This window comes from Nicotiana tabacum, chromosome 3 (assembly GCF_000715075.1).
Source record: "Nicotiana tabacum cultivar K326 chromosome 3, ASM71507v2, whole genome shotgun sequence".
Classification (NCBI taxonomy): Eukaryota; Viridiplantae; Streptophyta; class Magnoliopsida; order Solanales; family Solanaceae; genus Nicotiana; species Nicotiana tabacum.
In genome coordinates this window covers 208,603,949-208,747,750 of record NC_134082.1, presented here as the reverse complement: position 1 = coordinate 208,747,750, position 143,802 = coordinate 208,603,949, and the positions used below count along the sequence as shown (strand labels likewise).

Sequence of the window (143,802 nt, the reverse complement as noted above, 5' to 3'; positions counted from 1 at the left end):
TGCAGGTCATTTCCAGTACAATCTCGAGATAGTCCCTGACCGTCTCACATTATTAAGAACTGGGAAGAAACCCGGGGAAAGCTTTCGCGAGTTCGGATTCCGTTTGAGAGAACAAGCAGCTAGAGTCGATCCTCCCATGAGAGAGGGAGAGATGGTGGACTATTTCTTACAAACATTGGATCCCACCTACTTTGGCCACTTGGTGACAACGGTTGGAAAATCCTTCAACGAGGTGGTCAAGATAGGGGTCATAATAGAAGAGGGTCTGAGGTCTGACAAAATCTTGAACTATTCGGCACTCAAGGCCACAACCCAGGCTATTCAAAGCGGCACAGGAGGTGCGCTGAGAAGAAAGAAAGAAGAGGTTGCCACGATCGAGGCAGGCAGTTGGTCCAGGGCTGGCAGGCCGCACTACAACCAACCCAGACCTCACAGGTCAAACTACCCATACAACCCACCACAAAATTTCTATCCACCTCGAGAACCACATTGTTCCGTACACCAGGCCCAAGCATACACTCAGCCTCCGGTTCGCCCGCAATGGCGCGCGCCGGCTCCCCAGAACATATTTACGCCACCACAAAACACCTATCCTCCACTGAGGGCGTATAGAAACCCTCCAGGGGCAGGCTTTCGGGGAAATCCAGATGCTAGGAATGACAAGTTGCGGAAACAGAGAACTTTCACGGAGTTGGGAGAAACCTACACCGCTTTGTTCCACAAGCTGAGGCAATTGGGTTTGGTTAGTCCTGTCCAGACTCGAGAACCAAATCCCCCACCTCAGAATTTGGACCGATCAATAAGTTGTGAATACTGCTCAGGGATGCTCGGGCATGATACCGAGAAGTGTTGGAAATTGAGGCATGCCATACAGGATCTTATTGACACCAATAAGATCGAGGTCCAGACACAGGAGGTTCCTAACATCAACCAGAACCCACTGCCAGCGCACCACGAGACTCACATGATTGAGTTGGTGTATGAGGGAGGAGAGTTGAGAAAACCCTCACAAACGGTGATGATGATCCAGGCCGCCCCGAAAGAAGTCTCAACCAGTGGAGGAACGAGTGTACAGTCGCAGGGAGAAGGCGTCAAGCCGGTAGTGATATTAGGAAAGAGCCCTTCCGCCATAACAAGCAAACCCGAGCCAAACAAGTTGGTAATATCAGGGATTCCGCCCACACCGACAGTCGTGTTAAAAGGGGTATGTAGAGAACTGGTAACCATAAAGCCTGTGGTCCAGCTGCCGATGATTGATAGCAAGGCTGTGCCTTGGAAATATGAAAAGGCGGTGGTGATGTATAAAGGAAAACAGGTGGAAGAAGTTAGTTATGAAGCGCAAGGGCTGACTCGATCAGGTCGATGTTTCGCTCCGGTGGAACTAAGGAGAACCAACCCAGCTGCAACCAAGAAACCTGTGTCCGAAGAAGAGGCTGAGGAGTTCCTGAGGAAGATGAAAATGCAGGACTACTCCGTGGTCGAACAGCTGAGAAAAACACCAGCCCAGATCTCGCTGCTGTCATTACTGATCCATTCTGAGGAGCATCGACGGGCTTTGATGAAGATATTGAACGAAGCTCATGTACCCAACGAGATTTCTGTAAACCACCTGGAAACCATTGCCAACAAGATTTTCGAGGTGAACAGGGTAACATTCTCCGATGATGATCTGCCGGTGGAAGGTGCGGAGCATAATAAAGCTCTATACCTAGCTGTCAAATGTGAAGACTCGGTGGTAACTCGAGTATTGGTGGATAACGGTTCAAGTGCCAATATTTGCCCATTATCCACTCTAGACCAGTTAAAGATCGACCGCGGAAGAATCCGCAAGAATAGCATTTGTGTCCTGAGGGTTCGACGGAAACGGAACAGCCACTGTGGGGGATGTTGTACTTGAATTGACCATCGGTCCAGTCCTGTTTACCATGGAGTTCCAGGTGTTAGATGCCACAGTGTCTTATAACCTGCTGTTAGGACGACCATGGATTCATGTAGCCAAAGCAGTGCCCTCCACCCTACATCAGATGGTGAAGTTCGAGTGGGAAAGACAAGAGGTCGTGTTACACGGCGAGGACGCAGCGTGCACCATGGGTGGAGCCATTGTACCTTTCACAGAGACCGATGATGACAAAGGTCCTTGGGTCTACCAGATTTTCGATACAAGGTCGGCCAACAAAATTTCTGAAGGATAAATCATCCTGCACCCTAGGATAGCTGCCGCAACAGTCATGATGATCTCAGAAATGCTGGGTAATGGATTCGTACCGGGAAAAGGCCTGGGAATCGAGCTGCAGGGGATTGTCCAACCTATCACCTTGCCTAAAAATCTGGAAACTTTCGGGTTGGGGTTCAAACCAACCACAGCAGATAGGAAGCAAGCGCAAAAAATGAAGAAGAAGGTTTGGTTTCTGCCTAAACCGGTGCCACGTCTCTCAAGGTCTTTTGTCAAAGCAAGAGCCAAGGGGTCACCGGTCCCAAAGATTCTAGCACCATTGATCGGTATAAATGAGGACCTGAATCAGAGTTTTGAGAGGCTATTCGCTGATGTCAGTGTGGTAGAAGCTGGAGAAGGTTCCAGCAGAACAAAGATACAGTTTGTGGGGCCTGAGTCCAAGACCAACAATTGGACAGTTACTCCTCTTCCTGTCCGAGGGGAGTCTTGGTAGTAGGCTTTGATTTATGTTTTGTTTGTTTGTTTGTTCGGATTATTCCAGGGTGTAATCCAAATTTTACTTTTGTTTTGTAAAAGTGTGAACCCTTTTATCCCGGAAGTTTAATAAAGTTCTCTTCTTTTGCCCATTTTAATTTTGTTTTGTTCTTTTTTTTTCTTTCTGAACAGTTCTCTTTTTACTGGTTCTAATGACATGGCATGCACAGCGGATCTTCGACCTAGTCTAATAAATCAATCTGAATCCGACTCAATGATGCAAGAGGTCGTTTGCGACGATGAATTTCAATATGACGAAGATAAGGCCTTCGAAGAGATAAACCTAGAACTGTGCCAATTTGAAGAAAAACTCAAGCCCAACCTAAATGACACCGAGGCTGTAAATCTAGGAGACGCTGATAACGTCCAAGAAACCAAAATCAGCATCCACATTGAGCCGAATGTCAGGAAAGAATTGATCAAAACCCTCATGGAATTCAAGGATGTTTTTGCATGGTCATATGACGATATGCCTGGATTAAGCACCAATTTAGTGGTTCACAAATTGCCCACTGACCCAGCATACCCTCCGGTCAAGCAAAAGCTAAGGAAGTTTAAAACAGAAATGAGTGTAAAGATCAAAGAAGAGGTGATTAAGCAGTTGCAGGCGAAGGTCATTCGGGTCACTCGATATCCTGAGTGGTTGGCCAATGTGGTGCCAGTTCCAAAAAAGGATGGGAAAATCAGGGTGTGCGTCGACTACCACAACCTCAACAAAGCAAGCCCCAAGGACAACTTTCCGCTACCCAACATTCATATCTTGATCGATAATTGCGCTGGGCGCGAGATCGGATCCTTTGTGGATTGCTACGCGGGTTATCATCAGATCCTAATGGACGAGGAAGATGCAGAAAAGACAGCATTTATCACGCCATGGGGAACCTACTGCTATCGGGTAATGCCGTTCGGATTAAAGAACGTCGAGGCAACGTACATGCGAGCAATGACTGCTGTGTTTCATGACATGATACACAAAGAAATCGAGGTGTACGTCGATGATGTGATCATAAAGTCTTGGCGTCAGGAGGACCATGTAGCAGACCTAAGGAGAATTTTCCAAAGACTTCGAAGGTATGATATCAAGCTCAACCCGGCCAAATGCGCATTCGGGGTTCCATCAGGAAAGCTGCTAGGATTCATTGTCAGTCGACGGGGGATTGAGTTAGACCCATCCAAAATTGAATCCATCTGAGATTTGCCACCGCCAAGGAACAAAACAGAGGTAATGAGTTTGCTGGGTAGACTCAATTACATCAGCAGGTTCATCGCTCAACTCACAGCAACTTGTGAGCCCATATTTCGGCTGCTGAGAAAGGATGCTGCGGTATGTTGGACGGCAGAGTGTCAAGAGGCCTTCGACCAAATCAAAGGGTATCTGTCTAATCCACCTGTATTGGTCCCGCCTAAGCCTGGGAAGCCCTTAATTCTTTACCTCACGGTCCTGGAAAATTCGTTTGGGTATGTACTATGGCAATATGATGACACATGAAGGAAGGAGCAGGTCATCTACTATCTTAGTAAGAAATTCACAGTACATGAGGTCAAGTACACTCAACTCGAGAAAACATGTTGCGCCCTAACTTGGGTAGCTCAGAAGTTGAAGCACTACCTGTCTTCGTATACTACTTATCTCATATCCCGTTTGGACCCATTGAAGTATATCTTTCAGAAACCTATGCCCACGGGAAGGTTGGCAAAATGGCAAATTCTGCTCACAGAGTTTGATATCGTCTATGTGACGAGGACAGCCATGAAAGCCCAGGCGCTGGCCGATCATTTGGCAGAGAATCCTATTGATGAAAAATACGAGCCTTTAAGAACGTATTTCCCCGACGAAGAGGTAATGCATACAAATGAGCTGGAGTTACCCGAGGAACCGGGTTGGAAGCTTTTCTTCGATGGAGCCGCAAACGCGAAAGGGGTTGGAATAGGAGTAGTACTCATTTCCGAAACGGGACGCCATTATCCTGTTACGGCTCAACTATGCTTCTATTGCACCAATAATATGGCCGAGTATGAAGCTTGCATTCTGGGTCTGCGCTTGGCTGCTGACATGGATGTCCAAGACGTCTTTGTCTTGGGAGACTCGGACCTCTTGGTACATCAGATTCAGGGTGAATGGGAAACGCGAGATCTAAAGCTCATACCATATCGACAATGCTTGCATGATCTGAGCAAGCGATTTCGATCGGTGAAGTTCAAACATATCCCGAGAGTTCACAATGAGGTTGCGGATGCCTTATCCACCTTAGCATCAATGCTGCACCACCCTGACAAAATGTATGTTGATCCTCTGCACATCCAGGTCTGTGATCAGCACGCTTACTGCAATGCCATAGAAGAAGAAGCAGATGGCGAACCCTGGTTTCATGATATCAAGGAATACCTCAGAATGAGGATATATCCAGAACATGCCTCTGGAGACCAAAAAAGAGCCCTTCGGCGTTTGTCGAATGGTTTCTTCCTCAACGGAGGAGTGTTGTACAAAAGAACCCCGGATTTGGGATTGTTGAGATGCATAGATGTCGTTCAAGCCACGACGGTTATGGCAGAGGTACATGCTGGAGTTTGCGGGCCACACATGAGCGGATATGTGTTGGCAAGGAAGATCCTTCGAACAGGGTGTTATTGGCTCACCATGGAACACGACTGTATCACTTTCGTGAGGAAATGCCATCAGTGCCAGGTACATGGAGATCTGATCCATTCTCCGCCAACAGAGTTATATACGATGTCAGCACCCTGGCCGTTTGTGGCATGGGGCATGGATGTCATTGGACCTATTGAGCCGGCAGCATCCAACAGTCATAGGTTCATTCTAGTGACCATTGATTACTTCACCAAATGGGTTGAGGCTAAAACCTTCAAGTCGGTAACCAAAAAGGCAGTGGTGGACTTTGTTCACTCTCATATCATTTGCAGATTTGGAATCCCAAAAGTGATCATCACGGATAACGGTGCGAATCTTAATAGCAGCCTGATGAGAGAGGTATGCCAACAATTCAAGATTACACACCGCAATTCCACCCCATATCGTCCCAAGGCGAATGGAGCGGTCGAAGCAGCCAATAAGAACATCAAGAAGATACTGCGAAAGATGGTGGAAGGATCCAGACAATGGCACGAGAGATTACCCTTTGCTTTGTTGGGTTACCGCACTACCGTCCGGACTTCCATAGGTACAACTCCTTATTTGTTGGTGTACGGAACTGAGGCTGTAATACCAGCAGAGGTCGAAATTCCATCCCTCCGGATTGTCGCTGAAGCCGAGATTGATGATGATGAATGGGTCAAAGCTCGATTAGAACAGTTGAGCTTGATAGACGAGAAAAGATTGGCAGCAGTATGCCATGGTCAGCTGTATCAGAAGAGAATGGCGAGAACATATAATAAGAAGGTGCGCCCCAGGAAGTTTGAAGTAGGGCAGCAGGTATTGAAGAAGATCCTCCCACATCAGGTCGAGGCAAAAGGCAAATTCGCCCCAAATTGGCAAGGGCCTTATATCGTGACCAGAGTGTTGTCCAATGGTGCTTTGTGTTTGACAGATATCGAGGGAAGATGTGTCGACATGGCTATCAATTCTGATGCAGTCAAGAGATATTATGCATAATTTCTTTAATTATGGCAATTATTGGTTCGTTTGTTTGTATTTGGCATTTATTGGATAATGAGATGACGGAGGCAATTCTTTCTTCTATCCAAACACTTTTAACCCTTGCTTCCCCTTTTGAGCCTTAAGTTATTCTTTCATACCCCTCTTTTGGAATCACTAATGGAAAAGACAAAAAAAAAAAAGAAAAAAAAAAGAAAAGAAAAAAGAGAGAAAAAGAAAAGAAAAGAAGGAAAAGAAAAAAGAAGAAGATAAAATCATAAGAAATACAAAACCGTGGGAACTACGTTTGACCTGATTCCTCAAAGAGGATACGTAGGCGCCTCACGGCTCGGTCATAGTGTGCATCATAGTATATATAGGATGCATAATGTACATAGTGTGCATAATAGGCACAGTGTGCGTAACGTATGCAGCCCAACATAAGTGTAAAAAATAAAATTCCCCAAGCAAGAAAACTGGGGCAGAGGTTATGTTTTAAGTTCCAACAAAGGTTTGATTCCAAAAGTTGTAGCAGATCACCCATCAAATTATTTCATTTTTGATAGCCTTTCTTTAACCCCACACCGAAACCAACATCGACGTCCAAAAGACCTCCCGATCAATATCCAAGAAATACCAAGTCAGGCAAATAAAGCCAAGAATAATACGCCGATCCCCAGCAAAGAAGAGGATCATAAGACGGGGAATGAATTGATGGTCAGAGGAACCTCCAGAAAAGAGGGTCGTATCGACAGCACCCCGATTCCTTGATGAAGGAGTGAAATGAGAGAGTCTTATCGGTGAAAACCTTCACAGGCACCGAAAGGCGACGTAAGATGAGAAATGTAAAATGAGAGAGTCTTATCGGTGAAAACCTTCACAGGCACCGAAAGGCGACGTAAGATGAGAAATGTAAAATGAGAGAGTCTTATCGGTGAAAACCTTCACAGGCACCGAAAGGCGACGTAAGATGAGAAATGTAAAATGAGAGAGTCTTATTGGTGAAAACCTTCACAGGCACCATAAGGCGCCGGGAGCTGAGAGAAAAGAGAGAGTCTCATTAGTGAAAACCCCTCGAAGGGCACTATGAGGCGACAAGACAGATTAACAAAAAGCGACCACATTCGCAACGAAATGGACACTCATTTATCATCCCCAGCAAGTCAGACCATCGGGCAAATCGATTGATACGAATAGACTGGGTCGGGAATCTATGGTTCACGTCATGATCACGGGGACCAGTCATGTCCTCCAGATAAGTTCTTCTGAATTTCTTCTCCCACCAAATATTGGTTCAGAAAGATTTTCTCCTTTTTCTATCTTTTATTTCTCTTCCTAAAAATTTGTCTTGAAAAGGATTTTTCAAAGCTTACTACCAGAGACCCAAGGGGAATTCATCCAATGCAGGATAACACAAACAGTCTTAAAGGCCGGCCCCAGGCAATGCAATAATCGTGCCTTGCAATTTTGGAGGAAGTAAGCTCCTAAAGGGAGTGGTTTCGGGAGTAAAAGCAGACTCCCACAGCATGTGCTTAAAGAGAAAGCAGAAAGGGGGATAAATTGAAAACCAGCCCCCAGCAGGCCAGAAACCCCCAGCAAGCAATTTTGTCCACCAACCAATTATGGGGACATAGAGCAAGAAAAGGGGAAGAGAGGAAAAGTCATCCGCCGGAAAGGCACATCCTCCCACCACGATTAAAACTAACTAAATCCTTTTGTCTGCTGCAGGAAAACAAAGGATTGATAATGGCAGCAAGATGCAACGCCAGGGAAATCACCAAAAAACCGGGGCAGAAAATTTTCTGCCAATTGTCAAAAAATTTCTCGGAAGAACGAAGAAACAGTTTCAATACTTTTAGTTCTAGGTCGCCCACCAGTAAAATGCGGGAATACATTTAAGTTCTAGGTCGCCCACCAGTAAAATGCGGGAATACTTTTAAGTTCTAGGTCGCCCACCAGTAAAATGCGGGAATTCTTTTAAGTTCTAGGTTGCCCACCAGTAAAATGCGGGAATACTTTTAAGTTCTAGGTCGCCCACCAGTAAAATGCGGGAATACTTTCAGTTCTAGGTCGCCCACCAGTAAAATGCGGGAATACATTTAAGTTCTAGGTCGCCCACCAGTAAAATGCGGGAATACTTTTAAGTTCTAGGTCGCCCACCAGTAAAATGCGGGAATACTTTTAAGTTCTAGGTCGCCCACCAGTAAAATGCGGGAATACATTTAAGTTCTAGGTCGCCCACCAGTAAAATGCGGGAATACTTTTAAGTTCTAGGTCGCCCACCAGTAAAATGCGGGAATACTTTTCAGCTCTAGGTCGCCCACCGGTAAAATGCGGGAATACATTTCAGTTCTAGGTCGCCCACCAGTAAAATGCGGGAATACATTTAAGTTCTAGGTCGCCCACCAGTAAAATGCGGGAATACTTTTAAGTTCTAGGTCGCCCACCAGTAAAATGCGGGAATACTTTTAAGTTCTAGGTCGCCCACCAGTAAAATGCGGGAATACTTTTAAGTTCTAGGTCGCCCACCAGTAAAATGCGGGAATACATTTAAGTTCTAGGTCGCCCACCAGTAAAATGCGGGAATACTTTTAAGTTCTAGGTCGCCCACCAGTAAAATGCGGGAATACATTTAAGTTCTAGGTCGCCCACCAGTAAAATGCGGGAATACATTTAAGTTCTAGGTTGCCCACCAGTAAAATGCGGGAATACATTTAAGTTCTAGGTCGCCCACCAGTAAAATGCGGGAATAATTTTAAGTTCTAGGTCGCCCACCAGTAAAATGCGGGAATACTTTTAAGTTCTAGGTCGCCCACCAGTAAAATGCGGGAATACATTTAAGTTCTAGGTCGCCCACCAGTAAAATGCGGGAATACATTTAAGTTCTAGGTCGCCCACCAGTAAAATGCGGGAATACTTTTAAGTTCTAGGTCGCCCACCAGTAAAATGCGGGAATACATTTAAGTTCTAGGTCGCCCACCAGTAAAATGCGGGAATACTTTTCAGCTCTAGATTCTGGAATCAGTAACCCCACCTGAAGGCGGAAGGTTACAACAGAGATCCCCAAGCAGGAAACAATAAAATCCCCAGCACCAAGAAGCAGAAGGCTGCAAAGGCAAACGAGCGATTCAAAAGGAAGAAGGAACGCGTCTCAAAAAAAGCAGTTTGGGAACGTTATAGCATGACCCGGCATAACAATTTTGATGAAGAAAGCCATAACCACTGAAGAAACCATTGAAAGGCTTAAAGAAGAGGGCCATGTTCCCAGCAGATCAAGCGGAGTGATGAAAACTGGCATTCAGAAAAGGCGAAGGACCAATATCATCCCCTAAGTTCACAAAATAAAGGCATTAGAGGAAAGCGCTAGCAAGGCAACAAGAACAAGTTGAAGATAGATGAGATCTCATGATCCATACTCTAGCTTAGCTTCTTGTTTTTCCTTTCAGAAAAATGTAACAAGGAGATTGGTGAGCGGTAGCATCCTACAGCAGCATGCAACAATGCACAGCAGCAGCTAACACTACAGTCACGCGGTAGTCCCAGCTACCAAAATTTCCCGAACTACATTGACCTCATTCCTGTTCAGCCCAGAATATGTAGGAAACCTCTGAAGCAAAGGTTCGGTCAAATTTTTTTCAAAAAATGCTTCACACGGAGTACTCGGACGAGCAAAATTCGCCCGCTTTATCTTTGCGAGAAAACCCTTCGTGTCTTCGTGCAAAGAGGGGCAGCTGTAAGCACGTAATTTTTGCTTCACGGACAATCACTCCAGAAGAAAACAAAAATAGTGACTAGTGACCTCGCTGTACAAATTTTCAATTTTTCATGACCTGTACTGCTAGTCATTTGTGGTTCGTCCCATTTTTGTATTTTTGATCTTATCAGTCAAAATACAAGGTATGTCTGTCATAGTAATCAAACCGTAATTCGGTCGTTGAAAGAAAATTCAAAAATATATATATGCATTGTTCATTCTAGGTTGTGATTTAACCTACTTAAATATTTTTATATGTGTGTGATAATTGTTTAAAGTGTTGCATTGTTGTTTGTTTAATTTCATTTTTGTTTTAAAATTAGAAAGAAAAAAAAGAGTGATGAAAATCGGTTTGGGCCCAAAAATGAAACAAAAATAGGCCCAAAACCGGCACACAAGTTCAGTCCAAATCCGGCCTGCCCAAACATTGATTCAAACGACGCCGTATCAACGTCCTTATTGGAGCCGTTGATCTGACTCAAACAAACGGTCCTGATCAGGTTGATCACTTCACCTCAACGACGCCGTTTCAGTCAAATTAATCTGAACCGTCCAACCCTTAGATCCAACGGACCCAGGCCTTCCCCCCTAAACCCGTCCAATTTTGACCTGATCCAGCCTTACCCGGTCTCACCCACTATCAAACCCAAAACGACATCATCTTCCTTAAGTGAATAGATCCTGGCCGTAGATCTCGTCTGATCCAACGGCCAGGATCTAAACCCTTAGATCGTATATAAGCTTTCTATCGTACCCCACGCCCCCTATCCGAACCCCCCTCCACTCATCGTCTTCACCAAACACTGAAACCCCCCAAACCCTAGCAGCCGCCCTGATTTCCCTTTCACCAGAACCCGACGGCATGAACGCCGATGATGACCTTCTGAACACCCTAGGACCACCTCACTGTCCTGAACATGGATCTGTTACCCCCTAGCCTCGAATCACCTTCCTTCGTCTCGAATCTTCATTTGAAGATTCGAGTCGAACTATGACCTACACCAAACCTCACCATCTTCACACTAGACAGTCCCCGAACCTCCCTCGTGACCAAACCATGTTTGGTTTGGTCCGAATCTGACCAGGGAAACACGAATCCCAGATCTGCTGTTTCGAACCCTAGGGTTCTTCGTGCCTATTCCGTGCCTGTTCCGTGCCTGTTTAAACCAAGAGTTTATGGTCTAATGGACCTTAATCGAAGTGTTTCTCAAAACACTTCGATTAAGGGTTCCTCGTGCCTGTTCCGTGCCTGTTCCGTGCCTGTTCCGTGACTGTTTAAACCAAGAGTTTATGGTCTAATGGACCTTAATCGAAGGGTTTCTCATTTGAGAAACACTTCGATTAAAGTCCGTTAAACTTTGAGAAGGGTTTGTTCAAACACAAGTTGATTTTCCTGATCTTTTCTTTCAAAGATTTTAAGGTAAGTTTGTCTTCTCTTCTTCATTCCAGTTCGTGTGTGTGTTAAAGGTCTATTCGTATGGCCAAACATCTTGTTCAAATTGTGTTTTGAATTTTACCAACTGTTTTCTCACACCTTGCCTGGACCTCTGTTATTTGATCAAATGTTTCCTCATTCACTGATAATGCATGTGTATGTGAACTGCATAACTTACTGAATTGAAACTGTTTGAGTAATCAATCCCCAAGTTAACCTCTGTATTGACATGTGCAATCTGACCCCTTGCTGATACTGTTTGATTCTAATCCTTGGCTTTGATTGTGTATGTTGTAATTAGTATAGTCGATTCGATACATGTCGTTAAATAGTTTTAGCTGTTTGAATGGTAACAGCTTAATTTGTCTCGTTGAACATTGCTTGAATCAAAATTGAAGATCGACTATAGCTATTTACAATTGATGTATTTGAATCAGAAATATAAAGGGATTGATTTTGTTTAGTTGCAGTTAGAATTGGAGGGCATGTGCACTTGTGCACAACATGTGCATAAAGCCCTTTTGGATTAAAATAGTCTGACAGCACATGCTGTCAGATTATATTCTTGCTGCCCATGGCCTGTTTTAGTTTAATAAATGTTAAAAGGGGGCTGTCAGGGATGTCATGGGAGTCTGTTTATTTAAAATAGCTGAGTGGAAAAAAACAGCAGGGAGGGGGAATTTTGAGTTGTCACACAGACTGTAAAGTGCTGGGATTAGGCTATAAGAAGGGGGACCTTCCGTTAGAGGAGGGAGGATTCTTTTTGGAGCCTAAAAGAGAAGGTTTTCTTTAAAAAAAAACTGAAAGAAAGAAACATAAATTCTGAGAATATTGTAACCAAATGCTGTCTGAAAACTACAGAAGAGTTCACTTTGGTCAAGTTGTCTTGGCCAAGTTCTGTTGTTTGCCCTGATTGAGCTGCTTGTGATTGTTGAACTGCTGGTGTTGCTGCATTGAATACTCTGTTTATTTCTGTGAGTTCATTACTGGTTTTGGGATTGTTTGTTTGTTGCTCGACTGCTCGGGAGCTTCATCATTGTTGGCTGGTTGTTGTTGCTGTGTTGTTGCTGTGTATTTGCTGTTGCTGTGTTTGTTGCATACCACTCAACTGATCTTTCCTTTCTTCCTTTGCTTTCCTTACCAGGTACACAATTACACTACCAATGTAACTCGAAAGTTTGAGCAATGAGTGTAAAAGAGAAGATCTGCAGATGTTTTTTTTATATACATGGACTGATGTGTTAAATGTCATGTAGTGTCTAATAGCTCACATTTTTGTTTGGGATACTGAAGGTAGCTTACAAGCCTAGCTGATGTCAATGTAGGGGATTGAATGATAGTTGTATATGTATGCTGTTAGATAAAGGTATTCCCAATGCAGTAGGTTGTATCTTGGATTTAGTTTAATTGTGTAGTATAATTCTTTAATGTATGCCAAGCATGAAAACTGTACACTACTAGTTAAGTTCTTTCTCTTCCGATAAATTGCCTCATCTAACTGGTAAACCATGCTTTAGAACAAAGAACACAAAGCTTGCAATCTCAACCGCATGAAGGTTTAGCCCAGGTCAAAACAGACCAAGCAGGCCCGCATCGAACAAACAGTGGCCCAGGTCTGGCCCATCCCGCATGAGCTGGATTTGGGCCGTAATGTTCAATCAGCTGTCCGTGTGCGTAATCACGTTTACTTATTCTGTAAAAGCATTTTGAATCCTGCTATAAATAAGCCTACAAACATGTAATCAACTAGGACTATCTCTGTTTTCAATTAGTAGAGACAAACGCGACAAGAAACGTAGTTGCTATAGGATATCCTTTTAAAATAAGGACGAGATGAGCCTCCACAAATAAAAACGCACAAGCTGCGGGGCCCTCGTTAAATGTATATATCGAAGCATTCAGTTTCCAAGGCGGGTCGTTTAGCAAATCTCACGACCCTCCCGGAATAATAACGCGATAGCCTCTTTAAGCGCGTATTTAATAATTTTACCTTCTTAAATTCGGGTGCGCATTTATGTGACCCAAATCCAAATCTCGACGGATTCGAGATGTGTTTCTAATCACGGGTACATTGATTGTGACGTGGTTCGAGATGCATGTCCATGACGTCGCAAATTCCTTTTAAAAGTAAGAATGAGACGAGCCTCGACAAACAAAAAATGTACAAAGTTGTGGGGCCCTCTAAATGTATGTATATATTAAAGTATTTAGAATTCGGGATGTGCCGTTTAACGAATTTTTACGACCTTCCCCAAAATAACAAGACGCTAGTTGCTTTAGGCGCGCCTTTAACAATTTATTTTCCTTAATTCGGGTGCACATTTATGTGACCCAAATCCAAATCTCAACCGAGTCGAGATATATCGATAACCACGGGTACATTGATGTAACGCGGTTCGAGATACATTTTTATAACGTTGCAATTCTTGATAAAAATAACAGTAAATGATAAAAACGGTTAAAAGATAAAATTTGCACATAAGTTCATATTGTATTTAAAATCAGATAAATAAGCCAAATATAACAGTTGAGCGACCGTGCTAGAACCACGGAACTCGGGAATGCCTAACACCTTCTCCCGGGTTAACAGAATTCCTTATCCGGATTTTCGGTACGCAGACTGTAATATAGAGTCATTCTTTTCCTCGATTCGGGATTAAAATTGGTGACTTGGGACACCCTAAATCTCCCAAGTGGAGACTCTGAAATAAATAAACAAATCCCGCTTCGATTGTCCTTTAATTGGAAAAACTCCCTTGTACCCTCTCGGGTGCGGAAAAAGGAGGTGTGACACACTTGATATTTTCTTCATCTAATAATATTATAGTTGTTATGATAAATATCACATTATGGTGGATGTCTACTCTTCTTCCATGATCTTCATCTCAAATGCTTAATGACATATTCAATGACATATTTTGTATGTTCAATGACATATTCCATGACATATTTTCTTCACTTTTTATGCCTATATAAAGGCCTTGTAATAGATAGGAAAATACACACAATTGAAGAAGAAATAAGAAGCTCTCTTCCTCTCTTTCTCTCTATATCTCTTAGTTTGGTTTTGCTTGTTCTATATTGTTATTTTGGGTTATATTTTATAACACGTTATCAACACGAGACTCTACCATCTCAAGAAGATCTTTGAGAAAATTAAGGTATAATTTTTCTCAAATTTGCATTTTTTTTAAATGTCTGATATTATGAAAAGAAAGTTCGTTGCCCTTGAAATTTCGGGCAAGAACTATATGACATGGGTATTGGATGCTGAAATCCATTTAGATGCAATGGGTCTTGGAGACGCCATTAAAGATAAAGATAAAGCATCTACACAAGATTGTGCTAAGGCCTTGATTTTCTTGCGCCATCACCTTGATGAAGGGTTGAAAATTGAATATCTCACAGTGAAAGATCCATTTGTTTTGTGGAATGGTTTAAAGGAAAGATATGACAACTTAAAGTTGGTCACTCTTCTAGAAGTACGATATGATTGGGCTCATCTTAGGCTCCAAGACTTTAAGTCTGTTTCTGAATATAATTCTGCTATGTTTAGAATTACTTCCAAATTGAAACTCTGTGGAGATAATATCAGTGACTATGATATGCTTGAAAAAACGTTTACAACGTTTCATGCTTCCAATATGGTCTTACAACAGCAGTACCGAGAGAAAGGCTTCACAAAGTACTCTCAGTTGATTTCTCTTCTACTTGTGGCTGAACGAAACAATGAATTGCTTATGAGAAATCATGAAAATCGACCCACTGGGTCTACACCATTGCCTAAAGAGGATGAGGTGTATTCCCATTATGCTAATCGTGGAAAAGGTCGTGGTCATATTCGTGGTCGTGGTCGTGGCCATGTCCAAGGAAGAAATTTTCCTGGTGTTAATCATCCTCCACCGAAAAATAACTTCCAAAAATGGAAAGGTAAAGATGAGAAGCGAAATGCAGAGGGTTCAGAAACTAAATGCTATCGTTGCGGTGGAAGAGGGTATTGGGCAAAAATTTGTCGCATACCAAAACATTTGGTTGAGCTTTATCAAGCATCTCTGAAGAATAAAGGCTTTGAAGCCAATCTTGTCTATGATAATGAATTTGACATCACCCACTTGGATATGGCATATTTTTTTGAGCACCCTGATGAAAAAATAAACCACTTGATCGGTGATGGATCTGTGGTTAGAGATGATTGAGCAATTTAATTTTTATGCTTTTCTATTCGTAGTATGTTATGAATAAACATCTCGTAATTTTTATTGCACTCTATAATTCTTCTTATGTAGTTCTTAAGAATATTTTTATTTCCGAAATTTTATAAATTTCACAAACAATGAGTAATATCCTATTAATTAGTATTCTAGTCTCAGTGATCTTTTAACGATTTTAACTTTCTTATACATTGCTTTAATTCTCTTTAAGAAAAGGTTTACAAGCACCCTGGAACAAATTTTGTTACTTCACCCTCAATTTTTTTTTAAGAGTATGTTCTTTTCTTACACGGATCAATTATGTTTCATACAATGTGTAGGAAAATGCAAATAATATATACTTGTAAATGAGTTTGTTGTAGTTGTATTAATCATATATGTACTTGTATTATTTTTGCGTAATTATTTGTATAATAATTAGAATTTGCCAGAAAATGCATTAAAGGCTACTATTGAATTATTGGTTTAACTTTATTTCTTTTCCATTTTTCTCTAAAAATACTAATATTTATTCATATACTTCTTTTGTATGTCAAACTATGGGAAGCAAATATGGATATCTTTCAAAGCAATCTTGGATCAAAGTTCAATTATAAAAATATTTGCTTAATTGATTCATGTACGACACATACAATATTCAAAGAGAAGAAATATTTCTCTCATTTAAGTATGTGTAAGGCAGATATTACTACAATTTTTGGTAGTAGTAATCTAATTGAAGGCTCTGGAAGAGCTACTATAACTCTGCCTATGAGAACAATAATTATCATTGAGAATGCAATGTTCTCCTCCAAGTCCAAGAGGAACTTGTTGAGTTTTAAAGATATCCGCAAAAATGGATTTCATATTGAGACAATAGATGAGAATAATATGGAATATCTCATCGTTACCAAGAATGTCTCTGGCCAGAAAAGAATTATTGAGAAGTTCCCATCTTTATCTTGTGGCCTGTATTGGACAAAAATTAGTGCAATTGAGGCACATTCTACCTTAAACCAAAAGGTTACTGCTTCCAATACTTTTGTACTTTGGCATGATCGATTGGGCCATCCTGGATCAATTATGATGAGACGAATCATAGAAAACTCAAATGGGCATCCATTAAAGAATTTGAAATTCTTTTAAATAATGAATTTTATTGCAGTTCTTGTTATCAAGGCAAGTTAATTATAAGACCATCACCAACAAAGGTTGGGATTGAGTCCCCTGCGTTTTTAGAACGTATACAAGGGGACATTTGTGGACCTATTCACCCACCTAGTGGGTCGTTTAGATATTTTATGGTCTTAATAGATGCATCCTCTAGATGGTCTCATGTATGCTTACTGTCATCTCACAACCTCGCATTTGCAAAATTAATGGCACAAATAATCCGATTACGGGCACAATTTCCCGATAATCCAATTAAGTCTATTAGACTTGATAATGTTGCTGAGTTTTCATCCCAAGCATTTAATGATTATTGCTTATCAATTGGGATAAAAGTGGAACATCTTGTAGCTCATGTTCACACTCAAAATGGCCTTGCAGAGTCTTTAATTAAACGTGTGCAATTGATAGCAAGACCGTTACTCATGAAAACAAAGTTGCCCACTTCTGTTTGGGGTCACACCATTTTACATGCAGCAATGCTAATTCGTCTCAGACCGACAAATTATCACAAATATTCCCCGTTGCAATTAGTTTTGGGTCATGAACCTAATATATCTCATCTAAGAATTTTTGGATGCGCTGTATATGTGCCTGTAGCACCCCCATATCGCACCAAGATGGGTCCCCAAAGAAGGTTAGGAATATATGTTGGGTTTGAATCACCCTCCATTATTCGTTACCTTGAAACATTAACGGGAGATTTGTTCACTGCTCGTTTTGCAGATTGTCGATTCGATGAGGCATTTTTCCCAAAATTAGGGGGAGAAATTAGTGAAACAAAACGTGAAATTTTGTGGAAAAATGCATCATTGTCTTATCTTGATCCACGTGCATCTATTTGTGACACATAGGTGAAAAAGATTATCCATTTGCAGAAAATAGCAAATCAAATGGCAGATGCATTTACAGATTTGAAAAGGATAACAAAATCACATATCCCTGCAGAGAATGTTCCAATCCGTATTGATGTCCCTATTGGACAATCTTTTAGTTTCATATCTAATGAGTCAAAAGCACGCCTAAAATGTGGCAGACCATTAGGTTCTAAGGATCGAAATCCTAGAAAAAGGAAAACAAATGATCAAGATGACACTAGAAGATTGTCCAATAGGGACATCAATACGGATTGGAACATTCTCTGCAGGGATATGTGATTTTGTTATCCTTTTCAAATCCGTAAATGCATCTGGCATTTGATTTGCTATTTTTTGCAAATGGATAATCTTTTGCACCTCTGTGTTAGCACGCCTAAAACGTGGCAGACCATTAGGTTCTAAGGATCGAAATCCTAGAAAAAGGAAAACAAATGATCAAGATGACACTACGAAAGAGTCTCATAATGAAATTCACGATTTAACCAATCCTGAGATTCATGAGGAAATTAATGAGCCTGAGACTCAAGAAAATAAGGAACTATCAATAAATCCAATCGATATTGAGACAAATTTGAATCGAATGGATATAGTGGCAGATTACATCTTTGCATATAATGTTGCATCTAGCATTATGCAAGAAAGTGAGGATCTTGAACCTCAATCTGTTGGAGAATGTCGACAAAGACTTGATTGGCCAAAATGGCAAGAAGCAATCCAATTAGAGTTAAGTTCACTTGCAAAACGTGAAGTTTTTGGGCCTGTAGTCCAAACACCTAATGGTGTTAAGCCTGTTGGCTATAAATGGGTCTTTGTACGCAAAAAGGAATGAGAAAAATGAGGTACAAAGATATAAGGCACGCCTTGTTGCACAAGGATTTTCACAAAGGCCTAATGTCGAAAACATAGAGACATATTCTCCTGTTATGGATGCTATATCATTCCGTTATCTCATTAGTTTTGCTGTCCATGAAAAGCTTGACATGCATTTAATGGATGTAGTTACAGCCTACCTTCAGGGCTCACTTGATAATGAGATATACATGAAAATTCCCGAGGGATTTAAAATGCCTAACGCACAGAAATTCAAATTCCCGGGAAACATTTTCAATCAAATTGCAAAGATCTTTGTATGGTCTAAAGCAATCAGGAAGAATGTGGTATAAACGTCTTAGTGAGTATTTATTAAATGAGGGTTATATAAATGATGCCATTTGTCCATGTGTTTTAATAAAGAAAACAACATCGGAATTTGTTGTACTTGCCGTATATGTTGATGACATAAACCTTATTGGAACCCCTACAGAACTCCAAAAGGCAACTGATTATTTAAAGAAGGAATTCGAGATGAAAGATCTCGGAAAGACAAAATTATGTCTCGGTTTGCAAATTGAACATTTGACAAATGGGATTTTTGTTCATCAATCTGCCTACATTAAAAAGGTATTGAAACGATTTTACATGGATGGAGCACATTCATTAAGTACTCCGATGATTGTTCGATCACTTGATGTGAATAAGGACCCGTTTCGACCTTAAGAAAAGAATGAAGAGCTTCTTGGTCTTGAAGTACCATATCTTAGTGCAATTGGTACACTAATGTATCTTGCTAACACTACAAGGCCTGACATAACTTTTTCGGTTAATGTCTTAGCAAGATATAGCTCTGCTTCTACAAGGAGACACTGGAATGAGATCAAACACATATTGCGATATCTAAAAGGGACTACCGATATGGGCTTATTTTATGGCAATGATTGCAATCCCAATCTTGTTGGTTATGCCGATGCTGGGTATTTATCTGACTCGCATAAGGCTCGATCTCAAATAGGTTATGTGTTTACATGTGGCGGCACTGTCATATCTTGGCGATCGACTAAGCAATCAATCGTGGCTACTTCTTCTAATCATGCTGAGATAATTATTATTCATGAAGCAAGTCGAGAATGTATTTGGTTGAGGTCTATAATACATCTTATCCGAGACAAAAGTGGTTTGAAGTGTGAAAAACTACCCACAATTTTGTATGAAGATAATGCAGCATGCATAGCCCAATTGAATGGAGGATTCATAAAAGAAGATAGGACAAAGCACATTTCCCCAAAGTTATTTTTTACACATGATCTTCAAAAGAATAGTGATATCAATGTGCAACAAATTCGTTCAAGTGATAATATGGCTGATTTGTTCACCAAATCTCTACCAACATCAACCTTCAAGAAACTGGTGTACAAAATTGGGATGCGAAGACTCAAGGATATGAGTTAATGCTCTCATCAGGGGGAGTTAATACGCGTTGTACTTTTTTTCACTTACAAGGTTTTGTCCCACTGGGTTTTCCTTGCAAGGTTTTTAACGAGACAACCAAAAGGCGTATTTCTAAACATGTGTACTCTTTTTCCTTCACTAGGATTTTTTTTCATAGAGTATTTTTTTTCCTAATAAGGTTTTAACAAGACACATTATCTTTGGACATCCAAGGGGGAGTGTTATGATAAATATCACATTATGGTGGATGTCTACTCTTCTTCCATGATCTTCATCTCAAATGCTTAATGACATATTTTGTATGTTCAATGACATATTCCATGACATATTTTCTTCACTTTTTATGCTTATATAAAGGTCTTGTAATAGATAGGAAAATACACACAATTGAAGAAGAAATAAGAATCTCTCTTCCTCTTTTTCTCTCTATATCTCTTAGTTTGGTTTTGCTTGTTCTATATTGTTATTTTAGGTTATATTTTATAACGACAGCAATATTTTTCCTGCCATCAATCTGTGAATTTTGTTTAAGGGTGTCCATTTTGACCTATAAAATTGTAATGCTCTCAAATAGCCAGACTTGGCTCTAGGGGTCGTTTGGTACACTGGATAAGGTAGCATAAGGTAGGACAAAATGTGAGATTAAATTTACAGCAAAGGGCTAAATATACCCCTTTACTTTCAAATATTGTTTACATGTACCCCTCGTTATACTATTGGGCTATCTATACCCCTACCGTCATACTATTGGGTTATGTATACCCCTACTGTCATACTTTGAAACAAAAATACCCCTATTTTGGATGGAGTGCCACGTGGAAACACCAGATTAAAATGACTCATTTCTTTTTTTTACCCGACCCGTTTTTAAAAAAACCCAAAACCCGACCACTATTTTCATTATTTCCAATTTTTTTTAAAAATTCAGTTTTTAAAAAACGAAAATACTTTGTTAAAAAACAAAAAATATTTTTTTTCTGTTTTTAAAAATTTATTTTTCCAGTTTTTACAAAACAAAATTATTTTAAAAAAATAAAAAATGAAAAAAAATATTTTGTAAAAACGAAAACATTTTGTTGAAAATATTTTTTTCAGTTTTTAAGAAACGAAAATATATTTTTTTACAAAAAAAATTCAGTTTATACAAATTTGTTTTTTCAATTTTTACAAAAAGAAAATCTTTAAAAAAAGTGAAAAAAAATATTTTTCAAAAGCGAAAATATTTTTTCAGTTTTAAAAAACGAAAATATTTTGTTAAAAAAATTATTTTTTCAGTTTTTTACAATTTGTTATGCAAAATCTTTTCAGTATCTACTCAGTTTAAAAAAAATATTTTGCATTTTTTTTAAGTTTTACAAAAAGAAAATTCTTTAAAAACTGAAAAACGAAAATATGGTTCGGGTTGGAAAAAAAAAAGAAATGAGTCATTTTAATCTGGTGTTGCCACGTGGCACTCCATCCAAAATATGAGAATTTTTGTTCCAAAGTATGACGGTAGGGTATGGATAGCCCAATAGTATAACGAGGGGTGCAGGTAAACAATATTTGAAAGTAAAGGGGTATATTTGGCCCTTTACCGTTAAATTTATAGTGTATTTGGTTGGCGGAATAAATTCATCACAAAATAAATTTAACCGTCTATAATATAAATTTAATCTCAGACTTAATCCTGAATATTCCACCTTATCCCATCAAACTTCGGATTATTTTATCCCAACTCTCATGTGAGATAAATTAGCCTAAGGATTATAATCCGGGATAATTTAGTCAGCATATAAAACGACTATATGTGTTGAATCCCTATCTTAATTCAAATAAATCCAAGTAAGCCAAACGCTTAACCTATCTTAATTCCACTAAATCCAAGTAAATTTTTGACTGATTGAATTTATTTATTGAATTAACATATTTAAACTTGTTCAGGTTGTAGTTAGGTGAGTCCGGAACCAAAATGTGATTTTTTTGGACTCAAAGTACACAAATATATGGGGGGGAAAAGTTACATTTTATATATAGTGCCACAATACATTAACAGTAACGGCAGCGTTAATGTATAACGTCAGGTATTGTGGCGCTATACTGTAAAAGCTGACACGGCACATGTATAGCGCCACAATACCTGGCGCTATACATACATTTTTTAAATCCCTCTGTTTTCTTCATCGATTCATCCTCCATTTTTTAACCTTCTCCTCTCTTCTTGGTCCCCCACCCCATACCCGCTTTTGCCCCCTTTTTAAAAAAAAAAATTGGGTCCCCCCGACACATAAAACTTGAAGAACGTAGGTCCCACATTCGAATAGAGCTTCGAGTTATTGTTGATTCACACTTCCAAAGTCAAAATTTCAATCTTTTTGCTTTCCGAAAATTCTAAATCGAGGTATTTCAATTTATTTTAAGTTGAAACATTTGTAATAATGCATATTATTTGATTTGTATGTGTTCTATTTCGGTTTGTGTTTTTTTTTTTTCGAAACTACCATGTTAAATTTATCCGAATTTAATATTAGTGTTTTCTAAGAAAATATAAATTTGTAAAATAAATTTGTCGGTTGATATCCTGATTTATATATGTGTGTTTTCATGCCGTTTTGTGTTCTATTTGCAATTAAATTTATTTGTTGTTTATGGTTAGTTTAGATTATTTTTTAGAAATCTAGACCTTTTTAGCGTAGTAAAACGTAGACCCTTTTAGCGTAGTAAAATTTAGAGCCTTGTAGCGTAGTAATGTGTAGTATTTCAGCTTAGAATTCCTTTTGTTTAAGTATCTTATATTGGTTGTTGAAAATACAAATTTTGTACAATTAAGTTAATAATTGTATCAACACACATAATTAGTAATTTGTACAATTAAGTTATTAAAAAATATGAATTTAAATTATAATAAAAATACATAATTATTAATGATATTTTGGTGTCACTGGTCCTCAAAATATCGAGCCCTGAACCCATATATATATAGAGAGAGAGAGAGAATTTGTACGATTAAGTTATTAAAAAATATGAATTTAAATTATAATAAAAATACATAATTATTAATGATAGTTTAGTGTCAGTGGTCCTCAAAATATTGAGCCCCGAATCCATATATATATATAATTTGTACAATTAAGTTATTAAAAAATATGAATTTAAATTATAATAAAAATACATAATTATTAATGATAGTTTGGTGTCACTGGTCCTCAAAATATCGAGCCCTGAACCCATATATATATATATATATATATATATATATATATAATTTGTACAATTAAGTTATTAAAAAATATGAATTTAAATTATAATAAAAACACATAATTATTAATGATAGTTTGGTGTCACTGGTCCTCAAAATATCGAGCCCTGAACCCATATATATAATTTGTACAATTAAGTTATTAAAAAATTTGAATTTACAGTTGACGACATGGACGCGACTATACATGATAGTTTAGTGTCAGTGGTCCTCAAAATATTGAGCCCTGAACCCACACACACACATATATATATATAGTTTGTACAATTAAGTTATTAAAAATTATGAATTTAAATTATAATAAAAACACATAATTATTAATGATAGTTTGGTGTCAGTGATCCTCAAAATATCGAGCCCTGAACCCATATATATATATATAATCGATGTAAGAAAGATTCTTCTATGATAAGTGGTCCATTCCACCTTAAGAAGTAGCCCATTCTATTAGGTTTCATGTAGAGCGAGGGCCTCTTCTTCCTGCCTTTTATGTAAAAGACTTTCTTTCTTGCCTGAGTATGGGTCTACCTGCCTTATTCTTAGATGCCTTACCCTTCCTTATCCTGAGTCTTGGTATGCTTAGATTCTGGTTCCCCAGCCGACTGTTGAATCTCCTTTTGCCTTGGTGTGCGAGACAACAGAGGGGCAGCTTAGCCTTCTTCTCCCTTTAGGATCTATTACAACTAACGATTCTGATAAACATTATTATAGAAATTGGGGCTAATTCAATAGAAATCGGGCGTATCTAGCCTCTATTCACGTCGCAAATATTGTCCAATGATTCATGAAAACATGCAAAGAGCATAGTTGGCGCATCTGATCTTTCTTCTTCAGTGTCAGGCATAAAGAGCTAGCACTAAGAGCAGGGGATGAATCTTTATCGACTTCCTTTTGAATAACTTGGATAACATCTTTATGGATATCTGAAAGAGGTTCTTTCTACTAGTGCTCCTCCTCCTGCCAATGCTAGTGCAACTTTGAAAGTTGTTAAAGCAAAGATTCGATACCTCTTTTATTATTAATTAATAATTGACATTCTCTGATCGGCATAATCTCGTAATACATGGCTATGTCCCTGACACGAGACTAATGCAATCAGTTCCTTCCTCTGCCTTCTCTTTCGACGTTCGCCAATCGGAGAGGACATCCAATTGAGTCTGAACCTTAATTTAAAGATGGAAGGAAGACCCGGATGGACTTAATTAGGAGCATGGGGAACCCTTCACGCACGAGATAGCAATGACAGGAGATTGACCGGTCGTGGTCGAGTGATCCTCAGGGTTTAGGGCTCCTTCTACTGCTGCGACTACCTCTCTTCTCTTCTCTTTTAGAAATGTAAAGGACCACCAGAGAGGCAAGTGCTTTCATGAATGCGGTAAACCAATCAATCTTTTCGTTACATATCGGGGACAGGGAACCAGCCCAGCGAACTCGATTTCCCGAAGAAAAGAGAGGGCGCTCTTCTAATATTTAGCTCCTAGCTGCTCTACCTCTCTATTTTCAAAAGCCCTGCTCACTTATAGCCCTATAACCAAGCAGGCAGGCGAGACATCAGAGCAGCTGTAGAATGGAGATTGCAATTCCATTTATTTATATGAAAGGGGTGGCATGTGAAACCAGCAATCCCATATTGTGGAATAAGAGCAGTGGCATTTGCGGAAATAGGTTTTGAGGAAGGGACTGATTGAACTAAGGAACTGAACTAATGGACGAGGAGGAATAATAAGTAAATCTTGGTCGGAATCGAAAGCGGGGAAACTGACCACATGATCGGCCCTGAACCCATATATATATATATATATATATATATAATTTGTACAATTAAGTTATTAAAAATATAAATTTACAGTTGACGACATGGACGGGACTATACATCCCGCCCCTCGGACGTTGGATCTATTAGCCCTATAGCCCTAGCATAGATCTGAGTATATATGGGACGGACAATTGCTTACGCAGACTTTCCGGGCTAGGATAGTGGATCTCTTGTGGGAGTTTTTGAGTCCTCCCCGCGTTTTACATCCCCGCGTGGTCCATTACCTGGAGGAGATGGGATTATATAGGATTATTAGGATTGTCCGGATACAACTTGACTATGCTTTGATCATGGCCTTGATTGAGCGGTGGCGGTCGGAGACGTACACTTTCCATTTGCCCATCGGCGAGGCCACCATCACACTCAAGGACGCTGAGATTTTATATGGCATGTCCGCTGATGGCTTGCCAGTTTTACTGCCTGCGACCATGAGATATTATTCACGGCAGGCATATTGGGATATGCTGCACATACTCACGGGTTTCATGCCGGAGGACGAGGCGGTAACGTCTGGGTCCAGTTGTATACAGTTGGTCCCCATTAGAGACCACCTGGTGCAGATCCACCATGCTATCACGACGAGTCAGCGGAGGTGGATGTACAACGATATACGAGGCTGCTGTTGCTCCTTCTATTTGGGGGGGTCTTGTTCCTGAACACTTCGGGGAACATAGTGAGCCTCCGTTTTCTGTATCATATTGCTCGGTTCGAGGATACAACCATCTACAGCTCGGGTGGTGTTGTCATCTCATATCTGTACAGGCAGATGTGTCGGGCTTGCATCGGCACACAGAGAGATGTTGGTGGATTTCTGCCGCTTCTACAGGTGACAACATATTCAAATAATATGTCCATTAGTTACAATTTTACCTAGTTATAGTTAATCTTATACTTTACGTCAACTTTGTATGTTAGGTTTGGGTCTGGGAGCGATTTCTGCAGTTTCAACCACCTCTACCACAACTATCGGCTAATGTAGAAATTCCGCAACTCCCTCTAGCATGTAGGTGGGTTATGCGTCGTACTCTTGAACGAGAGTATGATGCCCATCATAATCTCCCCCTCTGCAGGGATGTGTTGGATTTGCTGGAGGACGCACAGGTGAATATCTAACTAAACTTACTTGTTATAGATTAACTTAGTGTTGTGCATACTAACGGTTTGTGTTCTTATTTAATAGTTCATCTGGACGTCGTACAGCGATGAGGTGATAGGTACCCTGCCAGCGTATTGCACGTTCGGCCGACATATTTGGAGGGCTTCTGTCCCGCTCATATGCCTCGATATTGTCGAGCACCATGCCTCCGAGCGGGTATTTCGTTAGTTTGGCCTACCGCAACCTATACTGACTCCGCCTGAATGGCATGCTTTACATTATGAGAGGGATGATCGGTCTAGGGCGGACGACATATTTATGGCATGGCTTAACGAGCAGTTGGGTACTTGGGACAGGCGAGGGGACTTGACCCCACCTCCGCAGCACTTTTCTATTCAACGTTATATGGCATAGTACTGCACTGTTTCCCAACTTTTTATCAGGAACCCAGTTCATTAGGCACACGGTTGGTACGTCCCATACGCCGGGAGACACGATCCCCTAGAATGTTTTCTGTTATTATTAGTTATATACCTGTAATTTAGTGCCAAATATGTAGTTTATATTTTTTACTTTATGCAGGCGATTGGATTGCATACCGTCTATCATATGGGGCAGAAGATGCAGAGTTATGTCCACGATCTTGTGGCCATGTAAGAGTATAGTCGTCGATTCATGGATGTGGCTGCCCAGACACAGCAATAGCCCGATCGGATCAGCGTTGGCACACGAGGCTGATTATATGGACCAAGCGCAGTACCATCGAGGTTGTGGTATCCCACGAGCTGGTGGTGCCAGACGACGTGGTCGTGGGCGGAGAGGAAGTGGTCCCCAGCAAGGGGGCGTTGAGGCTCCTGCTGATGATGTTGCTGCTGATATGGCAGGTGGCATGCATGAGACGGACATGCCGTCTTATAGCCTTGGAATTTATCGCACTCTAGTGCCATCGCAGGTGACCCCATCGGGTTAATTATTGATCACGGGTTCGGATATTCAAGGAGTGGATTGGGGTAGATACTTCCCAGGCCCGTCTACCACTGTTGAGGATCGACCGATCCAAGATTTTTATAGTGGGCGCCGACTGAGTTATGACTCCACATCACATGCGCAAGTATGAGTTTATTAGTATTGAATTTGAATTTGTTTTAATTGTAACTTATTTATTTTCTTTAACTTTATTAATTTCCTTTTTAAGGCTTCAGGCGATGCAGCGACAGATGACTACATTCAGGATCTAGAGACGATGATGGTAAGACAATATAAATTGTTGTGACTTGTTATGTAGTTTTCTATACTAAGTTTCATATTATTATGTAGCCTTCTATTGGAGCTGACAGCACCACTGATACATGTCATCCTGCACCGCATCCGGCTATAAGGAGACAACTTGATGATGATGATCCTGATAGCGTACCCGAGCGGGAGGGGATGCGCCTCAGGCCATCGGCTGCATTGAGACACACCGGATGCGGAACACATTGACATGGTATAAATAATATTTTTGTATACATTAACAACAATATTTAATCGAATATGCGCATTACTTTTTTTAGTTCTCCATTAGTTTGATAGTTTCATAAAATAAAATTTAGTACAACACAAGCACTTAAACTTAACTTCTACTTCAATTAAAATAAAATTTAGTACAACAAACAAGGAAAACATTACTACAACACAAACACAAACATAGCAGGCCAACATAATAAAAATACATGAAATATGAAAAATACACTAAACACATACATGCCAATGTTTAGCCCAGGTTGCTATTTATTCTCCGTTCCAACCACTTAAATCGTTCTTCCAATTGTTCTTTTTCTTCTTCTACCTCTTTCAGTTTCGCCTTCACCTCCGCAAGTTCCAGTTTATATTTTTTTTACGTTCCTTTTTTGCTTCACAATTCCATTGTGTTTTCTATTTTTCTTCTCCCACCTCCTTCAGGTTTGCCCTCAAGTCTGCAATAATTCTATTGCTTTCTTTTTCATGTTCTCGTTGTCTTAAACACATATTATGAAGAAACTGCAGTTGTTCTCTGTAACATTCCTGATAACATGGTTCATCAACCCATTCCTGAAAATCACAAATAGGTTCGCCGGGAACCTTGTAAAACTGGTTCATACAGTGTCAGTAGCGGCGTTCAACTTCACCATCGTCCTAATAATTTTGCATCAAGCATGCTTTTCCACAGTTGCACTTTGGTGGACGAAGAAGTTGAGATATTTGTGTAATATTTGCTTTTAGTAAAAAAAAACTTACTTTTAATAAAATATTTGCTTTTAGTAAATTTTGAGCACACAAAATAACTACAATGAACCCGTTATTTATAGGCGAGACAACACACACATAACGTACTATCTAATGGCGCTATACTTTGCGTGTTAAATATCATGATGTTGACAAGACAACTTTATGTCACTGGTCAGCTTTTTCAGTTCGACAAGACAACACACACATAATATACTATCTAATGACGTTATATTTTGCGTGTTAAATATCATGATATTGACAAGACAACTTTATGTCAGCTGGTCAGCTTTTTCAGTTCGACAAGACAACACACACATAACGTACTATCTAATGGCGCTATCCTTTACGTGTTAAATATCATGATGTTGACAAGACAACTTTGTGTCAGCTGATCAGCTTTTCAGTTTGACAAGACAACATACACATAATAAGTATACAGATAATTTTATTAAATTATTATTTAAATAGGTAAAATGGGAAAGTACAAATCTTAGTTAACAAGCATAATTTTATTTCATAAATCTTGCAACATAGACATAACAACTAATTATTTATAACATCAACTCATGGGTAGTTAGGTACACTAGAAGAACACCCACCACGAGCTTGATTAGTTTTGCCACCCAAACCAGCTGAAGGATATTTTCGACGGTCGTATCCTATTTGCGAGCATATACCACATTTGCGCGCATAAACGGTGTCACCAACATCCATTTGGTTCCGTATACGCGTTCTCTTCTGCACCTGTCTTTTACACAAATAGGACTTGTTACACACCATTTTAAATGGTTCCGGAGGCCAATAATGCTCAACACCCACTGGCTGCAACTGACCACTATATGTGTTTAGGTACTTGAAAATACTATATTGTTGATCAACATAGTTGGTCTCCGCATAACCAACACGTTGAAAACACTTGATGGCATGTGAGCAAGGCATGTGGTAGATGGACCATTCCCACAGGAGCATAACCTAGCTGATTCATTTAAGGTATGTACATTATTACCCCGATTATTATGGATAGTGGTGTGAACTTCAAAAACACCTCTTTCGTTATCATACTGCAAAAATGAATGCTAATGTGCTCGCCGTCTGTATTTCTCAAATCTCTGCATCAGCACTGGCATAAATTCAACACCCCTCTCCATCAATTATGTTGCAGCTGCAGACAGTTTAACAAACCTCTTTGCTTGAACGACTTCCGCACCATGGCTGTGACGGGCAATCCTCTTGTCGACTTCAATAATCCGTTGAAGGACTCTGACACGTTTGTAGTAAGAATTCCCCATCGTCTGCCACCATCCGCATGCAGCATCCACTTTTCAAGGTCATGTTGCATTAACCAATAATAAGCTGCCTCGTCTTCTTGCCTGATAGAATCCATATGCCTCCGGAATTTATGCTGTTGGTGGTCTGTTGCTGCCATCCACATCAAATCATGTAGATCCTTGTTGGGATGTACCTTCTGGAAATTGGCCTTAAAGTGCCTCACACAGTAACGGTGGTATGCATAAGGTTCTTGCCATGCATGCAAGTTCTCCACAGAACTTAATATATCACCATGCCGATCAGATATTAGACAAATACCTGAACGCTGTTTGACAACGTGCTCTTTCAGGTGGTTCAAAAACAACATCCACGTCTCTGTGCTTTCATTAGCGCAAATAGCAAAAGCTAGAGGAAATATCTGTCCATTAGCATCCACTGTCACGGTTATCAATAGCTTGATATCGCACTTTCCATAGACATGAGTTCCGTCTATGGATATTACGGGCCGGCAATGCGAAAAACCATCAATTGCTGGCTTAAACACTCAGAACACGTAATTGAATATGTATTCTGGTGTTCCCGAACTTTGATCAAGCTTCCATTCAACAACTGTCCCGGGGTTAAAGTGCTGCAGTGCGGCCATGTACTTTGGCAGAGATGCAAATGACTTATCCGAATACCGTACACAATTTCAAACGCTCGTTTACGCCCGAGAAATGCCTTTCTTTTCATAATGGTATGACCATATTCCTGGTGGACTGATATAATGCACTATTTGATTGTATACCTTATGGACGCTTCGAGGTGTGGAATAAGTACAAGAGAAATCAAGTCAATATCCAAGTTGAAGTGATTCCCGTTGAATGTGTCCATTTCGCATGTGTGGGTGGGAATGTATTTACCCACTTTCCACATACCTGTCTTCTTCTTGGTCGCACGCAACATCCAATTACATGGCTAAAACCACATGCGGCAAACAACCTTGTATACCATCGGACTTGACTCCCATACCTGCATCTCACGACACTCTTTTACGTTGTTTATTTTACAAGCCCTGTTTAAGCACGCTTTATCAGGAAAAAGCATCCCCTTTGCAAGCACCGTTGGTCTAGACTCGTCCCACATTGCTGTTCGGATTTCATCAAAATCCCTTTGAGAGCTTCCACATCCGACACGGTTGACAAGCTATCAATGTAAGAAATCTCCCTTGAATGAAACGACACTTCGGACTCGTACACTCTTCGTCTAGGGGGTCTCTCTTCAAATCAAATCCTTCCTCCTCATTCTGCTCATCACCATCTTCACGAAAAAGGGTGTCTCGTCTCCGGATTTATCGACATTGTTATCGAAATCACTGTTCTGTTCTTCACTCTGTGTATCTGCCAGATCCCGATGTAATACGCCGTTTTCGGTCAATTGAGTGAGTACGGGTGGTTCAACTTACTCGTTTTCACTGCACAACCAACAAAAATATAAGCTAGTGAGTTAATAAATGCTTTCCATATGGCTATATCACTTCACTTACAAGTCGTAATGTGATGAAATTCCATGATGGACGTTTTCAATTAGGTGATGACTACCGGATGGGCCACTTGTAAAATTCATATCCGGCCGGTACCCCCTATTAAATATATGAGCGTTAATACAAATTCAATACGCCAAAAATATACATAATTAACACAAATGAAAATTGAAGTTTACCACTCGTCTTGTGAATTATGGAAAACAGGGTATAAATTATTTTCTCGCTGCTCATTCGCCGGTGGTGATAAGTTTATATCAAGGAAAACTTTTTCATCCGGAACCTGTCCGGCAAAAATTGCTCCAGAATAACCACCCGATGACTAGGGGTTATCTTTACTACGCACAACCTTGTTTTTTGGAACGACTTCAACCTTCACGTACATCTCTAACATTGTGATTACAAGAAATTCCCAGCATTCGTCCGGAGTCCTTAGAAAATCACTCAAAGTTTCATCATCGTCGATGTTAAACTCCGAGTAAAAAGCAACCCCTTGCGGAGTGACGGAATACGGATATCTTCCAGTTACTTTAAGTATCACTAAACGTTTCCTCACACTCATTTTTTTGCATAACAACGATATCAATTTATCGTACTCTATTGTAAGTGGCAATTTAACATGACACTGAGCAGGTAAACTGTAGCCCACAGAGTTATTCTCCATCACAACCTCACCCCCCCAATATAATGAAACTCTTATTCTACGCTCTTCAGACATAATGAAAAAATGCTGGAGAATTTAACAACAATAAACGTTTCAACAACAGTTAAATTTTTTTTTGAATGAATTTCTATACAATCCTAACCTCTTTATATAGGAAATGGCTAGCCGGGATTTATATATATATATATAGCGCCCAAAAAGTTGGCACTATATGCTTTTGAATTATTGAAGTCACGAATTGTTGGTGGGGCCAGGAAAAAGGAGTATAGCGCCAAAATACCAAGCGCTATATATAAAACTTATGTATAGCGCCAGGTATTGTGGCGCTATACCTGTGCCGTGTCAGCTTTTACAATATAGCGCCACAATACCTGGCGCTATACATTAACGGTGCCGTTACTGTTAATGTATAGCGCCAGGTATTGTGGCGCTATATATAAAAATGTAACTTTTTTTTACCACCTATTTGTGTACTTTGAGTCCAAAAGAACCACATTTTGGTTCCGGACTCTGAAATTACACGAGGTGTTTTGTTTTCAAAGAAGTATTTTTGGGATAAACAAAGGCTTGTTGACTCATACGCGTTTTAATATGTTAATTCGATAATGGGAGTTTAAATTTTATGTATGGCCTGTGTAAGAAATTCTAATATCATCATGTTATGTTTTATTCGTATAACAAGTAATTTATTTTATTTTTAAGATTATAAATTTCATATTTTAAAAATTACATATAAATAGTCCTTAATTAATTGGTTGAGTTACATGGTGGGCTACCCTTGTGTTTGAAGTGAAATAAGATAATTATATTATATCCTGAGATTCGAGTAAAATAATTAAGGTAAATTATTAATTGTAATTCCTAATGCCCGCGAAATCATTTCCCTCTTCCTTCAAGCTTTAGCGGTTTATCTCGAAACTTCATTTGCCCTCTCATTTCAATTGATGCTCAACTTTTTTGAAAACAGGGAAACCTAGAAATGTCATCATCAGTCAATCCGGAAGAAGCCCAATGGAAAAACCCTAACATTTACAGCCGCAAGGAAAAATCCCTCGGTCTTCTTTGCGCCAAGTAATCTCTCTTCTCTCCTTTTCTTTTTTGTTGTATGCGTGAGATGCTTAGGTAAGTGTATCTACACTACAACGCGATCTTAGAACGAGACGATTATGTGAAATACATAGCAAGTATAGTAGTCGTGTAAGTGATAAATTGATGAGAGAATGTTGATCCCCCGGAGGATTACTATTAGGGTTTAAACTTAAATGATTTGACTGTTTTGTTAATTTTGAGATATTGAATTATGGACGAGGAGCACAATAATCTCAATATGGAAACCAAAGAAAACTCCGTAAGCAGACACGTGTACAGTCGAGAAGAAACTCAGTGAGAACTTATGTTAGGAGATAGAATCATCGGATGCCCATCTAATCTAGAGTTTGAACAAATATGATTTTCACTTGATATACAACATCCCTTCTCTGTTTTATGTTATAAATGTGGTGTCCGGACTAGCTCGTGCGCACCTCGATTAATTCTACTGGGTACCTGTTACCTCCAGATGGGAAGAAATCACCTACATTTTTGCCTCCGTTGGAGTCGAATGTGAGACCTCATGGTTCTAAACCCACTTCATTGGCCACTAGGTCACACCATTTGGTTAACTGCCCTTCTCAGTTAAATTTTTTCATCTTAACATCACTAACCCCAAATATCTCCTTCGACAAAGGCTTAAGATTAGCTTTATTAAAGATACAATAAGGTTTGGAATGGCTTCCATGGGACATGTGATTCCTAAAAAATCTAATTCTCTTTCCTATAGATTGGCTATCCCAATTATTCATACTATGGTGGCTCTCTTATGTTTAAAGCAGTAATTATGTCTAATTGGAAGGCGATGAGTTCAAGGTGTCTTAGGCCGTACCACCTACTCTTTTGATGAAGTAATGCAAATGTGTGCACGACTATTTACAATTGTTTCTCTTTGGTTAATTGCCTAAATCAGTTGAGTGTATAATTATTCTCAAATATAAAATTACCTAATCAATCTAAAGAATTTCTTCAGTCAATCCAAAACTAAACATATTTGGCATAATGATGCTTCATAATGGTTGATGTAAAATTTGGAAAATTTTGATAAATACAATCACCATGGAAGCAAATTGAATTCGAATTAATTACATCAACATTAGTTTCATACACTCCTAACTCAAAAAATCTACTCCATAAAGAATTAAACAAAACCAAGAGAAGTTTACTAGATATTATCATGATAATGAAAGTAAATTAGTGGGAAGAAAAACACATGGATTGAGAATGAAGACTTGATCCTTTCTTCTTCCGTCTTATCCTCTATTTGGGAGCTTCCTAAAGGGTTTCTCTTCAACTTGAAGCTCTAAATATGGTCTATGACCTCCTTGGATACTTTCTATCGGAACTTTCATGTCAAATTTAATAGAATGCAAGAAAGATGTTTCCCGTAGCGAATTAGGACTTTTCGCAGCCTTAATATGTTGGAGGGACACAACAATGGTTTTCTAGCACTGCTGCTCTGAGCCACTATTTTGCAAATCTAGTAAATTGGCCATGTCTCTTTGTAGAATATCAAAATTTGAATTGTTTTACAGTGCTGGAATCTAGACTTAATGGGCTACCATATTTCCAAAAATCATGGCTCAGCTCATTGGAATTTTTTCAATATCAATTGTTGAATTGAGAGATTATCTGGTATAATGATAGTATATTTTTTTGCCAAAACTATTTTGTTTCCTTCCTCCCGCAAAATTAGATAGAGATGTATGGAAGAAACCAATGAAATGCCTTATAAAACATAGAAAAACTTAAGCCAAAAATCTGGATTTTATCAATATAAAAACAACCATATCATTTCTATCTCTACTTTCTTGACCGGATAAGTTTTGTACTATTCAGTTTCTTGAAGCTGTGTGATCGGGAAGGAGTAGATTCCATTGGATTGGACAATGCTGCCGATCAATTAGGTCTTTGCCCTGTCTTCTCAGCTTTCAATCCTCACATTATCTTTCCAACTGTGTCACCACAAATATGCAGATTTCTTCTTGCATGTGTTCAAACAGAATCTTGTTGTGGTTGTAGGTGTCGAGAGGCGTCGCATTTATGATATTGTCAATATTTTGGAAAGTGTTGGGGTAATTCTTTATCTTTTCGTCTTCCTCTCATAAATCTATATGATTGAATGACTAAGGCAGTTTATTTCAGGTTTTGTCACGAAAAGCTAAGAATCAGTATAAATGGAATGGGTTTAGTGCAATTCCTAAAGCTGTAGATTTGCTTAAGGTAGTTTTCTTTCTGATAAGTAGATGTGCGTAATGTAGTTGGTATCCATTTTCCTGGTCTCATATGTACGTTTCCTGGGAATTTGATATTTTTTGCTTATTTTGTAGAAAGAAGGACTAAAAGATCAGTCTGTTGTCTCCTCCACTAGCCATAATGTTGCAAATGTATGTATACCATGCTTCTTTCTTCTTTCACCCTTCCCCACACCAAGGCATCTATATAGGGTGATTTGGAGTGGGACTGTTAGCAGTAATAGGGTTGAGTAATAGTTCAGTTATAGATACTCTCCAATTAGTTCACTCAATTAGTTATTTATTTTCTCAGCGATTGCATCATCTTCTTAGCATGATATAACACCGCGGACTTCTTCTACTAGGTAATAGCTTGTAATCATTCAGATCTCAAGGAAAAAGGGCAAGACAAGACTTCTGTATCACATAAAATTGGTGAGTTTCTTATCTGTAGGTGTGATTGTTGTGATTTTTGAATGCGTTCAATTCTTGATTTTTTTTCCAGTTGAGGGCATTATTCTAATATTCTGAAGAACTGCAGGATATCCTATGTCACATTCTGTATTTAGTGAGACTAACTTGATGTCTGATTGTGTAGACAACCGGAAGGAGAAGTCTTTGATGATTCTTGCCCAAAATTTTGTAAAGCTTTTCCACTGTTCTGATGTAAGTGGAGCCATAGATCTTCTGACCAGTTGCCAACTATAAGTCAGCTAATGCCTTAACTTCTTTAGGTTGACTTGATCTCTCTTGATAAGGCTGCATCAGCTTTGCTTGGTGATATGCACGATCCCATGGCTATGAAGAGTAATTCATGTTCTTGTTATGTTGCTATCTTTAACTTACGGTGAAAAACTTGATAGAAAAGTTGTTACTCTCTCATGAATATTTTGCAGCTAAGACCAGACGCTTGTATGACATTGCAAATGTTTTTGTGTCCATGAATCTCATTGAGAAGGTTGGTTATTGAATTTTACTGATCAGTAACTGAATATTCTCAAAATAGTGAAGTAGAGAATTATTTCTTTTGAGATTGATCTTTGCAATACATATGTAGATACGTAGTCCAGATAATGGAAAACCAGCATTTAAGTGGATAGCCTGGAGAGAAAATCCTAGGACTGGGTCCCCTGCAGCTTCTAAATCAGATGATTCAAAGAGGAGAACATTTGGGGCAGAGATCACAAATACAATTTCAAAAAGATGCAGGGCTGATTCTTCATCTGATCTAGTGTCAAATGGGCAGGTAAAGAGGTTGAAAGTTGCAAAAGATGATGAATTGAAAGATAAAAATCAGGAGATGTCAACAGAGCGGCTTAATGGACATGGTACAATGGATTTTGTATTTGGCCCTTTTGGTCCAGCAAGTTTGTCCAAAGCAGGAGTTTCTGGAAAAGAAAATTTGAAACAGACTCAGAATTGGGAGGATCTGGCTTCTACATATCGCCCTCAGTATCAGAATAAGGGTACTTTCTAAAATCTCATTTGGAAAAGTTAAAGCACCTATTATTCTACCCATTCCAAGTGAGTAGGGGAGGAGGGGTGACACCTATTTTGGTCTATATTCTCATACATGTTGGTCCAGAAGTTAACTCAGTTCGCAGGCTCCTCATATCAAAGCAGGGTCTTGGATTTGATCCTGTTTCTGCTCCCCTCTCCCCTACTTCTCCTCTTGAACGAAAGGAGGAAAAAAAAAGAAGAGAACAGAAAATATTATTCATACACTTAGGCATGCCACTTTTACTGTTTTTGGCCTCTTTTCTGGAAAAAACCCTGTCTTTAACATCTTAATCCACGAGACATTTAAGAACTAGCAGCTAATCATTAAAGATTTTTAGTAAGTAGACTTCATAATGTTGGGGAACGTATAAGAAATGCCACAAACAAAGAGAAGAAACAAGAAAATGCTACCTTTTATCACTAAGGCTTTTGCTTTTCTGAAGATTATACTCCAATTTGCTTGATGCTCTTTTTGTTGTTTTATATTGTATACTTACCAATTAATTAATTAGCATGATAATTTTGTTCGCCCGACAGTCTATAGCATGCTCTTGAAAAGATTTCTAGGTGTCAACTGCTTCTGCCATTTTAAAAACTACTTATGATAGACTACATTTCTCAAATTTAATTTATCCAATTTCTAGCACCCAATTTAGCTCCTACTAGAGTAAAATGTGCTTTTTTGTTCATGTGAACCTGTGTTTATATCCCATGTAGTTATTGCCTTAATGAAGAGGTTGAAATGTTTCCATTTGCCAAATGTTACAGCTGCAAGTGAGCTTTTTGCTCATTATGTTGAGGCATGGGAGTCGTGGCAGGTTGAAGCTGCCAATGAGCTGCACAAACAACATCTAAATTAATGCAATCTTGGATCTCTTTTATTTCAGGTGGCATCGAACACATTCAGCAGGAATATATCTGATGCTGTTACTCTCAGTTTCACTTGAGAGATTAGTGGTTATTGGTTGAATATCTCCTCGATACATCTTTCAGTTGAGTATGCAGCTAATATCAGATATCACCCCTGATGCTAGTTCTGTGCGGTACTGTTGTAGTTCCCAGTTTTATCTGGATGAGTTTCCACTTGCAAGGGCTCGAGCTTACTAGGTTGTAAAAGACAAATACCTGCTACCATTGATGATGTATGTGTGTTCAAGTTCCCTCACTCCTATTCAAACCTCTTGAAGCTTTCCAAACTGAAGTTGATACTTCTATTTAAATTTCATTGAGCTAAGTCGACTGTGTTGTAAATAGTATGCAGATATCTTAAATCTTTGCTTGTCATCTCACTTTGGAAGGAATGTACATCAGCAATTGAAATTTTTTGCATTTCATTCCAAGGTTGGAAGCGAGAAAAACTGTTTCTTCTGACAATATGCACTATGTTGGCCGACTTATATTCGACTTTGATATGGAGATTCAAATTAAGACGGTTTTTGCGAAGAGTCATTCCTCGAGCTTCTCATACATGCACATTTTGCAGAATGGGTATACTTTTCTAGTTACATTATTTGCAACCTTAAGTGAATTTGACAGACTCTCTAAGCCCTGGTTACCCTAGTTAAGTGAGAACGAGTTGAAGGTTCGTGATCTTGATCATATTTCTAGATATACTTATTTTCTATCACACATTTTGTTTATTCATTCAATACATAGACTTGTGGTCATTTAAATTTATCCCAAGTGCTTCATTTGAACTCTTGATGCGGTAACTGGTAGCACACTTTGATCAACAGCAGCATGTCTAAAGAGCCAAATCCAAAGTAATGCTATTCATTCAATGATAGGAAATGAACAATTTTCCAGAAATAAAAAAACAACCGATAAATAGTATATGCAAAGATGTACCCTATTACAAGGGGGGAACTTGTATATGAAATTACAATTATTAAGTTTCTTTCAATATTTTTAGGCCAAAAACAGGCCATAAAAATGCATTTCAAGCCTATCTTTTTCAATGGAAAAGACAAAGAATAATGATGTCAATCCATGTCAAACTTCACTTTGGATCGCTAAAGAAGCCGTTGATATTTGGCATAATCTCTGGAGACTTGTTTCGAACAAACTTCCTAAGAGCATGCTCAGCATATTTCTCCCCTTCTGAAAAATTGTCCAACACCCCTGCTGCCCTGTTTTCCTTTGTCACTCTGAATTTTTTGCAAACACGAAGATATCAGTTAAACGACTGTTAAATGAAAAATTAATGCATTCGTTTCTAGCTGCACGTAGAAAGCAGCGTCAGAGCTGCATGAGTTCAATTGAATCCTCTGTATCGAAAAATAATATTTCTATATAAATAAATAAATTGGGAATCCCCTAGGCCTTGACACAAGAGACACTTCCGGCATAGTGGCAAAAGTGGCTCAAAAATTAATTTACGCTGCACGTTCTAATCTCAGGTATGACATACTTTTTATAATCTCCTTCATAGTATTCCAGACTCTTCCACGGACATAAAGATACAATCTAGTATAACACAACTTAAATTTGAGTGTTTTTCATTGCACAGCTGACGTTATACCAGTTGATTAACATATTAATTTCTACCACCAACAAACAAACAAATAAAATCAAACCAAAAAGGCAATATCCATTGACAAGACCAATTTTACCAGGCTTTCGTTCTTCCTTTTCAAGGTCTCACAAAAGAGAGATTAGTAACCTCAATCAATGCTCTACAAATCCTACCAGTTACATTCTAGAGGCTTTCCCTATTTATCATATAGTTGAAAATTGTCTAAGAAACTTAAGCTAAGAACGTTTCATATGCCTCCAGATCCTCTCTTCTCAGGTAACCGACATCGGGGCGGATCTAGTGTATCATTTATAGGTTAATTTAAAACCAGTAACTTTGGCTCAGACACTGTGTTAGTATTTGTTTAAAAAGCCACTAAATAAATGCAAATAATAAATCTTGAACCCAGTAAATCAAATCCTGAATCCCCAAATTGATCACTCAACAAAGCCTGAATTCTAAGCTATTTGGCTGTCGGATCATATGACTTCTCTATAATCAAGTCCGACCTATCCTGGCGGACTCAATTCATTCCAATACTAATAAATAACTCCAACGCTGACACAGAAGTCTTTGAACAGATCAAAAAGAGTCCAGCAAACACTGGATCTAAAATGAAAATTCATATCATATTTTACTGATGTTTTTCAAAAAAAAAAAAAGTACATGTATCCAATTGAGATTCAATGAATCATATATACCACAAATTAGACAAGGCATAGACGAAGATATATAAAGAGTGAAAAGAGGGTAGAAGCCTTAGAAGGAGTACCTGACTTCAGGATTGCCGCAGATATTACGAACCAATTGCATTCCACAGATCCCTACAGCAACGCCTACGGCTGCAAAAAGTGGATATACCTGTGCCACCATATAAATAGCATCTTCAGTAATTCAGATCTAATCATAAATCAATAGTAAACCCGAAAAAAAAAAATTCCCAAATTGATCCATAAACAAAATCGCCGATTTTCAGGGCAAATCAAAAAGAAAAATCAAATATTTATAAGGAGAAAAAAACAGACCTCGGGCCTCAACCAACGGTTAAGGGTGGAAGAAGCCATAGAAAAACGGGGAAGCAGAAGAGACGCTAACTTTACAGAAGACTATTTCGGTGATGACCTAACCTGTTAATTTGGTCATCTCTCCCGTATTTATATTCTCTCGAATAGGACTTCCTCATTGGCTGCAATTTACTAATTTATTTCAATTTACGAAAAGGCCCATTAACTTTTTAACATATTGAGATGTAATTTGTAGTAATTTTTGTTTTAATTATCTGAACTTGAAAGTTTCTAAAAAAGGTCACTCTAGCAATTAAATTAAATTAAAAAAGTGCCTCTAGCAATAAAAGCGTTAATTTACAATATAAAATTATGAAATGCAGACGATTGGACAGACCATAAAAAAGAATTCCAACTCGGTGGCTCTGCAACTTTCAAAAGCGTCGTGGTGCATCAACTATGGCACAACTTATTTGACCATTTGCTCGTGCCTCTAGATATGAAAAACACCTACGATTCTGATTTTTCTCCTTTGGACTTCTCCGCATGTCAAATACGTACCAAAGTAGTTCGGTACGATTTAATACTTTCTTATTTGATTCGGTATAGTTTTGGTATGGTTTCTCTATCATACCAAATTTAGTGTAGGAAGACCTTATACTTAGCACACCTAAGAAGAAACAACGACCTTTGACATATTCAAATCATTTTTTATCAAACGAACTCACTGAACCGAGCGTTTAAAAAGGGAGCAATCCAAAATCACAAGAACAAAGCAAAGTTTATATATACACTACACCATCGATGAATACATCACAATATATGGATAAGCAGATCATAGCAGTATTGGGGCGTTGGGCAGTTGGCTTGGTAAAAATAGCATGGTCTGGCCATTTTTCGGAATGATCATTCAAAAATAGCCAGCATTTACCAAGTCATTAAAAAATAACCACTATTTTGCTGCAATAGAGACTGGTCCAACATAATATACTAGAGTTCAGTGCACCTGTGTATGAACTTCCAGCATATTATGCTGGACCGATATACTTTGCTGGCTCCAATATATTATGCTGGAGTATTTTTTTGGATTTTGAACAGTATTTTCGTTCAGATTTATCTTTACATGAAAAGTGGCTAAATTTCGATTACTTTTGAAACTGTGACTATTTTTGAATGACCACTTATAAATCTGACTATTTTTGAATTTCTCCCCTGCAATTGGGGTGTAAGTGTTGGGCTTAATTTTATTGGGCTTGAAAATAGAAATAGAGGTGGGCTTGTTAGTGTAGCACTTAAATATTTGGTATTTTGGTATATCAAGTACCGTACCGAAATACCAAAAAAAACTATACTGAAGAATATCTAAATACCGAATAAACTGATACTGAAATACCAAATTAGTTCGGTCGGAATTCAATTTTTCGAATTTTATACCACCCCACACTAAAGAAACATTTGTCTATAAAATTTGGCAAAATGCACAGAAACTACCGGAGACATGATCCAAGCCCATTAAAAGAAAAACATAAGAAGAGTCTGATAATGACTTTAACGGGCCTTAAGAAAGAAACTTAAGTGATCGATGGATATCTGATTAACACTTTTCTTTTATTGTTATCTTGTCAACATATTTTATTTAAACACTTTAATTAAAGCATGTTCCAATCAAGGACCTGAGTATTTAATATAAACTGTCATATTTTCAAATCTCTAAGTGCCAGCCCATCTCACTTGATGACAGAGGTGCACATGTTTAATGTGAAATTGGTGAAACAGACAAATTTATTCATTGCACTTCTGATATGGGTTTCTGCTTCTCTTATTAATCTAACACTCACCAACATTTGCAATTTAGCACTCCATCACTTTTTAATTAATTAATACTACTAGTTAATTAGGCACCCCATACAAATAGGCAGGTGCATTGCAATAATCGGCACGTGCCTCCCTTATAATAATGAGTCACCTTACGATTAGAGGCGGAACCATGATTTTAAGCTTATGGGTTCGGGATTCTAGCTCTTTTAAGTTACTGGAATTTGTATATATTTCATGAATTTCACAAGACAAATACAGAGTCTGCTCAAAAACTACTGGGTTCGACCGAACCCGTAAGCGTAAGGTTAGCTCCGCCCCTGCTTACGATTGTCATTTCATGTTGTAAAATATACATGCATAGTTAACTTATATATCTTAGACTTGAGGAGGATCGTTGTTTTCAGTCGCCCAATGTTTGTTATATATTTTTTTAATTAGTGTTAGGATTAATTTGCACGTATTTTTAAATATTTTATCAGATATCTACTACTAATTTCTTACTATCACAAAAATCGGGTAATTCTATCACTAAAGTTTATGCAACAGTTTGTTCTATTTATAGAGGGTATTTATTAATCTTAATGTGAAATGAAACCTTCGTTAAACCGTGCCGTGTCCGCAGGAATTGACAACGTTAGCTCAGTGTCAAATAACATAATTCCGTCAAATAACAGTTATTCCGTCAAATAACTGTTATGCAAATAGTCGTCCAATGGACTAATTCGTAATGTGTTAAGAGACGTGTGTTTTCGTTTTGATTATCAAAAGATAATAGTAACAAAAAACAACTGTCTTTTGGTTCGTTAGAGTCAAAAGTTGAATGCCATTCATATAGTCATTCAATGAAACAAAATGAAAAAAATGTATTTTGTTTATCTATAATCGTGATGCCCGAATTATTTTCTAATCCCACTAGTCGGCTTAACTCACTTCATTAACGACTAGGCTATATATTATTACACGATGAAGAAAAATTCTATAAATGTGATATAAGTTTCAGTATAAAAGGAGTTAATTTTAAGATGACTCCATCTTTCAGTGATAAGGAGAGAGTGTAATAAATCAACTTACATAGTTTACGTTTAAGCATTTTACGTTTACGACAAGTAGTCATTTTTCAATTATTTTTAGTGAGATTAACATACAGTCTTGACATTATCACAGCAGGCAGTACTGTACTTTTTAAATGAAATATGGCTAATTTTTATTTTCTCTCCAATTTGACAAACTTAGTGAATCTTCTTCCTACAAATGTTAGAGTCTGCCCATTCTGAACATTATACCTCAACTTTGATGTTTTGCATGAATCTTTCTGTAAGAGCCCAGCTCGCTAGTGATATTGTCCGCTCTGACCTAGGTCCTCATGAGTTTAAAACGTGTCACTAGTGTCTAAGACTCGTTAACTTATATACTCAGAATCCCTATTGTGTTTTGCCGATGTGGGACTCTGTCTAAAGTGTGGGGTGTTACACTTTCGGCAGCTGAATCCACCATTTTTCAATAGAAAAGCAAATGAAAAGAGTAAAATGAACTGAAGGAAATAAGCATTAAGCAATTTACCTTTAGCTTAAAGTAAACTAAATGAAGCTTATCTACTTTATTTATTTCTTCTTATTTTGATTCTTAACTTTTTTAGATAAAAATAACAATGGAAATTTGAAACAAAAACTTTGTTTCTTTGATAATTATCATATTACAAAAACTCCTGAATCTCAAGATGGCGAAGACTCGCATGTAACCATGATTCAGCAGCTCTTTTTTAGCATTCTAAAATTAAAAGTATTTATAGTAACCTGCAATGGAATATAATAGCTGCAATTGGATACAATTATGTTTTGATAGATACCTATGAATGCTGGACCACTTAGGTTGATTTTTCTGGGTTTTTCGTCCAGTGTTCGATATTCGTGTTTGGGCCTAACTAAATTGGATTCGCGCCGAAAAATCTCACATAATAAAGACGACTGACTCCATTTTATGGCTCAAACTCGAGACCTATTAAGAATAAATGAGAAGTGACCACAATTGTTGGACCACTTGGTTGCTAGGGATTTTAGAACTAGAACTAGTAAGACGACAAATAAAAATTAGTGGTAAGGTTTTGGGTTCGTTTAGATTGAATTTTTCAAGTAAATGGCCGAGAGTTTACAACCAGGTATTTTTATGTCAGTAAGCGGATGGCAAATCCGTAAATAAGGCAAATAGCAAGGGCATAGGGTCAGTCAATTCACAAGCCAACAAAAACACGAAAACGAATTGGGTGGGCAGAAAGATGAGGCGGAGAGAGAATCGAAGGAAGACGTGAGAACTTCACTTCGCCGGCCACACAAAGAAGAGAAATCTCCGTTTTTAATGGCTGCCTCTACAGCTAGGGTTTTTCTTACATCACGCCTTACAGACCTCTCACTGAAGCCACATCAACATCTTCCTCACCCACCCCCTCCTTTTACCAACCACCTCCTCATCCGCCCGTTGCTTCCTTCTATTTCCGCTTCCGGTAGACGGCGTTCTTCTATCAACTGCCTTATTTCCGGCGTTGATGGCGGCGGTGTTTCTGACGACTTCGTTTCCACCAGGAAATCCGACGGCTTCGGCAGCGAATTCTCCGTTATTGCTAATATGCTTAAGCGAATTGAACCGTTGGATACTTCTGTTATATCTAAAGGCGTTTCGGATTCTGCTAAGGACTCTATGAAGCAGACGATTTCTACTATGTTAGGCTTGCTCCCCTCCGATCAATTCTCCGTCACCGTTCACTTCTCCAAACGCCCTCTCGATCGCCTCATTGTTTCTTCCATAATTACCGGGTACCTTAATCTCTTAATTTAATTTAGGCTAAAACTTAAAAGTGTAATTAGTAATTTCTCAAAATTTTGGATCAATTTGCTGTAGGTATACGTTGTGGAATGCGGAGTACAGGATATCATTGATGAGGAATTTTGATATTCCGTCAGATAATTTGAAAGGCTTGAACTTGGCGGAGGAGAATGTGAATTTAGGGTTGAAGAGTGAGGAGAAAAGTGAAAATATGTCTCCTGCAGTTTCAGAAAGAATAAATGCTCAAGCTCTTGGGGATTTATCTCCTGAAGCTTTGAGCTATATTCAGCAATTAGAAGAAGAGCTCTCATCTGTTAAACAGGTGATATTCTTTCACTTTGAAATCTGTAAAAACTACTGGCTGTGTTTGTTTATTTGTGAATTATTGGCTAGTCCTTTCATACAGAAGACTATTCATAATTCATTGTTTAAGTGACACCATGGTCATTCTACCACCAAGAGTAGTCCTAACCAAAAGATATTGGATGCTTTCTTGAGTGCAAAGCTTAAGTTGTAAGAAATCCTAGATACTTTACACATTTGTTAGTCAAATATGTAAATTTTGTTGACCTTTTGCTCTCAAAGTTGACATATTTAATCATCTTACTACCAATCATGAATTAGCGGATGCACCAAAGAAGTTGATCTGCTGACATGGGTGGATTAATGTTACAAGAAGTTACATTTGCCACAGGTTATTATACATAATTATCCAGAAATTTCAGTTGTGTGTGAGTCAAATAAAATCAAACTGCTGGAAGAAGAATGTTTAAGCCTGCTTTCTGCAGTTCATTCTTCAAGCATGAACTTGTGATCATAGAATAACGTTCAGTTGCAAAACTATTTTGATAATTTATTTATAGGCTCTATGATCTGGTCCTTGGATTATTGATAGACAACTTGCATGTTTGAGTGGCAAATTAGGATGTTATAGCTTTAACCATGGCTAGAGTTCTCCACTTCTTCACCGTTTTTCCTCTCTGTTGTTTTTACTAATATGTTGTGGTGAGTTTGTTGCTACTTGCTTAGCAAAAAACTTACTTATGCATTACTTACGCTTTGTTTAAAAAAAAGGATCTCTGCCTAGACACTTTCCGGTGTCAAACATTTAGCCGCAGGCTAATCATGTTCCTTCAACTCGTATTCTAGTGTTTCTTCAGTAATTGAGCTTTTCAATTTGCCTACGTAGGATTGGGGCTGTGTACCAGTATCATTGTCCATTAAGGTGTCATTTTCTGATTCATTGTTCATCTGCACTAGCAGTTGTACAACTGAATCCCATAGGGTATAAGCTTACTCGTGGAAACTGATATTTTCTTGTTCTTTTCTTGGGCGCACTTATGTACCTGATCTGATAATTGACACTATAAGCTTCAGTCAAACTTTATACTGATCCTTCTCTGTTCCTCTTAGGAACTGCAATCCCAGCAACAAGAAAATTTGCAAATGGAGTATATCAATGAAAGCAACAATGATTTGCTGGAATACCTTCGGTCATTGGAATCTGACATGGTAATGTCGTTATTTGTATGTCATATCATCTGAAGCTATTGAGGTTAATTCCTGATTTGTCTGCTACTTGAACAGGTGACTGAACTATCTAGACCATCATCCTTTGAGGTGGAGGAGATTATTAAGCAACTTGCTCAAAACATATTGCAAAGATTTTTCACAGAGGACGATGTTACCAATGAAGAAGATCCTAATCTTAGTGGTGCCAAAAACTACCAAAGTAATGACACCGAATTCTGCGACTCAACAGGCACTTCTCGGGATTACTTGGCAAAGCTACTTTTTTGGTTAGTAACATGGCATCTCTCAGTTATTTATTCCTTTTTATTTCCCTTGTATTCACCAAAAGTGAACTTTTTCTTGGGTATCCTCTTTAGCTTTATCAGAATTGATTATTCTGAGTTGGTCAATAAATCAACTTTGTAATTGGCAGGTGTATGTTATTGGGACATCATTTGAGAGGATTGGAGAACAGATTGCATCTAAGTTGTGTTGTTGGCTTGTTATGATCTTGCAAAGTACAAAGAGGGATGTATATTCTTCTTTTCTTTTCCTCCCCTTCTCTTTTTCTCTGTCTAGTTCAATTCTTTCCTGTTACTTATATAAGAATATTCCACATATCCTGTAAAATTTTGTTCTTACAATTCGTAAGGAATTGTATGGAAGGGTGTACTTGTGAGAATGATAATCCATTTCTCAGTGCCTCTTTGACTTCATAGTGTAAATTGATCAAGTACACTAAAAATAATGCATACAATGAGCAAACAATAGTTAGTTGATCCTAACTTGCATTTTCATATTAAAAAAAGGGCAGCCAGGTGCACTAAGCTCCCGCTATGTGTGGGGTCTGGGTAAGGGTCGAACTACAAGGGTCTATTGTACACAGCCTTACCCTGCATTTCTGCAAGAGGCTGTTTCAACATCACATAAGGTGATCATACATCACATATAAACTTGCGGGGCGGTTTGACAGATGCTAATCACATTACTTATAACCTCTTTGCTGATTCCCATCAACTTCACAGTTGTTTGCAATTCATGTTTTGGGACTGGATCAACAAAATTAGAAAAAGAGATGCTCATTGTGCACTGCATGATGGAGATATTGCTGAGATTTGTATACATGGAGGATGCTGTAGACCATTTCAATTTCTCGTCTGTTGATTTAGAATGTTGGAATTTCCTTAAAATTAAAATGAGAATTCGAAAAGCAATGGAAGTCACGATCAAAATTTCCACGAGGCAGAACGTTCTCATAATTATAGAATGACTAAGATGCAGAAATCACTACTTTCTCATCCTAATGTTGTTATTGCCTGGTCGTCATTTGTTAGTGGTCAAGGCTGAAAAAAAAGGCGTTCACACTTAACTCAGGATTTGGTAAAAGGTTTGGTGAAAAGTGGTTTTGATTGGCCAAAAAAAAAAGGAGATTCTGCTGTTACTGTATGGTCTGCTATCCCATGACGATTTATTTATTGGCTGATGGGTTTGGTGGAATTATGATACTAGCATGTTTTAGTAGTGAGAGTACTGTTAATTTTGATAGTGTGGTAGGTATTCGGAAACATAATTCTATATTTGGTGTCGAGATTGTAGCAAGCTAGGGGTTAGCATTTTTCAGGAAAAAACTGACTCAGCATAAAATAATACTCGCTCCGGTCCAAAATAATTGATTTTTTGGTTGTTTTCATACATATTAAGAAATTCACCTTTTAATATTAATTAGTAATGAAATTGGCCATATTAACCTTTACTATTTTTTCGCATAAACACTTCTAACACATACTCCAACATTAATTACTCCAAGAGCAACGTAAGAAAAAAATAATTAATTTATTCTTGAAATCAGAAAAAATCACTTATATTGGACCACAAGAAAAAAATCAAAAAATTACTAATTTTTGACAAGAGGGAGTACTATAAATATAAGTGTAGTAAACATATTGTGTCAAAAAGGTAGTCTTCTTCTCCCATGCAAGTAATGTATGACGCGGTAATAAACTTCAGTCATTCATTATTGATTTCCAAATGTCAAAACATGCTCACTCTGTCTGTCATCCCCTGCTTCGCCAAGTTGTCTCGTTAATAATAATAAATAAGAGATCTTTGTAGAATTAATTTCACGATTGTATAGTATTGTCTGTCACAAATTATCTGTTGTAATTTTTAAAAATAGTTGTCTCAAATTATTTGTCGTTTTTGATAAAATAAATTATATTTTTTTCATTTTACCCTTAATAGTAATTTTTCTTGAAAAAAGAGATAGCACATAAATAGAGTAAATATTCAATGAAAAAAGATCATATCTTAAGACATAAATAAGGATATTATAGTCTAAAATCTCTCCTAATTAATGTTTCTTAAGGGCGTATTAAAAAAAAAAAATAGTACAGATAATGTGAGACAAAAGGAGTAGTATTTATCTGAATATTGTAAATTTTAAAAAGCGTATCATTAACTATTTAACAAACTTTAAATATGACCCCAAAACCGTGGAACTGAATGATTTTCACAATTGAAACATAAATATAATGCAAAGTGAAGAAAACACACCTACATCCTTGGCGTTCTTTTTCTCTTATGAAACTTGAAGAAAATATCAAAAGACTACTCTGATTACTACAAAAATAATGAAGGAATAATCGGTTTATACAAGAGAAATTTTCAGAGAGGTAAAATTCCCTTTATTCAATCGTTTGCTCTTATACACACACAAAATCACTCACAGGAGACTCATCAAAATCGTCCCCTGTACCTAACACTATCAAGTACAGACTGTGTTTCTCAACTTCTCCCCAATGAGGAAAAAGAATCAAAGAATTTTCACAATGGAAAAAAGAAAAAGAAAAAAGAATTTAAACTCCTATACACTAATAGCCTAAAATAAATTTTACACTATCAGATCACAATCTGAAGGCTCAATCTATAAGTGAAGGCTCAATCTATACAAATCATAAGGTGCCCATAAAAGATCAACAGGACAAGGATTTCCTTGATCAAGTCTAACCCAAGGTTTACCTTTACCACTCCAATGCAATAAACTAACTGGACCTGGATGCAATGTTCTACAACTATTCACCAAATTATCTCCACCTAATCCATGTTGATTCCATTTATGATCAATTCCTTCAATTTCTCCTCCAAATACTAACATAAATGGTGGCAATGATCCCAATTCATATATCCTCTTCTTCTTTTGTATTTCCATCCAATTTTCAATCTTTTCAGTATAATCTCCTTTTCTCCATTTTCCTAAATCCATTACCATTACCCCTGTATTAAAATAACATGGCTTTTTACCTTGAAATACCTTTGAGAATTTTGTGTCAGACCAAAAATTGTCATTGAAATATGTTCTGAAATTAGCATGACAATATTCTGGAGCTCCAATAATTCTTGAACCAGTTAATGAAATCGACCATAGCTTTTGAATATCATCAACTAAAATCACATCAGAATCCAAATAAATTACCCTTTCAACACAATGCTCAATAATCTCAGCTAAATAAGTTCTAGCATAATTTAATGGATTATCAAGAGCTTGACGAATTGAAGATGATATCAAATTCTTGACACGTAATTCATCAAAGCTGTAAACTTTGAAGCTCAGAGATGGAAATATAGACATAACTGTTTGTGTCAACTGTTGAAAATCGAAATCTTTGGAGGTCACGAAATGGAAATAAATATTTTCGGGACAAGAAGTATGCTTTAAAACTGAGTGTACTGCTGCTATTGAACCTCTAAAATAATGTGAATCAAGAGTCATAGCTATATGTATCAAATTTGGGTCACAAACTGATAAATCTGACTCTAAAATTGGACATTCTTCGCTATTTCTATACTCTGGAGATTCAACATATCTCAAATATCCATCAAAATTTGCCTTAGGCTTCTCAATAAATCCTCTGATAGCGCTTGCTGGAATTAGAAGCAAAGAAATTGACACAAATAGCAAAAAAATGTGTTTTTTAGAAAGAATCATAGCAAAATAATGGAAAAATCGCCTCGTTGAATCTAAGGGAAGAAGAAGAAAGACAGAATGTTTGTTAAAGTAAACGCGTTTAAGGTTTTGTGAGAGGTTGAGATATATAAAGACGCTAGTATTTGCCTTATTGGTCGTAATCGCGTTGTTGGGAATTGAAAAGTTTATAGGAAAACCAAACGCGTAAGGAGAATATTAATTATAATATGTTTTATTTTATTTTATTATTCTTCTGGAAATATGTTTGGTTTTTTATTGATGTTTCGAGGAACCTGAGGGAAAATGTTTGGTGTTTGGTTCGGTCCGGTTCAGTGAATCGGTTTACGAGGACAATATACGAGGAATTTAAACAAGAGTTTGTGTATGGACGGTGAAGATATTAGTAATTGATAATCAATTAAAGATTGCAACTACGGGAGCGTAATTTTTTATTTTTTTTACATTATCCGTGTATCTAACTTAAATCTTTTAAATAAAAGAAATTATGTTTGGTGCGTAGGTAATATAAAAAACTTTTATAATATTATTTTGACTTCTAGTAATATGTAACTCGACATATCATGTTTAACATTTACATGGAAAATAGAATAGCGATCTGCTACGACCGATTCTAATAGATCGATAGTGTAAAAATATACGACCGATTTTAGCAGATTGATAGTGTAAAAATAATTTATGTTAAGAGCATATTTTTATAAATATATTTTAAATATTTTAAATTGCTAATTATTGTGACTTATAGTACTTTTTACGTAGTTTCTATGAAAGACTGTAAAAGAAATCGAGACAATTTTGTGGAAATTTTCTGTGTAGTCATTCTGTACAGAGACAATCTATATATAAGATTATTCTATGAAAGAATAAAAGAATCAAAATAACCACCTATACATGTGTCTAAATCCTATTTGCTAGCTAATAACAAAATATAACTGAAGAATATTCTTTTGCTATGTACATATCCCATGTGACAGATTTTGAAGTTTGGGATCTAGTGTTGTGTAGTTGTAGAATAAGCTATTGTGTTCTTCACATGAATGGTTATTATTTAATCTATCATGTTTTTGCACATCCGTTGAGATGAGGACACGTGGAGAGATCAAAAGAGAGAAGTCCAAATGTGTTATTGACCTAGAAGTATCCGAAATGTTATCTTTTGTCTGAAAACCTAGAAGTTTCCTTTCTTCTTCTTCTTTATGAGAGAGACCAGAACCAGCTACCATAGCTGCCATTGTCTGAAAACCTAGAAGTTTCCTTTCTTCTTCTTCTTCTTCTTTATGAGAGAGACCAGAACCAGCTACCATAGCTGCCATTAGCGATGTCATCTCAACATCCCCCCTCAAGGTGGAGGGTAGAGAAATTACCCCAGCTTACCAATAGCAGATCTATGTGAAGGACCTGAGAGAGATTTGGTGAATAGATCGGCGAGTTGAGACGAGGATGGAACAAAGGAAAGGGAAATCAGTCCAGAAAGGAACTGTTGCCGAACAAAGTGGCAATCGAGTTCCACATGCTTCGTTTTTTCATGGAAGACAGGGTTTCGAGCAATGTTGATAGCTGTTTTGCTATCAGAGAGGACCGGCACCAGCAAAGATGGTGATACAGAGATATCGGAGAGAAGACGCGTGAGCCAAGTGAGCTCAGCAACAACTCTACGCATGGAGCGATACTCTGCTTCAGCTGATGATAAAGAGACAGAGGCTTGTTTCTTCGATTTCCAAGAAATTGGAGATCCCCCAAGAGTGATGTAGAAGCCGCTTACAGATCTTCGACTATCTGGACAAGAAGCCCAGTCAGCGTCACAAAACGCTAACAAAGAGAGTGAGGGATCGGAATTTAGAAGAATCCCTTGTCCTGGGCTTGATTTCAAGCATCTCAATACTCGAAGGGCAGCTCTGAAGTGAGAAGACCTGGGCTGCTGCATATACTAACTTAATTTCAAGACTGTGAAGGATAAGTCGGGCCTTGTGTGGGTTAGATAGTTCAGCTTCCCCACAAGGTGTCGATAAATGGTGGGATCACTTAGCAAAGGCCTTTCTTCAGCACTCAATTTGACAGAAGGTTCCAGAGGTGAAGAAACACAAGGGAGAGCAGAGACACCAAACTCCTTCAATAAATCCAAGGTGAATTTTCTTTGACACATAATTATGCCCTGTTTTTCTCGAAGTATTTCCATGCCTAGAAAGTAATGTAAGTTTCCCAAGTCCTTGACTTTGAATTCAGTGTTGAGAAAGGACTTAAGATTAGTAATCTCTTCTGCATCATCTCCACTAATGAGTATGTCGTCAACATAAACAGCTACAACTAAGATTAGGCTATTCCTCCTTTTAAAAAATAGGGAGTAATCATTTAGAGATGAGGAGTAGCCTTTATAACTTAAGGCACCTGCAAGACAGGCATACCACTGTCGTGATGCCTGTTTTAACCCATACAATGATTTCTTCAGTAGACACACATGGTTGACAGTAGGTGGAGATAATCCTGCTGGAAACTTCATAAAAACCTCTTCTTGCAAAGTACCATGTAGGAATGCATTATTGACGTCCATTTGATGAATAAGCCAGTCTTTCTTGACTGCAATGGCTAATAAGCATCGTATCGTGGTCATTTTTACCATAGGGGAGAATGTCTCAGTGTAGTCTATGCCTTCTCGTTGGATGTCCCCCCTGACTACTAGTCGTGCTTTAAGCCTTTCAACAGACCCATTTGAATTATGTTTGACATTGTATACCCATTTACAAGGTAAAGCTTTCTTTCCCTTTGGTAAGATAACTACATCCCAAGTGTGATTAGCTTTCAAAGCATCAATCTCTGATTGCATTGCTTGCTGCCACCCAGGATGCTTAGAGGCTTCAGAAAAGCTACTAGGTTCTGAGATAGCTAATATAGACTGCATTACATGCTAATTATGACTAGAGAGGGCTCCAAAAGAAAAAATATTAGGCTGGGAAGGGTGAACAAAACATGAGGTGGTCAGGTCTGTGAGGTAGATGTTGTTACAAATGAAATCCTCTAGATGACTAGGCCATGTAGTGACTCTGGTGGATTTTCTCACTGCTGGTGTAGGTGTGGGATGCTCCTCATAGCTAATAGAATCAAAGGGATAGGAAGACTGAGGAGATTGAAGAGTAGTGTTGATTGGTGAGTGAGTTCTAGAAGGACTGGGTGCTTGAGAAATGTTAGGTTCAGGTAAAGAAGAGTTTGGGGAAGGTTTAGGTAAGGTTGTTTCTACTGGTGTGGGAGTAAGGAAGATAAGATCTGGAGACAAGGTGTTTGAGGCAAAAGGGTATTTGGTTTCATGAAAGTGAACATCCCTGGATACAACAACTCTCTTTGTGTCTAATTCTAGCACTTTATATCCCTTTTGACCCATAGGATATCCCAAGAAAACACATGCCTTAGCCCTAGGCTCAAGTTTGTTCCTTCCACCAGATAGGGTAGATGCAAAACAAAGACATCCAAAATTCCTAAGCATTTCATAAGAAGGTGATTGGTTAAACAATACAGAAAAAGGTGTCTTGCCATGAAGTACCTTAGAGGGCAGCCTGTTGATCAAATATGTGGCTGTCAACAAGCATTCTCCCCAGTATGGTATAGGCACCTTGGATTGAAACAACAAAGCCCTTGCCATTTCTAGAAGGTGCTTATGCTTCCTTTCAACAATCCCATTCTGTTGAGGTGTGGCTACACAAGATGTTTGATGCAAAATCCCTTGAGAACTAAGGAAGGCAGCCTGTTGAGAGCCTTTACCTAGTTCAAATGCATTGTCTGTCCTTAGTTTCTGGACCTTCATCCTAAATTGCCTTTCAACCATAATGAGAAAATCCTTCAAAACTGAAAAAGCATTAGACTTTGTGCTTAATAAAAAGGTCCAAGTTCCTCTGCTAAAGTCATCCACAATAGTCAAGAAGTACTTAAAGCCATTGTAAGTGGATTCCTTATAGGGTCCCCATGTATCAACATGAATTAATTCAAATGCTCTTTTGGAAGTAATTTGACTCAAAGGAAAAGGAATCCTAGTTTGCCTAGCTTGGGGACAAATATCACAGAAACATTCAGAATTAGGAAAACTTGAAATAAAACTGAGATGTTTCATTGATGAAAAAGGCAAATGCCCCAATCTAATGTGCCAAAGGTTTACATCAGAAGCTGCATTTGCAGAAAAAGGAAAAACAACTGAAACTGGACTAAGAACACTTTGATTTGAAGATAAAAAACTTTTCTCCTTTGAGCTAAACCTATCAATACTAGGTTGCAACAGATACAATCCTTCCTTTTCTTCACCAAAAACTTGAGCCCTCTTCACTAAAGGGGCCTGCAAGAGACACATATTATGAGTAAATAAGACTAAGTAGTGAAATTGAACACAAAACCTATTGACTGATAATAGATTATATTTGAAACTGGGAACATGAAGAACATTTTCTAAAATGAATTCAGCAGAGATAGGAATTTTTCCAGTATGTGTGACTGTCACCTTAAAAGAATTAGGCAGATTTATATGTACAGGAACTGGAAGGGGTTTTAAAGAAATGAAAGCATTTGAATTAAAACACATATGTTCTGAAGCTCCTGAATCAATTATCCAAGTGTTAGTGTTAAAAACTGCAAAACAACTTCCAGTGTATTTCATAATAGTACTAGCTACTGCATTTGTGTTGATTTCTGAATTGAAACTCCCTGCATCTGGAACTTTTACTTGCTTTATTATCTGGACTAATTGTGAAAATTGATCATTGGAAAGGTGCTAATTTAGAACTTCAGAATAGTTGCTTGCATCCTCTCCTTGATCCCCTGTTACAGCTCCATTGCTTCTGAATTGAACTTGAGAACCTCTAGGATTGGTGAATTCAAAATCTTCAGGAAAACCAATGATTCTATAGCAATCTCCCACTGAATGTCCTATTTTCTTGCAATGGGTGCAAGATAAGTTAGGATTGAACTTGTGCTTCTTTCCTTTTGCAACAAATTTTCTTTGTGGAGTGTTCACATTTTTTTGCATATTACTTCCTGATCTTTGGAATTGCATGTTGTTCCCTGATTTCTGAGATTGCTGCTGAAATTGCCCAGTGTTTCTTTGGCCTTGTTTGTTGTTCCTTTGCACAAAATTTCCTTATGCTGCAAGGTTAGCTTGAGTGCCCACCATAAAGGATGAAGAATCAGCAAAGAGAAGGGGATTCATATAGATATCTCTCTGACTCTCATCCTGCAATACCAGAGAATAAGCAAGATCTAAGCTAGGTAAAGGGTTCATCATCAAAATGTTTCCCCTTGCCTGTCCATAGACATCATTTAGACCCATAAGAAATTGTATAAGTCTTTCATCTTCTGGGGATTTTTCCAGTTTCTGTTTTCCAGAACACACACAAGCACAAACACACTTAACATCACAGATTAAAGAGTCTAATTCATCCCATAGACGTTTGAGCTTTGTTAAGTACCCTGCTATATCACTTATTCCTTGTACTAAACTGGATAGTTCTTTGCGCAGGTGATACAACTTAGCTCCATTTGACCTTCCAAATCTGTGCTCAAGACTGGTCCAAAGCTCTTTAGCAGATTTGGAATATATGACACTATCTCCAATGTCTTTGGATAGTGAGTTTAGTAACCAGGAACTCACCATGTCATTGCATCTTGTCCATGGTTGATACTCATTGGAAGTGATAGCAGGAGCAGGGCATGTTCCATTAATGAACCCCAACTTGTTCTTTGCTGAAAGAGCAATCAGAACTGATCTCCTCCAGCCTTGAAAGCCTCTTCCATCAAATAATGCATTCACAAGACTCATACCTGGTTCATCTGATGAGTGGAGAAAGTATGGGTTATTTGGATCAAAATTGACTGCATTAGCAGAGGAAGACTGAGCAACAATGGTGTCTGTTGTTCCAGTCATGGTGAAGGGTTATGACGCGGAAAAGTGAGGAGAAAGAAGTTGATTTTTCCCAAAAAGAGCTACTGCTCTGATACCATGAAAGACTGTAAAAGAAATCGAGACAATTTTGTGGAAATTTTCTGTGTATTCATTCTGTACAGAGACAATCTATATATAAGATTATTCTACGAAAGAATAAAAGAATCAAAATAACCATCTATACATGTGTCTAAATCATATTTTCTAGCTAATAACAAAATATAACGAAGAATATTCTTTTGCTATGTACATATCCCATGTGACAGATTTTGAAGTTTGGGATCTAGTGTTGTGTAGTTGTAGAATAAGCTATGGTGTTCTTCATCTGAATGGTTATTATTTAATCTATCATGTTTTTGCACATCCGTTGAGATGAGGACACGTGGAGAGATCAAAAGAGAGAAGTCCAAATGTGTTATTGACCTAGAAGTATCCGAAATGTTATCTTTTGTCTGAAAACCTAGAAGTTTCCTTTCTTCTTCTTCTTTATGAGAGAGACCAGAACCAGCTACCATAGCTGCCATTAGCGATGTCATCTCAACATTCTAAATATGTAAATTTATTTTTAACAAATTTAAATCGAAAATTAATCAATCGACCTACGCATCCCGGAACAGGTCACATAAAATAAAACGAAGGGAGTAAACACGTGACTTTCCAAATCAAGCTTAATATGTAGCTGAGGAAATAGAATAATGACTTGCTATAACCGGTTCAATTAGACTGATAATGTACAAGTTATTTACGCTTAAAGCATATACTATTACTTAAAACTCTAGACATAATACCAACAATTGCAGGACTTGCTAACATTTAGGGATCGTTTGGTATGATAGATGTCTTATCCCCCCCCCCCAAAAAAAAAAAAAATCTTCCCCAAGCCTCCCGTCCGTCATCAGCTTCCTCCTCCTCCACCGTCTACCTCTTCTTCGAGCCCCCTTCCCATCGGCTTACTCCTGTAAAGCTCCAATCCCTCCTCCTTGTTTACTTTAAAAACATGAGCAATAGCTAATAACAAGAATTCAACAAATACAATCTATTTTAAAGAGAAAACACTTAGAAATAAAAAAAAATCACACCATTGAAGTATGTCTCTGCACTTCTAAAAACTTTAATTAGGAGTAATATTTTTTTTTACATAGAATGAGAATTCAACTCAAACTCACAAAATAAAAGAAAAAACCCACATAACATAAAACCTGACATAATTAGATCCATCAAAACACTTTTAAATGAAGAAATTACAAGTCTTTATTATAACTCAAGAACATCAAACTGCATAATATTTGTTTAAACTCAAAGATGAAATCCAGAAATGGCGTGGCTTGAAGATCTTAGCTTCTGGGTTTAACTCAAACTGCTCTATTTTGTATGCAGAAGGTAAGGGCTTCCATGGCTGCTACCAACAACTGGGTTTTGAGAAGAAAAAAAAGAGAGAAAAGAGACGGGCTTCAATGGTGAAGGTATGGTGGTTCTTGGCAGGTGGGTGTTGGTTAGGATGGTGGAGAAATTGTGGAGAAACGACGGTGGAAGGTGGGTGTTGGATTTGGCGGAGGATAGCCAGTGAATTAGTTTAGGAAAATGGAAAAAAATAAAATAAAGAAAGAAAATAATTTTTTTACTGTTCACGCGCCTTATTTTATTGGTAAAACACGCACTAACCATGTCGACAAAAAAGGTGTGTATTAGACACACTTTGAAAAGGTTGGGTGCGTAAAAAGTTGTCCGTGCTCAGAAGGTGTGTCACAGGGATTTGATCCTAAGTTCCGGGGGCAAACTATGTATTTTGCCTAACAAGAAATTTCCATTGTTTATGTGGGATTTGAAGGAGCGTTACTCCATGCGGGTAACTCAAAATATGTGGGTGTTTCTAAGTTATGTCTGACGAGCTCCCCTACTAAAATAAGCTTAACATACAGATATCATTTAATTTGTTAGGAACAAAATTGGTCCTATGTTATCTATCTAATTAGCTTTGTGAGTGCCCAATCCTTACATTGTAAAACTACAATAAGATTTAACATTTATCATTTAATTTATAGGTAACAAATTTGTATAGGACTAAGAAAGGTCAATGTAAAAGATTAAAAAATCTAATGATTCTCCCAAATAGGGTAAGTTAATTTTCAGATATTAGTTCCTATAACATTATATCTTAAAATAAATCTTAATCTTTCAAAAATAGTACTCCTTAAGAATATAACTCGCTTTTGTTTCGTCTTCACACTTTGTATGATTTTCTTATCAAAAAATTGTGGTGGCAAAAGTTCATATTATTGGATTTTTCTTGTGACAATCGAGTGAACTAAAAAACATCAAACAAACAAATATAAATCGTTACCACCTAAGATTGATACCTCGATGAGAAACTATTGCCCTAGTGTTAGTGGACCTTCAATTATTTGGTTAAATATATATGGGTTATTATCACTTTTAGCCCGCACCAAGTAGTCAAAAAAGTGTATAAAACTTGTATAATTTTCGTATATAACATACAAAATGTATATATATACAAAAAGTATACATATTTTATATACTTTTTTGCTATTATTTTTACAATGGTTATACAATATCATTTTTCCAATATATTCGGTCAACAATTATAAAGCCTCGATACCAAATAAGTCCAACTCGGCTATACGAATCTTGACTGACCATGTGATTCCATTTAAACTCATCTCAAAAGTCAAACAAATATAAACACATGTTGGGGATGCTACGTCACTAAGGAAAAAAAGTAAAGAACCAATAATATTTTGAATGAAAAAAGCCTTGTCAATAAGGCAATAAACCTCTTGTTTAAGCAAAAAGTAGAATCCAAATGTATGCTCTGTACAAAACAAGGGCCAAGAAAACCACTGTATAAAGCTTTTCACTATACTAAATTCAACTAAGTTATCACTATCTCTTACATAATCCAGGAAGCTGTAGCTGCTGGAAAGCTTGATCAGCTCACGGGGACACGGAGACTACTGCAGAGGAGGAAATGCAATATGGCTCCTTTGCGATCCCACGCAACCAGATTAAATAAACACAGCTTACAAGAAACAACTTATGGCGGAAAACCATATGTACAAGAAAATGACTGAAATGCCATTTACATGTGCCACAAGATAATACACTAACGAGAAACCACACCCGCGAATCCTTGTTCCTCAAGAGTGAAGGTTCAAGAGAATACCACCATCAAAGCATTGAACCAATTGACCAAGTAAATAGTTGGTCCGACAATCCAATGAAATACTTGAGTGTAAAACCCTGTTGGAGTCAGCAAGAGAGGAGTCCGTTGAAGTGATTAAATCCTGTAATGTGAATTTCTATAAATAGACCGTCTAGAACTTGTTCAACGTTCTGGTTTGCCAAGAAAGGTAATGCATTGACAGTTTCAGAGAGAGAGGCCATGTATCATCATGAAGAGGACAACAGAACACGATGGAACCGTTCTACTCTAGCCTGGTAATGACATGACAATCTGCCAGCTGAAACTTTTTTTAGTTTCCTTCCCCGACGGAAAAAGAAGTCCTCAGTATCAAGCACATAAGAGATCTGCAAGGATTTATCATATTAGAGGAGTGATGATCATGATGAACTACTCCTATTAAGTATTTGACAAGTACAAGAGAGTCAGGAAGAAATAATGATGTGGACAAGAAATTGAAGTTAAACACACCCAATCACCTCGTCAAGTTCACAAATCCTTTCCTTTTCTTGTCTCAGCTCTATTTCTAGTATATATTCAAGTGTGTCGTTTAAATTGTTTCTTTATATATTCTCAAGTATTCTTACATCCTTTTTAGGACGGTAAGTATATAATATAGCACAGAAAACTCGTGAAGAAGTGCATATGATAATTAGAGTAACTTTCAACTATTCATAAGCTTTAGTAGATAAAAAGTAAAAACACATCAAGTAATTTTTTCATTTAAATCACCCAGGACAAACCCAACCCACTTCATAACTTCAGGAGGATTATTGGATGTCACAATTATAGCAGTTGGTCAAAGAAGAACATTTACCTTCGATGAGTTTGAAGCCATCTTGCATTCCAGACCATTTACAAGAATAACATGTTCCATTGCCATACAAAAAGCAGTAGATTCATCATGGTTGGCATGTTTCCGCTTATTTCTGCAGATTATGGGGGGGTGGGGGTGGGGGGGTGGGGAATGATCAGACATGGAAAGCAGTGAATGACAAGTAAAATTAGCACTCAATCACAAAGCAGATTGACGAACATCCCCCCATACCCTCTACAAAAACACCTCTGTCCACTTAGTTTATTCATATATATGTACTTATACAGAACCAGAACCATACTAATTCTTACAAATGACCAGATTTACTAGAAGAATTAATGTTATTCAGTCGAAGAAGCATCCGAGCAGAAACAGATACTACAATTTGTTTCACAAATATCATCATTATACAAGTGAGAAAAGTAAGAAAATCAAATTGATTGGGACTAGAAGAGCGTATGGTTGGAATCCACAGCCCACCTCTTCCCAACGCAAAGCAATTATTATTTTGAGTCAGCTATTGGAATGCACTGGCATTTCTATACTTGATATTATAAAGTAAGGTAATTACCTATTTAGCAGAACCACAATCTGCATTCCTATGACATGCACTGTATTTATAAACCAAATATTAGACAGTTACCTAATTACCTCTTCAGCAGAACTGCAGAAGACTCCTTTTTCCCATGTTCGACCGACAGATAATCATTATGCAGATAACCTGCAAATTTGGGATCTACCGCAACTGCAACTACTTCAGACTTGTCACTTCCACCATCCATCAACTGAATGGACAGACGGGTAGGGGAAGATGTCTACAAACAAAAAAACAATTCAGTTTTTAATGCACTTCTACATCTTCAACTGGGAAAAAGAGAAAGAGAGGAAGGGGGGGGGGGGGGACCACATACATATCTACCCAGGAACTTACACATTCAAACCGGTATATACTCTCTTCGTGGAGGAGCACATGAGCATTTTCATAATAAGCTGTATCAACAAACTTCTCTGGTTTCCTTAATCTTTCATATTCATACAACTGAAGCAGCTTACCGTCCAGCTCATCACTCGAGACTGTTTGAAGCTGAAGCAAAAAAGAAAATTATACGTTCAAAGAACACCAAGTCGTAGCACACCAAATCATATTCAAATAGCTAGTACAAGGATACCTGTTTGACCAGCTTATATATCAGCTTGTCCAACGTGAATAGCACATATGACTGATTTCCAATGATTGATCGGCAATCATCCTCAAACTTTGAATTATCTGCAGATCCATCAAGCAAACCATACAGCGCACTCATGAATCTGCACAAACACATCAATTCTTCTCAAAAACAAACTGACTGAAAGGCTAGTATAATTGCGAGCGAAGAAGTGCAACCTACCTGTCATAGGGATCAGTACCAGTATCCTTTCCAGTTCTCCATTTTGACTCAGATGATGCTGAATTCAGCTTTGCTGATAATAACCTTTCATATAGAATCTAGAAAAAGAAAAAGAAGATGAAGAACACAGCATAGATCTCCACATGTCAAAATTATACAGAAGAAATATGATTTGCAAGGGGGCTTCACATTAACTGTATTGCGATACACAGTTAAATCCACTGCAAACTAGAAAATTGAACTTAAAAAGTGAATCTCCTTACCTGGTGAAGCCTAAAAAGCACATAGAATGCCTCATTTCCATAAAACACCCGCGAGTACTTCATCGCTCCCCCATATACAGGTGACGCCACATATTTTGTAAGTGGCTTCGAAGTAAGCAAAAGCCGATCAGACATTTGCAACACATTGCCATCACCTGTAACATAGTGTGCTTCGCTCGTCTCCTCAGCCTCACCTTCACTCTCAGCTTTGCCATCAAGTTCATCATGTTCCCTGTCATCTTCTTCATCATGCTCTTCTCGAGAGCAGTCATCAGCAGCAGACTCACTGCAAGAAACATCTTCTCTGGCCTCAGAAACATTTTCACTATCTTCATCATCAGCATCTGCATCGTTTTGACCAGCAGCATCCCGACAATCCATCTCTTCAGCAGCTCTGGATTGATATTGCACACTTCCATCACGTGAGGCACCATCTTGAGACCCAACAAAGTTATCCTCAAATTCACCATTCGGTGATAACTCACCCTCTTCTTTCTCATTTTTGCAGGGATCAACTGAATCGTCATTGTACCCATTACTTCTAGAGCCTTCTGCAAACCCTCCATTGCCCAGTGGAGTCGATCTTGAAGTATCAGTCTATCACACAAAGAGAAATCATGCCTTAATAATGAGTAGTCAAGATCATTAGCACCAACCAAAATTGACATAAGTTCAGAGTCCCATACCTCTGATGCTGGCACACTATCAATGTTAGACTTGGATACTTGACCATGCTCTGAAGCACCAGTACCCCGTCTTGCACCACGCCCTGGATAAAAAGAACATCAGCTATTCTAAGTTTTGGCCAAAAACGAAACAATTCAATCGAATGGAATAGGTTTAGAATTCTTTAAGTACATATACCTGAAGTTAATTCCACTTTGTCATGAACACCATCTGCTCCCATAGCAGCAGCTGCATCAGAATTAGTTAGGTCTTCACCAATCACTGCCAAACCATCTTCTTTGAGAAGAGCATCTGCATTTGCAAAGCTCGTCCTAGAAGAGTTTACTCGTAGGGGGGAAGCATTGGCATCTCTGTTGCTGATAAGTTTTGATTGCTTAGCATCTGAACTAGGACTTCTATCACCTTCACCAACGCTAGTTCCATTGCTTTTTGGACCATGCTGCTTTGATAAGACATCATTGTTCTCAGTGGCCTCTGAGTCATAAGGGCGACAAGGTACGCCCAAAATTGGCTCAAGAAAGTTGGTCCATAACCTCAGTACTTTATTTAATTGCTCTTCGGAGGAGCAAATCTCTTCACATGAATACTTGATAAGTTTGTACAAGTCGTCATGAAGCTCAGAGTCAGCATAATCAAATTCAAGATTCGGGGTTAAAGGATGTCTACTTCCAGCAGAAATAGAAACAATCATGTCGTCTTCTTTCTGCTTTTTCTCCTTAATTTCTTTGATCTCCGCCACTAAGGCTGTTCATCAGAATCATGAAAGATACCGCATCACATCAGAACCATGAAAGTTAAAAACAAGAACCACAGGAACTGCTCAATGGAAGATAGATTCACCAGCTATCCATGAAATATGTATAATGTAATTTCCCTCTGCTAATCCCTTAGTGAAATCCTAAGACATGTATGCAGAAATGGAACCAAAAATCCAAAGAACTATGTATTAAGCATGAGCCTAGAAGTAGCTATCTTGGAAAACAAAAGCAGTAATTTTTTTTATAACTGAGAAATCCCCGAGCTCCAGTGGAAGAAAGGCAGAAAGTTATATACATGAAAAAACTGCAAATAGAAAGGCTAGCATGTATGAAGTGAGTAAAAATAAGATGACCAAAGCATGAAACATAATTTGAAAAGGAGAGAAAAATCACCCTACATTTCATTAACTACAATGACAAGATTACAGGGAAAGGTATCAATTTTATCAAATCGATGTTGGTAGCGATGAAAACTAAAGTAATGTCAAGAAGAGGAAGATTTGCAACGTCATAAGAGCACATATCAAGCTATGTAATAATCGACTGAAATACCATCTTTCAGCTCCATAAGACTGACTTACACACAGTAACAGAGAATAGAAACAGAGAGAATAAAAGCCACAGTCAAAAGCGAGATCACATACAAAATAAATGCTAGACTTACATTTTGAGCTAAGATTCTTTGAATCTTGTTGCTTGAAATAGAAGCTTCGATGGTCAAGTGACTTATAATGGTTCTTAGCATAGATTTCAGCCCAAACTTTGTTAAAATCTGTGCGACACTTGGTCCACTCCTCCTGTTTCTGCTTCAAGCGGGTCAGTATAACAGGCAGCGCAAGAGATGGGCTTTTACGCAGAATATCCATAACATCCAGACCATGATCACCATAGAGTCTTTCAATGCATCTTAAGTTTAAGACTACAAAATGTAGAACTTCATTAATCAGCAAGCTATATAGTTGTGTACCTTTGTGCAAAAAACTGAAACCAAATTGTGAAAGCAGCCCGCTAATGTCTAAGTCAACATTGACAAACCTGTAAAGTGGTCCTCAATATGAATTGGACCATCCCCGCCAACTGAATTATCATTAATGGCATTCAACAACTCTTCTGCACGCTTAGCAGTTGAACTTACCGACTCCAGTAACATGTCTAGCTCAAACCTGACATATTGCAAGATTACGATCATCATTGACGAAAAGCAAGAGCAAAATCACAAAAGACAATATTTCAAGAGAATTATCACAGATGATTTGTGCTCGCTGATTCTTATATGACAAGAAAACAGTAGCTTAAAAAGGAGCTGTGAGCTCATAGACGTTAAGATACATCCAGAAAAGCAGCTTGTCTGAACTCTTTCTCAGAGATTAATCAGAATCTCTTCTATTTCTGATAATTTTCTTTTAACCTTTTTAGGGGGAGCGAGAAACAACTTAACATATGAATGGACTTACCTATCATCTTCACAACGAAACAGGCTTTCTTCATACTGATTTCTGCGCATGTGCTTGAAAGAGTAGTCCTCACTCCCAGAAGTCACAGATACCCAATGATCATTTAAAACCTGAGCTCCAAGCTCTGATCTTTGACTTGCGGTAGGTATCGGATACTGCACAATAAAGATATAAGCAGATCTATGTCAAGAAATAATTCACTAAAGATTGAGATTCTTCAATGTAGGATCTCGTGAGGAAAACCAATCGACACATTTCCTACATCGTCAGGAAGAAGCCGATAACTGGGTGTGCATCGTTCGCAGTTTGACAGGTCAAGTTCTTGGATGGATTTTCCCCAGTATTTCTCCTTATATCGGTCCTTTTCTTTTGCTCCATCAGTTTCACGCTTCTGCTCTTTGTCTTTCTCATCTTCCTTTACTGACCTGGAAGTATGCCCTTCAGCCCACTTACCCTTGCTCACAACACCAGCAAGAAATCCATCTGAAAAGCAGGAACCAGTCAGAATGGAATCACATATATGTGACACAAAATTTTACCAACATGAAATATCAAGACTTACCAACTCGTTCACAACGCTCTAGAAATTCATTGAAACCCTCCATAAGATCAGGATATTTTCCAAGTAGATCAGCAACCTGCAATGATCATGCCTTCAAATCTATGATGCTTAAACAACAACCACACCAACTTGTACATTATTTCATAGACTGTAGCACCACAAAATCCTGTAAGACCAGGATTCAGTTAATTTTCCACCTCAAAGAAGAGGGGACCCCTTTTCCTCCCTTCTGTTGATCCAAAAAGAGAGATTAGCATAAAATGGCTCTATCCCAGGCGGGATACCATCAGAACCATATATTTTGCCGCATCAGCAGAGCAAACAATACTGCCTACAGACAGACCCAATGGAACCCAAGCAAACTATAGATAGCAGAAATTATAAACAAAAGTTACTGGCACATAGGAGCAAAAAGGATAGATTAAATGCAAGATACACGTACCAAACGTAGTAACTCCTTCCTGTTAATTATTTCTGTGCTATAAATGGAGAGGCAGTGTAAGAATGCCTGATAATCAGCTGGACTTCGCAGTCTTTCCTTTACCTTTTCACAGAAAGTGAACTCTTGGCTATACATATCTGGCAAGATCAAGCAAATCATATTAAAAGGTTATAATCAAACTCAGAAATCTTATGCTAGTAACAAATGCATGCATCAAGAACACCAAAAACGAAACACAACAAAGTGAAACCGCCTGAAAAGAAACCATGACATAATAGCAAATATTACAGAAGAACGGTACTGATACTCATCCTTTAGGTTTCAGCATATGACTGGAAGTTAAACAAGTGCTTGTAATTCACCATGAATTAACACATAACTTTGACATAGCTAATGGAGGAAGATTCGAATGCAGCACATCAAAATATAAATATTCAGACAACGCTAATCATGCACTCACTTTTCAGGGCATCTTTATCTTCATGAGATCCTCCAAATTCTTCAACCTTCCGAGCAGATTTCTTTTTATCAGTATGACGCTGCATGTTTAGATCTCTATTGTTCTCATTATCAGGTTCTTTATAATCCAGATCATGAGTTCTTCTGTCCCTGTTCTCTTTTTCAGCACGTCTCTTATGTTCTTTATGCAACTTCACCATTGTTTTATCATCGTCCATATCAGGCCGCTCAATGCTTAGGTCTCTTTCTGCATGAGGACCAATAATCCTATCCCGCCGGAAACGCTGCAGAGACAACAGAGTGAAGGAGGTGAGTATAGCTGCGGGACAACGATCAATAATAGACAAGAATAAAGCACCCAGAAAAGAAAAGGCAAAATAAGTAATAAAGAAAGAACCAAAAAACCTTGTCCATGTGCGGTTGCCTAAGCATGGGAATAGCTGAGCTCCTCTCATCATAATGATGGAAAGGAGACCTGTCAAATGAAGTTTGTGCTGCTGATGCAGTAGCTGAAGTATCTGGCAAGAATCTAGTGAATTCATCTAGCAAATCTGGATGGTCCACGAAAAGTATGGCAACCTACACGTATATGAAGAATATAACAAACTAAAACATGAAGTTCGTCTATAATATCCATGTAGACAATTAAAAAATGCTTTATCACCTCATGGTACACCTCGCTGATGCCCTTGTGCTCCTTCCTGTACATGTTCAAAATGTCTAAGAAGGACTTGTACACATGATCATCATTTTGGAAACGTTTCTGCGGAAAATGATAATCCAGTAAGTTAGGACTAAAGTTTGTTAAAGAAGAAAAAGGGCAGACCTTTATCGTTAAAATCAGAAGGTAACTGAATGTAACCTTTATTTTGTTCACAAAGCTGATAGCTTCTTCAAACTCAACCGTTCTCTTTGGAGGAGCCTCATCTTCTTCATTAAGGGTTATTTCATAACCCTTGGGCAAGAAAGTGTTGAACCCAAGGATCAATCTAGGATGCCCTTTAAACAAGTCTTTCACTCTTGCTATGACACCCGCAGTATCAATTCTGTGAGGAATATCACAGACTTATGCAATAAATCCCACATAAATAACCAAATTTGAATAAAAACAAGGATGAGACTTGGCAAAGTAGCAAACCTTTGAGCCTTAAAGTCTTTCATAACATCAAGGAACAAGTCGTACTTATCCTTTTGATCTTGAAACATCTCCTTGACCTCCTTCAAATAAGACAACGCATCATTAGTTGTCAACTTTTGGGTGCTAGCACTAGCACCTGCTTCACCTCCGCCTGTGTTGTTGCCACCTCCTCCTCCGCCCAAACCACTTCCAGGAACTTGTGATTGACCATAGCTTCATCCCCGAAAGAGAAAAAGGAAAAACATTACACATCAGAACCACAGCCAAAAGTTGCCACTCAAATTTATTGCTGTTGTCCTCCCCCAAACCATATACTCCTTAATAGGGTTAACTTACACTCTCATCCACCTTATACCAATGCTAAGTTTGGGCTAAAATTAAAAGCTTTTGATAGTTCATTCAGAATTGACAAAACCCTTAATACCATATAACCAAATAAACAGTCGTTCTGTTGCTAAAGTTCTTGCCTTTACCCTAAAATCAATTAACAGAAACAGACAAACAAAAAGCAAACTAGACCCAGCCAAACAAAAGCAGCACGAGTAAAGATCGAATCTTTATCTTTAGTTCTGCCTTATAACACTGAGTTGTTAGAGTAAAAATGATAGGACCTACTCTAAGTCATTAGATATGGCAAAAAATGTCATCTAACAATTTCTGATCACAAAATTATACCCACCACACACCTTATTAGCAACTAAAAATCACTGATTTACCTAAACTTACCAAGAATTCAACAAATTCAAAAAAAAAAAAAAAAAAACCTTGCATCAAAACAACTCATGTTTACATAAAATGAACAGAAGGGAAAAGAGCTTACGATTCTCCACGAGAAGAACCAAATGGCCGCTTCAATTGAGGGTTACCATATCCATCCTCTCTCAATCGCTTCATGCTGTAAAAAAATAAAACAGAAACAACAAGTTTAACAATCAAATAGAAGACCTCAACATATAAAAAATAAAACTAACATGCTCCATTTTGCTAAAAACAACTCACTTTTTGAAGTTTTCCTCAGATTTTCTGAGGAAGCAAAAATAAAACTCTCAGCAGATCTAATAACAAAAACAAAAGAGTTAATTCAATGGTTTAGATCAGATAAAAAGAATTAACAAAAAATCTCAAACAATTCTTATTTCTACCTTTTCGTTTCCCCTCTTCTGTTTCCCTCCTGAGAACTACTAACACAAGTTTGAGAAACGAAGAGGTAAAAGGGCTAAAAAAAATTGAATTAATACGAAGAAGAAAAAAATAGTGCTGTATATCTTATGTACCGTGACTCAGTTTATGTAACTCCAATTTCTGACGATGCCATATATATTGTCTCAAATTTGTTTGAGGGAAAAAGGCTATAATTTTGAAATTCTTTTGCCCTTTACGTGGGCTGCTGCGTGTTGTTGATTTCAAATACCTATATGCTTCCTATGGGCTCAATATTAATGACAGGTGTGTACATTTTTTGAAGTTTATAAATTAGCCCAAAAATTGTTATGCCTTCACCTACTATTTGATTGATACATTGTTTGTTAAATTTGGTTTGATATGTTTAATCTTGGAGTTATGTTCATGTTTATGTTCTAATTTTAGAGCTTAACCTAATAAAATGTGCGCGCGTAAATAAAGAATATGCGCGGTGCGTTTTAACTGAAATAACGACTTTTTTTGTGATAGATTATAGTAATTTGTAGAATGATAATTGTAATCTGTGAAGGTTATATAATGCACGTAAAAGGAAAAAAAATGTACTTCTTTCGACGCAATTACGCATTTAACGTCATATTAATGCAAGTCATATTTCCTTAATTAGTTTGCTAACTAAAATTGTGAATATCGTAACAAAGTATGTCCAAATTAAAGCAATGATAAAAGAATTGAAATTTATGAAATCATATTAAAATCTAATCCAATTGATCTGAACCGATTAACAATTAATTACTTATTATATATATATAACTTACCTACATCACCCAAACGATATAAATTTGTAATCGAGATATATAAGAACAATCCCATAAAATTAAAGGAGAGATCGTCATCTTTCTCTTCCCAGTAACACAACACAATCAAATGTGTTTGAGTGACCAATAGATGGATTGATTTGATTTGTTTGGTGAAATTATCATTGTAAAAATATTATTTCTACAAGTAAGGTATTTTATATTCAAAATAATATTACTTCTAAGAAACCAATCATCACTCAAAGAGCGTCACATAAAAATATTGATTGTTCTTTTTTTTTTTGCATCTTAAAAAATTTTCTCTTTATTTTGTAAATTCGAGAAGTAATAGAGCCTATCAACAAGACACTAAGACGACATACAATATTTGACTTTCGAAATTATGCCTCACAATTACTAGATTACTCTTAGGTAACATAATTAGATGACAATTATGAGATTTATTAAATTTCCACAAAATGCAATTAGTTTTTTGTTAATATTTTTGGTGAAATAATAAGTTTGTAGTCAATGCAATCCACCTTAAATGGCAAGAAATTTTATGTGATCAGATCTCCTTTTCTTCAATATTGAATACGGGTATAGTTTATGTGATCTCCGACAAAACACTAACACTATATTAGATAATTGATTTTTTTTTTTTTTTTGACGGAGAATTATATTATATCGTATTACACTAATTACTCCACTCCAGATTGCACTAGATGACAATTATGAGATTTATTAATTTCCACCGAATGGAATTTTTTGTTAGTATATTTTGGTATAGTGATAAGTTTACGGTCAATGCAATCCACTTCAACTGGGTTATGTGGTCACATTTCTTCTCACCAATATCACGTATGGGTTCAATTTATGTGTTCAAGTCCAACTCTCACCAATATTTGGTATAAACGCTGTATATCTCTAATAATTTCTTTACCAAAAACATAAAATTGGGATTTTTTTTTGTTATACCTCATATACGGTAATATAACAAGTAAACTAAGCAGGGCTAGATACAAACAAGGGGTATTATCACTTTTAGCCCGCGTCAGAAACTATTTACATTCGGTAGCCGAAAAAGTATATAAAATTTGTATAATTTTTGTATATAACATACAGAGTATGTGTGTGTGTGTGTGTGTGTGTCTATATATATATATATATATATATATATATATATATATATATATATATATATATATTCGGTTATGCTAACTTATGAATTTTTTTAACACTATATAGGTAAATATAAACAAATTCTCATTTTCCATTTCTTCTAGCCTCCCCGACTCTCTAGAAATCTCATTTAATTTCAGCTCCAAAAGATGTTGATCGTAAATGAGAAGATTGGTTCCGTAGAAAGACGAAAGTGGTTTCGTATTCATATACATAAGAATTATATAATAAGAAGAAGAAGAAGAAGAAGAAGAAGAAGAAGAAGAAGAAGAAGAAGAAGAAACTTTGATTTTATTTCTTTTTTTGAAAAGGAGTAATCACGCTTCTTTGAAGTAATAAGACTATTCAAATTGTAATATTCATGGAGAAAGAATCGTAATAAATGTAAATAAGAGGCATCTTTTATCGGGTATATCTTGCCACGCTGGATAAAACAATTATTCTAATCTAGACTCTAAAAGAATATGTATGTTGATTCATATCAATTAATTAGAAATTAATTCGAAGGAAAAAAGACCCATACAAATTAATCATGTGCCAGAAATCAGATTTGAACTGGTGACACGAGGATTTTCAGTCATCTGCTCTACCAACTGAGCTATCCCGGCTATTCCCAATGTAGTATCCTCATTTTATTAGAAAACTAGGGTCTATGTCAATTAAAAGGATAAGAGAAGATTAATTTTTTTATCAAACACGGGAATTTCTTTGAACTTACGACCAATCGGTTAACAGCGGACCGCTCTACCACTGAGCTACTGAGGAACAACCGGAGATTTTATCTCATAGAGTTCAATTCCCGTTCTCAACTCATGACCAATATGAGCTTGAAGCTTCCTTCGTAACTCCCGGAACTTCTTCATAGTGACTCCCTTACATTCCTCGTTTCATAGGGAACCTCAAGGTGGCTCTATTTCATTATATTCCATCCATATCCCAATTCCATTCATTTTATATTCTTTTAGTATCATTGACACAACAGATGTCGTTTCTAGTTTATCTCTTTCTATTTCTTTTCTACATATGGAAAGTTCTAAAATTATCATATAATAATCCACAGAAATCGCAATAAAAAAAAGAAATAAGGGAGGTTTGTGATGATTTTTCAATATTTTATACTAGGTAATCTAGGATCCTTATGGATGAAGATAATCAATTCGGTCGTTATGGTCGGCCTCTATTATGGATTTCTGACTACATTCTCCATAGGGTCCTCTTATCTTTTCATTCTCCGAGCTCTGGTTATATTAGTAACAACTGGTTTTATTACGGGGTAGCTCATGATGTTCATATCGATCTATTATGCATCTTTATTTGAGTTGCAAACTTTTTTTGGGTAAATAAGCTTTCTATTTATCTGAATAGACCGTAGAGGTAGGGCATCAATCCTAAAGTTGGACATGCAACCCCAACTTTAGCGTGCATCTATAGCTTCTTTTACTAAATCTAAACACTCAAAATCCTTAACTACTTAGTATATTGTAGCTAATTGCACCTGGTTAGACATTCTCCTTGTTGCTTCATGGATAGAAATTTAGGCTGGCCATTCCTCTACAATGTATGTCTTGTATAATCATCTTTACAATCATATCCTCTGATTTACGTTTGTTCTGGAACAATTTTAGATTCCTTTCCTGCCAGATATAATAAATGCTCCCGGCTAAAGTCATTCTATATATTTCAGCTTTTCCACATTTCCATCGTGCATTGCCTATTTCCCACATTATCTACCCAGACCATCCCAATATAGTTTTGTTGACACCTTACCATATGAGTAGTTGTTACCAGATTCTAGGTGCTATAGCGCACTCAAAGAATAAGTGTTGAGTGGTTTCCTGCTCTTGCTCACGTAAAGGGCATATCGGGCTACTCTGCATCCCCCACTTGATGAGCCTATCTCTAGTATATAGCCTATACAATACAGGAGTTTGGATTGTGATGTTAGATTGATGTTTTCTTACTCTTTAATTATATTTTTGATGACTTTCTCCATAATTATGGAGTAGTTTCCCTTAGGGTTTGACAGATATGGTGTTTTGATTGATATTTGTGGATTTTAACTCTACTTTTTTTCTTGAATTTGTTTGTGGGGCTTTGAATTGGTTACAACTTTATTCATCGGTTTATTTAATCGTAATCGGAATATTGTGATGATTATCTTGCATTATTTTGTTTGGTTTAATTCAGTGATTCTCTTAAGTAATCGAAAGAGCTTATTGAATTGTTGATTAAATCAAGTTAGGAGAATATTCAAGAGACGTTTTTCTGAAGACCAATCCATTAACGCATGCTTACATATTTTCACAGTGCTTATATTAGTTATCCCGTAGAGCTAAGATTTAATCGAGAGAGGACTCTTGACTACACGTTTGAACTAATCATCGAGTGAATTCGTGAGAATCATTAGAACATTAGAGTGAATTGAACTAGAGTTGGATCCCAAATGGCTATCTTGCACCTATCCTGTCACGACCCTTATTTCTTCCATTGATATTTCAGTATTGCTCAACTCTTGTATTCCAGTGATCAATTGTTAATTATTTTAGTTTCATAGTAAATTTTAGTTATTAATCATCCCAAATAAAATGTTAATTATCATGAATAATGTTAAGCTAGAAATTATCGAATATTATTTAAATCCAATCCTTGTGGAGACGACAAGCATAACTATAATATCTTTGGCTAATGAGTATTAATTTTGTGTTGTATTTGAGCTCGTCATTTATGCATCATGGTGAGATTTCTTTCCTCTCATACCCCTTTATTAATTCATGGCTAAGTATGATATTATCATTGATCACCCTGCCAGGTACAAATGCAGCTTGTCAATCAAATCATCCATAACCCCTTGTAACCTATTTGTTAGCATTTTTGCTATGATTTTGTATATTGTGGTGCAACATGATATTGGTACGAATTCCTTCACAAAAGATGGGTTCTTTACTTTTGGCACTAGTGTGAAAGCAGCACAGTTAATTGTCATGTACATATCTTGAGTTTCAAAAAACTTAAGCATGTATTGGTCTCCTCACCCCAACTGATATCCAAGATTTTTTGAAGAAGCATGATTTGAAATTATCAACTCCTTAAACTCATCAATCCCATGTAGTGCTTGATATACCTCTCCCTTGTCAAATGGTCTGATAAGTGTCTGGTGCTGCCTTCTATTAAGAATAGGACATGTGTTCATTATGTTAGGCTGGATTGCTGGTAATGTTGTATTTGCATTTTCTAGCAGCTGCTTGTAGAATTTGAGTATCCCATCCTCTATGCCCTTCTCTATTTGCAGCATAATGCCTTTAGTAGACACTAAAGCCTTGATATGATTTTTTGCTCTCCCATTCTTCATGCTTGCTAAGAAGTAGGCAGAATAAGAGTCTCCTAGCTTTAGCCATTGTACCCTAGTCATCTACTTGTAGGTACTTTCTTCTATTAAGTCTCATTTATCAAGTTGTATCCTCAGCTCCTTTTCTGCTTCAAATAACTCTTGTGGGTGGTTTGGAGTTCTCATATCTTCATGTATAGTTTTGAGTTTGCCTCTGATATTTTTTATTCTTTCTGTGGCCCCTTTAAACTCTTTAACATTCAGTTCTTTGATGGCATTCTTGACATGCTTCGGTTTCTCCCATATGTCCTCCATATAGTGTGCAGTATTAGTTTGTCTCCAGCTGTCCTCTGCTACAATAATAAAATTGGGGTGTTCTGTTATACAATTCATAAATCTAAAGGCTTTCCTGCATCTATGTCCTAACATGTCCAATTCAATGCAGAGTGGGGAATGATCTGAGAAAATAGAGTCCATAACTTGCATTGACAGAGGTGGAATTGTAGTCATCCAGGTTGAGTTGACTATGGCTCTATCAATCCTACTATACATGTGATTATTGCTCTATGTGTATGGTTTTCCTATTGTTTGTAGTTTTGTCATCTCAGCTTCTACCAAAAACTTCCTGAAATCTCTTGTCTTTGCATCTTGCACTTCTGTACCATGTATTCTATCTTCAACATTCAATATGGCATTGAAATCCCTCATTATTAGCTAGGGTCCTTGCTGCCATGTCTCCATTTTCTCCAGTTGTTGCCACAAACTTAGCTTGTCATTTATACTATGTAATCTATAGACAACAATGAATTGATATTCAATATTCACAGCTATCCCTCTCACTTGAACATGTATGAATTGAGGGTGCACATTCAGTTCAGTTATCACTGCAAGATTGGTGTTCCATAACATCCATATTCTTCCTCTTTGTGTATTAGAATCATTAGTAATCCAGCCCCAGTCGGGTGCAATTTTAACTTTACTCTTTTGAGCTATATGCTCTATTATTGCTGTAATACTAATGTTATTCTCTCTAATAAACTCCTTTGTCTCCTTTTGTTTATACAACTTATTCACCCCTCGAACATTCCAAGTGGCTATCTTCATTTCGGTAGAAAAGGAAATTGAGTCATGTCCTCCACCCATATACTACTTCCTCCCCCCTCTTCATATTATGGTTCCATGCTCTGATGATCTGCTTCTTCACTGAGTGAATTGAAAAAAATTTAGTTATACAATAATCACGTCTCAAGATCAAAAAAATTGGTGTCTGCTATATATGAATCATAACATTTATTGTCGCTTAATTTACGCTCTGGTCTAGTGAGCACGTCCCAACCTATGCTATATTGTGAGCATTCATTATAGATTGACTAGTTTTTATGCGCTTGAATAACGATTTTTATCATTGTTGTTACCACATGTAAAATAAATTTGTTGTATTTGGTTTTTCGCCAATCTTTCTTTGTTCAAACACTAGCAGCGGATAGTAATTTGGGTGCTAGACAGGCACATTACTTTTTGTAAGCCTATCTCAATATTTTGCGGCATCTCAATACAAGTGGCTTTACTAGCGGTGGCAAAATGGTTTAAAATAAAGCAGTTAACTATTCATATTATCCATTAAAAAATGGGTTGGATAATGAACTTTTTAAAAACGGATCAAATATGGATAAAAACCATATTATTCATTTAGAAAATGGATAACCAATGAGTAACCAATGGATAACCAATGAGTCTAACTTTTATATTGGTAAAACCTCAAATTGGGGGTTCCTCAAGTTGGGGAGACTAAGAATTCTCCCAAAAGTGATCATATACAAGAAGTCATGGATAATATGGGTAACCCATTTTATCCGCCGGTTAACCCGTTTTTTATCCGTATTAAATATGGGTCGGGTCGGATAATTGATCCGTTTTTTCATTATCCCTTTTCGACCCGAACCATATCCAACCCGACCCGCCCATTTGCCACGCTTTACGTTCAAGAAGGCAAGGGAAATAGCTAAGATAGCAACTGAAAGCTGAATTGACCTGCACTCGTTCATTTTTGGGTCGTGATAAATTGGTAACATTATATAAAAAATGATGACAACAAGTATTCACCCTGGTGTGACATCGGATCATTCAGTTTTAGATCGTGATAAATTCGTAACGTTATATAAAAATGATGACAGCAAGCGTTCACCCTTCATAGTGTTAAGTTGTAAATAGATAGCTATGTCAAACTTTTAGTTTTAATTTCTTACATGCTTATTTATTTATTTATTTATTTATTTATTAAATTACCTTGAAAAGTGATGTAGTCATTTATCTTTGTGATTGACTTTATTCAATTATAACTATAAGAAAACCAAGAATAAAAGAATGAATGAAATTTTCATGATTTGCTAGAAGAAAAGATGATATGATTCAAGAAACCAACTATGAGGTTAATATTTATTGCTAATATACCAAATCTCCACTAACTTAAAACAGGACAAAGATTTCCCAGCAACCAGCAAATCTCCCTAAGAGTTCTAAAAAATAAAAAATAAATAAAAAAAGGAAAGGGGCGTAGGGTTCCAAATTATTTGAGAAATCAAATAGAACTCGTAAACAAGCTTTAGTCATGGCAATATATAGGCATTATAACGAACTAAGGATGGTGGTTAACTTATCAAGATATTGCTTAAGCATGGAAATAGCTGAAGAATCTGGCAAAAATTTAGTGAAATCATTAAGCAAATCTGGATGGTCAATGAAAAGCATGGCAACCTACACATAACAAAAGAGAAGCAAACAAATTAAAACATGAAGATCATCTATAATTATCCAAATTAAAAGAAGTTTCATCACCTCATGGTAAACTTCATATATGGTCTTGTGCTCCTCCCTGTACTTCTTCAAAATTTCTAGGAAGGAGTCGTACACATGATCATCATTTTTGAAACGTTCCTATATGAAGTGATAAACCAACAAATTAAGTTAGGACTTAAAAGTTTCCAAGTCTTTATTCCAATACTCCAAGTTCGTATGAGAAACATTTTAAAATACACAATTTTCTTGTTTTTTTAAGTCTTTATGCAGATGCGGAGCCGGAATCTGACGTTTCTGGATTCATATTTTTAGCCTTTTCAAGTTACTGGATTTTAAATTAATAATTTGAATATATTAATGAATTTCTTAAGATAAATATAGAGTTTTGACTAAAGTTACTGGGTTTTGTCAAACCCGCGCCTCGGTATTTAGCTCCGCCTCTGTCTCTATGTTAACTTTACAAGATAAAGGGTGACCCAGTGCACTAAGCTCCCGCTATGCGTGGGGTCCAGACAAGGGTCGTCGGACCACAAGGGTCTATTGTATGCAGTCTTACCCTGCATTTCTGCAAGAGGCTGTTTCCACGGCTCGAACCCGTGGTCTCCTGATCACATGGAGACAACTTTACCAATTACGCCAATGCTCCCCTCCTAACTATACCTGATGATGATCACTTAAAATATTATTGCTTTGGATACAAATTTTGTACTAAAAATTATCATGAGATATACCTCCAATGCATGTAGATAGTGACTAGTACAAGAAAAAAAGGGGGCAGACAATTTATTGAAATCAGAAGGCAGGAGATTGAGAATAACCTTTACTTTCTTCACAAAGATGAAAGATTCTTCAAGTTCACTTCTCTTTGGAGGAGCCTCTTTTTCTTCTTTTTTAGGCTCTCTGTCTTTCTCTCCCTTTACTAATTTGGATATATACGACTTACTCTTGCTCATAACACCTGCTAGAAATCCAACTGCAAAGCAGAAACCAATGATCAGAATGGAGTATCTCTCTCACACACACACATATACATACATATATAAGGTACGCCCAATGCGCGTGTACCCTATGTCAATGAATACAAATCTTTTTTAAAAATATCACATAAGTATTATATTAAAAATTAAATTTGGAGTTATATAATAAAAGTGTCATGAAATAGTGAGTATTGATCTTATATAGCTAAATTAATAAAGGAATAGAAAATGCAAAACAGAAATTCTTAAGTACTATCAATTATTATATTCATTTTTCAAAAATTCTAATTCTATAATTTTCTCACTTTAGTTTCACAAGTTATCATGGGTCTATTTCAGTAAGTTATATTCATGTACTCATCACTACCAATAATACATCTTTAAATTCTGTGAACTTTATTATGAAAAATGCACGTTAAAAGATCAAACAACATTTCATAGTATCATCTCGTGTTACAACATTAAAAAATATTATGCCAAGACAATAAATTAATGCATATACCATTGAAAAATACAGAAAAATGGGATAGAGTTACTTTAAAAGTGATATCAAAATTAAATTTTTGAGTGATTACAAGGAGGTTCTTTTCTTCACCTATAACAGATGTGATATTTTAACCAATGGGATTGATAAATTACAAAAGCTAACAAAATATGCAAGTTTTAGTTGTTATCTATTTACATAATTTAAATTCAAAAATAATAAAAACATGTAAATATAAGCAATTAACTTAAGGACGGAATTCTACCGATGAAAATTAGAGCTGAAGGCCCAAGAGATCTTCAAGGCTACTTGGCTATTCGACGGCAGGGTTTAGTCCTATATATATATGATTACTTGGTCATAGTTATATATCAAAGTATAAAGACCCCCAAATCTAAAAGGAGTATAAAAAGACGAAAGTTTCACCTTTGATTTTTCCAAAATTTTAGGTGAATTTTAATCGGTTATTATAATTATATAAAAAAAGTATAAAGATACTCCTAAACCTAAATGGAGTTCTACGTATATGAAAGTTTGTAACTTTGGGGTTTCCAAGATTTTAGTTGAATTTTACTCGGTTATTGTGTTTATAAAGTATAAGGACTCCTAATCCTAAAAGGAGTTCTAAGTACACAAAAGTTTCCAACTTTGATTTTTCCAACTTTTCAGTTAATTTTTATTAAATCCTAAATATTGGAAAGTAATTTGAATTACAGTTATGTTCAATGTAACTATGCTTTTAAAGGATAAAAAAGGCGAACGACATTTCTCTAAGGGGCTTCGTGCTTTTAGCTCTACTAGAAATTCAGCCAAAACTGACTGCGACAGACCGACTTTGGTCGGTCAAAAAATTGAAAAAGCGACCGTAGTCGGTTAGTATTTCAAATATTTTATTTTTTAATTTTTTTTAACGAAACCGACCAACTTCGGTAGGTTTGTTTTGGCGCAAAAATGTGAAAATTTATTTTGGCGTCCTACGAAATTTCTTTTTTAAGAAATCAACCAACTTTGGTCGGTTTTTCATATAAAATAAAATAAATATTCAAAAACCCGACCGACTTCGATCGGTAATTTTATATTTTTAATAAAACCGACCGAAATCAGTCGGTTATTTTCGCACGAAAATGCAATTAAAGAGAATAAATAAAATAAAAGCTAGTCTTAAACCAAAATGTAGCAATGGTGTAGTGGCAGAATAGTATCCTTCCACAGTACAACTCCCGGTTCAATTTTCAGATGGAATATTTTTTAATTGCATAATTAAAAATACCGACCGACTTCGGTCGAAAAATACCGTTTTTCTTTTGGCAATTTTTTTCTTTTTTGGAAGCTTGTGAAAATTTTATCGATCGACCGAAATCGGTCGGAAATTGCGACCGACTTCGGCGCTATTTATTATCGACCTGCCTAATTTCGATGAATTAAAGTCGGTCAGAAATCGGTCGGTATTTTCAGTTTTCCGACTGATTTCAGTCGGTATTTCTGGATGGTTTTAGACAGTTTTCTAGAAGTGATGTAATATAGTATATAGAGTAGATAGATGACACTAGGGGTGGGCATATATCGGGTAAAACCGATAACCCGAACCGTTAGTTATTTATTGGGTTATCGGTATTGGGTCATTGGGTTAATGGTTCGATAACAGGTTAAATTATTTTCTTATTGGGTTGTCGGTTCGGGCTCGGTTTGGCAATTCTGTTATTGGGTAAAACTAGGGCTGCTTATCGGGCGGACTGGGCGGTTATTTACTCTTAACAGTTTGGCTTATCGGCTTTTAAATGTATTAATCCGCTAGCCACCCGATAAGGTATCGGGTGGATTGGTATCGGTTTAGCTCTTATCGGGCGGTTATCGGCCTAATTCAATCTATATTGCGTGCATTAATTGTTTGCTGACCGCCTAGCATACAAATTCAGAATAGACATTGGCATGCCAGTGATTATTTTTGTTAATTGGAAACTTGATTTAAAAGGATATTGCTAACCAACAAGAATTTCCGACATGGCAAATACTTGTTCATCTCCATAATTTTTGTATCACTATATGTTGGCTTCTGCAAATAAGGTTAAGATGATAGCATGGCTGGTTTGATCTACGGTGAAGATGGGGTTTCCTTTAGTTAACTTTTTCGCTCAAAGATCAAGAATTATGCAAGTTATACGGGACATCACTGACCATCTTGGGAATCAAACTCTGTAGCTTTCTATTCGTAATATCAGGGATAATAGAGAAGTGCAGGAAGAGAGTTCAACCTCCACACCCACCCCCTTTCGAAAACCCAAAATGGTTGCAATATCAATATTTTCTATTGTTAACCATAAGACCACTTCACCATTCTCAGAAAAACTATAAGAAATACTTTAACTGGCCATTAGATTTTCTTCTGTTGAATTTCACTTTCTTTCAAAAGAGTTGCTATTTGAAAAATAAAGCGCTGACCAATAACATGATTGCTTCAAATATGAGAATGCACAGTTGATATCAATTTGACGGTATTATGATTTGTGATTACATCATGTTGTTAGTTGCCCGTTTAAACTCCTTGGTTTATATATATACTTAAAACTCCTTGGTTTATATATATATTCTTAACGGGTTAACGGATTAGCCGTTAAGAAAATTGAATAATCTGCCCCCAAACTGATAAGCCGTTAATAAAAAAAATTTAATTTGTTCCCCATCCGTTAAGTCGTTACTAGTAAGCCATTAAGCTTCGGTTCGGTTTTCGGTTTCGGATCGGTTTTGAACACCCCTAGGTAAAACCGATAACCCAATAAGGATTAACTAATTTACTAGTTTACCCTTAAGTATATACATACTAGGATTTCATAATTCATAGTTCACTCTTTGATTTCCCTATTCTTTCTCAGTTTCTCCGCCTCACGCCCTCACCAGTCAGCCCGTCAAGACTCAGGCCGGCATCAGTCGCATTTCGCAGCTTCTTTCTTTCACTTTTCAGTCGCATCTTTACTTTATTTCTCGGATCTATCACATTCTTCAGTTGCATCTTCACTTCACTCTTCAGTCGCATTTCTCAGCCACATTCTTCAGCTTCATCTTGATTCTTCGCGTAAATTTTTAGTTGCTTCATCTTCCATCTTTTTCTTAGTTTGTTTGAAAGCATTCTGGCTCTGGATTTTTCTTAGTTTGTTTGAAAGATGAAGTGAGATTTGTCGTGTGCTTTAATTGTTGAACTGCTACAAAGTTATCTTATGTCAGTTGTTATAAAATTTGTATTTCATAACTAATAAACTTGTATTTGTTATTCATTTAGATCCCTTGTATTTGCAGAAAGTGTCGAAGTGAAAATATTACTGATATTCTATTTTTTCATCACTGACTGATATTGGGATTTTTGTTTATATTTTTTTGGATTGAAGAATGAAGATAGAAACAGAGTTTTAGCAAAGCAGTTCTTAAAATCTTATAAAACTGCTTTAGCAAAAAAGTTTTATATCGAAATTGTTTTATACATTGTGAAACTGTTTTAGTTATTTTATCTTATCGGGTAAACCGATAACCAAACCGACAATGATCGATAACCGATTAACCGATAACCGATAACCAATATCTTATTGGTTTGGTTATCGGATTATGATATTTGTAAACCGATAACCGATAGGCAAAACCGATAATATTCATAACCGAACAGAACCGACCGATGCCCATCCCTAGATGACATAACAATTTTACCGATATGAAATTTCAAGACTTACCAACTCGTTCACAATGCTCTAGAAATTCATTGAAACCCTCCATAAGATCAGGATATTTTCCAAGTCGATCAGCAACCTGAAATGAGCATGCTTTCAAATCTATGATGCTTAAACAACAACAGACATACCCATTATATTTTTAAAATTATTTTAACGAATTTTTACGCATAAATTTTTACTCCGCACCGAAAGATATGGGTTCAATTGAACCCATAATTACCACAGTGCATCCGCCCCTGCCTACTGAGAGAGCTAACGGAACCCAAGCAAACCATAGCTAGCAAAAATTATAAACAAAACCTACGTACAGTTACATAAGAGAAAAAAGGATAGATTGATTGATTGATAAACGTACAAAACTTTGTAACTCCTTCCTTGAAATTATTTCTGTGCTATAAAGATGGAGACATTTTAAGAATGCCTGATAATCAACTGGACTTTGTAGTCTTTCCTTTACCTTTTCACAGAAAGTGAATTCTTGGCTATACATATCTGGAAACATCAAGCAAATTACATTAAAAAGTTAATAATCATACTCAGCAATAATACGCCGGAAACAAGTGCATACATCAAGAACACCAAAAACGAAACACAACGAATTGAAACTGCCTGAAGTTGGTAGACAAAGTTACCCGGTTCGATACCTACTGCTGGTGGGAGGTAGCAGGTATCTCGTGGAATTAGTCGAGATGGTGCGCGAGCTAGCCTAGACAGTACGCTTATATAAAATAAATAAATAAAGACCTGAGAACATTAGTACTACTCATATCCTTTAGGTTTCAACGCATGACTAGAGGTTGAAAACGAGCGCTTGTAATTCACCATGAATTAACACATAACTAAAAGATGGCCTTCAAATCAATGTCATCACTAACCATAGCGCACTACTACTAAAAAAACAGGAATTAGCGACAAACAAATTTTGTAGCAAAATAAAAAAATTCGTTGCTAATCCTATTTAATGAAGGATTAACGACAAATATCGAGAAATTCTCTTAGTTACGAGCAATTTAGCGACAGATAAGTGACGAAGTTCGTAGCTAATTCTATTTTTTTTGTAGTGAGCGCTAATGGAGGAAGATTCTAATGCAGCACATCAAATACAAATATTCAGACAATGCTAATTGCACTCACTTTTCAGGGCATCTTTATTTTCATTAGGTCCTCCAAATTCTTCAATCTTCACAGCAGATTTCGTTTTATCAGTATAGCGCTGCATGCTTAGATCTCCATTGTTCTCATTATCAGGTTCTTTATAATCCTGATCATGAGTTCCTTGATGCAAATTCATCATTGTTTGTGCTGCTATAGTGAACTCATCTAGCAAATCGTTCATACACACATAAAAAAGATCCAGATTTATTACCAACTCTAGAAATTCATTGAAGAGCTCCATAAGATCAGGATATTTTCCAAGTAAATCAGCAACCTGAAATGAGCACGCCTTCAAATTTATGATGCTTAAACAACGACAACCACACCGACTTGTATATCGTTTTAAAGACATTAGTACCACAAATCCTGTAAAGCCAGGATTCAGTTAATTTTCCTCCTCAAAGAAGAGGGGACCCCTGTTTCTCTCTTTTGTCGGTCAAAAGAGAGGACATGTTTAGCATAAATGGCTCTATCCAGTTTTGCAACATCAACAGACCAACTAATACTGCCAGACGCGGAGCTACGATTTCAAGTTTATGGGTGCAGAATTCTAAGCATTTTAAGTTACTGAGTTCTAAATTGTTAAATTATAAATAATCAATAAATTATTCAAGGAAAATACAAGGTTTAAACCAAAGCTACTAGGTTCACTGAACCTGCAACCATAGGCTTTCTTTAAACCATACTTTGGGGAGGGGATCTTTGAACCTTGTTTGAGCTCCTCTTCCCCTTTCTAGACAAGAAAGGAACTCGCGTCCTTCTCTCGTGACTTCAGGCGCTCAAGTTTGCGTCATTCATCCGGTGCTAACGGGTCACGTCGTCCACAGCCTCTTGCCCTACCCATGCTTTCCGTTTTCCTAGTATTACAGCCCTTCGTGTAGGAAGGTGTAGGAGTCACTAGCCTTAACTTCTTTATCTACTTGAAAGCTGATGGGAGTACGACTTTCTTCAAGGAAGTGTCCCAAAAAGCCAAGGTCGTGGGTGGCCAAGAGGGCCCACTTGGAGACTTGGGATCTCAGCACGAAATGCGAAGGTTGCAACAAGTCGGGAACACATGCAAGTCCAGATTGAAAGATAAGGAAGGCAAGTCAAAGCGGAAAGAAAGCCTTAGCCGGAAAAGAAAGAAAAGTAGGCGCTTTTAAGGCCAGTGTGGAGTAGCTAGAATGAATGGGAGGCAATTCGTCCTACATTGGGTGGCTTGCTAAAGCCCTTCACCCCCACCCCCTAAAGTAGTAAAGTGATGCTAGGCTGCTTCACAGAGGTGCGCTTCGCTCGACCACATGATGAACATATTTTAAGCTAACTGCATGCTTGTGGTCACTTGGCTCCGCCCCTGAATACTGCCTACAGGCTACAAAGAGAGCTAACGGAACCCAAGCGAACCATAGCTAGCAACAATTATAAACAAAAACTAGAGTCACAAAAGAGAAAAAAGGATAGATTAATTGCATGATAAACCTACCAAACTTTGTAACTCCTTCCTTGAAATTATTTCTGTGAAATAAAGGTGGAGACATTTTAAGAATTCCTGATAATCAGCTGGACTTTGTAGTCTTTCCTTTACCTTTTCACAGAAAGAGAACTCTTGGCAATACATATCTGGCAATAAATCAAGCAAATTATATAAAAAGGTAAATAACCAAACTTAGAAACACTGCCAGAAACAAATGCATAAATCAAGAAAACCAAAAATATACACGACGAATTGAAACTGCCTGAAAAGAAACCGCAAAAGTTAGTACTAAATACTCACCCTCTATAAAAGAGCGTGTTAATACACCATGAATTAACACATAACCAAAAGATGGCCCTCAAATAAGTTTCACCACTAACCATAATACAGATATTCATACAATGCGCACTTACTTTTCAGGACATGTTTATCTTCATGGGGTCCTCCGAATTCTTCAACCTTTACAGAAGATTTCTTTTTATCAGTTTGTGCTGTTAATGCAGTAGCTGAAATATTTGGCAAGAATTTAGTGAACTCATCTAGCAAATCTGGATGGTCATAAAGAAGTACGGCAACCTACACATAAAAAAAAATATAAAAAACAAAAACATGAAGTTCGTCTACAATATCTATGTAGACAAATTAAAAATGTTTTACACCTCATGGTACACCTCGTTGATGACCTTGTGCTCCTTCCTATACATGCTCAAAATGTCTAGGAAGGATTTATACACATGACCATCATTTTGGAAACGTTTCTGTGGGAAATGATAACACAGAAAGTTAGGACTAAAGTTTTTTAATGCAGAAAAAATGGCAGACCTTTATTGTTAAAATCAGAAGGTAACTGATCAATGTTACCCTTATTTTGTTCACAAAGTTGATAGCTTCTTCAAACTCAACAGTTCTCTTTGGAGGAACCTCATCTTTTTCATTGAGGGTTATTTCATAGCCCTTGGGCAAGAAAGTGTTGAATCTAAGGATCAATTTAGGATGCTCTTTAAACAAGGGTTTCACTCTTGCTATCACACCAGCAGTATCAATTCTGCGAGGAATATCACAGACTTATGCAATAAATTCCACATAAATAACCAAATGATAAAAACAAGGCGTAATGGCTTCTGGGCCACTTAAACTTGCACCGGATTGTAAAGCCGATTTATGAGCTTTTGATTTTCCCTTATTAACACCTCAACTCAACCGATCCGATTACTTATAAGTGAACACCTCTGATCGTTGATTATGCTTATGTGGATGACGTGGTCAAAGTACGTGCTAATCACGCAAAAAAAGAGCGTCACTCGAATTATTATATATAAAAATATTAAATCTGAACAACTTTGAATAATCCTTTGGCCAGTCTTCGTTTCTCCACAAACGAATCATTTTGGTTGGTCTATAGTGTTCCGACTATCTTCTTTGGCTGGTTGAGACTAACGAAATTACTGGAAACTTTCAAGGGTGGGAAGTAATAGGTTCTCAAGGAGGTCTGTTAGTTTTGATTTTGATAAGTATCGCCGAGATGCTATTTTTTTCGATGAAAATCTTGTCTGTTGTTTAAGGAGTTTATTATAAGTATTTTTATCAAGTTGGGGTGCTAAAATTGGAAAATCAAAAGTTCATGTATCGACTTTAAAATTCGGTGCAAGTTTAAGTGGTTCAGAAGACCATAAAAACAAGGATGAGGCTTAGTAAAGTAGCAAACCTTCGAGCCTTAAAGTCTTTTATAACATCAAGGAACAAGTCGTACTTATCCCTTTGGTCTTGAAATATGTCCTTGACCTCCTTCAAATAAGACAATGCGTCCTTAGTTGTCAGCTTTTGGGTGCTAGCATTAGCACCTGCTCCACCTCCGCCTGTGTTGTTGCCACCTTCTCCTCCGCCCAAACCACTTTCAGGAACTTGTGATTGATCATAGCTAATTCATCGGAGAGAATAAAAAACAAATATTATACATCCAAATCACAGCCATAAGTAGCCATACAGATGCATTAAGGTGTGATCTAACAGTCAATGAAATGAGTTAAATCGGGAGATTAGGGCTCAAACTCTTGTAAAAACAAAAAAAAAAGGTGGGCTTATTTCTTCTCATGCGACTAAAACTTGATAGACAAAACTATCTGATACCTAATAATTGAGATGCATGCAAACCTAATTATTGGTATAGACTTCCCCAACAGTATACTCGTTCATGGGGTTAAGTTACATTTTCATCCACTTTGCTTAGTTTGGGCTAAACATAAAAGCTTTGAATTATATTGTTCATTGATAATTGGTAAAACCCTTCATTAATAAGACAGAAACAAATAAGTATGGTTCTGTTGCTCGAAGAATGAAGGTTGAGTACGATGGTTCCGCTGTACAAGAACAAGGGTGATGTCCAAAATTGCAACAATTATAGAGGTATCAAGCTGTTGATTCACACTATGAAGGTTTGGGAGAGGGTGGTGGAGGCCAGGGTGAGGAGGTGTGTGTCTATTTTCGAGAATCAGTTTGGATTCATGCCGGAGCGTTCGACTACGGAAGCGATTCATCTGGTAAGGAGATTAGTGGATCAGTACAAGGAGAGGAAGAAGGACTTGCATATGGTGTTTATTGACCTTGAGAAAGTATACGATAAAGTCTCCGAGGGAGGTTCTATGGAGGTGGTTGGAAGCTAGTAGCGTTCCGGTAACGTACGTTAGGGTGATTAAGGATATGTATGATGGTGCTAAGACTCGGCGAAAACTGTGGGTGGTGACTCAGACCATTTCCTTGTTGTGATGGGGCTGCACCAGGGATCGGCTCTTAGCCCGTTTTTATTTGCCTTGGCGATGGATGTATTGTCGCGACACATCCAAAGGGAGGTGCCTTAGTGCATACTATTTGCAGATGATATAGTGTTGATTGACGAGATGCGAAACGGAGCTAACGTGAGGTTGGAGGTATGGAGACAGACCTTGGAATCTAAAGGTTTCAAGTTGAGCATAATCAAAACAGAATACTTGGAGTACAAATTCAGTGACGGGACCCGTAAAGCAGATGTAGAGGTAAAGCTTGATGCTCAATTTATCCCCAAGAGAGCTAGTTTCAAGTATCTCGGGTCTATTATCCAAGGTAACCGAGAATTAAACGTAAGTTATATAGAGTGGTGGTTCGACCGACTATGTTGTATGGGGCTGAATGTTGTCCAGTCAAGAACTCCCACGGCAGAAGATGAAAGTAGCAGAGACAAGGATATTGAGATGGATGTGTGGGTGTACCAGGAGAGATAAGATTAAGAATGAAGCTATCCGGGACAGAGTGGGAGTAGCCTCCGTGGAGGACAAGATACGGGAGTCGAGGCTGAGATGTTCGAACATGTTAAGAGGAGAAAACATTGATGCTCCTGTTAGGAGGTGTGAGAGGTTGGCCATGGCGAGTTTGAGAAGAGGTCGAGGTAAGCCTAAGAAGTGTTGGGGAGGGGTGATTAGACAGGACATGACGCTGCTTCACTGAGGACATGAACCTTGATAGGAGGATGTGGCGATCGAGGATTAGGGTAGAAGGTTAGTGGGTAGTTTTTTAGTTGCTCACCGATAGTCTTAGTAGCACGCATGTCCCTTCATATTCTTAGATTTTTATTGCGTTATGTGGTTTTGTTCGCCTCAAGGTATTGTATTCCCTGTTGATATTTTTTGGTACTATTTATCCTTTATCTCCATCTTTTTCTTCTCTCTTCCTTCTCTCTTCCTTTCTTGCTTTTCTTCTTCTTCTTCTCACCTTTTCCGAGCCGAGGGTCTATTGGAAACAACCTCTCTACCAGCATTAAGTAGGGGTAAAATCTGCGTACAAACTACTCTCCCTAGATCCCACCTGTTGGAAACATATTAGGTTTTTTGTTGTTGTTGTTGTTGTTGTTTACCCTAAAAATGACTTAATAGGAAAACAAAAAAGAAAACTAGACTATAACCAAACAAATGCAGCATGGGTCAACATTTTCTATATATGATGTTAAATATGGCATCGAACAATTTGTGATCGCAAAATCACACACCATATAGCAACTAAAAGTCACTGATATCTTTTCTCTTCTTTAGAAGAGAGTTTTTCGACATGTATGCTTAGAAACAAGCTTGAGGCTATTTCAGTCATTTCTCATCAGCTATATACGTGCCCTTTGGTGCTCTTCCCAGATATACGTGTAGGTTTTCTGCTACTCCATATGTATGCTTTTCTTCTTTTTCAACATAAACATATTCCTTGGCTAAGCACACACAAGAAAAGGCATAGAGAAACGATCCATCACAAGATCAAAATCAGGTAAATCAGGTAAGAGTTTCTTTCTGAAGTTCAGATTTGAGTCTGATTCAATTCTTTTTGGTTTTGGCATTTGTTGGCCTGTGAGTTGTCCAGTTTTTTTCTCAAATCTCTTGAACTTTCAGGTAAATTTGTTAGTCTTTAATATCAATTTTGTTATTTTCTGTGTGTTGTTTCTCCTTTTTTTGTTCCAATTTGTTTCAACTCAAACAACATCGGGAAATTTCAAAGTTAGGGCTTTCATGGATGAAATTGGGAGAATATTTGGGGTTTTGATAATTGGTAAAAGTCTGTTTTTTTCCCCACCGAGAAAGCAAATAGAACCCAGGTAATAATCCCTTTTAGAAGTTAAAATTTGATTTTGATCTAAAACTATTTTGCTCGATCATTGCTAATGTTTCTAAGTTCTACTTAGTTTCCCCATCTCTCTGAAAATTAGCTTCTTTTTCTTTTTACATATCTCCCTTTTCTCTTTGATTCTGGGGTTTGTTTTACCTGTAAGTTTTGCTAAGTTTCTTGGTGATGGGATTTCGAAGATATGTGTTGGTTTTTGTAATTTTCCTCTTTGTGTTTTAGGTACATGTGATTTGGCGGATGATTTTTTCTTCTCTCTTTGTTGCTTTCTTTGTTTTATCCATTTATGTTATTTTGGACCTTTCTCCAACTTTTTTTTATTACTAATGTTGTTGTTAATTTATCTTTATTTCATGTTCTTTGTTTCAGTTTTTACTCTGGGTTGTGGTAGCCGTCTCCTCTGCATCATCCTGTAAGCACTGCACTTCTATTGGTTTTTTTCCTTAACTTCTCAGTAGATTATTTATTTATATATATTATCTGTTTATTAGAGTTATTTTTGGTTTGTAATATATGTCAATAACACACAACTTATATTACTATATATCTAGATTTAATTTTAATTTAGTATTTTTGAAGCCTTATTTTTCAACGAATAAAATGGACTTCATTGTTCTCGAGTAAGTATAAAAAGGATCAAATGTTTGAAAAATACTACCGGTAAAATGACTAGGCAACATGAATTATATAGAGTGATGCTGATAAAAAGGATGCTCTTATACCGCAGGTCTAATATATGAGACTGGAAAAAAAATGATCAATAAGAAAGAAGAAAAAATTTGAACTCGATAGCCCTTTTAAAGGGGGTAAATGCAAATATGGATTACTATCTGTTAAATTCTCTCATAGTGAGAAATCTGCGGTGAATCGAGCAAGTGTACATCCTGGTGTATGATGAAAATACCAACAAAATGCCGCAATCAGTCATATTCGAGTAATTTTATTAATTTCATATATTCACTTGTACATATATATTCTCATAGTTGGTTGGTGTTTATTTGTTTTAGTAGGATATATAAATAACAATATAAGTCTTCTCGTAAGGCTGGAGTGACAGAGGTTGGCTACTAAGTTGGGCATTGTTGCAAGTTGCTCATGTCGATGTTTAGGATGTGCTTTATGTTATGCTTGAAAATACAAACTATCCCTATGTATTTGAGAGGCATGCAGATTCTCAATTTATCTTCTTTATTATTGCAGTTCTAGCGATTCGCTGTGGTTGTTTTCTACCTCTGTTATTAAGTGGCACTTGAACCGAAAGGTAAATTTTCTAATATCTCGTGATTTATTTTTAGGTATTGTAAGTTTTTGCTTGAGTTCTTCTAAAAAATTATAATAAACATATATAAATATTAGACAATGTTGAAATATATTCAGTAATGCAAGTATGCACTTGACATTTCTCCTTCAGGAAATAGATGCGTGAATATGTCGAGTAAAAATCATAAAAATGAAAGTTGTGAAAAAATATATGCTGACAAGAAGGCTAGGCGATGCGAATTATACAAGATGATGCAAGACGATAAAAAGGAGGCTCTCCTAGTGCGAGCACGCGCACGAGCAAGTAAGGACGAAACAAGTGGTCGGCAACTTCCTGTTTGCTCACTAATTAATAGCTCTCTTATCGCATCATCCTCTATGAGTGCTAATATTTCAAGCGAGCAATATCTTCCTTTTGTGGGATATTCAATATATGAAGCAGGTTAGAGAGCTAGACTATGACTTCTTGATGGTATACACAAGTATAAATACGTATATGCATTTATAACTATCAAAATTATATACTTATACTTATTATTGTTGCATCCCAGGATCTACTTCTAATACAAATCATGAACAATATACTGAAGAGTCAATAACAATTCAACCATCAATTGATTATGTTATGTTAAAAACTGTTCCCAAATGCAAATTTTGCGAAGCCAAAAAATTTGAATACGAACCACCCGCATTCTGTTTTCGCAAAGGCACTCTTAAGTTGATTTCACATCAAGTACCACAAGAGTTACGAACTCTGTGTCTAGGAAATACTGAAGAATCAAAGGATTTTCGAACCTACATAAGAACATACAATAATACATTTGCGTTCACATCTCTGGGAGTAAGTTATGACAAAGAGTTGGCGAAAAGGAATAAAGGTATTTATACATTTCGAGTTCAAGGACAAATGTATCATTTCATGAATGACCTGATACCAAGTAATGAAAAAGGAAAAAATCTACAATTATATTTCTATGATAATGAAAATGAGGTGAGCAATCGAATGGCATGTTCCAATAAATTGAACGAGGATACTGTGAAAAATTTAATGGAAATATTAAAAACCAATCCTTATACTACGTTTTTGAAATCCTTAATAAATATACCACAATTATCAGATTTCTACATTGCGCTTAAGTGTGATGCTGGTTTAGATCAACGAATATACAATCTACCAACTACGTCAGAAGTGGCCGGAATATGGGTAGAACAAGATACCAATAATTGCATTCCTACACCACATATCCGAATATTTACAAAGTGATAGAAGCCAGCTGGTAAATTATTATTACGGATGTTACGACCCATTGCAATATCCATTATTCTTCCCTTACGGTCAAAATGGTTGGCATTGTGGTATTTAAAAAGTTAAGCCTTCACCTACCCCTTCCAGAACACATCCGTATTATGAATACGAACAATTGCCATGTCTAACAAATATGACTTCAATTGATGGATTCCTTGACATGGAAGCTGAAGTGATGCAAAAAGGCAAACGAAAAAAAGAAACAGTTTCCTGTCATGAATATTATTGTTATCAACTCCAAATTAGAGATGATGAAAATATAATCTTACATTCAGGACGATTATTTCAACAATATGCTGTAGGCGAATGGATAAAAGTTGAAACTCAAAGATTAGATTTCGCTTTTTTCAATCAAGATTTATTCAGGATGGATGTGTTAGCGGGACTTTTTAATCTTTTGCGACGCGGTGAGAGAGAAGGCTCACAGGTAGGTAAAAACAGAATACTTCCGCTTAGCTTCACAGGAGGGCCAAGAGATATGCGCCGCCGCTATATGGATGCTATTGCATTAGTGCAACGTTTTGGAATACCCGATATATTTCTAACTATAACATGTAACCCTTCGTGGCCTGAAATTCAAGAAAACTTGTTGTCGACAGATGAGGCTCAGAATAGACCCGATTTAGTTAGCCGAATATTTCGAGCAAAACTATAAGAGCTTAAAAAGGATATACTAAAAAGACAAATATTTGGTAAAGTTGCAGCATTTATGTACACGGTCGAATTCCAAAAACGGGGACTTCCACATGCTCATTTTCTTATTATACTCGATGAAAAATACAAACTACTGACCCCTGAGGCATATGATAAATTTGTTTGCGCTGAATTACCGGATCCTAAAAGAAATTCTGATTTATTTAAGCTTGTTACACAACACATGCTACATGGTCCTTGCGGTCAATTAAATCCAACAAGCCCCTGTATGAAGAAAAAAAATGGTCATTGTAAATTTAAATTTCCAAAAGAGTTTGCTAAACAGACAACTAAAGGAAAAAGTTCATACCCTATTTATAGAAGACGAATACAGGAAAATCTGTGGAAATTAGAGGACAACTTTTTGATAATTCATGGGTTGTTTCTTACAATCCATTCTTACTTAGTAAATTTAATTATCATATAAATGTGGAGATTTGCTCTGATATTAAAGTTGTTAAGTACATTTACAAGTATATTTGCAAAGGATATGATAAAATTGCATTTCATATACATCCTAATGAGACGAATATAGAAGTAGATGAAATAATGGAATATCAATTTGCTAGGTGGGTGTCACCACCTGAGGCTGTGTGGCGCATATTTGCTTTTCCTATCAGTGAAATGATTCCAAATGTATACCATCTTCAACTGCATCTTGATGGACAACAAATTATTTCCTTCAAAAATACAGACAATATTAGTAGAATTGTAAATAATCCTATGATTAAAAAAACAATGTTAACTGAATTTTTTAGAATGAATAGCGAAAACGAAAATGCTATAACTTTAAATTTATTATATCGGGAATTTCCAGAATATTTTGTATGGTCCACAACATACAAGATGTGGTCGCGTCGCCAACAAGGATATGCTATTGGTAGAGTTGTGACATGTCATCCAACCGAAGGAGAATGATACTATCTTAGATTGCTCTTAATGAACGTAAGAGGACCAAAATCGTATAAAAATTTGCGAACTGTAAACGGAATAACTTGTGGCACGTTTAGAGAAGCTGCGGAAAAAAGAGGATTATTACTTTGCGATAATAATTTAATATAATGCATGTCAGAAGCAGTAAGTTACCAAATGCCACACAGTTTGAGACACTTATTTGCTGTACTATTAGTATATTGCAATCCCGCTAATCCAAGAGAGTTGTGGGAAAAATTTGAAATCCCGATGTCTGAAGATTTCAATGAATACCCAAACATGCATACACGAGAAATTCGTCACAAAGTATTAAATCATATTAATGATATTCTTCATTCAATGGGTCGTGATATCAACGAATTTGAACTAACTCAGGGAAAAATTCAACCATCTGCAACAGCCAAAGAAGCTAAAGATGTACATTTTGAAAGGAATATTATCGTTACTGAACAAGATTTACTATTGCCATATAAACTAAACATTGAACAAAAAAGAGCTTACAATGTAATCCTTGATAGAATATTCTCAAATAAACTCGGAGCATTCTTCGTTGATGGTCCGGGTGGAACTGGAAAAAGCTTTTATATCGTGCCTTATTAGCTACAGTACGACATAGAGGATTTATAGCATTAGCGACTGCGAGTTCAGGTGTTGCTGCTTCACTTCTTCCCGGAGGCCGAACTGCTCATTTCCGATTTAAAATACATATTGATGTTGATGGAAATTTTAGTTGCAATATTAGCAAACAAAGTTCACTGGCATCGTTGATTCGAGATGCAAAACTAATAGTATGGGACGAAATTTCAATGGCAAAAAAGGAAATGGTTGAAGCACTAGATTTGCTCCTTAGAGATTTAATGGAAACAACTATGTTGTTCGGCGGAAAGGTTGTTGTATTCTGTGGCGATTTTAGACAAACTCTTCCCGTTGTTCGTGGTGGACAAAGGGAAGATTTTGTTCGTGAAAGCTTATTATGTTCTGAAATTTGGCATCAACTTGAAAAATTACAACTGTCCGAAAATATGCGTGCGAAAACAGACCCAGCTTTTTGTGAATATTTGATGAGAATTGGTAATGGAAAAGAAAACAAAAATGATAAGAACAAAATAGAAATTCCCCATCCTCTGATCATACCTTTCACCACTGAAAAAGATTCCTTGAATCATCTATTTAAAGTTACTTATCCTGATTTATATTTAACTCATTCAAATATTTCTTTTATTACTTCTCGCGCAATTCTAACTACAAAGAACGACTTCGTTGATGAAATAAATGATATGCTAATTGCTCAATTTCCAGCTGATGAAAAAGTCTATTTAGCTACCGATGAAACAATTGATCCAAAAGATCAAAGTGAATATGACGACTTTTTGCACGCTTTAAATCCTCCTGGTTTACCTCCTTATAAATTGTGTCCAAAAAAAAATTGTCCAATTATATTATTAAGAAATTTGAATCCCTGCAACGGTTTGTGCAATGAGACACGATTAATATGTAATGACTTCAAATCTCATGTTATTAGTGCTACAATATCCAGTGGTGATTTTAAAAATACACATGTATTCATTCCGCGAATACCAATATTAACATCAGAAGATGAAAAACTACCCCTTCAATTTAAAAGAACACAATTTCCGATACGGTTATGTTTCGCCATGACTATAAATAAAGCTCAAGGCCAAATATTAGATTTTGTTGGCATTTATTTGCGAGAACCTGTATTTTTTCATGGTCAATTGTACGTTGCTTTATCAAGAGCTAAAGGTTCTAACTGTGTTAAGATATTAATTAGACCGGTTATAGTTGACGATGATGATGATCACTCCACATATAATGTAGTTTATGATGAAATTATTGAAAAAGCTTTTTCCATAACTTAGACCATCATTCCTAATAGTAAGTGTGATGTAAAACTTATTTACTTTTTGGATTCTTTGATTTTGTATTATAATCATTCTAACAATCTTACGTTTGCTCATTATTATAATTGTGATGCGTTATGATTATCGATTATGTCTAGATGGCAGAAAGATTCAACATCAATGCGATTACTCCAGAAACGGAAGAATAGACCTGCAAGATACAAGTAGTTGATAAAGGCAGACCTAGAGACAACAGAGAGAAAACGAAAAAATATCAGCTGATGGTTTTGCTAGATGAAGAGGTAATCTTTAAAGGATTCATAAGTTTGCCAATAGTAATTAAGTTAATATTATTCTAATTGTGCCTTATTTTGTTACAGGAAAATCAAGTGGAATGTGTGATATTCAATGCGGAGATAATGCATTTTGCAGATCTGTTTCGCCCTTTCCATACTTACTTGATGTCAGTTGCACAAGTCAAAGAATCAAACTATATGTACGGAAATCCACTTAACAAATTTACATGGACAATTGATAGGTGTACCATTGTTGAGCCAATAGAAACTGTTAATCCTCCAGAAGAGCCACTACCTCCGCCAACGCGCCTAAATCTTACACCATTTGGCAACTTTGAATATCAACCCGAAGGATCTGAATTCGGTAATTGAAGATTTATCTATTTATGTTGTTTGTTTGCCTAAAATTCACATTTATTAGTATTGTTATTATTACGATTATTGTCTATATCAATTTTTATTGTCTATTATCTTATTCATCGTTCTTTTTAAATGCAAGATGTGCTTGCCATCGTGCTCAACGCAAGCCCCTCAACCTATGCTTCAAATGGGCGGAGAATTCAAGATTTTATCATCATGGATGATCAGTAAGTATACATAAACCTGTTTTATTGGATCCAACTAGCAACTGCTGATTCAAGTATGATGTAATGTGTCACTTTTCGTATATTGTCTAACAATACCCCGCAATAATTGAAACCGAAATTCAAGTTGAGATTGTACCCTTTTAAAGGCTGCTTTTCATGCTTCAATTCAATTTTGGCTTTGCTGCAATTATAATCTTTCAAAGCATACTTAGATCTACTACGCATTCCTGGAATTATTATGATTTAAGCTTTTTACTACTAATAATATTTGATCATATCTTTAAATATATTCTCAATAATGCAAAGTTCTTATCTTGTTGTTTCTCTTGCTATAAGAATCTAAGTAAAATTAGGATTGATATCATATTGCGCTTTTGATTTTGTAAATTTTAATTTGGCTCAGCTTTTTTGCAAGTAATTTATGCTTTTCCAAAATTAACTTCAAACTTTCAGTTTATTTTGATTTATATATCAACAATTGTTTGGATAGCTGCATAGAGTGACGATGTTTGGTGGCTAAAAGTACACACCAATCAAAGAGTCTAAAAACCATATCATTGGCCTTTAACATTTTAAAAATCTTTATTTGTTCTTCAATAAAGTTAGAAGCAATGATCCAAACAAAGAAATTTTAGTTATGACAAAATCACTAATTAGAAAGAAGCTATTAAAAGCTAACTTAAAAATTATTTAATGTTATATGCGTCAAAGAATTAGATTGTTGCTAAGAGTTATTCAAAGAAAAATATATTGCCTTCAAATGTAGAAATATAACATAATTAAATATGTAGTTGCTTATTTTTCTCTTTAACAATGACTTTCTAATTTACCCGTAGTTGTTCTTTAATAAAGGTAGTGTGTCAAAAATTATGATTATATTTAAATTTTTTTACCTACTATTAACTCATCCGGGTTTAGTAAAAAATTCGATCCTTTTGATGTCATGTTTAGCTATTGGATTTTAAATCAAATTATATTTCAAAAATATGCTTTTTTCCATTCAATACTTTGGATTAAGATTAACCAAAATATTCATGTAATTAGAAAGCTGAATAAAGAAGAGCGACTTTGTCTCCTCTAATTTTATATGTTTCTGAACAAATAGATAACCTATCTCAAATTATAGCCAATATAATCTCCCTCTTATTAGGAATTTAAGATATAGTAGTTCTTGCACAAATTGTATAAAATTGATGAATCTTATATATACTAGCTTTTAATTAAAAGAAATTAGAGTTAAACATTTGAATGTCTTTGAAGAAAAGCTAATACGTAGCTTATAGAAATTCTATTCAGAGTATTCATGCAATTGTGGATTCCTAAGTACTAAAAGTTTGTATATCACAAACATGCTTATAAACTATTGTATTTCAAATGTGCAAATATTACCAATGCTGAAAGATCTAATAGAAGAAAGTAGCATATCAATATTACGAACATCTCTATTAAATATTTTTGTAAAAGGGAATTAAGATGTTGAAGAGAAGAGATGTACACTTCGAGTCATATAACAATTACAGGTAGACTCATGAGTAGGCAAATAAAGCCACATATATGAATGATACAACAAAAGTGATGCTAAATGACTAGATTGCTCTCATGCATTTTGAAAAAGACACTAAACATTTATCAGATGCATAGCAAAAAATATGAGCAAAATTGAATAAAAACAAACCTGCAAGTAGAAGCAATTTGAGGAAGATGAAGATGTCTCTAAGAAGCAACGGAAATCTGAAAGTGCAAACAAAATGGAGGAAACCTAATATGTTGTCTATGTAAAACTTACTTGGGCTCATTTAAAACTTACACGTAGCATTTTGTATAGAAAAACTAAGCCACATGTATAGTAAATTTGTATGAATTGGCGCGAAAGGACTAATATACCCTCGAGCTTTTTAGAAATGACATAAAACACACATGTCGCCATTCCAGCTTTTCCTTAAGTTTCTTCTTCACTCTGACCACTAGCTTTTACTTGATATCTGCAATTTTTTCATTTGCTCTTTGGTTTTTGGGTTTTTTATCATATATGTGAATTCTTCAGAGTTTCTTGGTGATGCGATTTTAATGATACGTGTTGGTTTTTGCAGTTTCCTTCTTTGTGTTTTTGGGCTCTGGTTACATCACAATATCTAAACTTATTCAAAACATCTTTATATTGAAACTAATTGGATCATTGCTATAATAAGTTGTGAATTATATCTATTTCTCTTTTAATAAGCATAAAGCAATTCTACCATCTATTCTAGATTTGATACTTATTGGCTCTTCGACAACATATGATAGTTCAAACTATTTTGCTTTAGAAGCTTTTGTTAGGGACCAATAGTCAAGACCTCAGGAAATATCTGTTTTGATCGAAACTATTGCATTATAGAAATTTCTACACAATAAGATACCAATATGTGTTCATTTTTTAATCATGTCTAATATTTAAATGTTGTAATTGATGCTCATTTATGCTGCTTAAGCATTGACATTCCCATGTTGATTTAAGATAGTGATTTAACAATTTTGTTCTATTTTATACAGCAAAAAACCAACGAAATTCACACTCTGGGAAGAATTTATTGATCATGATGGGAATAAACTACTCGAACTGCTTAAAAAAGAATATCCAATCATTCTTGCTAAAAAGGTTGCAAGACCAAAGTCGTCGTCAGGTAAAACACCTCAAATGCATACAAGATGGAGTAACAAATTCAATACAGGTAAAGTATATAAGCAATTATATTTTAGTTTTTCATATACCAGACGACCAAATTAAAACTGAATGTTCAAATGCATGTAGGATTGACTAACAGATTCAGTACAACAATCGAAATCAATCCTCCATACCCACAAGCAAATGTGCTGAGAACATGGTATTGTAATCAATACATTATTGGTCGTATATGTGCTTGAACATATACAAGAACTAATTTTGAAATGTTAGCATACTTGAAGGGCCCAACAAAATGAACAAATGCTTATTGCGTACACAATGAAGAGCACAGGTCCAACATGCTCTCTTTTATTTGTTCCTTTCGAAGAAGAGATAGTACCGATTGCAGAAATCCGACAACAAAATCCAGTAAGTGCACTAAATATTCATATATGCATTGTTACAAATTTTTACCTTTATTCTCTAATAACAAAAAATTAATATGCGGCATCATTGTGTTTTCCAGGGTCAAATATTCTACATACATGCTGAAGTCGCACTACAAAATGAGAACCAACGATTTTGTATCCTAGCTTGTTCAGACTGCAAACAACACTTCACACGAGCTTTCTCACGGAGAAAGTTCTATTGCACTAATTGCCGTCAAGCTACCCAATTGGTTCCCAGGTATACATGCAACTTTCACATAACTGTTTGTATTTAACATTCTACATTTGCCATCTTTTTAATTAATCAATCATTTTATCTTACAACTAGGTGCCAATTTGAAATGACGCTCACAGATCAGAGCGGTTCTACAACAACAACTATTGTCGATGAGTATGCAGAAAAAACATTGTTTCTCACTTCGAAAGAGATTTATGATATCTGCAATGTCAAGGTACATTGTCAATTTCGAAAAACCACAAATAACTATTTTCTACCAGTTGAGCCCCCTCTCAAACATAAATAACTAATTTCATTTTTACAGAAAGGACTGTTGCCTCTTGCGAACGCACAAAAGCTACTGACTGGCAAGATCTTCAAGATTCAAATAAAAAAGCTGTTTACAAGAAATAATGAGGCAGGAAAGTTAGTTATTTTATCTTTCATAGATAAAAGTAATTCGGTTGTCTCACAAATGCCGGCCACCATCAAGGATGTTGCGGAAGGAAGTAAACAAAAAATTGAACCCGCTGCCCCAGAGAAGCAAGAGCACCCACACATAACAACCAAAGGCAACGGTTCCTACAAATGTAATGCGGAAATGAAAATTTCCCCTCCGAAAAATTGCTGAGAGGTATTTGTAATTTCTGTTCCTTCTAAATTTAATATGAGATTCAACTTTGTAGAAAAAACAAACACCTTAAACGACTATCGTTTGTTAGCATTTTTGCCAGTGAAACATCTTTTGCTACTATTTTGGGATGCAAGTAAAGCCGCAACTTGCTGTTGCTTTTGAATACGGTTAAGGTCACTTTTACGACTGCTTTCTGGATATTCCTCTACTCGGAATATGTCGCATCGACACGAGGTTAGTATTCTTGATTACAAATCTACTAATAAGATCAATATTATAGAATGTATGGTGCAATTCTAATTACTTTGCAAGCCCGCCCCTTTCTATGATATTTTAGATCCAACTATGAAGCTATCAGGTCCTTCTGGTATGTCGACTGCTTATAGAACTTTAACTAGAAGGCTTAATAAAAATTCTATGAGCTAGGATTTCGAGCTTTTTCTACAGATGGCACAAGTAGAAATAATAGTGGATAAATGTTATCAGTCTAAAAAAAATTGAGATAAAAGCGGATAAACTAGTATAGCACTGTACTGTAGGTGCTATTAGCATTGACTTCAAAAGTAGGTACACAACATCATAAGTTAATAGCAAGGTATTATTTATTTGGAACAAAATATCCACTCTTGAATGTTGTCTGGTTGGCAAATAATACATTATTTACGTACGTAACAGTATCATATAATTATATGCATGTGTGTCATATTCTTTATATCATATATGGGAGAATTATTTACATTTTATACTATTTACACATTGACAAATTGTGATGCATTTTTTCTGCTGTATCTAATCTTCTCCTTAGCTTTCTTCTTAGTAGTTCTTCACCAAAATATACCTGTACAGTTATAAAATATTTGTTAGTGCTCAACAAAGTAATGGGTGAAGAACAACAAAGAATAAAAATTTGAAGTTAAATAGTGAGGAATATGCAAGTAAAGGAGTCGAGATATTTTTTTGCTGCATAAGTTTCCTGATTAAATTTTGGCTTCCTTTTTGGTCTCATAAAATTTTGAAATGCCTGATGAGATATATATTCTCCTTGATTTTTTATATACTGACAAATCACTTAAATAACCATTTTATGTCACCATGTAATGTATGTGCCGCTAAAGCTCTCTTTGGGAGGTAAGTCGAGTTATCACAATGCAAGAAAAATATCATATTTACTGGTATCCACCTCTATGCCGGCTTCAATGAACTAGCTAACATCCCACAAGAGTACTCTTGTGGATAGCTGCTCCACTTGTTGATCTGCCTGAGTTGTGCATTTCTGCTAAATCATGAATTTCCTTTCTCAACTTTTTCTCCGTAAATAATGATATCTTCTATTTCTTCAACAACTAAGTAATAACTAATATGGCTACTAAATTAAAGTCCCCATGGATATGTCCCATTAAAGATACGTATTTTGTTGTTATTGAAAGTGAGATGTTCGGATAGATTGTCTTATGCAATTTGGTGGATCTGTTTGGAAGTGTTAAACATAATGTTTCAAATGTTAGTTGGTAAGGTGTCACGTTAAGTTTGAAACAATATAATGTAATATGTATTTGGCACCAGTTTAAATGTTGAGGGAGGAACTTTCCTCTTTAATATGAGTACCTATTTTTGGAAAAACCGAAAAGGACAGCATTATTATGACAGAGTAAATAGAACTTGATGGAAACGTTGTACAGAGTAATATGACTCTTTTAATATATTGTTTAATATCTTTCTTTCTCTTCTCTGTTTCAGTTCGTGCTCTGTTTTTTGGTTGGTCAATCCTTCTGGAGCAGCCTTTCTTGGGTACTCAGAGGTACAATTTCACTTTCTTTAAAATGTTATCCGAGAATATGTTAGCCTTTTCACAATACTTAATACAAAGTGGTTTTAACGTTGCATCTAAGTATACATATATTGGCCATTTTCTTGCTCTTTGTTCGTTATCTTTTCCCGTCTTCCATAATATTTCATCTTCCTCTGTTCAGATTTTGCTGATTTATGCATTTCAATTAAAAAAAAAAATTGCATGCCCATAGGGCTATGCTAATGTTCTTGGTGTGGCGACTGGGCTATTCAAAGCTTAAAGTTAGTATATTTCATTTACCTGTTGTTGCTCGACTTTCCTTAGTTAACATATAACGGTACCTTTAACTATTGATGTTATTAAAGTAGTGTGCTTAAGTTTTGGCTAATTTAGGAGATCCAAATTATCTTTATTTTTTTAATGGTTTCTCTGTTACTATGGTTTCTTTCATTGTAGTTCTCCTCTAATTTTTCCCTGTCATTCAAATGACTATTTGATGAATTGAGTAGTTTTTTTTTTGGTCCTTCGATGCAGTTCTTACAGACTCTGATAGAATGTGGAATGAATTTTTGTTGAAAGCTAATACTATACAAGTTGTGCCATGAATTGTTATTTGAATATGATTTTCACAAATAAATCTAATATTGGAATTGAGATTGTGTGCTCTAATAAGATCTTTTCCATGCTTGAATTTAATTTTTATTTCGTTGCAGTTACGATCTTGTAGAACGTACTTAATTCCAGCTGACAAATTTTGTGCAAAGAGGCTTTCTTAGTTCCTCCAAGTCTATAGGGGCAAAAACGAACAACCTTGGCTATATGCAAAGAGGCCTTATTAGTCCATATTTCACATCAGAACATAAACAATGGAATCAAAGACATAATATGCTAGGCTATGTGCTAACCTTTACCTAGCCTACTTGGTTTTGTTAAAGCAAGTTTAACCGAATTACATTACTGATGTTGTTTACAGAGCATTACATCTGATGTCTTTAACTCTTTTTTTTGGCTTTCGTCGATTCAAAAACACTTCAACATGCCAGATTCGTTTTGATGTTCTGTTTTCTTTTGCTTTTATGGCCACACTTAAATCACCAATGATTTAAATTGATCTTTCTTGACATAAATTTAAATGTTTAAGCTATAAAGTTTATCGTGACTGCTTTTCTGTTTCAATTATTTTCTGTTTCATATATGCTGCTACTATTAAACAAGTACTTTTTTATGTTGCTTACCTGAAATTACAAGCATGTAATCTTCGTTGTAACCTTTTAATTTATAACACGTTTATTTGTTTGCAGATATTTTTGGCGAAGAACTAACAGGAAAAGGATCAGAAAAAAGACCAAAGACCGCATATGTAAATAGTTGTATCATACATGTTGTAACTGTTGTGACACTTTAGGCATCCCTTAATGTAATGCTCTTGTGAACGCATATATGTAAATTAAGTGTGTACCACTTAACATAAAATATTGTGTACTAGATTCCATACTTGCATCATTGAATTTTGAGTTAAATAACGTTGGGCCCGTGCTGGCACGGGCTACACCATCCTAGTCTTCTTTAGAAGAGAAAGAGTTTTCGACATGTGTGTTTCATGTCTTTTTTATAAAGCTCGAGGGTAATTTAGTCATTTCACATAAGCTCCTACAAGTTTCATATACGTGGCTGGGTTTGTGTACTCAAAACTATACGTGTAATTTTTATATGATTCCACCTGTATTTTAAGAAGATAGCACGTTAGGTTTTCCATTAATTTCTTTAAGATTACTTCTCAGATTACGGTCTTCCATGTCAGGTATGTTTCACTTTCAATCAATTTTTCCCATATCTTTTTTCTCCTTTTCCTTTGTTCTTTCTTCACTCTGAGTTTTTCTCCATCTACTATGAATTGTGTTGAGTTTCTATGCACTCTATTCCCTTAAATTTGGTTTACCCATTTCTTGGTGGTGGTATGTTGGCAGATATGTGTCGGTTTCCTTCAAACAAGAATTTGATAAAGCACAAACAGTCTATGTATTGCTTGCTATTTTATTGATTTCTCAATTCCGTGTCCCTTATTAGTCTTTTTGTTTCTATTATTTTGCGCCTTTCTCCAATTTTTTGAGTTGCGCCTCCCTATTTCTGCAGGATCCATTGATGGTGTACATAATGGTATGTATATGTGCTGCTAATTGCTTTTTACTATTATTTCATATAGTTGGTATTTTTTCCACAACCAACTACGCAATCGATAGCGGTCTCATTCTTTTCATGACCCAATTTTGATTCCTTAGGTAAAAATCTCTGATGTGGAGGTGTTTGATAAAAAAAATTCAATGAATTGGATTTTCTATTTGATTTCTTATGCATTTGTAGTCTTTTCCATCCTTCGAAGGTAAGGGAGAAAATAGAAAATTGCCAGCGAATGTTTGACACTATTATCTACACCTCTATCATGTTTTCTATTTTCACCACAGAGCATGAGAGTTATAGTTACAGAGCGAGATTTGTGGATTTTGGTTGTAACTATTTGTATTTCATGTCTTTCATTTCTTCTTCACGAATGAAAGAAACTAAATTTTGACGAATTAATTAAAGTTGGACTAAAATTTAAATCCAGTGTAAAGAATTTCAGAAAATTCAAATTTATTCTTGATTTTCTTTGTCCTCCATGGAGAAGCTCCTTGCAGTTTAACTATAAATTGAGCATGATTTGCTGAATTTCATGACTTTCAGATACAATCACTACTTCACTAGGTGATGAAGCAGTCTATTGTTTGATTATAGATATCATCTGCTGAAACTAAGAATCTCATTAGCCATGTAAGTTGATTAGAAGATATTCATAAGTTATGTGAAGATTTATGCTGATGATGTAGCTATATTTGTTTGTCCTGTATCTTATGACGGACATTTCAAAGAGATTTTTCCTTCAGGAGATCTTGGACCACCCTTGAATAATTAAGACAGCTAATCCGAATGGAGCTTGCTAAAAGTGATATTTTCGCATACTGCTCTCACCTCGAGTCTTTCATCCCGTTTGCACCAGTTGAATAACGTCCAGCATCACAAAATTTGACAGAAGATTCGTAGTAGACGTGAAATTCTTGAGAGTCTATACCTCTTGTGCAGGCAGATGACAAAAATATTAAGGTTGCAGGAAACGAAGTCAACAACGAGATCTTTTGAGAATTAATAGGCTGGATCTAAGGGGAATCTGCTGGAAGGCATTTGTTATTGAAACACAAAATTAAGTGAATTTTCCTGAAGCTATAGAATTTGGTAAGTGACTTCTACTGTAAATCAGACATATAGCTGTTTATATGCCTAAAGCAATTGATTTCAAAGTATATATCTGTTTAGCTTTTAATATGCCTGAATGTTTTTATATTCATTAAGTATCAAGTTTAACATTTGTAAGGGCAACTAATCTGTCATATCTGCTTGACGAAATTGATATTCACATTTACAAGGTTAAAGAGGAAACTTTTAGTAGGAGAGATATGACCGGCCTTGAAAAGGCAGCGGAGTGGTTGGATGTATGTCGCCGATGAGTACCGGCTGGAGGAGTACAAGTGGTTGGAAATTATGTTGTGTTTTTAGCCGCTTATGCATATTTCTGCACCATTCTTCTTTTTCAATAGTTCCCGCATAGAAAAAGAAGTCCTTGACGTAACAGTTATAGCCTCAAGTCTATATAGAAGGAATATTCAAACACAAAAAATAACAGTCAACGACATATGGATAATTAAACCAATACCAGCTCATGATACAAGTACAAACTTTCAAAAGTCAACGACATAAATCTTTATATCCTCCTTCAATAAAAGTTATAACAGAGTGATAAAAATTAAGTAAGTTAACAAAAAGATAAAAACTTAATATATGCTACTTAAGTAAAGAATATGATGCTTATCAGAGTTTTAGAGTGAATTCAGGCAACTTAAATATTGAAATGACGGAGGTAAATCTACAAGTTCAGATCTGGAGCGCCGCCAAAGGAACATATTGCTTGGACGGAGGGAGAGCACAGGTCAAGTCAATAACCGTTGAGCTTCAGTCTGTTGTGCAATATTAAGCTAGATATCTTTTTCTTATGTGCTTATAAGAATTCATGAGTATATATCTTCTGTGTCGTAGAATACTGTAGATCGTTTGTTTTAGCCTATGTCATGTTTCCGTCACCTTTTTATCTATGTGGATCTACCATATAAATGACTAAGAAAATATTGCACTTAAACGATTAGTAAGTTCCAGATAAGTTAATAACACTTTGTAGCCTTCTTTGGGAGATAAATGCGAAAATGGATTGCCATCTATCAAATTCTCTCCGTAGTGAGAAGAAGATTCAAGCGGAGTCTTCCAAGTTTCTAATATACTACTTCTTTTACTTTCTTAATGCCTACTAAATGCATAATTAATTATATCATAGTACTTCTATCAATTCCATATATTCACCTGCAAATATATACTTTCATAGTTGGTTGGTGTTTATTTATTTTCGGAAGCTATTTTAGTGGTATATAGTCTTCTCCTAAGCTGATTTTTTTTAATGACAAAGGTTGGCTGCTAAGTTGGACAATATAGCAAGTTATTGATAGCGAATGTTGAGGATGTGCGTATGTTGTACTTGAAATTACAAACAATGGATATTATTTTTTATAATAGTTAACTGTGGTAGGACTAAACAATTCTAGAGGCACATAATATTCTTATGTCCTCTTTTGCTCATATTTTTGTATAGAAAAGTTTCATATTATGCCCATGTTGTACAGAAAATAATTTTTCTTGTGGATATCCATATTGATTTCTGTATGGACTACTATTTTCACTAAGAACCAACACAGTTGAAAATATAAACTTTAGATAAGTATTTTACTTTCATAAAAAAATAGATAATATTTTAATTCCAGTCAGGCTGGAATTCTGTTGCTTTAGGTCAGAATGTTGATCATATTTTCTCTGCCTATTTAAGTAATTACATATGTTATATTAAAACTATAGATGGCTATTTTCTAATTTGAGTTATTTTCTTTAGGAAAAACTATATGACTTTCCAGGAAAGGTCTGAACTAAAAGAAAAATTCTTAATCATAATGTATATGCCAAGAAGCAAACACTTGATAGCTAATATTTGAGAAAGATTAATCTGTTTGAGAAAGGAGAGAAACAAAAGATACTTTAAAGATAGCAAAACTTCAGTTCAACATTTGAAACATCGGACTCTTTTTTCATACTTTTGGTGTAAAACGTAGATCTTTGAATATAAATAATATAGAACTAATGCTAGATTTCATTAATTTTCTCAATAGCTAGAAGCATTGTTATGCCATTGGTATTTTGTCATACTGAATATTTTGGTTGATACTGCTGAAATCTGTTGGTCTATCTCTGATTAGTGCGTAAAAAGATATTAACTTGCTTATTGAGAGAGAAAAGCATCAGTTTTGGACTTATATAAGATTGATTTGTTTGAAGATCAAAGTGATTCAGTGAGCTTTGGTTTGGTAACCCTATGTGTTATAATTTGTTTTTTACTGAATTGGTTGTTTTCTCAACTAAGAGACCGTAGTAGTGCCTTTTTTGCTTGTGTAATATCTATACATGAGACATTTTCTATTTGTGGGTTTGACTTGTAGGATTATGATGGAATTTAATATAATTGTATGAACTATGAAGTATGACGGATTTAGTCATTGACACTGTTATTTCTGCTAATGAATCTGGTTTTCGAATTGGAGTTTAACTTGCAGAGATTGTTGCAGGCATACCCAATGAGATGTTGTCCAGATTTTTCAGTGATGGATTCTCATCTTGTAGTTCCAATGAAATTTGCAAGCTGAATCCATGAGTGAAACAAAGAAAAAAAAAAGATTGGACGTAAATAGCAAAGAGAAGACGGATGTATAAGGTGTTGCAAGCATCAGAGAAGATGAAATCTAAAATACTTTAAGAGAAAGGTCGAAAAGAAAAGCAAAAGGAGTGTATTGGTCCTTGGTATGATTGTGAGTATTGGTTTTGGAACATATGCTTTGCTGTTTTGCATTGCTGTAAGCAATAGACAGCTGGAAAAAATTGGTGATTTCAGTGCTCATAGGTTTTTGACAGAACAAATCAAATGATGCAGTTTATGATAAAACACCACAATAAGTCTTTTATATTATTCCCAACTTATCTCTTTTGTGAAGATTTTTTTTTCCTTCTAAACTATGTAGGAATCCAGTAGCCTTAGATGTCCTAATAGGGGCTTTGCAAGATGCTTATTTTGAGGAGCATTTCTTTGACAACAAAATATAAGAGTTTTCCATTTTATGTCACATGCCATGCCAACTGTTTATCGAGACTTCGTTGCAGGTTATCCGATTCTAAAACAACACAGGAATTGATATACTTTACCGAAAATAGGATAAATATATTTATGACATCAAGCTTAAAAATGCAAAATCGCGCCTGTGCTACTTCGTATTTTCTGCACTTCTAGCATAGGTATGTATACATCATTGACTAAATAATCAATTGACTACCGGAATTAGCTGTAAAAAAGCAACAACCGCTTCAAAATCCAAATGTTGGGTCTGTGCTGGCACAGGCCATGCCCCATCTAGTAGTACTTACAATTACAAAGAATTCAACAAATCAAAACAACTGATTAGGTATATAAATATCACTGAAGACAGAGAAAGTGAACAAAAGAAAAGAAAAAGAGCTTACGATTCTCCATGGGAAGAACCAAATGGTCGCTTAAGTTGAGTATTACCATGTACATCGACGGTTAATCGCCTCATGCTGCAAAGAAAAACAAGTTTTACAAATAAATAAGAATCTTATTCTCTAATAACGAGAAGAGGAATTAATCTATATTTATATTGGATCAATAGAAGTTATCATTCTTCTTTATTGTTTTTAATACCTTTTTCTTTTCTTCTTCTCTCTAACGTTGGAGAACTACGAAGAAAATGATGTGTAAATATACCTTGTAACGTGACGATATATATTGTTGGATATTCGTAAGCTTCTTTCCTTCTATCCATGCATATCTTTTGTAGCGTGTATTAATTTACTTGTTAATTTATATTACTATGGTTAAAATCAACATCCAACTAAAATAGGTAAGTGCATACATATATTAGTTTTAACTTGGTAAAAAAGTGTTTTCTCATACAATTTTCTCAACTTACCATGTTAATTAACATATAATTTTATCTCATTAAGTCACTTAACCATAATAATTTAATATAATCTGGGACGACGGATAAGTTTTTACTGTTTTAATCGGATAAGTTTTTACTGTTTTAACTTTCATATATTTCAATTTATCTCCCCTCTTATGCTATATCTTCTCCAAAACTCTTGTCTTCTTCAAACCACTCAAATCTTTCAGCCCTTTTCCTCAATTCAATTTCTGAATAGTTCTGAATTTTAAATAAAAATATTAAAAGAAGGAACGCCGATTTACTTGATCATTTGCAAAAAGGAAAATGATGTGATTCAAGTAAACCATGAGTTTAATATGTAATGCTAATAAAATCATATCTCTATGCATTTAAAATGGGACAAAGAACTCCAAGCAGGTAACAAAATATTCCAAGGATTTCTTGAGAAAATTTTTATTTGAAAACATCAACCTATCTCAAGTAATCATGAAACTGGAGATGGAACCCATGATTACACCACGTAGAACTCATAACGAACTAAGGGGTCGTTTGGTAGGGTGTATAAGAATATTGCGGAATAATGTGTATTAGTAATGCATGTATTAGTAAAGCAAACATTAGTTATGCAAATATTATTTCTTATCTATTGTTTGGTGTGGTGTATTAAAATTATAATGCATTGCATAATTTTTTTAAAAAATAGTTGCTTACAAAAATGTCTTCCATATTCTCTAGCTTTAAGGGACTTTAAGGACAATTTTGTCTTTAACCATGCTAATGCATGCATTAAAGCCTTGGTATTACTAATGCCATGGTTTTCTATGCATTACTTATGCATAGGATAATGCCAAGTATGATGTATAACTAATACAAGTTGAAAAAGGTACCAAACAAGATATTAGTAATGCATAGAGCTAATGCTTGCATTATTTTTTCTAATACCTCCTACCAAACGACCCCTAACTCTTCACAGGAGCTCCCTCTCTAAGTATCCGATAAGGATAATAATTTCGGGATAAAGTTTGGGATTAACTTTATCTTATGTTTATGTTTGATTTGCATTATTAGTTAATACCGGATAACTTTTAGGGGTCTTTTGTTATAAGGTATAAGAAGGTATAGGGGTGATTTAAAAATTTAATACCACCTTAATATTCTGTTTGGTTAGCAAACCGGATATAAGTTATTCCGGTGTTAATTTTAACACCAGGATAACTTATATCTTATAGAGGATGGGGTAATTAGCACCGGTATAACTTATACTTTCTTAGAAATTATGCAATTGTCATTCTTAATACAACATACCAAACAGTGAATAAACAATAATCCCAACATAACTAATCTCAGCATAACTTATCCCAACATAACTTATACCGGTAAAAGATGTATTCCAACCAAACGACCCCTAAGGATGAAGGTTAACTGATTGATGCGTTGCCTATGCATGGAAATAGCTGAAGAATCTGGCAAGAATTTAGTGAACCTTACACCTCTTAGCGAAATGTCGTTCGCTTTTTTATCCTTTAAAAATAATATATATATTGAACAAAATTATAATTTAATTATTTTGTTAATTTTTGGGATAGTAAATCAACTAAAATTTTGGTTATTAAATCTTTCCTTTTTTGAATTGTCCTGATATTTAGGAATTCAAAAGCAAATATTTCTACTTATATATATATGGTAATATATATTTTGTATTCAAAATCGGATATGCGTAGTCTAGGCATGCATTTTAAATTCTTATTTATATATATATTAAAGCAAGAAAATTACCATATATAATTGCATTATGGTTAAGCCAAGTGGCAAGCTAATAAATGCAAATAGTATTATATATATATATATATATATATATATATATATATATATATAACTGAATTTGAATTAAAAAATAATTTTGAATTTATAGATAAAGTTTTTAAATTTGAATTAATATAAAAAAAGAAATTTATCTTTTTTTGGTCAAGTTATCATACTTAATTCGGTTAATGATCATATGCAATCATACCAGGAACTTTCTTATTTAAACTATTATTTAAATGCTACTGCGCCTGTGGAAAAAAATTATTCCATATAACTGGTATGACATGAAATATATATATATTTTTTAAATGTAAATAAATTATTTCAAAATGGGATTATTTTTTAAAATATAATGCAACTTAAAAAATATAATGTAGCTTAAAAAATAAAAGGATAAGATATTTTTGAATTTTAGTAGAATTTTTAAATTATTATAATAGAAGTCATATCATGGACAAAATCAAGAAATCAAAATCTTATGGAATATTTATATAAATATCTGGCCAGGTTTATTGTTTATATAACTAATGTTCATAGATGATACACTGGCAATACACGATTATACATATATTATATATGGATTATGTATAAATTACACATTCTTCAATTTTTTAATTTAAGTGGTAAGACAAGCACTTATTTAGGTTGATTAGATAAATCCAAAAGAAAAATATGGAAGAATTTCAACTAAAGACTAAAAATATAAATAAAGTTCTTATGTAGACAATTTCTATTTAAACCCATCCTTTTATATAAAAATAAATTAATTTTTTGTAAAAAAAAAAGATATAAAAAATAAGATAAAAGAAAAAAAAAATGTATGAAAAATCTAATAACTAGAAATCTATATTACTACTATTAATAAAGGAGAATCGAGAGGAGCTTCCGGTCAAAGTGAAATGACTGAAAAATCCTGGTATTTTAGTTTATTCTATAACACGCGTCATTCACATCACTAAGCCATTAGGTCCCACTTAATAGAGTAACTTTTAGCATTGTTGACTCAATTTTTCTTGTGAACTATCTTTACAAATTTATATTGCACTCATAAATAGTTATCAGAACAAATATATATAGTCAGCAAAAAGAATCTAAAATGAGAATGCATTTGATTTTGTTAGGAAATTTGGTGCCATTAATTACTAAGACTCTAGCTATTTGGTTTTAATATATCTGATAGTATATCCTTACAAGTTTGCCATGAAATTAGAAAAAGAAATTCTCTACTTTTATACTATGTAAGTTATAGTGGTACTTAATAGTTTTATCCACATTAAATGTGTTCACCCAAAATAATTTACTATATCTTCACATAAATACTCCTAACACATGCTCCAACATTATTTACTCCAAGAGCAATGTAGGGAAAAAATAACTAATTCATTCTTGAAATCTGGAAAAATCACTTATTTTAGACCACAAAAAAAGGCTAAAAGATTACTTATTTTGGAACGGAGAGAGTAACATAATGTATAATAAAAAGTGAAACTTACATACATGTCCCAAATAAATCTCAACTTACCAACATCTAGCCATTAATCATAGACTTACCAAAACTAGCCAACAAAAATTGAAAAATCTTATAATAGGGTACTTTCTCTCAAAGAATCACATGCAAAACTTACCTTCCATATTTTTAAGCGTGATTATCAGCACTAGATACAAGGCGGAAAGGAAATTTTATGGATGAGGCAGCAAATAAGGTGATGAAATACAAAAAATATATACAATATTCCAATTTTCAATGGGCATAGTTGAAATTTATTGAAAATATATAGATAAGTTAATATACAAAATTTGAGGAAGATTGGAGGTGATTTGGACTGGTTTTATATTAAAATTCGTAATTAAATCGAGTTCAAAAAAGTCTTCTGTGACACATGTATCACATGTGTATCTCACACACATGTATACATGGATATACATGTGATACATAATAGATACAAATATGATACATATGTGATACATAAATGATACATAATGTGATACACATATCATTTTTTTCATGTTCATTTTTTACCGAATTTTCAATTCAAACCACCTCAAAACTTCACCAAATCATCCCAAAACTGAGATTCAAGCTCCTTAAGTTGTGCTCAATTTATTCTAATAACACCCACTCAAAACAAAGCAAAAATTTAATATTTTTTTTGCTACAAATAACATTTTGGCTAATTTGGCTAATATTAGTAATATATTATCAATTGGTCAATTTTTATAATGAGCTACCAATAAATGGACATAGCTGGTAATTTCCCTAATAAAAAAGATAGCTTTCTTTATGTTGGGCCCGGGCTCCGCTAGTATATATTAAATATATATATATATATATATATATATATATATATATATATATATATATATATATATATATATATATATATATATATATATATATATATATATATATATATATATATATATATATATATATATATATATATATATATATATATATATATATATATATATATATATATATATATATATATATATATATGTATGTATGTAAATTTGAATTTATATATATATAACTGAATTTGAATTAAAGAATAATTTTGAATTTATAGATAAAGTTTTTAAATTTGAATTAATATAAAAAAAGAAATTTATCTTTTTTTGGTCAAGTTATCATACTTAATTCGGTTAATGATCATATGCAATCATACCAGGAACTTTCTTATTTAAACTACGGAAAAGGCCTAAAAATACCACTCAACTAACATAAATGGTCTATCTATGCCATCCGTTAAAAAGTCGCCCTATCCATGCCACTAACGTTATATTTTTGGCCTATTTATGCCACTAACGTTATACTTTTGGCCTATTTATGTCATTGTTGACTAATAGTTCCATTTTTTCTGATTTTTAAATAATAAGAATTATTTTTTGGACTCCACCTTTACCATGTGTCTTTATATTACTGGTTCTTCTTTACTTGACCCTACATTTCTTTTAACCCTGATCATGTAAAATTAACCATGCCCAACCCGATAAAATCCAATCATCTTTTAACCCAACCCCTAATTGAGTTCCTTATCACGACCCGATAAGATCTGTGTCCAGTAATTTGTATTTATTTGAAACCAATGTTGTGTTTATTTCAATTCAGTTTGAAAAAATCCAAATCCTAGAAAAGCTCATGATTTGTACTATCAATCCTTGGAAAAAGTATTAAGGTTAAGTTATTTTATCATTTATTTGTCCAAAAAAATTTCATTAAATTGGATAGTTGTTAATTGGTTTACCTAGCGGGTTGAGTTAGGTGCCATCACGATTAGGTAGAAATGGCGTGGGGTAGCCACTGTTTAAGCTGGTATTTACTTTTTATCCAACATTTTTAATGCTTAGCAATAGTAGCCACTAGTCTATTAAAATTAATATGAAAAGACTGTGTTACCCTTTCTTCTATCTCTTTTCCCAAACGGAAATGCAGTGTATTTATATTGTTTCATTTCCGCATCTAAGGTACGCAATCGTGTATTCGGAACCTCACCTTCACCCATTGGTAAGGAAGGTCAACGAGAGCACCAAATGGTACGAACTTCTATTAATGCTACTGAATGTTAAATGTCTTTGGTTATAGTTCTTGTTGATAAGCTAAACAAGCATGAAGAACATAAGGGAACGATTACAAAAGCAATCGTTGTGAAAATAAGAAAAAGAGTGATGAGTAAACAGGAAATGCAATTCCTTCCCAGAAGTTAAGGACATGTAGTCCTGAAGTCCTAAAGTTAAATTCAAAAGTTAAGGACATGGTCCTGAACTTAGAGTTTCAAGTTCAAAAGTTAAGGAAATGTAGTCGTGAAGTCCTAAAGTTAAGTTCAATAGTTAAGGACACAAGTTCAAAAGTTAATGACAGGCAGTCCTTAACTTACAGTTACAAGTTCAAAAGTTAAGGATAGGCAGTCCTTAACTTACAGTTGGAAATCAAAGTTAAGGACCTCGCTTGGTCTTGAAGTTTGAGTTCCAAGTTCAAAAGTTAAGGACATGTAGCCTTAAAGTCCTGAACTTAGAGTTCCAAGTTCAAAAGTTAAGGACATGTAGTCCTGAACTTAGAGTTACAAGTTCAAAAGTTAAGGACATGTAGTCCTGAACTTAGAGTTCCAAGTTCAAAAGTTAAGGACATGTAGTTCTGAAGTCCTGAAAGTTAAGGACATGAGCAGAAGGGTATTTTCGTCCGGACAGTTAAAGTTTGTTAAAGCAGTGGTTAAAGACTAAAGACATTTTAAACAGTGGCTTAAAAGTAAATACATGTGTTATTAGTGGTCAACCGTGCACTTCCACCCACGATTAGTTAGATTTTGGGCCGTGACAAGGAATTAGGGGTTGGGTTAAAAGATGGTTGGATTTTATTGGGTTGGGCATGGTTAATTATACATAATTAGGATTAAAAGAAATGTAGGGTCAAGTAAAGAAGAACCAGTAATATAAAGACACGTGGCAAAGGTGGGGTCGAAAAATTAATTCTTATTATTTAAAAATCAAAATTGGAACTGCTAGTAGCAATGACATAAATAGGCCAAAAGTATAACGTTAGTGGCATGAATAAGACGATCTTTTAACAGATGACATAGATATGCCATTTATGTTTGTTGAGTGATATTTTTAGGCTTTTTCCGTTTAAGCTATATGTAAAATCATTATATTAAATATATTGTGCAAACTATTTCTTAATTGAATTATGTAACAAAATAGTTTTGTAAAAGATAAACAATACTAGCTAAAAATGAAAAATATCCACTAATAGTTCGTACTCTACTTCAGCCAAGTCATTGGGTATCACATATTTTGGGTGCTCGTGAGGCGCGTTCTAGGATTTATATAATTGATATAATTTTGTTTTTTAACATAAAAATTACTTTCACCAATTCACACAAAAATCACAATTGCGGAAAAACACAACTTCTAATGCAATATCGTTTACTCCATAATTTTTAATTTTTAATTTTTTAATTTTTTTAAGTCTAATAAATATTGACAAAGGAGCATGAATTTGCTTTTTAATAACTGCTCTCTATATGGTACAACTTTAGAAAAGTGTCGAACACTTTTTATGTTTAGCAGTCCTTTTTGTTTTATTAATATAATGTGAAAGTTACGACCAAGCATTAGCTCTCATAAAATAAGTAAAATGTGTGTAAAGAGCTTTTAATTATTGGTAATATATCAGACACAAATTTAATAATAACTATTAATATGCACGCAATGTACGTACCCAATTGTTCCTGTAAAGTTTTGAATGATCGTTTACCTTTCAATCAAACGTTGCTCCTATAATACTTTTGTATAACGATAACATATTTTTGAATAATATTTATGTTATTTTTAAAGTTTATTCTCCTTAATACGAGAGATACACACAACATACGTACACTAAGTCTAGTAATAATGAATATTTTAAAATAAAAAATATAAGATCATTATATAAAAAGTGATTAAATAGTAATCAACTAATAATTTACATTTTATCATTAATATACTTTTCTTTTTTTCTTCAGTCTCATATCAAAATTTATACTTTGTACATTCTTATTTTTCCATATTAAACTGTCTATTCTCTCAAAAATAACTCAAAAAACATTGAATAGATTAAATTGCACATGCTTTTTCACTCATTTTCAAGGTGTTAAGCATTAGAGCAATGAAATTTTATTTTAATACCAAGTAATTCAGCCTTTAGATCATCCTTTATTGTTTTCTTTGTCTATTATCTTTTTCTTTTAACTTGACAGTAGTTAGTTTTACCTAACATAGGTGTTGGTTTTATATTATATACTACTTTAGATTTAAATTTGTCAACTAGAAAATATCAATGACATTACTTAATCACATAATTAAAAAAGAAGAAGAAGAAGAGAAAGAGGGATTGAAACATTAACAAAATCTCAACATGGAGCTTTTTAAAACAATGCTTCAAAAAAAAGATTAAATAGATTGACTGGATTGTCAATTAATAAAGAATTATTAAAAGAAATTGATTTTAAAAAAAAATTATTAATCACTTTGCATCTCAAACAAGTTAGGAAAAATAAACTTTACATAAAAATATATATGATTCTTAAATATAAAAAAAGACTTGAGACCTCTAAATAATATTTGGCTTTAGGCCCCCGATGTATTAAGCCGCCGTGAACTCATCAAGCAAATCTGAATGGTCAATGAAAAGTGTGGCAACCTACGTACACATAAAAATAGAAATACTTTAGTAACAAACTAAAACAAAAATCATCTGTAATATTTATGTGTATCCAATTTAAAATGTTTAATCACCTCATCGTACACATTGTTTATGCTCGTGTGCTCCTCTTTGTACCTCTTCAAGATGTCTAGGAAGGATTGGTAATCATGTTTATTATTTTGGAAACGTTTCTGCATGAAGTGATAATCCAGCAAGTTAGCACCTCTATTTTCTTCTTCTTTTTGATAGTTAGGATTTAAACTTTAATCTATAATCATAATTTTATGTTGGATAAAATTGAAATAATAATTAACTCTTAAAATTCATTAATTACTTTTATCCATCGTTTAACATATTTAATTAATTAAAGAACCTCAGTTTTCCGGTAACTCTAGGAATGTAATACTTTTTTCTAATTAAAAAAAAAAAAAACTTTTTTAATTAATCAAAACTTTATTCCGGGTGAAACAAAAGCAGTAAATCTCTTTTTAAAGTTTTGAAGTTTTTAGTCCAATACTCTAAGTTTGCATTAGAAAAAAGACAGATCCAAAATTTTAATTTTACGGGTTCAATCTTTATGTTTTTACCATTGAACTCATTGCATTAAAAATTATGGATTCAGAGAAACATTTTATAAAAGTCAAAATAGCACGGGCTAGCCAGTTTTCGGACTTGTAATACAAAAATAGTCGGTGTTTGCAAAGTCATTGAACATTAGTCACTATTTTACTGCAACACGAAAAGTTCTAGCATAATATATTGGAGATTGGTGGACTATATTATATTGGAACTCCGGTATAATATACTGGACTTTCAGTATAATATACTGGAGTTCTAGTATAATATAAATATACTGGAACTCCAGTATATTATGCTGGAATATTTTTCCGAATTTTGAACAGTGTTTTCGTTCAAAATTATCTTTACATGAAAATTGGCTAAATTTCGATTACTTTTGAAGTTGTGGCTATTTTTCAATTACCACTTGTAAATATGGCTATTTTTAAATTTCACTCTTTTAAAGGAGCTACGTATTTTAATTAGTAATTAGAAAGAGCTACATCTGCCTCTGATAGAAACAAGAAACATTTTAAATAACACTTTTTTTTTTTTAAAAGTCTTTACATTGATTTTATAAAATGAACGCTTAAAATTATATCTCTGTATGCGATTTTCTACTAATTACCATGAGATATACATGAATAGAGACTAATAACGATAAAAGGGCAGACATTTATTATAAAAAAGCAGAAGGCAAGAGAATTGTAACCTTTACTTTCGCCACAAAGCGGAGAGCTTCTTCAAACGTAATGCTTCTATTTGGAGGAGCCTCATTTGCTTGAGTGAGGTTTATTTCATAGCCTTTGGGCAAGAAATTGTTGAATCGAAGAATCAAATCAGGATGCCCTTTAAACAAGTCTTTCACTCTTGCCATCACACCACAAGTATCAATTCTGTCAGGAATATCAAAATCGTGCAATTAAGTGGGCGTTTGAACATAAGAATTAAAATTCCGAAAAAAGTGAAAAAAAATTGAAGTGAAAATAGTTTTGAAAATTAGAGTTGTGTTTGGACATGAATGCAATTTGAAGATGTTTTTGAATTTTGTGAGTGATTTGAAGTGAAGTTTTTGAAAAACAGTTTTATGGAGTTTTTCAAATTTTCGAAAAATTCCGAAATTCATCGAAATTTGAAAATTTCATGGACAAACACTGATTCCGAAAAAAAAGTAAAATTTTTTTTTATGGCCAAACGGGCTCTAAGTCTTACATAATAAAAGCTACCAAATGTGATTAATATATGAGGATGACAGTAGCCAAAGTAGCAAACCTTTGATTCTTAAAGTCATTCGTAAGTGCAATGAACATGTCATACTTCTCCCTTTGATCTTGAAATGTGTCCTTAACTTCCTTTATATAAGACAGTGCATCATTAATTGACACTCCACCTTTTGTGCACAATTACTAGCCGCGGCAGCTCCACCTCTTCCAGCGCTGCGGCTGCCACCTCCTCCTCCGCCTAGACCACTTGTGATTGACCCAAAAGTAAAACGAAAAATTATACATCTAAAGTTAGAACCAGAGCAATAAGTAGCCACTCAGATTATATACTCCTTTTTGTAAACAATTAAAAAAAAAAAAAGATATTTGTTACCTCCCATCAACATAATGTAACGGATAATCCCAAAACCATTAGTTCCGGTTTGTTTGTTCTTAGCCTCATTGAATCCTCACTCTTCGAGTGTAAGCACAGAAAACTCATTGCCAGAGAATGCTGATTTGAAGCAAAGACGAGCAATTAAAGTAGCAATTGAAGTGGGCGGTCAATGAAATTGTTATTATGTAGTGGTTGTTATTAATTGTTACATTATTTTTCAAGATTGAAGAAGACGGGTGGATTAATGGCGGAAGGAAGAGGCACTACTGATTTGGTGAAGATGGAATATTTTGGGAAGAAAGTGAAATTAATGGGTGGAAAATAAAATATAATGGGACCCACATAAAATAAAGTTAAATATAAAAGAAAAAAGAAAAAAACCTTAATTTTGAGGGTTTCATGCGCTTAGAATTAAGTATAAAGCACACACTTTGCCATGTCAGTGTGAAGGGTTCACGAGGTCTCACTTTAGTGGAGAAGAAGTGTCCAACTGAAAATGGGCTCAGTTGAGGTGTCTGGCTGACCGTTGAAGACAACTTGAAGGGGTCGTTTATGTATTTCACCATATAAATAACATAAATATAAATTTCGGACATCAAGTAAAGTCACAACTACAATCTCAAACTCAAACTCAATTATAAAATACAATCAACACCACTTACACAACGTTTTACTTACACTACTGTGACGACCCAGTCGGTCGTCTTTGGAATTTATGCCCCGTCTCCCATTAACTGCTTCCCCTAAGTTCATTTCTGCTATTCTGGTTTGCCGGGACGTTCGGTGTTGGGATTCAGAGTGTTTTGGGACACTTAGTCCCTATATAAGAGCTTAAGTGTTGAAAAATGGTCTGTAATCGGAACAGTGTGAAGATGGCCTCGGAATGGAAATCCAATGGTTCCGTTAGCTCCGTTAGGTGATTTCGGGGTTGGGAGCGTGTTCGGAATATATTTTGGAAGTCCGTAGCTCATTTAGGCTAGAAATGCCGAAAGTTAGTATTTTGACAAATTCCGGTTGATAGGTTAAATTTTGATTCAAGGGGCGGAACGGAATTACAGAAGTTGTTGTAGCTTCGTTAGATGATTTAGGATATGCGTGCAAAATTTCAAGTCATTCGGACATGTTTTGGTCGGGTTTTTGATCGAATGTGTGTTTTGAAGTTTCTAAAAGAACTTAGGCTTGAAGTTGATGTAATTCGATGATTTTAGTGTTAGTCGAGGTGTTTTGATGATTGGAGCAAGTTTGCATAATGTTTTAGGATGCGTTGGTGCTTTTGGTTGAGGTCCGGGGAGCCTCGGGTGTGTTTCGAGTGAGTTTTGAGCAAGTACGGACACCCCGGAATTTAGAAAAATGGAGGTGGCAGCAGTGGAGACGCGGACCGCGAAGCTCATATCTTTTGATCAACACGGAATTTTGAGGTGATTCAGAAACGAAAGTTGTAGAGCTTTGAATCTAGGTTTCAGAAACATATTATAATAGGCATTTGGACATTTGTAGAGAAAGTTACGGCCTAAATAGTGAAGCCTTTCACTGCAGTCAAATTGTTGCGCGGCCGCGACCATTTTTGTGCGGTCAGCACTCCCTGGGCGCGGACCGCGGTCATTTTTGTGCGGTTAGCACTGTCGGAATCCGAGGGGTACTCTATAAATACGAGGTTTTGGGTTTTATTTGATATTTTGACCTATAGAGCTCGGATTTTGGCGATTTTTCGAAGATTTCTTCAAGAAATTGGTCGGGGTAAGTGATTCTAACTCAGATTTGGTTAGAATACATGAATATACCAATGAATTCATCATTTAATTAGTGATTTGAGATAGAATTTGGGAAGAAAATTGTGGAATCTTTCAAAAATATAAAATAAAGATTTGAAGGACCAAATGGTGTCGGAATTGGATAAATTTGGTATGGTTAGACTCGTGAGAGTACGAGGTTTCTGGAAATGTAAATTTTATTCGATTCCGAGATGTTGTCCTGAGGGGCATTTTGGTCATTTTACCTATTTTCGCGCCTTAGCTTTGATTTTAATAGTGGAACTAGTTACTTGCGATGTTATTTACAATATGTAATTGGTTTGAATAGATTTGGACCACTCGGAGTCGGATACTCGTGGCAAGGGCATTGTTTCTTAGCGATTTTTGTACCGGTTCGAGGTAAGTGGCTTCTCTAACTTTGTGTGGGGGACCTTTCCCCTTAGGATGTGCTATATTTGATAATTGAAATGCCTTGTACGTGAGGTGACGAGCGCGTACTTGAGCTAATTGTTGAAAATCCGATTTTTCCTTAAGTATTTCAATTGAGTTCTTTCCTTGTTTTATGCTACTTGTGAATTTAGCATGTTGCTAGTCTAGAAAGGCATGTTTAGTTGACTTAATTGCCTATTTGCTTAAATTGCCTGAATTGCATTACGTGAAGCATGTTAGGCTAGAAGTAAATGTTTATTTGGTACGAAATTAGCGTTTAATTTAATATTCTTGTGTTGCTGCTCTGTGTTTTACTTTGGGACTACGGGTTAGATTCTCGGGAGATTCCCCCTGCACATTTACTTTGGGACTACGGGTTAGAATCCCGGGAGATCCCCGACAAATATATTAAGGATACCAAGAGATCCCTAGTTGATATTGAGGATACCAAGAGATCCTCGGGATACCAAGAGATCCCTAGTACATATTGAGGATACCAAGAGATCCTTGGGATACCAAGAGATCCCTAGTACATATTGAGGATACCAAGAGATCCTCGGGATACCAAGAGATCCCTGGCTTATATTGAGGATACCAAGAGATCCTCGGGATACCAAGAGATCCCTAGTACATGACGAGGATACTAAGAGATCCTCGGGATACTTAGAGATCCCCGGTTACTTTCCTTATGGTTTGCTTTCATCATTGTTTCCGTTATTGTACTCTTATTATCCTGCATAGATTCTTACTGTAGGTTCTCAATTGCATTGCTTATCTTATCCTGACATCTTTATTTTTTTATAACCTCAGTAGGGCCCCGACCTTCCTCGTCACTACCCAACCGAGGTTAGGCTTGGCACTTACTGAGTACCGCTGTGGTGTACTCACGCCTCTTATGCGCATGTTTTCATGTGCAGATCCAGGTACCACTACTCAGGCGCACTATCAGTGAGGCAGGAGGACTACAGAGACTTCGAGGTAGATCTGTTGCGTCCGCAGACCGACGAGTCTCCCTCTTTATTCTATCTTTAGTACTTAGTTCTCTTTCCTTCCGTTTGTTAGATATTCTGGAGTTTGGAGCCTCACTATACATTTTTGTAGTCTGTGTTTTCCCGTGAGTTTCCGGGTTTTGTGATTGTTTTAGTCTTGAGATATTGATGTCGTATATGCCGAGCGACGTTCAGTATAATTTTCTTTTAGATAATTAAATATGGTATTCTATTTTTCCGCAATTATTATGTTTCCGCAAGTGTTAGGCTTACCGGGTCACGGATACTAGGTGCCGTCATGACATGTTCACGGTTGGTGAACTAGGGTCGTGACAAGTTGGTATCATAGCTCTAGGTTCATAGGAGTCATGGGACACAGGCCGGTTTATTAGAGTCTCGTTGATCGGTACGGAGACGTCTGTACTTTTCTACGAGAGGCTATGTAACCGTTAGGAAAATTCCACTTCATTTCATTTCTTATCGTGCGCCATTTATTCAGTTTGGAGATTATATCATATGTTCCTTTTGCATTCACTCGTGTATTGAAATTGTGCACTCGGTATCAATTTTGCGTCGATGGTTCGTGATGCTACAGAAGGATTATAAGGGAGCCAAGAATTTGCTCAACCGTTGTTACCGTGTGTCATCCATATTGATAATGCAGAAGTATTGAGAGATCATTCAATTGTGCACATGGGGGTGCAATAGGTTCTGACATCTGGTTGATAAGTACGGTCTTAAGAAAGTTTACTTAATTGCCTAATCGTCGCAGTAATGGTAGAGTCACAAGGTGGACGTAGATCTGAAGATAGTTGGTGGTAATAGGGACTATGTGGTACGTATGAGATGTCTATCTAGCGAAGGGTACAACTAGCAACCGAGATGCTGGAGGAAGTGAGTTTAACTGTCCTAAGAAGGACATATGCCAAACGAATGGCTTGGGGTGTCTCATGATGGTGACATACGAGCGATAAAGGTTAGTATTGTGGAGTATCAAGATGTATCTTATGGCCTTGCACCAAGTGAAGAGAGTTCACTATCAACGATCAAATTGTGGGTCATGTGTCATATCAGATTTGGCATGAGGTGTATTTATGTGGTATCCAAAAGTTCTCTGAAACTTGTATATGAGTAGGAGCTGAGATTTGTATGGGATGATGTGGGCACTTTCGATGTTCCTATGTCCATAATGATTCTACATTCAGTATCAGCAGGGAAATGAAAACAATTTTAGAACACTCGTAGTGCTCCAGTTAATCAGGGCACTCTCATGGGACAATTATCTTTTAAATGCACCACTAGTATGGGGTTCCTTAAATGGTTATTCTAGTTATCCGGCACAGACTCAGTATGAGCAGCCGAACTGCAGATGGGTTGTTATGAATGTAGTGATACTAGAAATATCATGAGAAATTATCCCAAACTTGGGAAAAACCTATTTCATCATAACACACAGTCAACACACTCCATTATAGTTACTAATCTACATACGCTACAAGATAGAGATGGAGAACGAACGGGCAGATGGCGCCTAAGAGGTGGATGCCCGACCCATTTATATAATTGCTATAGTATGGCTGAGGTCACTATACCAGATGATGTCATTACAAGTACAATTCTGATTGTTATAAAAATGATATTTTTTTTCCTTAACTTGATTTGATTTTGAAAATTTAGGTGAGTCCTCTTAATATGCTCCACTCATGAGTGAGCTTTGTAATCCTGAAATCTACTTATGTGAATACTCACGTTGGGCTATTATATGGAGATAACTATCCCTATCATTGTATGTTGTGATTTTCTTTGACGGAAATTATTGAAAAGAAGAAAGAAAGGAAATGAAAAATTTCAGTTGGCACAATGTGCAAATACTTGTGATTCAGAGTTGAGGGTGATATCCTCAAATAATTATATAATGTGAAATATTTTAAACCGAGCTACAAGCTGCGGTGGATGTTATATAAGGACAAGGTCCTGGTAGTGAAAGGTTTATGTGTTTAAAATTCTCCTTTTATGAAATTAAAATTTTTGGTACTATATTTTAAATAGGAGTCATGCCTATTGGGCTTATTTGACAATTCTTGTATATTTTCTGTTCATATTCAACCATTTTTTGTGTTGTAAACGTTGAGCTCTAGCCTATGAGATGAGCGTCCATGTGGCATTAAATGTGACTCATTAATTTGGGTAAGTAATTATGAGGTCTCAATGCCTCGTTGTGAGTAAAGTGGAGGTTTGAAATAAGATGATTGTTAACATAAGGTTAATTGGCAATGTTGTGATTTATGAACAACTATTATGGCTAGAGACATGGTTATTAGCATACAGATGATATGTTTCATATCCAGATATCAGCATGATAATGCGATGCTTATAATGATGAGATTAGTGTTATTGATATATACATTGTGGTATTTCATTGGGTTGTGGATGTATTGTTAGTAGTTGTTTTGGTGTTACTCTGGCAGGTGGATAGACCCGAATACAGGGGAGGCTCTGCCGAAATTTCAAAAAAAAAATTAATAAATAAATTTTGGAAGTTAGAAAATTTGAGACCTTAAGATGTGCGAAGAAAGAGTTAAGCTACGTCGTGTATTTGAGGATGAATGACCCTAAGTGGGGGAGAATGTAACAACCCGAAGGAATAATTTCGAAGTATTTAAGCATTATTAAAAGTTTAAGTGTGTTGAAATAAGACTAATGCAGTGTGATGATGTGGAATTCGTATCCTATGACGAATGGCAGATTTTGAAGTTTGGGTCCTGTCCTAAGGTTATGGACTAAGGATGAGGTGAAACCTTCAGTTAAGTTGAAGGATCAGTTACAGGAATTTGCTTGATAAAGGTTTTATTCGGCCCAGTGTATCGCCTTGGGGTGCTCCTATTTTGTTGGTAAAGAAAAAAAAAAGAGGTGCTTCTATGCGTATGTGTATTGATTATCAACAGTTGAACAAAGCTACAGTGAAGAACCGTTATCCTTTGCCTCGTATTGATGATTTATTTGACCAACTTCAGGGCGCACAAATGTTTTCTAAGATTGACATGCGCTCAGGTTTCCATCAGTTGAAGATTCGGGAACCAGATATCCCGAAGACTGCTTTCAGGACTCGGTATGGCCATTATGAGTTCCTTGTTATGTCATTTGGGCTGACCAATGCCCCAACAGCCTTTATGTATTTGATGCACAGTGTGTTCCGGCCATATCTTGACTCGTTCATCATTGTCTTTATTGATGATATTTTGGTGTATTCCCGGAGTCAGGAAGATCATGAGCAACACCTGGGAACTGTGCTTCAGACTTTGAGAGAGAAGAATTTATATGCTAAGTTCTCGAAATGTGAGTTCTGGTTGTATTCCGTGGCATTCTTAGGCCACGTGGTAACGAGTGAGGGTATTCGGGTGGATCTAAAGAAAGTAGAAGCAGTGCAGAGAGACTTATGGCAATGGATGTTCAAGCCTTAGTCAACCAGTTTGTGAGATTGGACCTTTCGAAGCCCAGTCGAGTCCTAGCTTGTGTGGTTTCTCGGTCTTCCTTGTTTGACCGTATCAGGGAGCGGATCACCATGGACTTTGTAGTTGGGCTCCCATGGACTTTGAGAAGGTTCGATGCTATTTGGGTGACTGTGGATCGGCTGACCAAGTCCGCTCACTTTATTCCTGTGTGTACTACTTATTCCTCAGAGCGGTTGGCGGAGATCTATATCCGGGAAATTGTTCGTCTGCATGGTATCCCGGTTCCCATCATTTCAGATAGAGGTATCAGTTCACATCACGGTTCTGGAGGGCCGTTCATCATGAGTTAGGTACTCGGGTAGAGTTGAGTACAACATTTCACCCTCAGACGGACGGACAGTCCGAGCGTACTATTCAGATTCTTGAGGATATGCTCCGCGAGTGTGTGATTGAGTTTGGAGGATCTTGGGATCAGTTCTTGCCATTGGGGGAGTTTGCTTACAACAACAACTATCAGTCCAGTATGCAGATGGCACCGTATGAGGCTTTATATGGGAGACGGTGTAGATCTCCGGTGGGTTGGTTTGAGCCGGGCGAGGCTAGATTATTGGGCACGGACTTAGTTCAGGGTGCCTTAGAAAAGGTTAAGGTGATTCAAGATAGACTCCGTACAGCCCAGTCCAGACAGAAGAGTTACGCGGATAGGAAAGTTCGTAATGTTTCCTATATGGTTGGTGAGCGGGTTCTGCTTTGGGTTTCGCCTATGAAGGGCGTTATGGGATTTGGGAAGAAAGGGAAGTTGAGTCCGAGGTTTATTGGCCCTTTTGAGATATTGAGGCGAGTTGGGAGGGGGAGGGGTTGCTTATGAGCTTGCCTTACCTCCCAGCTTGGCAGGAGTGCATCCAGTATTTCATGTATCGATGCTCCGGAGGTATCACAGTGACCCGTCGCACGTGTTGGATTTCAGTTCAGTCCGGCTGGACAAGGATCTATCTTATGTTGAGGAGCCAGTGCCAATATTGGACAGGCAAGTTAGAAAGCTGAGGTCAAAGAACATTTCTTCGGTAAAGGTTCAGTGGCGGGGCCAGCCGGCCAAGGAGGCGACTTGGGAAACCAAGCGGGATATGCGCAGCCGATACCCTCATCTTTTTGCTACTTCAGGTATGTTCTCTATGCTCGTTCGAGGACGAACGAATGTTTAAGTGTAGGAGGATGTGACGACCCAGCCGGTCGTCTTTGGAATTTATGCCCCGTCTCCCCATTAAATGCTTCCCCTAAGTTCATTTCTGCTATTCTGGTTTGCCGGGACGTTCGGTGTTGGGATTCAGAGTGTTTTGGGACACTTAGTCCCTATATAAGAGCTTAAGTGTTGGAAAATGGTCCGTAATCGGAATAATGAGAAGATGGCCTCGAAATGGAAATCCGATGGTTCCGTTAGCTCCGTTAGGTGATTTCGGGGTTGGGAGCGTGTTCGGAATATATTTTGGAAGTCCGTAGCTCATTTAGGCTAGAAATGCCGAAAGTTAGTATTTTGACAAATTCCGGTTGATAGGTTAAATTTTGATCCAAGGGTCGGAACGGAATTCCGGAAGTTGTTGTAGCTTCGTTAGATGATTTAGGATATGCGTGCAAAATTTCAAGTCATTCGGACATGTTTTGGTCGAGTTTTTTATCGAATGTGTGTTTTGAAGTTTCTAAAAGAACTTAGGCTTGAAGTTGATGTAATTCGATGATTTTAGTATTAGTTAAGGTGTTTTGATGATTGGAGCAAGTTTGCATAATGTTTTAGGATGCGTTGGTGCTTTTGATTGAGGTCCGGGGGGCCTCGGGTGTGTTTCGGGTGAGTTTTGAGCAAGTACGGACACCCCGGAATTTAGAAAAATGGAGGTGGCAGCAGTGGAGACGCGGACCGCGAAGCTCATATCTTTTGATCAACACGGAATTTTGAGGTGATTCAAAAACGAAAGTTGTAGAGCTTTGAATCTAGGTTTCAGAAACATATTATAATAGGCATTTGGACATTTGTAAAGAAAGTTACGGCCTAAATAGTGAAGCCTGTCACTGCAGTCAAATTGCTGCACGACCGCGACCATTTTTGTGCGGTCAGCACTCCCTGGGCGCGGACCGCGGTCATTTTTGTGCGGTCAGCACTGACGGAATCCGAAGGGTACTCTATAAATACGAGGTTTTGAGTTTTATTTGATATTTTGACCTATAAAGCTCGGATTTTGGCGATTTTTCGAAGGTTTTTTCAAAAAATTAGTCGGGGTAAGTGATTATAACTCAGATTTGGTTAGAATACATGAATATACCATTGAATTCATCATTTAATTAGTGATTTGAGATAGAATTTGGGAAGAAAATTGTGGAATCTTTCAAAAATATAAAATGAAGATTTGAAGGACCAAATGGTGTCGGAATTGGATAAATTTGGTATGGTTAGACTCGTGAGAGTACGAGATTTCTGGAAATGTAAATTTTATTTGATTCCGAGACGTTGGCCTGAGGGGCATTTTGATCATTTTACCTATTTTCGCGCCTTAGCTTTGATTTTAATAGTGGAACTAGTTACTTGCGATGTTATTTACATTATGTAATTGGTTTGAATAGATTTGGGCCACTCGGAGTCGGATACTCGTGGCAAGGGCATTGTTTCTTAGCGATTTTTGTACCGGTTCAAGGTAAGTGGCTTGTCTAACTTTGTGTGGGGGACCTTTCCCCTTAGGATGTGCTATATTTGATAATTGAAATGCCCTGTACGTGAGGTGACGAGCGCGTACTTGAGCTAATTGTTGAAAATCCGGTTTTTCCTTAAGTATTTCAATTGAGTTCTTTCCTTGTTTTATGCTACTTGTGAATTTAGCATGTTGCTAGTCTAGAAAGGCATGTTTAGTTGACTTAATTGCCTATTTGCTTAAATTGCCTGAATTGCATTACGTGAAGCATGTTAGGCTAGAAGTAAATGTTTAATTTGTACGAAATTAGCGTTTAATTTAATATTCTTGTATTGCTGCTCTGTGTTTTACTTTGGGACTACGAGTTAGATTCCCGGGAGATTCCCCCTGCACATTTACTTTGGGACTACGGGTTAGAGTCCCGGGAGATCCCCGGCACATATATTGAGGATACCAAGAGATCCCTGGTTGATATTGAGGATACCAAGAGATCCTCGGGATACCAAGAGATCCCTAGTACATATTGAGGATACCAAGAGATCCTCGGGATACCAAGAGATCCCTAGTACATGACGAGGATACTAAGAGATCCTCAGGATACCAAGAGATCCCTGGCTTATATTGAGGATACCAAGAGATCCTCGGGATACCAAGAGATCCCTAGTACATGACGAGGATACTAAGAGATCCTCGGGATACTTAGAGATCCCCGGTTACTTTCCTTATGGTTTGCTTTCATCATTGTTTCCGTTATTGTACTCTTATTATCCTGCATAGATTCTTACTGTAGGTTCTCAATTGCACTGCTTATCTTATCCTGACTTCTTTATTTTTTTATAACCTCAGTAGGGCCCCGACCTTCCTCGTCACTACCCAACCAAGGTTAGGCTTTGCACTTACTGAGTACCGTTGTGGTGTACTCACGCCTCTTCTGCGCATGTTTTCATGTGCAGATCCAGGTACCTCTACTCAGGCGCACTATAGGCAGGAGGACTACGGAGACTTCGAGGTAGATCTGCTGCGTCCGCAGACCGACGAGTCTCCCTCTTTATTCTATCTTTAGTACTTAGTTCTCTTTCCTTCCGTTTGTTAGATATTCTGGAGTTTGGAGCCTCACTATACATTTCTGTAGCCTGTGTTTTCCCGTGAGTTTTCGGATTTTGGGATTGTTTTAGTCTTGAGATATTGATGTTGTATATGCCGAGCGGCGTTCAGTATAATTTCCTTTTAGATAATTAAATATGGTATTCCATTTTTCCGCAATTATTATGTTTCTGCAAGTGTTAGGCTTACCTGGTCACGGATACTAGGTGCCGTCATAACATGTTCACGGTTGGTGAACTAGGATCGTGACAACTACTATTGTTGATAGGTTTGAGTCTCATTCTCATCCATTGTAAACCATTGATTAGTTTGGACTAAAAGTAAAAGCTTCGAATAGATCATGTCAGAATTGGCAAAACACTTAATATGACAGAACCAAACAAATAATAGTGCTTCTGCTACTAAAGTTTCTCGGCTTTACCCTAAAAAAGAATTTACAAGAAAAAGAAGTAGTACTAGCAAACTAGACCACCCAAACGAATGCAGCATCGGTGTATATATGACAGAAAAAATGGCATCTAACAATTTGTGATCATAAAATTAATCATACACATGCACCATATTGTAGCAACTAGCAATCACTGATTTACTTAGAATTACCGAGAATTCAACAAAGTCTCGTGTACATAAAAAGTACAAGAGACGGAGAAAAGTGAAGAAAAGGAAAAGAGCTTACCAAGAATCAAATACATTGACTCCTAATGGCCACATGCTGCAAAAATAAGACAGCGAGAACAGGTTTAATTTTAATTACAATAAATAAGAAACAACAAAATAAGATATGTTCGATTTGCTAATATAAAGTCAAACTTTTGAAGTTTTCCTCGGATTTTCGGAGGAAGAAAACACAAAAGTCTCAGCAGATCAAACAACGAGAAAGGAGTACACACACTATATTAAAAACACGAAGGCCCTTAGCAAAATGTCGTTCACCCTTTTTATCCTTTAAAACTAGAGTTCAGACTAGACAAAATAGTCTTTTAAATATTATCCTAATATTTAAAAATATTTATTTAATTATCTCCCCAATATTTAGGAATTTACATTTAATTGTTTCCTTTATATTTAGGAATAATCATTTAATTATTTTCCTAATATTTAGGACTTTGAAATTAATTAAAAATTTAGATATTAAATCTCTCCTTATTCAAACTATATACAAAACTTCTATAATCGAAGAATTTAAAAGAAAGAAAAAATTTAGCTTTATAAATTCTTTCCTTTTAAAATTCATTACTTCTAACACCAAAGATTTAAGCAATAACTCTTAGCTAAATATTAAAAACGATTTTACTTAAATATTCTCTTACCAAATATTTGGGAGTTTGACCCTAGATGTCGTATCAATTTAAAATCTAAGAACTAAAATAAATTCAATTTAAGGAATTTATTTAATAACTAGACAATACTTTAGAATGGAAAAGAATGATTTTCTTAACATAATTTTCTATTATATTTTGATTAAATTAAGTAATATGATATCTTATTTATTAAATGCAAACTGAGATATATTATTCTTAATTTCTTATGGATATACAAAGTTCAACCAAGATATTATCATAGTTGAATAGCAGTGAATAATAATATATTTTTAATTATTTTATTACTTTCATATTAAATTAAAATTAAGAAATACAAATTATGAGGAATAATTGGGGTCATTACTTATTTTCCTGAGTAAGATATATGACTAAGTGGGGTCATTACTTATTTTCTTAATATTAAGAACTTTTAAATTAATAAAAATTTAATTATTAGATTTTTTCTCACTTAAACTACGTAAGAAATTATTTATCTATCTATACTATATTAAAAGCATGAAGTCCCTATCGAAATATCTTTTTTACTATTTAAAAGCTAATTTTACACTAGACAAAATATTCATTTCATTATTTTCCTAATTTAGGACTTCAAATCAACTAGAATTTTATTTACGAAGATCCTAACAATTAGGACTTCAAATTGAATTAAATTTTAACTTATTAAATCATTCCTTGTTTGATCAGTTTTTTATAAATATTCTTTTGGAGTTTAGTACATTCCATTAAAGTTTTTTTAATTCTTAGCCTATGAGGTATATAATAGTATTTCTTTCTCTCTAAATTATCAATAATTGATTGCCTAAAATATGAAACATCCATCAACAATGCATGTTCGCCTTTTTCCTGTTAACATTTTAAGAGTTTTGATTATCTCAACTTTAAATTTCTAGAGGACTGAACTAAAATGATGGTAATTTAGAAATAAATTAAGCTACAGTCATAGTATGTGAATTTGTAACTACAGTTCATTTTTTAAACTTAAGATAAACTAATACATTTGGAACTCTTGAAATAACTATATATTTGTCATCCTCCCCCCAATCCCCCCCCCCCCATAATTTTAAAAAATTGACCTAATAATGTGAACTCTTGAAATTTCAAAGTTGTCAATAGCATAGTGCATTTGGAATGAGTTTAGGATAGTATTAACTTTTATTTGGTATTAGATGAACGTGCAAAGTAGGGAATTTAGACTTAGATCAATAAGAATCTAGAAATTTTTTTTACACAAGAGGAGGTTCATTTGGCTTGTCTATAATTTTGATTAACTTTGAATGAGCAATTTTTTTTTTGTTTGTGTAATGACATTATGAATGTAGAGTGTACAAAGAATTGTTAGATGAAATAACAACCTACCATATTTGTATCTTATATAATAAAATATTTATAATTATAAATACTATAGAACTAATTACATTAAATTCTTTCAGAAATGTTGAATTCAACTATATATTGCATTAATGTACTAATATTTATTTTCATCATTTGAACATATATTGCATTTAATTTAACCTCCATTGCTATTTTTCTATAATTCATATATATTTTATATTTATTAACGTGATGCACACGTGCAACGCACGTACACTAAAACTAGTACTATATTAAAAGCACGAAGGCCCTTAGCGAAATGTCGTTCGCCTTTTTTACCCTTTAAAAATAAAGTTCACATTAGACAAAATAGTAATTCAACTTATTTTCCTAATATTTAGAACTTAATTCCTTATTTGAATTATGTATGAAATCCTAATATTTAGGAGTTCAAAATCAATTAAGATTTTACCTTATTTAAATTATTTATAATCATTCTATATTAAGTTCTTAATATTGAAGATTTTAACATCAACTTAAATTCTATTAATTAAACGCTTTAACAAACTCATCTAACACATGCACGTACAATGATGGTAAGAAATATTGGGGAACATCATGGAAACTATTTGGGCTAATTGATATTTTATACTTTAAAATTAATTTAGACGTGAATTACCTTATATTAATTATTTGTTTGTTTTAGCAACGTGACATTATTTATTTTTTTCATGTTACAATTCAATATTTAAAATTTGGGGTGTGCTAAATTAAGAATTTGAATCAATAAAACTTTAATGGGTTACTATAATAATAAAAATAAATAATTAAGTCTTTAAATTAATTATTAGCAAAAAAACATAATCCAATTATTTTTCAAATGCACCCATATAAGTACAATTAATTTTGTAGTTAACAAAACTCCTTGGTATATACATTTATTTCCATAAGATCAAGCAAATTGGCGGGGAACAAAATAAATAAAAGAGGAATATCAGTTATATAATATAGCATTAAGCGAGTAAAATTGATTAAAAATACAAACTTAAAATAATAAGAATAAAATAGTGGACCAAAATAAATTATAGTTAATTTTTTTTTTTTTGCACTCATTTCATTGAATAACAACTCCTTAGTTTTTTCTTTATACAGCTAGCTAAATGCAACTAATATCCTTAGAAAATAGAGTTATATTGGATAAATAGTTATTTAATTATTTCTTTAATATATCTAAAATTTTATTTAATTATTTTATAATATTTAGGAATAGTCACTTAATTATTTTCTAATATTTACCACTTTAAAATCAACAAAATTTCTACTTATTAAATTTTTTCTTATTTGAACTATGTCCTAATAGGACTTTAAAATTAGTTAAAACTCTTCTAAAAATTTAGTTTCAAGTTTCGCCGTTTTCCTTTTCTTCATCGTTTTCCTTTTCTTCAAAAAAAAAACTTTTATGCATACTCTTTCTCGCTAATTAATAACCTCAAATATTTTCCTTACCAGTAAGATTTCAAAAAATTTATTAAGTATCTTTATAGAGGGTATTACTTGAGATTCATAATATTCTTAGTTTTATGGTATACTACCAAGAATTTATGAGATTTTGTTGCCACAAATCTTGATTGATTATATTCTTTGATTTTATAATGCAGCTATTTATTACTCTATTATACTATTTATTACATGTATCATTTTACTATTATATAAGTAAAACGATCGAAGTGAAAAATCAAAATTGCTCATAGAAAGTCGAACTACATCATTACCTTTCAGTCATATATTATATTTAATGTTATACATAATGTTTTATAGTAATGGAACAAAAGGAAGAATGACTAGAGCGAACCAAACTCAAACATGATTAACATTTATAATTTTGAGGAGCTCATACTTTTTTAAATAAATTTTACATTTATAATGCAAATATGTTTTGAATATATTTTATGTTATTTTTAAAAAAGCTTATTTTTATTGATACAAGGTACACGCGCGCATCAAGACTAGTATATATAATAACGTGAATATATAGGCGATGTGGAGAATCTTGAGCTGTTTTCCTTCAGTTTATGTATTAGCCCCTTAATAAGGCCTCTTCCGCGTCCTGTTTGGGTTGTTAACAATTAGGTCAAAGACGGGGTGTTTATTTTAGTCTTTTTATAATATTTTACGCTGCTAGCGTTTGTACTTTATGCTATGGAAATACAAAATGCCTAGACGTTGACAAAATTAAGAACAGATGGCAGTTTTTTTTGTAATAGTCTGTCAAAGTTTAAATGGCCTAGGTTATGGCTCGTTTTGTGGTAAAAATTGCACGGGGCACCCCATTTGATCGCTCTCATTTAACTTGTACCCATTTTTTAGATTTTTTTAACTAGTATCCAAAGTTTAAAGCTTTTTTCTCCTCTATCTTCTTCTTCTTTTTCTTTTTCTTCTTCTTCTTCTTCTTCTTCTTCGTGTGACAGTGATTTTATATGGTATTTTTTCACTTCAGACTTATTGGCCTTAATGGTTGCACTTCACACCTATTTGGTCTTAAGTGCATTTAAAGTGCAATTTTTTCACTTCAGACCTCTCTTACCTTAAGTGCATGAAAATATTTATTGCACTTAAGACCTATTTGGCCGTAAGTGCATCTGAAAGTGCAAATTTTTTTACTTCAGACTTATTGACCTTCATTTCATGAAACCATTGGTTGCACTTCAGACCTATTTGGCCTTAAGTGCATCTGAAGTGTAATTTTTTCACTTCAGACCTCTCTGAAGTTAAGTGCATGAAAATATTTATTGTACTTTAGATCTATTTGGCATTAAGTGCATCTTAAGTGTAATTTTTGCACTTTAGACTTAATTGGCTTTAAGTGCATTGCACTTTAGACTAATTATTTTTATAACTTCAGACCCGATAAATCTGAAGTTGATCGTAAATTGAGTAGGCCTGCAATTTTTTTGCAAAGTGGGTATACCTTCAATTATGACCCCAAAACCGTGTATAGACCCCATTTTGTGACTTGATCTAATAGATTAGCCTAAAATGACTCATTAAACTATTGGGCCAAAATAAATCAAAATAAGGATTTTTTTCACTTTTAGCCTGTGCCATAAACTATTTACATTCGATCGAAAAAGTGTATAAAATTTGTATAGTTTTTGCATAAAACATACATAATACAACAGATACACAAAAAAATAATATTTTTTAGCTATTATTTTAAGAGCGACTAGTGTAATTTTCCCTCAAAATAATGTAACATGTCAAATCAAAATGCGAGCGGTTTGTAACTTCTAGACTATTTTCTTTGCCACAGATTATTAATAGTCAATAACTCCTTTTTTTCAATTTCATTTATTTGTATACTTTAACTTTTGTTGGTACATTGTTCTCTATATTCCATTCAATTTCGACATTTTTATCCCTTCACGTGTATTGCTGAACCATGCTTCTCTCCATTAGACAGTTTGCAAAGAATTTAATTAATACCCATTGTCATTATAAAGATTTTTTTATATCATCAAGTCATTTTTATCTGTTAGTTGGATAAATGAGTCAAATTTGCCATATGTGATGGTTTAACTTTGTCTCTGTTAATAATTAGGGCCAAAGAATTCCTACCGTTAGCAAAAGTTCTCACTTATACGCTTATTGAGTAAAAATAGCACAGGCTAGCCAGTTTATGGATTGGTCATTCAAAAATAGTCAGTATTTGCAAAGTCATTAAAAAATAACCATTATTTTGCTGCAACACAGAAAGTTCCAGCATAATATACTGGAGATCGTGCACCTGTGTATGAACTTCCAGCATATTATGCTGGAACTCCAACACGCAGAAAGTTTCAGTATATTATGCTGGACCGGTATATTATACTGGAACTCCAGTATATTATACTGGAATTTCATTATATTATATTGGCGTACTTTTTCGGATTTTAAACAACGTTTTCGTTCAAATTTATCTTTACATGAAAAATGGCTAAATTTCGATTACTTTTGAAACAATGGCTATTTTTGAATGACCATTTGTAAATCTGGCTATTTTTGAATTTCTCCCGCTTATTGACTAGAAGTTAAATACGTAATAAATTAGATTACTATGAATTAAAGATTATTATAAATTATTAAATAAAACTACTAATTAAAGACCGTATAAATTAAAGAAAGAACTTATGTTTTCGTTTAACCATATGATATTTGTGGCACATTAGCCCAACTAACTCCAATTCCCACAAAATATATAGAATTCACTAAATAGTTTCTTATAAAAAAAAGTTTCATTCTCACACTTGTACCCGAAACTTAAAATACTATTCATTCGCATAGATAGAATTTCAAGTTTAATAAGTGTTGCCTTTCACATATTCATGATACTTTTGACCTTAAAGATTTGCCCATAAATAAATTAATAGTAACAAAGAATTGGAGGTCTAACCAATATTAACAAAGAGTTAGAAGAGCCAACAATTACGTTCGAATCAAAACTCATTTTTTATGCAAAGCCATTAACTATTATAGGACAAAACTAAAAGCACGTGCAAACATAAGCTAAAGCAAAAGAACTTGGTTGATAAGGTCAATAAAGAAATATAATAATCAAAAGAAATAATACCTTTCGTGATGTTCGCAGAATCGCAAAGTTTGCATAATTTTGTTATGGAGTAATACTTCTCAAAAGGTTTATGATAGAAAATATGGAATAGTGACTCCTTTTATATTAGTGTTTGACTCCTTTTTTCTAAAGGATTCAGATGAGTTTTTGGCGAAAAACGTCCTTTAACTATACCCGTAGCCTAAATTACATCCTTCACATATCATTGTAAATAGAAAACATCCTTATTATATCCCATAATTAACAAGTTGCATCCTTCTATTACTCTAAAGTTATAAAACTAAGGCGAAATGACTTCCTGGCCACTTAAACTTGTAGGGCTTTTGAAAGCCGATACACAAACTTTAGTCTTTCCCATTTAAACACTCAAACTCGTGAAACCTATAACTAATAAACACATTTGACCATTGACTATGCTTATGTGGCTTTAGCTTATCTTACGTGGACATAGTGCGTACAAGTCACATTCAAATAGCGCGTGTGTGCTGATTTCCATAATAGAAACACCCCCCCGGATCTCGTCTTCTACACACCACTCCTGTATCTTCGCACCATCCCCAACGACCAGAAACAAGGCTTCACCCATAACCCACAGCAACGACCAAACGAACCCAACCAGTCCCTCCTCCCCATCTACGCCTAACAGTGCCTTCCCCCCTCCCCTTCTTCATTAGATGCTTTGAAGCTCTTCACTGCACAACAATGGTGGATTTATGCTCGAAAAAAATACCTCAAATAAACCAATGGTCTAGCTTCCTAAACATCACAATATCTCATACACCTACTAACCTTTGTCTCCTTCCCCATTAAAACTGCTGAAAAATACCAAAAATATATTATCCTTAAGAATCAAAATAGACAATTATTTTTCTTCATTAAAAGATTCTCTGCAAAAAATTAAAATGAATATCATCTTTAATTTTTTCTTGTTTGAGGGATTGTTCATGGCAAAATCACAGACTTAAATGGGTTTGATCTTGAAATGGAGAGAGAAAAGAGCGAACACAAAACACTTGAGATCTTGAACAAGATAATAGAAGATACGAAGTCCGTCAGGATCTTTACTGGTCTGCACATTCATCAGTGAACTAATCTTAGGTGTAGTGAATGATATGTGCTCATTCCCCATCACTATCTCAAGCTCCTGCCTCCTAATTCTATTAGTCGGTGAAGAAGAAAATAAGGAAAATAAAAGAAAAATTAGAAATTAATAAATTTATTCCAGCACAGCTGCCCTTGACGTGTAACAATCCTATTGGTCATTTGCTGACTGGATGGACACGTATGTGAATGTGAAATACACGCGCATAGGGTCAAGAGTCAAATGTGTTTATTAGTTAAGGGTTTCACGAGTTTGAGTGTTCAAATGGGAAAGTCCAAAATTTGTGTATCAGCTTTCAAAAGCCTTACAAGTTTAAGTGGCCAGGAAGCCATTACACCTAACGGAATAAAGCTATTCACATGAGTTGCACGTGATGTCCCACACCACCCAAAGCATTTCGTCGTTCTCCCCTTGCCCTACCTTGCCACTACAAAGAAATCCAAACTATCATCAGTCCTTTGCACAATATTTCTTTTCTGTTCTTTGCAACCGATTAAAGATGGTACAAGTAAATGGTAGTAACATCCAGTGATCCACCAATCAAATACAGTCAAAACGCACATGCAAGTTGAGTTCACGATAGCGAAGTCTGCAATCTCACCATTATAATACACTCAACAGTACATCAAATGAAGTAACTTACTACTACAACTATGGAGCTCTAAACGTTGGAAGATATAATTGTACTTACAAAAAGTAAATCTTAGTAATTGTGTACGCGTAAAATCGGGCATAAAGCTACCCCAATTTTCCGGTAAAGAAATGGGAGGATAGCCCGATCCAATATGACCTCGGATAAAGCCGAGGGCTCCTATGGATCTGAGCCCGGGAAGGATGAATGATGCGCTAAGAACCGGACACGGCCAAATATGGGAAGAATCGAGTTCGAGCAAAATAAAGAACCGAGACTAAAGGAAAGCCGGTTGGAAAGGACAAACAAGGGGCCGGAATGTCTGCCCTTAACCGAATATTACGACGCAAATCTCGCCTGGTATCAACAGTGTATCACAGTTTACCAGAGAAAAAAAAGATTTTTACCATATTTAGACTTCTACTAAGATTGAAACTCACATACGGGGAGACCCTTTTTATTTTCAAGACCACAGTTGGAAAGCATATCAAAACATTAAAGTCAATTTTTGTTCTCTAGTTACTGTTCAAACTGTTCTTTCGTTGCTTATTTGCTTAATTGCAACCGAGCCCGTTTCCCGACTTAATCTAAACCAAAGTTCAGTGTTTGCCATAAAGTCAGGCTTAATCATCCATTGCGTTTGGTTTGATTGTTTTATATTCCTTTAATTCAATGATTTGCCATTCTTAGGTCATTCGTGTTAAATTAAATCACATATACTTTAAACCGCGTATAAATTCAATTGTTGTTCATTTTAAGGGTAAACACTAATGTAACTATATAATTGTAGTAGTAATTTTTTCATCATTATTAGGCCGAGAAATATTAACAATAATGGAAATGACAAAGCTTATGGAGTATGTTCCTATTCCGATCAAAAGAGAGTCATGAGAAGCCTAGTGACAAGATAATAAGTTGTATTGCATTCCATATATTTTGCAGCTAAGGCTTGACTGGTTGTCTCTGTCTTCTGAGTGATTGTAAGTTGTATTTGGTTTGGTACATACGACAATTACCTGGTTGCGTCGTTATCTCTTTTTGATTTCTTTGGTGCAAAGTAGTTTGATTTCCATTTTTATTTTTTTTAATTTGTTTGCAGACTGCTGTAATGCAAGCCCTTTCTGAGATATAGTTTTGACTTCTGAAAAGAAGAGAGGCTCAGTTAGCTTAGAAGACTTTGAAATTTGCAGACGGCAATGGTCGTTGAAGCAAACTTGGTATCTCACGTGAATAACTTTATTCCGTTAGTTTTATAACTTTTGAGCAACGGAAGGATGCAACTTATTAATTTTGGGATATAACAAGGATGTTTTCTGCTTGCAATGATATGTGAAGGATGTAGTTTAGGTTATGGGTAAAGTTAAAGGACGTTTTTCGCCAAAAACTCGATTCAGACAATATAATAAGTTCTCAAATTAAAATTAGTAATAGGAATAGATTCAAGACAATACAGGACAGTTGTCAAATATAGGAATTTTTAAGAAATATAATACATTAGTTATGGCCTTTTTTTGAGTTATTATGCTTAAATTCTTAATTAAGACAGTTTATTTTCAAGATTATTGGGTGTAATTTTCCTCATTTAAGTAAACGCCAAGTCAAACATTCACTAACGTGGAAAATGAACAGATACAATATCTTATCCTTATAGTATCCCCTCATAGGATTATGAGATGCTCATGGCCATTCAAAAGAAGCAGAGCCCGATTTTCAGCGTCGCTCTCCAATGGATGCTCTCTTCGTCAATTCCTCTCTCTCCCGCCTCAAACTCAAATTCTCCCCTCAATTCCCTCCCACCTTCTCTCATCAACCTTTTATCTGTCTAAAGAAACTCGGCAATAAGAACAATTTATCAGTATTTGCTACGCTTCAGAACCAGCAGCAACAAGCAGTCGAAGCAGCAGAAGACGAAGAACCGGTACTGTTTGAAGATTACGATGAGGATGAAACGTACGGAGAAGTTAACAAAATTATCGGCAGTCGAGCAATTGAACGTGGGAAAGGAATGGAGTACTTGATAGAGTGGAAAGACGAACATGCCCCAACGTGGGTCCCCTCTGATTACATTGCTAAAGATGTTGTGGCCGAGTACGAAACTCCTTGGTGGAATGCGGCTAAAAAGGCCGACGAATCCGCTCTTAGGGAACTCCTAGAAACTGACGACGACAGAGATGTGGACGCAGTAGATGAGGATGGACGTACGGCTTTGCTCTTTGTCTCGGGTCTGGGGTCCGAGCCGTGTGTCAAGCTGCTAGCTGAAGCCGGCGCTGACGTGGACTATCGCGATAGGAATGGCGGCTTGACTGCTCTGCATATGGCAGCCGGCTATGTTAAGCCGGGTGTCGCCAAGCTGTTAATTGACCTCGGGGCAGACCCCGAGGTCGAGGATTATAGAGGACAAACGCCTCTGAGCTTGGCGAGGATGATTTTGAATCAAACGCCTAAAGGAAATCCAATGCAATTCGCGAGGAGATTGGGGTTAGAGAATGTGGTTAGGATTTTGGAGGATGCGATTTTCGAGTATGCAACAGTGGAGGAAATATTGGAGAAGAGAGGGAAAGGCGAAAATGTGGAGTATTTAGTGAAGTGGAAGGATGGGGAGGATAACGAATGGGTCAAAGCATGGCTGATATCTGAAGATTTGGTGAGGGATTTTGAGGCTGGTTTGGAATATGCAGTAGCAGATTGTATTCTTGAGAAGAGAGAAGGTGAGGATGGGAAGGGAGAATATTTGGTTAAATGGACTGATATTGAGGAAGCTACGTGGGAACCCGAAGAAAATGTTGACCCCCTTCTTATAGAAGATTTTGAAAAGAGTCAACAGAATGTAGTAAGTTGAACCTTTTTCTATTCATGATTTCTCATTTGCCTTGTATCTTTTTGTGGTAATATAATGAAGCTCTTTATGTTTACTGCACTATAGTTATGGTACTTTATGCCCTTCTCAGGTTGTTTGTGAGGTTGAGGTTAATTTTATGGTTAATATTGTTTGATGGATTATTAAATTATCCAAAATCTTTTGTTTGTTTGATGGATTAGGTTATCGTATGAGATAATCATAGGGTTTAGATAACTCTCTCAAGCAACTGCTTGGTGCTTGAAGTTGGCTGTCATCTGTTTCTATGATTAATTCACATTTGTTTGTTCTTATCTGTTTAAGTTTTTTTTTTTTTTTTTTTTTTGCTGTTGATTATAGTAATGAAAATAATTTCACGGTCAAAGGAGTCCATTTTGGGCACTGAATTACTTTTGCACCAAGACTATTAATGCATCAAAAGATCTGGAGTTTCGTCTGTGCAAATTATGATATTGATGTTGTTACAGGTTACTTAACATTCTAATTCTGGTATCATAATTTTTGGAAATCATAGATCACCCTTTAGCGCTCCTAAGTTCTTAAATTATGCAAAATATATATATCATTGAAAATATCATGTTCAATTGGTGATAGTCTGATGTATTCTGTAGAGGTTGGATGCTTTTACTTCTTGAATTTCGTCATCTATGTGGAATGAATGAGACAGCTTCTAAAGGGCCATGACGGTTCTAGGAGATAGCATTATGTGAAAAGGTGATGGTAGTTCTGACTTCTGAGTCACTTTTAGATTTAGTATGCTGCGTGAAGGTGAGGTTTTAGCAGTGTTGTATTTTGTTGACTTTAGGATTTGAGGTGTGGCTGATAGCTCAATTTAACCAATCTAACATTGGTTCCTATGTCATGTTTAGTGTTTTAGTAGGTGTAATTCATAAAAAGGTAGAGGCGTCTGTAAATTGTTGAACTTTGTGTTTTTTCTCTTTCACTGGTTGATCACCTCGAAGGGGATAAAAAGTTGAAGTTTATTAAACTTAAGGCCGATTTATTTCACGATATGCATGAACGATGTGTTTTGTTCCTGAAGTTATCCAAAGCAGAAGCAATTTCATGTAGTATGGATGATGTTTTCTGTTGTTTCCTGTTGACATCAAATCCATGGAAGGCACTATAGTAGTGAAAATCCTGGTTTGTGATTTCTCAGGATTCAGCTAATAATGTTATGCTTTCCTCTATTCCCCTAGATCCTAGAACTTTGTTGGCTGCTTCTTTTTCTACATTGCCCCTTCATGTTTTTAGTGTAACCTGTTTCAATGATGACATTCGTTCTTACTTGATTAGTGTTTAAGTTGTGGATCCTTCGCTATGCCGATTTCTAGTCTCTTCTGGGGTCTTTTAGTATTAAGGTTATAAGGTTTTACCGCTAAAACTGCTTGAACAGTTTATCTGTATGAAGCTCTAGTACTCTTACAACAAGAAGAAAAAAGAAAGTTAAGAATGAAACATATAACAGGTCTGGTCACAAGGGAAGGTGGAATGATTCAAGTAACCAGCTATAAAGTTAAATGTATTACTAAAAATACCAAAATATCTATACATTTAAAATGGGACAAAGACTTCCAAGCAGCCAACAAATATCCCAAAGAGTTCTTTGGGAAAGAAGGTGAAAAACAAGAAACAAAAAAGAGGCTACTGATTTTCAAGATTATTTGGGAATATACCTATCTTATCTCATTTGATGATGATTAATTGATGAAGGTGTTGCTAGAGTTTGGTGTTCTTTGAAGGCTAACAAGAGAGTAGTAAATTCCACTAGGCCCTTTAGCTAACAAAGAAGAGTGAGTCCCTTTCTCCACAATTTTGCCTTTGTCCAGTACAGCAATGGTGTCACAATTCTGTATAGTACTTAGCCTGTGAGCCACCACCACACTTGTTCGGCCAACCATCACTCTCTCAAGTGCATCTTGTACTACTTTCTCAGATTGACTGTCCAATGCACTTGTTGCCTCGTCCAACAACAGCACCCCTGGATTTTTCAGTATTGCGCGTGCTATCGCTATTCTCTGTTTTTGGCCACCTGACAACTGCAGCCCCCTGTCCCCGCACCAAGTCTCATATCCATCTTTTAGTGCTGAGATGAAATCGTGGGCGTTTGCTGCCTTCGCGGCCTCAATTACTTCTGATTCATCCACTTCTTCTGATGCTCCATAGGCTATGTTTTGCCTTATGGTTCCTGCAAATAATGTTGGTTCTTGACTTACAAGTGCAATGTGTTTCCTCAATGATCTCAAGTCGTATGATCTTATGTCACGGCCATCTATTTTCACTAAGCCACTTGAGGGATCATAGAATCTTTCTATTAGACCAATTATAGTGGACTTTCCTGATCCACTTTGTCCTACCAATGCTGTTGATTTTCCTGCTTCAATTTTTATTGAGAACCCCTTGAAGATAATCACATTGGGCCTAGCAGGGTATGCGAAATCCACATCACACAGCTCAACATTGCCAATTAGTTTCTTGGGCTTGTAACCTTCTGAATCCTCTGGCTCGATTAAGGAATACCGATCCAACACTGAAAAGACCGACCCAACTGCATCGGCACCTTTGGCA

General features: G+C 36.0%; 12 protein-coding genes across 24 annotated transcripts in view; 5 read left to right on the top strand and 7 right to left on the bottom strand.

Annotated features, from left to right (window-relative positions):
- The first annotated feature begins 32,447 nt into the window (after positions 1-32,447).
- LOC107788716 (E2F transcription factor-like E2FF) lies at positions 32,448-38,006 on the top strand. 2 transcript variants are annotated; one of them, XM_016610417.2, is made up of 11 exons: positions 32,448-32,914; positions 34,772-34,839; positions 34,955-35,007; positions 35,078-35,155; positions 35,263-35,319; positions 35,532-35,601; positions 35,765-35,832; positions 35,901-35,973; positions 36,063-36,124; positions 36,224-36,632; positions 37,554-38,006. In XM_016610417.2, exons 1-11 carry the CDS (start codon positions 32,823-32,825, stop codon positions 37,586-37,588), a joined length of 1,065 nt encoding a protein of 354 aa, XP_016465903.1. In that variant the 5' UTR covers positions 32,448-32,822; the 3' UTR covers positions 37,589-38,006. The 2 variants fall into 2 exon arrangements, with proteins under 2 accessions (XP_016465903.1, XP_016465902.1); XM_016610416.2 differs by having other exon boundaries at positions 37,435-38,006.
- A 405-nt stretch (positions 38,007-38,411) lies between these two features.
- Positions 38,412-40,363, bottom strand: LOC107788717 (uncharacterized). The gene is made up of 3 exons (XM_016610418.2): positions 40,207-40,363; positions 39,954-40,042; positions 38,412-38,813 (listed from the first exon to the last, which is right to left on the bottom strand). The coding sequence occupies exons 1-3, from the start codon at positions 40,243-40,245 to the stop codon at positions 38,666-38,668; spliced, it is 276 nt and encodes a 91-aa protein (XP_016465904.1). The 5' UTR covers positions 40,246-40,363; the 3' UTR covers positions 38,412-38,665.
- A 3,869-nt stretch (positions 40,364-44,232) lies between these two features.
- On the top strand, positions 44,233-47,043 carry LOC107788718 (uncharacterized). Its single transcript, XM_016610419.2, has 5 exons — positions 44,233-44,810; positions 44,896-45,142; positions 46,234-46,332; positions 46,408-46,619; positions 46,766-47,043. Exons 1-5 carry the CDS (start codon positions 44,356-44,358, stop codon positions 46,839-46,841), a joined length of 1,089 nt encoding a protein of 362 aa, XP_016465905.1. The 5' UTR covers positions 44,233-44,355; the 3' UTR covers positions 46,842-47,043.
- A 1,939-nt stretch (positions 47,044-48,982) lies between these two features.
- LOC107788719 (probable galacturonosyltransferase-like 10) lies at positions 48,983-50,378 on the bottom strand. Its single transcript, NM_001325459.1, has one exon. The coding sequence runs from the start codon at positions 50,315-50,317 to the stop codon at positions 49,256-49,258; it is 1,062 nt and encodes a 353-aa protein (NP_001312388.1). The 5' UTR covers positions 50,318-50,378; the 3' UTR covers positions 48,983-49,255.
- A 5,049-nt stretch (positions 50,379-55,427) lies between these two features.
- Positions 55,428-56,210, bottom strand: LOC142178942 (uncharacterized). Its single transcript, XM_075248760.1, has one exon. The coding sequence runs from the start codon at positions 56,208-56,210 to the stop codon at positions 55,428-55,430; it is 783 nt and encodes a 260-aa protein (XP_075104861.1).
- Positions 56,211-58,982: 2,772 nt separating this feature from the next.
- On the bottom strand, positions 58,983-68,772 carry LOC107772857 (paired amphipathic helix protein Sin3-like 2). Of its 3 annotated transcripts, none has more exons than XR_012708140.1 (23): positions 68,538-68,772; positions 68,395-68,450; positions 68,216-68,290; positions 67,396-67,608; positions 67,120-67,303; positions 66,922-67,020; positions 66,663-66,836; positions 66,259-66,541; positions 65,799-65,935; positions 65,357-65,432; positions 65,057-65,277; positions 64,795-64,949; positions 64,376-64,503; positions 64,005-64,259; positions 62,760-63,326; positions 62,582-62,664; positions 61,896-62,492; positions 61,633-61,730; positions 61,414-61,552; positions 61,176-61,328; positions 60,888-61,059; positions 60,245-60,356; positions 58,983-59,774 (listed from the first exon to the last, which is right to left on the bottom strand). XR_012708140.1 is itself a non-coding variant. In XM_075250507.1 (23 exons), exons 3-23 carry the CDS (start codon positions 68,287-68,289, stop codon positions 59,637-59,639), a joined length of 4,050 nt encoding a protein of 1,349 aa, XP_075106608.1. In that variant the 5' UTR covers position 68,290; positions 68,395-68,450; positions 68,538-68,772; the 3' UTR covers positions 58,983-59,636. The 3 variants fall into 3 exon arrangements, 1 of the variants encoding a protein (XP_075106608.1); XR_012708141.1 differs by having other exon boundaries at positions 61,414-61,511; positions 68,538-68,691; XM_075250507.1 differs by having other exon boundaries at positions 60,896-61,059.
- A 7,534-nt stretch (positions 68,773-76,306) lies between these two features.
- Positions 76,307-78,454, bottom strand: LOC142179594 (paired amphipathic helix protein Sin3-like 4). Its single transcript, XM_075250506.1, has 4 exons — positions 78,362-78,454; positions 77,454-77,608; positions 76,675-76,773; positions 76,307-76,593 (listed from the first exon to the last, which is right to left on the bottom strand). Exons 2-4 carry the CDS (start codon positions 77,586-77,588, stop codon positions 76,465-76,467), a joined length of 363 nt encoding a protein of 120 aa, XP_075106607.1. The 5' UTR covers positions 77,589-77,608; positions 78,362-78,454; the 3' UTR covers positions 76,307-76,464.
- Positions 78,455-88,544: 10,090 nt separating this feature from the next.
- LOC107761769 (replication protein A 70 kDa DNA-binding subunit A) lies at positions 88,545-103,227 on the top strand. Of its 10 annotated transcripts, none has more exons than XM_075250502.1 (16): positions 88,545-88,701; positions 89,422-89,464; positions 90,253-90,313; positions 90,464-90,754; positions 95,265-95,408; positions 95,487-95,766; positions 95,902-95,989; positions 98,522-98,700; positions 98,781-98,853; positions 98,936-99,062; positions 99,160-99,320; positions 99,411-99,534; positions 99,625-99,933; positions 100,022-100,167; positions 101,671-101,731; positions 103,024-103,227. In XM_075250502.1, the coding sequence occupies exons 5-13, from the start codon at positions 95,388-95,390 to the stop codon at positions 99,928-99,930; spliced, it is 1,359 nt and encodes a 452-aa protein (XP_075106603.1). In that variant the 5' UTR covers positions 88,545-88,701; positions 89,422-89,464; positions 90,253-90,313; positions 90,464-90,754; positions 95,265-95,387; the 3' UTR covers positions 99,931-99,933; positions 100,022-100,167; positions 101,671-101,731; positions 103,024-103,227. The 10 variants fall into 10 exon arrangements, with proteins under 10 accessions (XP_075106603.1, XP_075106597.1, XP_075106606.1 ...); XM_075250499.1 differs by having other exon boundaries at positions 88,548-88,710; positions 90,464-90,616; XM_075250497.1 differs by having other exon boundaries at positions 88,548-88,710.
- LOC142178935 (uncharacterized) lies at positions 91,752-95,124 on the top strand. Its single transcript, XM_075248754.1, has 2 exons — positions 91,752-92,045; positions 93,823-95,124. Exons 1-2 carry the CDS (start codon positions 91,752-91,754, stop codon positions 95,122-95,124), a joined length of 1,596 nt encoding a protein of 531 aa, XP_075104855.1.
- Positions 103,228-116,788: 13,561 nt separating the features above from the next.
- Positions 116,789-118,283, bottom strand: LOC142178929 (paired amphipathic helix protein Sin3-like 2). Its single transcript, XM_075248748.1, has 3 exons — positions 118,119-118,283; positions 116,941-117,039; positions 116,789-116,845 (listed from the first exon to the last, which is right to left on the bottom strand). The coding sequence occupies exons 1-3, from the start codon at positions 118,281-118,283 to the stop codon at positions 116,789-116,791; spliced, it is 321 nt and encodes a 106-aa protein (XP_075104849.1).
- Positions 118,284-140,032: 21,749 nt separating this feature from the next.
- On the top strand, positions 140,033-142,301 carry LOC107761768 (signal recognition particle 43 kDa protein, chloroplastic). The gene is made up of 2 exons (XM_016580043.2): positions 140,033-141,207; positions 141,846-142,301. The coding sequence occupies exons 1-2, from the start codon at positions 140,104-140,106 to the stop codon at positions 141,867-141,869; spliced, it is 1,128 nt and encodes a 375-aa protein (XP_016435529.1). The 5' UTR covers positions 140,033-140,103; the 3' UTR covers positions 141,870-142,301.
- Positions 142,302-142,726: 425 nt separating this feature from the next.
- LOC107761767 (ABC transporter B family member 15-like) overlaps positions 142,727-143,802 on the bottom strand; it is a 10,117-nt gene continuing 9,041 nt past the window's right edge. The window contains exon 8 of the mRNA XM_016580042.2: positions 142,727-143,802. This exon is cut by the window's right edge and continues 521 nt beyond it. Within this exon, the coding sequence (XP_016435528.1) occupies positions 142,935-143,802 (868 nt within the window). The 3' untranslated portion in view covers positions 142,727-142,934.

Bases quoted from the DNA above. Each gene is read 5' to 3' on its own strand.
- LOC107772857 (XM_075250507.1), bottom strand. From the start codon at position 68,289: ATGAAGCGATTGAGAGAGGATGGATATGGTAACCCTCAATTGAAGCGG. The intron at 65,936-66,258 runs GTGAGTGCATGA...TGATCTTGCCAG, and splicing joins AGATAAAGATGCCCTGAAAA to ATATGTATAGCCAAGAGTTC. The intron at 64,950-65,056 runs GTAGGAAATGTG...TTTATTGTGCAG, and splicing joins ATCGGCTTCTTCCTGACGAT to TATCCGATACCTACCGCAAG.
- LOC107761769 (XM_075250496.1), top strand. From the start codon at position 95,388: ATGGTTTTGCTAGATGAAGAG. The intron at 95,767-95,901 runs GTAATTGAAGAT...TTTAAATGCAAG, and splicing joins ACCCGAAGGATCTGAATTCG to ATGTGCTTGCCATCGTGCTC. The intron at 98,701-98,780 runs GTAAAGTATATA...AAATGCATGTAG, and splicing joins GAGTAACAAATTCAATACAG to GATTGACTAACAGATTCAGT.
- LOC107761768 (XM_016580043.2), top strand. From the start codon at position 140,104: ATGGATGCTCTCTTCGTCAATTCCTCTCTCTCCCGCCTCAAACTCAAA. The intron at 141,208-141,845 runs GTAAGTTGAACC...TGTATTCTGTAG, and splicing joins AAAAGAGTCAACAGAATGTA to AGGTTGGATGCTTTTACTTC.
- LOC142178942 (XM_075248760.1), bottom strand. From the start codon at position 56,210: ATGACTGGAACAACAGACACCATTGTTGCTCAGTCTTCCTCTGCTAAT.
- LOC107788717 (XM_016610418.2), bottom strand. From the start codon at position 40,245: ATGGCTTCTTCCACCCTTAACCGTTGGTTGAGGCCCGAG. The intron at 40,043-40,206 runs GTCTGTTTTTTT...ATGGTGGCACAG, and splicing joins ACCGTTGGTTGAGGCCCGAG to GTATATCCACTTTTTGCAGC. The intron at 38,814-39,953 runs GTACTCCTTCTA...CAAAAAATTCAG, and splicing joins TGCGGCAATCCTGAAGTCAG to AGTGACAAAGGAAAACAGGG.
- LOC107788718 (XM_016610419.2), top strand. From the start codon at position 44,356: ATGGCTGCCTCTACAGCTAGGGTTTTTCTTACATCACGCCTTACAGAC. The intron at 45,143-46,233 runs GTGATATTCTTT...TGTTCCTCTTAG, and splicing joins AGCTCTCATCTGTTAAACAG to GAACTGCAATCCCAGCAACA. The intron at 46,620-46,765 runs GTTAGTAACATG...TGTAATTGGCAG, and splicing joins TTGGCAAAGCTACTTTTTTG to GTGTATGTTATTGGGACATC.
- LOC142178935 (XM_075248754.1), top strand. From the start codon at position 91,752: ATGACTTCAATTGATGGATTCCTTGACATGGAAGCTGAAGTGATGCAA. The intron at 92,046-93,822 runs GTAGGTAAAAAC...AACTGGAAAAAG, and splicing joins GTGAGAGAGAAGGCTCACAG to CTTTTATATCGTGCCTTATT.
- LOC142178929 (XM_075248748.1), bottom strand. From the start codon at position 118,283: ATGGCAAGAGTGAAAGACTTGTTTAAAGGGCATCCTGATTTGATTCTT. The intron at 117,040-118,118 runs GTTACAATTCTC...CACTTCATGCAG, and splicing joins GCTTTGTGGCGAAAGTAAAG to AAACGTTTCCAAAATAATAA. The intron at 116,846-116,940 runs GTGATTAAACAT...ATGTGTACGTAG, and splicing joins TAAACAATGTGTACGATGAG to GTTGCCACACTTTTCATTGA.
- LOC142179594 (XM_075250506.1), bottom strand. From the start codon at position 77,588: ATGAGCAAGAGTAAGTCGTATATATCCAAATTAGTAAAGGGAGAGAAA. The intron at 76,774-77,453 runs GTTATTCTCAAT...CACTTCATATAG, and splicing joins TCTTTGTGAAGAAAGTAAAG to GAACGTTTCAAAAATGATGA. The intron at 76,594-76,674 runs GTGATGAAACTT...TGTTATGTGTAG, and splicing joins TATATGAAGTTTACCATGAG to GTTGCCATGCTTTTCATTGA.
- LOC107788719 (NM_001325459.1), bottom strand. From the start codon at position 50,317: ATGATTCTTTCTAAAAAACACATTTTTTTGCTATTTGTGTCAATTTCT.
- LOC107788716 (XM_016610416.2), top strand. From the start codon at position 32,823: ATGTCATCATCAGTCAATCCGGAAGAAGCCCAATGGAAAAACCCTAAC. The intron at 32,915-34,771 runs GTAATCTCTCTT...TGTACTATTCAG, and splicing joins CTCGGTCTTCTTTGCGCCAA to TTTCTTGAAGCTGTGTGATC. The intron at 35,320-35,531 runs GTATGTATACCA...TTCTTCTACTAG, and splicing joins CTAGCCATAATGTTGCAAAT to GTAATAGCTTGTAATCATTC.